The sequence below is a fragment of the Arvicola amphibius genome, chromosome 2, assembly GCF_903992535.2.
Source record: "Arvicola amphibius chromosome 2, mArvAmp1.2, whole genome shotgun sequence".
NCBI lineage: Eukaryota > Metazoa > Chordata > Mammalia > Rodentia > Cricetidae > Arvicola > Arvicola amphibius.
The window spans coordinates 65,104,035-65,247,594 of NC_052048.2; the positions used below are offsets into that span (position 1 = coordinate 65,104,035).

At 46.2% G+C, this 143,560-nt stretch overlaps 2 protein-coding genes, 1 non-coding gene and 1 pseudogene across 3 annotated transcripts; 2 read left to right on the plus strand and 2 right to left on the minus strand.

Annotated features, from left to right (window-relative positions):
- The first annotated feature begins 40,361 nt into the window (after positions 1-40,361).
- Hk2 (hexokinase 2) lies at positions 40,362-91,662 on the plus strand. The gene is made up of 18 exons (XM_038318775.2): positions 40,362-40,811; positions 57,226-57,388; positions 69,730-69,878; positions 73,922-74,041; positions 74,767-74,862; positions 75,379-75,478; positions 75,798-75,981; positions 79,664-79,819; positions 80,885-81,118; positions 82,010-82,314; positions 83,380-83,528; positions 83,798-83,917; positions 85,773-85,868; positions 86,285-86,384; positions 86,481-86,664; positions 87,634-87,789; positions 88,730-88,963; positions 90,397-91,662. The coding sequence occupies exons 1-18, from the start codon at positions 40,749-40,751 to the stop codon at positions 90,539-90,541; spliced, it is 2,754 nt and encodes a 917-aa protein (XP_038174703.1). The 5' UTR covers positions 40,362-40,748; the 3' UTR covers positions 90,542-91,662.
- LOC119808574 lies at positions 62,485-62,598 on the minus strand. The gene has a single exon (XR_005284497.1). It is a non-coding gene; the product is annotated as a small nucleolar RNA SNORA42/SNORA80 family (small nucleolar RNA).
- LOC119806785 lies at positions 63,964-64,609 on the minus strand (annotated as a pseudogene).
- A 5,453-nt stretch (positions 91,663-97,115) lies between the features above and the next one.
- On the plus strand, positions 97,116-97,516 carry LOC119808342 (60S ribosomal protein L38-like). Its single transcript, XM_038320801.1, has 2 exons — positions 97,116-97,212; positions 97,374-97,516. The coding sequence occupies exons 1-2, from the start codon at positions 97,116-97,118 to the stop codon at positions 97,514-97,516; spliced, it is 240 nt and encodes a 79-aa protein (XP_038176729.1).
- The last annotated feature ends 46,044 nt before the right edge of the window (positions 97,517-143,560 follow it).

Below are 143,560 nucleotides of genomic sequence, written 5' to 3' on the forward strand. Positions count from 1 at the left end.
GGAGTGGTAAGCAGCATGGTGGTGGTTACCCTTTTTCTTGAGAGAGGCTACGGTTGCTGTTTTTGAAGGGAGTAGGCAAAGGCACCTTGGCCTGAGCACTGCCATTTTGACTTCAGACCTGTAGAGTGAAATAAAGTTCAGGTTCCCAAGCCCTAGGAGAGCTGAGAACTTCCCAGTGGCTGACCAACCTCCCTCTAAATCATAGAAACAGTCGTTACACACCTTCGGTTCTGTAGAAACATTGCGGCTGTCCCTAACAGAAGAAGGAACAAGTGAATCTGGTTGGGTTGAAAGCTTGCATTGTGTGCTGGTTGACAAGAGTGGAAAACACAAGGAAAGTCCCCAATCTTCAACCTCTGACAGGTGAAAATTGGGGCTGTCAGGAGAAACAAGGCCCCCGAGTCCTCGTCCTGCAGCCCTGGTCCACCAGTGACCGCTCATGTGGTGAATTATTAGTCTTTGGAACCCGTGAGTGTTTTCTTTCTCCTTTCTCGTGGCATGTAATGGACTGGGTGCAACAGTTCTGCTTCAGGTAGATCTGGCGTCCACAGTGCAGCTCAGTCTGGCCTTGAACCCACTCACCAGGGTCCTCCTGCCTCCATCTCCCAAGTGCGGGGATTATAGATACAGGCTACCAAGTCTTGTTATGATTGTTGTTGCCGAGAAACCACTTCAGGAGGCCTTCATCCCACTGTGGTTCCAAGCTGGGAGAAGATTCTTGCTAGTGGGAAGAGCTCCATCAGGGCCCAGAAGACTTATTACGGTCAGCCAGTCCTGATGTGAGGTAGTAGACTTCGAATATGTCAAAACCTTTCCTCACGCATGCTTTGTAACATGCTATGCGGGTACAAGGGTTAGGTTAGTGGCGAAGCCAGCAAACCACCGTTAGAAGGGCCATCCTTGGGACAGGAGATCATGTTTCTACCATCCTTCAGGCAAGGACTTCTGACTGGTGTACTAAGGCACTGAGAGGAATTCCTTTGCTAGTGTGGTTTTATGGGGAGTGGTGACTTGCTGGTGGCTTCTTTCACTCCGTTTTCTTCCCAGCTACATTCAGAGGCCAGTCCCTAGGTGACAGATTATAGCTGAGGTGTCTTCTGGATTTTATATGTGTGTTTGTGTTTTAGTTATAGTTATTTATTTGGAGTGCTGGGGGTTGAAAGCAGAGCCACGCACATGCACGACTGAGCCACACTCCAACCTCGGTTCTGCACTTGACAAACAACAAACAGTCAGTGAGAAAAATTTCGCTGGGTTGGTTGGGGAGATGATCAGAGACTCACTGTGGCTGGGATGAGTGGATGTGGAGGGGCTAAGGGAGAGCTCAAGGACAACCATGAAAGTGAGTATTTTGGGGGTGGTACTTTAGGTGTTCGGGGAATCCAATTTTCAGGAGACCCCGAAGAGTGACTCTGTCAGGGTGGTGCTTGCTGTGTAAGTGTGAGAACCTGAGTGTGATCCCCAGATGCCACATAAAAAGCTGGCAGTAGTGGTACACACCTAAAGCTCTAGCTCTGGGAAGCCAGAGACAAGCGGGCCCTAGAGCTCACTGGCCAGCCATGTACACACCTCTAAGTCCAGACCTTGGAAGTGAGGCCAGCCTGGTCTACACAGTGAGCTCCAGGCCAGCCAAGGCTACAGAGAGAGACCTTGTCTAAAAATAAATAAACAAAATGCACTGGCTGGTTTTATTTTAACTTGACACAAGCTATAGTCATCTATAAGGAAGGAGCCTCAGTTGAGAACATGCAATTGAGAAATTTCCCAATTGAGAAAAGGCAAGCCTGTAGGGCATTTTCTTAATACGATTGACAGGGAGGGGCCACAAGCCATTGCGCCGTCCCTGGGCTGGTGGTCCTGGGTTCTGTAGAAAAGCAGGCTGAGCAAACAATGATGAACAAACCAATAAGCCGCACCTCCCCGTGGTCTTTGCATCAGTTTCTGCCTCCAGGTTCCTGCCCGGTTTGAGAGACTCTCCTAACTTCCTTCATGATGAACAGTGAGGGAAGTGTAAGCCAAATCAACCCTTTCCTCCCCAAGTTGCTTTGGTCATGGTATTCCATCACAGCAATAGGAACCCTAACTAAGGCATTAAAAAAAAAAGAAAGTAGTAGAGGAAGACATTGACATTGACCCTTGGCTGCCACACATGTGTATAGACACACAGACTATTTCTCATACATACATGCATGCGTGCACATGCATACATTTTTTTAAAAGAAAAAGAGGGCTGGAGAAATATCCCCTGTAAAAAAAAAAAAAAAAAAAAGGAAGGAGGAAGGAGTGAAGAAAGAAAGAAAGAAAGAAAAAAGGCAAGTTTTTGTTCCCACCCTAGTGAGAAAGATCAGAAAGACCCAGTTCTTAAGGTATTGAGGCTCACACAGATAGAAAGGCAGGGGAAACGGACTGGAGAGATGACTCAGTGGTGAAGACTCAGGTTCTTTTCCCAGCACCCACGTGTGGCTAATGCTCACCTGTAACTCCATTCCAGGGGCTCACATACCCTCTTCTGCCCCCATGGGCACTGTGCACACACACACACACACACACACACACACACATACATGCAGACAAAACATCTGTGAACTTAAAATTATAAATAATTGTTTTTGTTTTTTGAGACAGGATTTCTCTGTATAACAGCCCTCACTGTCCTGGAACTTCGCTGGCCTCGAACTCACAGAGATCTGAAGTTCTCCAGGTCTTGTCTTGCCTGGAGTGAAGGGTATAGGCACTGGTGCAGGCTGTAACTCAAACAGAACCTTGCAGGGGAGGCACGTCCTCGAAGGCAAAGTCTAGAAGCTTCATTATTCATAGAAAAATATCAAAGGGGACTCAGAGAAAAATACCGGACAAGGGCTTCCTAATGTGTTCATGCCACAGTGCTTGCTAGTGCTTAGCCCTGACCATGTCTGCATGGGATTGGCCTAGAACCGCAGCCAGCAGCCTGAGGAGGTTCCTTAATTGTTGATCTCCACTCAAGAAAAGCTGAATCCTTGATGTCACTACAGAAAAGAATTTCACGATGGGTCAGTATGAAGCAGGATTAGTGTTTATTAAAATTAGAAAGGTGTTCACAGAACGAATAAGGCACTTGCCACCAGACTGACCATCTGAGACTGAATCCCCAGGGCCCACATGATAAAAGGAGAGAGCTGACTCTCACATGTTGTGATATGTAATGTAGTTAAAACATGGATGTAAACTGGGCGGTGATGATACATGCTTTTAATCCCAGCACTTAGGAAGCAGAGGCAGCTGGATCTCTGAGGCCAGCCTGGTCTACAGAGCGAGTTCCAGGACACAGAGAAACCCTGTCTCCAAAAAAAAATGTAATTTTTAAAGTGAAAAAATAAGTTTTTTTAAAAGGACGATTGAAAGGCCATGGTGGTTGCTTTGTAAAGGAAAGCTGACACATAAATCCCTTCTGGGAATCCTGTTTATTCTATGTGAAAAGACTCCAAGGCGTGATGGGGCCTCGCGGTGGAGGGAAAACCTTAGATGGAAAGAATACAATATATGGAGATCTGAGCATGGCGGGACCTTAGAGGGAGGGAGGAGTTTCCCTTTAAAGCCTGGCGAGGACTTCTGAGCTTGGTAGTGCACAATTCTCCCCCAGTGGCTTGGGAGGCAAAAGCAAGGGAAGCTCTGTGAGTTTGAGGCTAGCCTGGCCCAATGAGGGACTCAAGGTCAGCTAAGGTTACAAAGTGAGACCCTGTCTCAATCTCCACCCCCAAATAAATAAAAAATGGAGGGGGCTTCATTAAGAGTGAGTGTGAGGGCCAGGAGAGATGGGCCAGAGCTTAAAAATCCTTGTCTTTCTTGCAAAGGACCAGGGTTCCGTTCCTAGCACCCATGTGGTGGCTCACAACCATCCATACTCCAGTTCTGGGGGAATCTGTCACCCTCTCCTGACCTCCACTGGCACCAGGTGAGCAAATGATGCACAAATAGTCATGTAGTCAAACACTCACCCGTACACATAAATCTAAAAAAAAAAGAAGAAGAAGAAAAATTGTCTTGATGTTGAGACTGGCGGTGGTGGCGCACGCCTTTAATCCCAGAACTCAGGAGGCAGAGGCAGGCAGAGCTCTGTGAGTTGGAGGCCAGCCTGGTCTACAAGAGCTAGTTCCAGAACAACTAGGATTTTTACACAGAGAAACCCTGTCTCAAAAAATAAAACAAAACAAAAAGAAAAAAAAAACCAAAACAAAACAAAGTGAGAAAGAGAGGGTAGGAGGGAGAGGGGGAAATAAGGGCTAACATGTTGGGGTGCAGAGACGCCTCTTCAGAGCGTAGCCTTCATTGCCAGACCAAATCTCTGGACAGTGTCCTACAGGAATCCTGAACCACTCCTGAGAACAAGGGGAAGGTCTGACTTTTATAACCTTGGGCTGTTAAGACTCAGCTTGGGGAGGTGTGGGATTAGGCTGAGAGGTGCAGGCCTGAGTTCTAGTAAAGGGTTTTTAATTAATTATTTTATTTTATTTTATTTGTTTGCTTGTTTTTGAGAGATGGGTCTTACATGGCTCAAAGCAGCCTCAAATTCCTTATGTGTAACCCTGCCGGCAGGGTCAGCTATTCAGGGTCCTCTGAAGGGGCGCTATCAGAAAGGACATGGGAGGAGAGAAGAACGAGACCAAGCTAGGTGCACTTGTCAAGGTCTCAGTTTATTGAAACAAGCTTCTGTCTTAAGTAGTTTTTCGGCTGCACTTGGGCAGAGAGGGAGGGGAAAAGGGAAGGAGGGACTCAGCTGCACTTGGGCAGAGAGGGAGGTGGAAACTTGGGCAGAGGGACTCAGTAGCTTCGGCAGCTTTGCAAGGTCGGTGGTTAGAATGTTAGCGATAAGCTACAGACAAGGGGGGCACTCTATGGTGCTTTTCGGACCTTGAATCTCTAAGATTAGCACTCAATGTTTTAATTAACTTTGAGTTATGTCTCACGGTTAAACTTCAAGGCCCTGTGAGAAAGGAGAAGCCTGATATGGCCCCTAACACTTATGTAGCTGAGAAGGACCCGAACTTCTGATTCTCCTGCAACCACCTCCTGTGTGCTAGGATTACAAGCAAGTACCACCATGTGGCACTGGGGTCTGACTTGAGTTTCTCTCATGCTAGGCAAGCACTCTACCAGCTGAGCCGGATCACCAGCCTTGACAGGATGTCTCTGTAGCTTTGGAGCCTGTCCTGGAACTCACTCTATAGACCAGGCTAGCCTTGAACTCACAGAGATCCACTACTTGTCTTTGCCTCCCAAGTCTGGATTAAAGGCATGTTCCACCAGCTTAGTTTCTTTTATTGAAAAAAGTTAATTTGGGCTGGAGAGATGGCTCAGTGGTTAATAGCACTGGCTACTCTTTCAGAGGACCCAGGTTCGGTTCCCAGTACCCACATGGCAGCTCACAAACTGTAAGTACAGTTTCAGAGGACATGACACCCTCTTCTGGCCTCTGAGAGCACTGCACACATATGTGCATAGACATACATGCAGGCAATACACCTACACACATAAAATAAAAATAAATCAATCTTTAAAAGTTGATTAGCATACTCGGTATTGTTTGTCTTAGTTTCTTTTTTTGTTGCTGTGAAGAAATTCTAGTACCAAGGCAATTTATGAAAGAAAGATTTTATTTTGAGTTCCAGAGGGTAGCATAGTTTATGACCATGAGGGCAGGAAACATGGCAGCAGGCAGGCATGGCTCCAGAGCAGCATCTGAGAGTTTACATCTGATCCACAGCCAGGCACAGGGAGGAAGGGAGAGAGTGAGATCTGGGAGTGATGTGGACTTTGAAGTTTTAAATGATATACTTCCTCCAATAAGGCCACACCTCCCAATTCTTCCTCAAAAGTTCCACCAAACAAGGAGGAAGCATTCAAATGCATGAGCCTGTGAGGGCCATTCTCTTTCTCATTCATTGTTACTTTTGCTTTGTTTCTGTGCTACTGTCTCACTTTGTAGCCTGGGCTTTCCTGGAATCCAGGTTGACCTTGAACCTGCCACTACCCTCCTACCCCCATCTCCTGATGCTGGATTATAGTGTATTTCACCACACAGGTTTATTCAGCGCTTGTGATGGGACCCCCAATCTCCTTGCTTTTTATGGAGGAGTCTCTATGTGTATCCAGGTAGCCTCTAAATCATGACAATCTATTGCTTCAGCATCCCCGGATTACATGTGAGTACTACCATGCTTGCCTCCACCAGAAGATTTTGGTGCATATTGAAACCTCAAACCATTAAAACCACTGGTTTAAAATATTCCAGGCTTGGGATAATGCTTCCTCCACCCAGTGAGCTAGCAAAACCATTAGCCACTCCTGAAGGGTCTAACAGCCCATGCTGGGAGGTCTTGGAGTGCTTTTCTGTTTTTCTCAGACAATGGCAGTGCAGAAGGATTTGGCTTTGGGAATATACGTGGGCAGAGAATTTCAGAGAGATTCTCCTTCTCTCTTTGGGTTAAAAAGATGTGGAGTTATAAATGAGGTGTTCAGAAGGTACAGGGTCATCCAGGGCAGGCGGTTACAGTGTGTTCTCAGCCTCCTCTTCCCACTGTGAGGCTCTCCCAGCCTGTTCCCATTATTCAAGGACAGAGCCTCCCACCCAGTCTCCTCCACAGAAAGAACAAAGAGGCCCTGGGCGCTTGAGTTGCTGGGCCCTTGGGCTTGCTTTCCCTCCTTTGATTTCTGAGTCCTCACCCCACGTCTGCTTCAGCTGAAGAGTCTCTGTTCCCAAACTCTTTCCAGGTTACAGCCAGGCCTGACAGCGGGAAGGGCTTGGCCTCTGGTTATAGACCTTATAGCCCCTGCTACTGCTATTACTACTTTGTGTTAAATGAGGGAGAAGAGGAGAAAGGCATCAGGGGAGAGGGGATATTAGGGCTATCTACACAATCTGAGGAAATGGAAACATGTTTCCTCAGAAATGATGGCTAATCATCATTGTCAACTTGAGTAGATTTAGAACACCCTGGAAACACACTCCTGGAAATGTCTTTGAAGGTATTCCTAAAAGGTGGAGTCGAGGAAGAAAGACCCACTCTGTGTGTGGGTGGCACTATCTCACAGCCGGGAATCCAGGCTGAATTAAAAGGAGGAAGCAAGTGGCTGAACCCAGCTTCCCCTACCCTCCTGACTGAGGACGCTGTGCCACCAGCGGCCGGACCAACTGCCCTCACTACTTCCTTGTCTCAACAGACTATGAACCTCAAACCGGGAACCAAAATATGCCCCTCCTTTCTTAAGCAGTTTTGGTGGGGTGTCTTGTCACAGCCATGAGATGGATAACTATGTCAGGGTGTCCTGGGAAACCATTCTCCCCTTCTACAGGCTCAGTTTCCTTTCCCATGTCTGACAAGTGACTCCTAAGAAATGTCTCCTGCTGAGTGGGGACTTAGCTGAGAACCTGACTGAGTTATCGTCACAGGGCACTTGCTGCCCAAGCCGGGGTGACTGTTACTTTATCCTGCAGGGACATGCCAACTCTGACTATCCCTGCTCAAGTATCTTGGCCCTGGCTGGGACTAGAAGTCATTTGGAGAGTAGTCTGTTTTCCCCCCCGGCAGACGGTGTCAGCTGTCATGGCCAGGAAAGAGGGTATTGAATTCCTGGTTCTGGAAGAAGGGCCTGAGAACTCATCTGAAGGAGGTGGTAGCAAAAGGGACTGCAATTGAACCACCTGACTATCTCACTTTGTGTCATGGGGACATTGGTGGCTTTCCAGAGAGGACCAACTTCATAGGTATGTGACCTGGGAGTCACACAGTCTGTACTCGAGAGGACCTTGAGCTTGGCTTGATACCCTGCTGCTGTCATCTTACGGGTCTCTCCCACCTCCCCTCTGTGTGTGTGTGTGTGTGTGTGTGTGTGTGTGTGTGTGTGTGTGTGTGTGAAGGCTAGAGGTCGACCTTGGTTGTCAAGGTGTCATTCCTTAGGAACTGTTTTCATAGGCTTGGCTGATTGACAGCCAGCCCCAGGTGTCTGCCTGCATCCTCTCCAGGGTTGGGACAAGTGTATGTTGGCACACCCAGCACTTTTACTTCATGTTGGGCACTTGAGCTCGGGTTCTCATGCTTGCAAAGCAAGCACTTTGCCAGCTGAGCATCTTGCAGCCCCATCTTCCTCCTCCTTTTCCTTCTAGAAGAGTGAATGTAGATTTACCAAGGAAAAGTAAGAAAGACCTGAGAGCGGGAGAGTTCAAGAAAGACACCGCCATCTTATAATTCTTAAAATTTATATTTCCTTATGATCTTTTTGAGATAAGTTCTCATGTAACGCAAGCTTGATTCAAACTCAAGTGACAGCTGGTTTTGTACGCCCTATCCTCCATCCCAAATTCTGAACCTACAGGCATATGTCACCATACCCAGGTAATAATTTCTATTTTTTAGCTTGGGTTTAGTTAGTCCAGTGTGATAATGGACATGGGGCCAACAAACGCATGTGTGTGGCATGTGTGCTTGCCATTCTGGATGTGCCCTTTGCTTAGAGCATTTGTGATGCCCCATGATCCCAGACTTTGGCAAACTTCTGACAGTCGGGAGTTCAGTGAGTTAAACAAGAACCTTTGAAGGCAGGCACAGTGGAGTAAGCCTGTAATCTTAGCACCCAGGAGCTGGAGGCTGAGGAATCAGGAGTCCAAGGCCATCTGGTACATGATGAGCCAAAGGCCAGCTATAATGAGACAAAAGAAGGGGTGGGGGGGGGAGAGAGAAAAAGAATGTGAAGTAAGCATGTTGATGTGGGGTTCCCCATGGGTGCTGTCGCAGAGAGTCTAGATTATGCATATTATGTGTTTTCTTTAATTTTTTTGACTATGAATGAGCTAAGTACAGAGAGATATTTGATTCTGGGGGGCTGCTAAGCTAAGCCAACGTATATATTTTAAAGGTGTCTTGACTTCAAAACTTGGGTCTAAGGATATGTTGCTTTGGAAAAGAGGTTCTACTTTTGTTTCCACAGAGGAAGAGAACCTGTGGATTCCTTCCAGACTAATGTGGTTTGATAGAACAAGAGCCCCCCCCAAAGGTCTCCATAAACCTCAAAATACTTTGCTCAACACAAAACAAAAAGCAGGTTAGAGAGAACTGTGCCACTCAAATTTCCAAATATTGTTTATAAATGTTTGTTTTCATTTAAAGGGAAATATAATATAGAGACAAATACATTACATTGGTATAGATCTTAGTTTATTGATACAAATTTAAGATCAATTTTGTTATATGTATATTTCTTTTTAAAAAAACTGCATTTTCTTTCTTTCTTTTAAAAAATATTTATTTATTTACTTATTATGTATATGTATACAATATTCTGTCTGAAGACCAGAAGAGGGCACCAGACCTCATTACAGATGGTTATGAGCCACCATGTGGTTGTCCGGAATTGAACTCAGGACCTTTGGAAGAGCAGGCAATGCTCTTAATTGCTGAGTCATCTCTCCAGCCACCTATATGTATATTTCTGCTTTTAATTATGGTGTTCTGTTTGTTCAGCTTATTTTAAAATGTAATGTATAGCTAAAATACAAATTAATAGTCATTTATAATAGTCAAAATTGTAGTCATGTTAGTTAGGTTTTCTAAATGTACAGAGATATCAAATGGATAGATATTCTTCAAACCTTTCAAAGACTAACAAAATATGGCATTTAAAATGTTTTAAGAACTTAGACTTTTCATGCCAGGCAGTGGTGGCACACACCTTTAATCCCAGCACTTGGGAGGCAGAGTCACGTGGATCTCTGTGAGTTTGGAGCCAGCCTGATCTACAAGAGCTAGTTCCAGGACAGTCTCCAAAGCTACAGAGAAACCTTGTCTTGAACTCCCCCCCCCAAAATAAAACCCTTAGATTTTTCATGACAATGAGGCACATCTGCTCTTGGCAGCACCATCTACTTCAAGAGGATAATGGGCATTGAAGAGGCTCCTTATAGAGTTTGCTAGCCATTTGGGCAAAAACTGCTCTTGCCTGGACTGCTTGATGGTATACAGTATAAACTGGACATAAAGGACCCACAAAAAAATGACTGCTGAACTTGCCAATAGAAGGTGAGATGGTCCTTTGGGGTCCCTGCTTCATTAGAAAACTGTCAGACATTTTAAAGGACACACAAAACAGCAACTAATAAACTTTGCTGATACAGGTATAAAAGATCTTCAAATTTTCTGCTTCATAAGAAAGTCTGCCAGATACTATAGGCCTGTAGGCTAAAGATGGAAGCCACATGTTACAGAAAACTTTGGAGGACTGTCCAGGTAGCAAGATGTCTCTGTCAATTGTAGAGTTTTAAAAGTTCCTTACAATACACTTCCTGTTTACTCAGGTAATATTATATCCTTCTAAAGTTTTTATGGAGTTAAAAAGAGATAATTATAGTTATAAGAGATAAATTAGATATAAAACTTTAAACTCACAAAGACAGGATAGAAAATAATAGAGCATTTTTCTTAATTTGCCAAATGTAAATGGACTAAATATTATATCTATAATTCTTGCTTAGTAACTGTTTTGTTATATGTAGTTTTACTATGTTAAAGTTAAAACCTTCTGTTTTATTTAGATAAAAAGGGGAGGTGATGTGGAATTCCTTTCTGTATGCTGTGAATATGTTTTATTAACATTATTAGTTAATAAAGAAGGTTCTTTGGCCTGTGGCAGGGTTGAATAGAGCTAGGTGGGAAAACTAAACTAAATGCTGGAGGAAAGAAGGCAGAGTCAGAGAGATGCCATGTAGCCAAAGGAGACAGATGCCCCAAAACCTTACCTGGTAAACCACGAGCCTTGTGGTAAAATATAAAATAATAGGAATGGTTAATTTAAGATGTAAGAGCTAGTTAATAAAAAGCCTGAGCTAATAGGTCAAGCAGTGTTGTAATTAATATAGTTTCTGTGCAATTATTTTGGGTCTGGGCAGCCAGGAAATTAACAAACAGCCTCTGCCTACAGCATGTTATATACACAACTCAGTCAGTGAGGAGTTTGGCAAGTCCAGAGGCCACTTTATATTCCAACTAGAAATTTCTTCAAATTTAGAAAATGTTTCTATGTGTGTGCATGCATTTGTGTGTGTGTGCACCCACACGTGTGTGTGTGTGTGTGCGCGCTATACATATGGAGCCCATATGTGTCTCAAGTGGTATCCATCTTTTTAATTTTTGTGTCATCACCTCCCAATGGCTTGAAACTTACCAACTGGGCTAGGCTGCTGACCAGTAAGATCCAGGGATTTGCCTATCCCCCTCCCCGGAACTGGGATCACAGGTGCAAGTTACCATGTGTGGCTTAAAAAAAGTCTGAGTTCTGAGCACTGAAGTCAGCCTCATGCCTGCAAGGCAAACACTTTATTGACTAAGCCTGTCCCCAGTCCCAATGAAAGTATTCTGAGAATCAAGAAACCAGCAAGCCCTCTCAGATTCTCTCTTTTGTGCCATCCTGTCCTTTGTGCTGAAGCCGGTGAACTGGAAGGAAAGAGAAAGTTTGTGCAACACACAGTTCCCTGACATTCAGTCTTGCCTTACTCAACTTAGAGACAAAAATCAGAGTGCTGGAACACTGTGCACATGTCCAGAAATGGAAGACAAACAGCAAAGTATTCTCCGTGGCCTGAAGTGATTATATGGCTTGTGTTTGGGATGGAAGGCAGGGAGGCAAGTGTGTGTGTGTGTGTGTGTGTGTGTGTATGTGTGTGTGTGTGTGTGTGTGTGTGTGAGAGAGAGAGAGAGAGAGAGAGAGAGAGAGAGGAATGTATATACAGACATGTATATGAAAAAGGATATACCATAACACTTGTAAGCAAAGGTTCAAAGAAGGCTTAGAGAATCCCACTTTTCCATTCACTGGAAAGAGAACAGCCTGGATAGGGGAAGAACTGCCCTGGGAAGGAGGCTAGGATAGGAATACTGAAATCAACATTGAAGCTTGGACTTGAGCTGTGGGTGGTGAGGCTTGATCAAAGCAGGAGCGTAGAAAAGTCTGACCTGTATAGGTTGGGGCTAAGGGTTCTGTGCTTAAGAGGAGAGTGGCCAGAACATGATGGACCCTGGATAATACATCAGAGGGTGAGATGGTATCTTCTAGGCTAGTCCTTTTCCTTCTTCTTCTGTTCTCTTCTTTCTTCATTTTAATTTTTAAATTTTAAGACAAGGCCTCCTGAACCTGACCTTGAACTCACTATGTTGGATGACCTTGAACTTATGATCCTTCTTGCTCTACCTGATGAATGCTGGGGTGATAGACATACAGTCCCCCCAGATTTTGTGCAATGCTTCCTTATATGTATTTATTTTGTTGGGGGAACGTGCTGCCGTGGCATCAGTATGGTGGTCAGAAGACAGCTTGCAGGAGCTGTGGATCCTGGGAAATAAATGTTGTAGGAGGAGCGGGCCCTTTGTTTGTCCCAGTCGCCCAGCTAGCTTACACATGAAATAACCACACAGAAATTGTATTTATTTAAACAATGCCTGGCCCATTATCTCCAGCCTCTTATTGGCTAATTCCCACATCTTGATTTAACCCATTTCTAATAATCTGTGTTTTCCACGAGATCATGGCTTACCGGAAAAGATTTAGCATGTCTGACCTGGCGTCTACATGGTCTCTCTCTCTCTCTCTTCTTTTTTCCTCCCAGAATTTAGTTCTGTCTCCCCACCTATCTAAGTTCTGCCCTATCAAGCCAAGCAGTTTATTTATTAACCAATAAAAGCATCACATAAACAGAAGGACCTCCTACACCAAATAAACTCAGATCATCAGGCTTGGTGCTAGGTGCCTTTACCCGCTAAGCCATCTCACAAGCTCAGTGACAACTTTGAGAGTCATTTCTTTCTTACCATCAAGGATTCTAGGATCAAATTCAGGTCATGAGGCTTGTACAGTGAGTGCTGTTACCTGCTGAGTCACCTTACCTGCCCTTAAGCTGTAAGTCGTCACAGCAGCAAGAAGGAACTAATCTACTGTCATAGCATTCGTTCCTCAAATCCCATTTGCCATGAAAGGATGTATAAGAGTCAAGTAACAATTGTACATGTATTGGGTCACATGACAAGACGTGACCCCCTAGTTTAAGGAAAAGTTCAGTGTAGAAGGAAGCGGTGGGGCTGCGTCCCGCCACCCGGCTGCCGGCTAGCTTTACACCCAAAATAATTACACGGAAACTGAATTCTTTTAAAACACTGCCTGGTCCATAGTTTTAGCCTCTTATTGGCTAATTCTCACATCTTCCTTTAACCCATATTTAGTAATCTGTGTAGCACCACAAGGAGTGGCTTACCAGGAGAGATCTTAACCTGCGTCCATCTCAGAGAGGAGAATCATGGCGACTCACTATGGCGACTGCCTGAAACGTCTCCCCAACTCTACTTCCTTGTTCCCACAATTCTGTTCTGTCTACTCCACCTACCTAATTTTCTATCCTATTAAAGGGCCAAGGCAGTTTTCTTTATTAGTAATGAAAGTAACACATAGACACTCCTCCATCAGTTCAGTAAGCCTACATCAGTGTGATGGTTTGAATGAGAATGGCACTATAGGTTCATATATTTGAATGGTTGGTCCACAGGTGGCAGAACCCTTTGGGAAGAATTTGTGGCCTTGTTGGAGGAGGCATATCACTGGGTGTGGGCCTTGAGATTTCAAAAGCCTATGCCATTACCGTTTCTCCCTCTCTCCCCCATCAAGTGCAAGCTTTCAGCTACTGCTCCATCACCATGCCTGCCTGTCTACCTGTTACTGTGCTTCCCACCATGATGGCGATGGACGCTGCCCTTCTTTAGAATTGTGAGGACTAATTGAAATGGAACACTTTCTTCTATGAGTTGCTTTGGCTATGGTGTCTCTCCACGGCAATATAAAAGTAACTAAGACACTCAGGTTTGCCCCCAAAGAGACACTGCCATTATAGCAGGCAGCAAACAAGCCTGCATGCTGTTCTAGAGGAAGACAGCATCTCTGTCTTCCACAACACCTTCCTACACAGAGGCCCTTGAGCAGAAGATACGGAGAGAGGAGAGGAAAGAGGCGCGTGTGCCGTGGCGTGGGGGAGGGCTGTCTGTGAAGAATCGCTTCCTAACACAAGACTGAAGGGATGGTAAAACTTCTTTCATGCCACCCATTACTCACTCGTGACGTTCCCAATTGTTCCGAAAGGTCAAGCCCTCCATCACACAGGCATCGTTGGCAGCGTCTCACAGACACGTCTGCTGGAACCTGATGTCCTGCTCTAAGGGGAAGTTCTATTTGTCTGTACAAATCTGGCTCAAGGAACCTCCGCTGTGTGGGTTCTTCATGCTGTTTTGATTCTTCCTGCTTCAGAGCCCTTGGGTGCCTTGCTAGGTTCAAGTGTTGTAAAACTGAATCAGATCCAAGTGTGGTGGTGCAAGTTTATAATCCCAGATTTCCAAGGACAAGAAGAGCACAGTTCAAAGATGGACAGGCTTGGTATCGAACTGTTTTAACCCCAGCGCTTGGAGGCAGAGGCAGGCAGACGGATAACTGTGAGTTTGAGGCCAGCCTAGACTACATGGCAAGTTCCGGGATAGTCAGGGCTATACAGTGAATGTCTGTCTACAACAACAGCAAACAACCCCCCCCCCAAAAAAAACCAAAAAGAGACAATAAATAAACGTAAAAATAATTTTAAGACAAATAAATGGACATTGAAAGGTGCATTAATTCTACGTACTTGGAACCAGATGAGAACTCAGAATAAATGAATGTATAAGGGATGTATGGAAACCGTCCTAAAGATGTTCTCATTTGAAATAAATAAATAAATAAAATATGTTTAAAACTTCCCAGGCATTAGTAAGATGGCTCAGCAGTTAAGAACACTGACCACTCTTCCAGATGACCCAGGTCCCATTCCCAGCATCTACACAGCAGCTCACAACTATCTGTAATTCCCATTCCAGAGGATCCCACAACCTCTTCTGACCTCCATGGGCACTAGGTATGTAAGCAGGGCATGGACACACATTCAGGCAAAACCCCCCTTACATATTAAAAGCAACAGCAACAGCAACAATAGCAACAACAACAACACCTCTTGCTGCTCTTTCAGAAAACCCAAGATCAGTTCCCAGCACCCACTTCAGGTAGCTTACATCTCAGCTCATGAGTGTTGGAACTCAGACTCAGAGGCTGCAAGGGCAGCCAGTACTCTCTCCTCACCCCCAAGTCACCCTTTTAAAAACAGGTTTGTTAGCTATAGTACTGAAAACAGCCTGGGATTGGCATAAGAACAGACAGGAAGACCAATAGAACTGAATTAAAGACCTGGATATCAATCCACACATCTTCGAACACCTGATCTTTGATAAAGAAGCAAAAAATATGAAATGGGAAAAAGAAAGCATATTTAACAAGTGGTGCTGGCATAACTGGATATCAACATGTAGAATAATTAAAATAGACCCATATCCATCACCATGCATAAAACTCAAGTCCAAATGTATCAAAGACCTCAACATAAAGCCAGCCACACTGAACCTTATAGAAGAGAAAGTGGGAAGTACACTTGAACACATTGGCACAGGGAACCACTTTCTAAATATAACCCCAGCAGCACAGACACTGAGAGAAACAATTAATAAATGGGACTTCCTGAAACTGAAAAGCTTCTGTAAAGCAAAGAACACGATCAACAAGACAAAATGACAGCCTACAGAATGGGAAAAGATCTTCACTAACACCGAATCAGAGGTCTGATCTCCAAAATATACAAAGGACTCAAGAAATTGGACACCAAAAGATCACATAATCCAATAAAAAAATGGAGTACAGACCTAAACAGGGAACTCTCAACAGAGGACTCTAAAATGACTGAAAGACACTTAAGGAAATGTTCAACATCCTTAGTCATCAGAGAAATGTAAATTAAAACAACTCTGAGATTTCATCTTACACCTATAAGAATGGCAAAGATCAAAAACACTGATGACAACTTATGCTGGAGAGGTGGGGAAAAAGAGAATACTTACTTCTGCATTGCTGGTGGGAATGCAAGTTGGTAAAACCCCTTTGGATGTCAGTGTAGTGATTTCTCAGAAAATTAGGAAACAACCTCCCTCAAGACCCAGTAATACCACTTTTGGGTATATATCCAAAGGATGCTCAATCGTGCCACAAGGACATGTGCTCAACTATGTTCATAGCAGCTTTGTTTGTCATAGTCAGAACCTGAAAGCAACCTAAATGCCCCTTGACCGAAGAATGGATGAGGAAAATGTGGTACATTTACACAATGGTGTACTACACAGCAGAAAAAAAAACAAAACAAAACACAACAGCTTGAATTTTGCAGGAAAATGGATGAATCTAGAAAACTTCATTTTGAGTGAGGTAACCCAGACACAGAAAGACAATTATCACATGTACTCACTCATAGGTGATTTTTAAACATAAAGCAAAGAAAGGCAGCCTACAAACCACAATCCCAGAGAACTTAGACAACAATGAGGACACTAAGGGAGACTTACATAGATCTAATCTACATGGGAAGTAGAAAGTAGAAAAAAAACAAGATCTCCTGAGTAAATTGGGAGCATGGGGATCTTGGAGGAAGACTGAAGGGAGGAGGGGAGAGGCAGGGAGGGGAGCAGAAAAAAATGTAGAGCTCAATAAATATCAATATAAAAAATAAAAATGAAGATTTGTTTACTTTTATTTCCTCTGAATGTTTACCTGCATGTATGTATTTGTACCACATGCGTGCCTGGTGTCCTCAGAGGTCAGAAGAAGACATCAGATCCCCTAGAATTGGAGTTACATACAGTTGGGAGCCACCATGTTGGTGCTAGGCCCAAATCTGGGTTCTCTCAAGAGCAGCAAGTGATTTTAACCACTAGACCATCTCTCCAGTGCCTAAACTTCTGCATCTTGAGGGTAATTCTAGGCCACGGGTCTCATTACTCTGTAATCTCAAGGCAGTGAAGACTGACACTCTAGAATCTTCAAATGACTGAGTTGTCACAGTAGCCCTGAAAACAGTCCTGGGAACCCATGCTCCGTCGCAAGACTCACCCTTGGTTCCATCCAAGGCTAGCAGTCTCAAGTAGAAGTCACATCTTAAAGCAGTGGTCCTGCATGTACGCTGAGCCAGGAATCATCACCACACCAAAGAAAACTGGGGACAAACTGAGCATCACGGAACTCAGTCCTCTGTGAAGAAGAATGAGCTCAGTACAGGGAACCTACGTTGGACAGGGCACATAAGCACTACCACATCTGAGAGGAGGGTAAGCATCAGATCCACAAAGATGTTCACATGTCCCAGGATGAATTCTGGACCTAGCCACTAAGTCCAGCTTCCCTGGCACTTTCCCGCCTTAACGAACACTGAACACCACTACCCATCTGCTGATCCGAACTCTGGAGTGTTCTTAGCCTTTCACCTCTAGCCATCCAGCAAGTGATGTCCCTCGTTTATAAACACTGACCTTGCCCTACCTAGTTTCTTGTCTACAAGCATCATCTTTTGCCAAGCTTTTGTCATCGTCAGTCTTGACTTCTTAACAGGTTGACTGTCTTCCCTTCTGCTTGCTTCCAATTTGGGGCCCAGACAGTTAAACCAGAGTACTTAAATACATATGCATTCATGCACACATGCACATTTGCACACACAAATGGAAGTATATACCTTTATTTCCAGTATTCTGAGGGCAGAGGTCTATGAATTTCAGCCTTCACAAAGAGTTCAATCCAACCAGAGCTACGTAATAAGTTCTTGTCTCAAAGTGAAATCCCTCAAAACCACACAGCATGCACACGCTACAGCCCATACTATCACCTGCTTAGTAATTGGGAGTCAACCCACTGACAAGAATAAAGACCCCTCTCCCCTGCCTCATCTTTTAGGTTACCCATGGATCTTAGCCTCATCTTATGCTCCCTTTCCCTTAGCAGCCCCACATCGTGTTGATCATATGTGTTCAAGTGTGTGTGGCTATGCATGTACACATGTATCTGTGCATGGGAGGGCAACAAGACAGCCCCAGAAGTCATTTCTCTAGTGATATCTACCTGTTTTGTTTTTAACAGGTCATCACTATGTAACTCTGGCTGGCCTGGAATTCATCATGTAGACCAGGTTGGCCTGCAACTCACAGAGATCTGCCTGCCGTTGCCTCCCGATTGCTGAGATCAAATGTGTGTGTGTGTGTGTGTGTGTGTGTGTGTTATCACCCCCAGCCCCCTTGTTGTTTTTTGAGACAGGGTCTCTCACTGGCCTGGAACTTACCAGGTTAGCCGGCCCGTGAGACCCAGAGATCAAGCTCTCCAGAGCTAATGTCACCTCTGGGTTCTAAGGATTAAACTCAGGTTGTCATGCTTGCAAGGTGAACCCTTTCCCAACTGCACTATTCTCCCAGCTTCCCTCGCCTGCCCTGCCAGCATCTGGGGTCTCACACATGTATCTTCCATGAGCAATGTCCCATGGAGGTGTGCATCAAGACAGCTCTTTCCTGACCATTTAACCTAAACCACACTGCCAACTTCCCACCCTGAGCATACCTGTCCTGTTTTCCCCCTTGGAGCATGCATCCCTCATTGGTAGGGTCTATGGATTTGAGTGGTTTTGCTTGTCTGTATTGGTTGTTGTTGCCTTGTGTGGGTGTGTCTGTCTCCCCCTTTGATCATGAACTCCAAGGATTGTACATGGCTGCTAAGCTCTGCATCTCAGAGCTGGATGTAGGTCTGTGCACTCTCTGTAATCTTGATGTATGAGTGGGTGGCTGAATGAGTGCCAGAGGACCAGGGGAAGGGGGCCTTGCAGGGTTAGGTAGAGATATCTAGGGTCAGTGAGTGTGTCTCGGAGAGGCCCAACTATCAGAGTCCTCAGAACTGTGCTGATCGCTCTCCAAGTGGGATAAACATTAACACGACGCAGTTGCCCTGAAAGTGAACTCTGCAGAAAACTTATCTGTTGATATAATCACTAGAAATGTAGAGATTAACATCCTTGGCCAGTCCCTTCCTGAACACTCCGACACTGTCCTCTGACTCCCTTTGTTCTCTCAGATTCCTGGGTCTGTCTTCAGGCTCCCCCACCTTTCTCTCTGTCTCTCTCTTGCTCTCTCTCTCTCTCTCTCTCTCTCTCTCTCTCTCTCTCTCTCTCTCTCTCTCTCTCTTCCTGTCTCTCTCTGTCTTTGTCTCTCTATTTCACTCTGTATCTCTTGGTTTCCCTGTGTCTGTCTGTCTCTGCCTCTGTCTCTCTCTCTCTCTCATTAGTAATCTCTTCTCCATGCACAGAAGGACACTTTTCTTTTCAGCCCCAGTATTCCTGAGGATCTTGGTTCTCTGGCCCTTGACTTGGGTCACCCAGGCTCCAGGCTCCTGTCTTTCTAGTCTTGTGGACTGGAAAGCCCCTGCTGCCCTCCTGACCACTGCCTAGCATAAGCTCCAATGGCACAGCCCGCCTCCTCTTGGCCAGATGCCTATTTCCTCAGGCTTCATGCAGCTCTCTCTCAAGGTAGATGGCTTTTTCATTTCTTATGTCTCTGTGGTCTGGAGAGGCAGACATCACTTTATCACCAAGAGCTTAGAAAAACATTCTTCACAAGAGAAAGGCTCTTTTCTCCATGAGCCCTGAGTACTTCCTCATTAAACTTTCTTTAAAAAAATTCCTTTTATTTTGGTTTGTATATGTGGTCAGCACCAATTAAAACTGTGACTTAATAGACAGCGGAGAGACTGCAGATGTGTGTGTGTGTGTGTGTGTGTGTGTGTGTCCACATTGGCTTTTAAAATTCTCTTAGCTCATGTCTGTGGCTATGGTAAGTTTCAACGAGTCTAAAAAGATGAACAGGGAGGGTTAGTCACTCTTTCCACACTTCCCTCCGCTTCTTGCACAACTTTTAAAGACTACCTGTCCATTTCTAAACACAGCTGTCTAGATGTCCTCCTTCTTCTCCACTGTACAGTGTCTCATTCTGCCCTCGGAACAACATGTTCTTTATCACTAAGCAGAACCTTTCTAATTTTAGAGCTAATATTGTATTATTTGGACAAATCATAATTTTACACCAAGCTATCATTTTGTTGAGACAGGGTCTCACTGTGCAGCATGGGCTGGCCTAGAACTCACTATGTAAACCAGGCTGGCCTGGAGCTCACAAATACCTGTCTGCCTCTCGCTGGAGTGACTTATTTCAATAGAATACCTTCATTTACTCATTGATAATTTTAAACATGTAATAATGTATCTTGATCATTTCTGTCTCCAGTTTCTGCCTCCCACTCTCCCTAGACACCCCTCAATGTCTTTCTGTCATTTTTTTTGAAACAGTACTCTCCAAGTAGCCCTGGCTATCCTAGAACTCACTATGTGGATCAGGCTGGCCTCAGACTCATGGGCCATATTCCTGTTTCCACCTCCTGGTTGCTGGGATGACAGGTTGTATTGTCTTGTCTGGAGAGAAAACAAATATATAGCTTTACACAAATTCAAGTAGTTTTTATAAATAAATTTGTAGTAATCAGAAGGCATGATTATTTTTAATTAAAACTAATTTATTTATTTGTGCTTGTGGTGGTAGCTGGAAGGACACAAGGATTTCAGTGCATGTCTGTGGAGGTCAGAAGAGAGTTTGTGGGAGTCGGTTCTTGTCCATGAGGTTCTCAGGGACTGAAGTCAGGTCTTCAGGTATATTCCTCTCACTGAGCCACCTTGCTGGCCCATTTTTAATTTAACAGATTGTTAAATTTATATTAGCAATCTATTATTAAATTAATCTAACAAATCTATATTTGTTAATATAACCTAAGATTATATTAACAAAATATTCTATGGGAATATACAAGACTATTATCTGTTTCAATATAGTTCACTTTTTTTCATTTGAATTGAGAGTGAATTGTAATTCAAATTTGCATTAGTCATATATATATATATATATATATATATATATATATGCAGGATCCCACTATGTAGCGTTGGCTGGAACTCCCTATGCAGACTGGGTTAACTTTGGACTCAAAGCGACTGGCTTGCCTCTGCCTCTCAAGCACTGGGACTGAAGGTGTGTCCAGTTTAAGCATGTATTTGTATGTTCAGGGAATTCACGTTTTCTTTCTATGAACTTTTCATATTTTTCCCATTTTTTCAAATGGAACAACAGTAGTTTTCTTATTGGTATGGAAAAGTTATTCATATTTTAAGGAAGTGTTTCTAGGAGGTTTATCCTGAGGAATTAAGAAGTTTTTGATGTAGCTAAGCTACCTTTCTTGGATGTGTCAGTGTTTTGTGGTGTGGAAACCTCTAATGGCGAAAGTTCTCTCACGATCTTTTTCTAAGCATTTGAATCTGCGCTCTATCTGTGATTTATTTTGCTGTAAACCATAAGATAAGAACCCAAAGCTAAAACAGGCATAGTAGCATGTGTCTTTAATACCAGCACTCAGGAGGCAGAGGCAGGTGGTTCTCTGAGTTTGAGGCCAGCCTGATCTACAGAGAAAGTTCTAATGCAGCCAGGGCTAAACAGGTATTTCAAAAAAACGGATGAACCAACCAAACAAACAAACAAAAATCAAAAAAACCTCTTGGCGGTGGTAACACATGCCTTTTAATATCAGCACTCAAGCAGTAGAGGCAGGAGGATCTTTGTGAGTTTGAGGTCAGCCTGGTCTACAGAGTGAGTTCTAGGACAGGCTCCAAAAGCAACAGAGAAACTCTGTCTCTAAAGACAAACAAACAAATAAACAACAAAAATAAAAAACAAACAAACAAAAGAGCAAGCAAAACAATCACAGCTTAGTCTGTTGTTGGATTGTTACAAGTTTGAGGCCAGTCTGAGCTACATAGTGAAACCCTGTCTCAAAAAAGTAGGGAGCTGGAGAGATGGGGGCTAAGAGCATTGGCTGTTCTTTCAGAGGGCTTGAATTTGGTCCCCAGCACTACACGGTGGCTCACAACTATCTGTAACTTCCATTACAGGGGACTTGATGCCCTCTTCTAGCTTCTGTGGGCACTAGGCACACATGAGGTACACAGACATACATGCAGGCAAATGCTCATACATGTGAAATAAAAATAAGTAAAATTCTTTGAAAAAGCATAAATCAGAAAGAAAATATGAGTTATTTTTTATGTGTGTGAACACGTGTGTGTGTGTGTGTGTGTGTGTGTGTGTGTGTGTGTAGTCCAAAGGATAACTAGGATAACTGTCAGCATCATTCCTCAGTCCCTGAACTCTCCAGGTAGTCTGGGCTGACTGGACAGCAAGACCCATGTCTGCTTCCCCAGCACGGAGATTCCAAGCACACCATGACATTTGGCTTTTTAAATATGTTCTCTTTTCACAAGGCAAGCGTTAAACGGGACACACTGCTCTCTGTTCCTAGATGGTCCCCTTGGCGTCCCAGCAGCGATTCTTGGTTAACTTTCTCCACTGTACTCCCAAACTGTGATCAACGTCAAACCTCCAGAAACCTCTGTGCCTGCGTCTGGGCTCTTTGCTCTGTCCGCTGGTCTCTCTGAGGACCATTCTGGCTAAAAGCTCTTTACGTGTACTGTTTTTACAAAGCGCATGCAATCATACTTCAGCCTGTAGTAGGGTAGTGCCCGCATCTGGCAAAGCTAGCTAGGCCCTACAGAGACGACTCTTTCACTCTGGCTTAAATAAATCTTTGTTCATCTCAGGGCCAGCTACTTCAGAACGGGTTCTGACACTCTTCAGGAGTATTGGGCTACGGGTGTCTGGAAACCACAGTCCGTCTTCACCTAAGCCTCACAAACTCCCTGTGAGGTCGCGACTTCTTTGGGCTCTGCTGGTTCCAAGAAGCGGAGATTCACTGGGGCTGGGTGAAATAATAAGGGGCATTGTGAATGTGTTTATGTTTGGAGATGTGAATCTGAGCCACTGCTTTGGGAGGAGGGCCCACAGCCAGACCTCACAGGGAGGTCTCTGAGGTATGTTTTTGTTTGTTGCCCGACGTTTCTGTAATTTAAAAACATAAGCTTACAAAACACCTTTTACAAGCCTGAATGCATTTCAAGGTATTTAAGGACCTCTAGAGAATATTAGGATGCTAGCCTGAGGCCAGTACTGGGGACGAAAGAGTACAGGTAAAAGGACCAAAGCGAAAAAAGGAAAATGAATTCCGTGATGGGCTTGATGGCTTGCCTGTAACCCCAGTAGTTGGGAGGTAAAGTCACTAGAGCCATCCTTAGCTACATGATGAGTCTGAGGCAAGCCTGGGCTATGTGAGACCCTGTTTCAAATAAAAAAAAAAAGCCCTGCCCAGGTGTGGCAATACCCACAGCCAACCTGGCCTTCTCACATGATTCATTAATCAAGAAAATGCCCCACAGACTTGCCTACAGGCCAGTTTGACAGAGGCGATTTCTCATCTGACATTCCCTTTCCCAGGTGATACTAGTCTGTGTTAAGCTGACAAAAATAAAATAAAATAAAATAAACCTAAATAGCACAGGGATGAAGCTCAGCTGGCAGACTGCCTGCCTAACATACATACTGTCTTAGGTTCCATGCCCAGCTTTACATAGGGCTGTGCATGGTAGTGAATGCCAGTAACCCAGCACTGGGGGTCTAGGGACAGAAATGAGGCAGGGGGAATCAGAATTCCAAGGTCATCCTTAGTTACATAGCAAGTCTGAGGCCACATGGGCTACAGGAGACCTTGTCTCAAAATAAATAAATAAATAATATAAAAAGAGCAGAACTTGTGGGTAGAGCTACATTGGTTCATAAACGGCTGGTGCCCACACCTGTACTGTAGGTCTTATTGAACCCCCGAGTTTTTTCCAAGGGCTCTGTCATCAGAATGCTTCAGTTCCAGGATGACATGTCAACCCTGACCTTGGCACTAAAAGTCTGTCCTAACTAGTGTTTTTTCTTTCTCCCCCCTCCCCCACTTTCTCTCTCTTTTCCAAAGAGATATGGCATAAAATGTCTGTCTCAGTAAAACAAATAACAGAGACACATTGTTCCTTTGGATTTTCCAGCCAATACTTTAATCTTGACTCAGTGTGAACTCCTCCATGTCCTGAGATACCAGCCAGTCTTGCAAATGGGGTGTAGCCACGTCCACATTCTCCCACCTGGCTCGGCCCCTACCAGTGTGTGGCATGTGTTCCCCTCTAAAGTAAGCCAAGGGAGAAATGAGATGTTCAGATGAGCCGACCGGTAAGTTTCTTGTAGTCCTTGTGAGTAACAGCTTGATTGAGGAACAGTACATTTTAAATAAAGACCATTAGCTTTACAGGCCTCTGGAACACGTTCAGAAAGCCCGTGTGGTTATGTCAGTGATTTGTTTTCTCACTTTGTAGCCCAAACTGACTTTAAGTTCATAGCAATTCTTCTGCCTCATGCTTCCCAAAGCATGACCCATCACATCAACAATTACTAAATTGGCTACTTGGGCTAACTGCAGGAGGCAGGTGCCTGCCCCCATTGTGGGTGAAGCAGTAACACAATGGGTATGGTGACTGCCTACTGCATTTTTCTCTCTCCAAAACCTGATAGTGTTTAACATCCATCCAACGACTGTGGAGAGGTCGCCACTATCAGCTCTAGAGGAGAGCTCTGGTTAGTGTTAAGCCAAAGAGTCTCAGACACAACACTATTGGGACACTGGGCTGTGATGGCTAATTTGTGCTGTGGAACAATCTTTGTACGCTGTAAATATGTATCACTCTCACTGGTTTGTAAAGAGACGACTGATCTACAGCTGGGCAGGAGAGCCAGACTAGGATGCTGCTGGGAAGAGAAGGGAGGAATCTCAGGAGTCGCCAACCAGATGCAGAGGAAGCAGGCCATGTATAAAATGAGGTAATAAGCCTTGAGCCATGTGTCAGCAAGTAAAGGAATGGAAATGGGTTAATTTAAGTTGTAAGAGCTAGTTAGTAACAAACCTAAACAACTGGCTTGTTATTTGAAGAGCTGGCTGGTGAGGACAGAGCTGATTGGTGAGACAGAAAAACTCCGCCTACAAATAGTGTTCCAGCATAGGGCACTTACATCCACATAAGACCTAAGAAAGCTTAAAAAACATCTAACCACACAAAAATGGAGCCAAACTCGGCTTTCTAGTCTTGTGTCTCTCATGCCTGCAGTACAGAGATGTATCTCCCGGCAGCTGCCTGCAGGATGAAGCCAGGCTCCAACTGCCATGTGCTTGCATCATTCACTAAGTTGAGCACTGCTGATGGCTGACATTGAGATTTGAGATTTGTCTCATGCAATTAAAAACAATACAGATGCTCCATAAAGACAGATCCAGATGAAAAAAAAAAGGCTTCTAAATGTGCTATAATTATACATAGGCTTGGGAGAGAAAAGAAAAAAGATATATATATATATATATATATATATATATATATATATATATATAGTCATAGATTTAAAATAATGAAGTAAAGACCTTAAAAATACAGGAATAAAAATATAATAAACCATATAAAGATGGGAAATAAACAGATAATTTGGATCCTGTGTGTTACTGTGTTGTCTCTGAGATTTTTGACTGCTGAGCAAGGAGTGATAACTGCTAAGATACACTTGATTATGAAAGTTGCTAGATTAAACCAACCTACATATTTTAAAAATATGTTGTCTTCAAAATGGAAGTCAAATGGTGTGTTGCTTTTGGGGAACAGGTTATGCCTTTATTTCCACGGGAAGTGAGAGGCTATTCATTCCAGGTTGATATGGATCAAGCTTGATCAGGGAAGACACCCTTAAAATTTTGGCTACAGACATAAAAAAAAACCTAGAAAAACTAAAATGCATGTAATGTATATTTTATGTGCTCTAGCATAAAACAAAAAATAATCGTTGACTAACTTGTTTACAATACGCAGTCTATACTTGTATCAATACAGATATGTATGTTATCAATACAGATATGTATGTCACCTTTAAAAGTTTATGTATTTTCAGAACAAGGGGACCAGACACCAGAATGAATGACCCAGATGTTCCAATATCTCTGTAGCAGTTTCCTCAGAGTTCCACATCCGGGCTGCTGGCTGAGATGGTTCTGCCTCACAGACTACTTTAATCATCAGGACTTAACAATTATCCTGATTTTCTCAAGGATTCCCCAAAGATTCCAGTGCCCCCAGGAAACAGGAAACAGTCTAGAAAAACTAACACCCACATTCCCAAAGGATAGGTTATGGATGTTTGTTATCATTTAAGGGTGGTTGGTTACAAATTGTTATTGATCATAGTCATGAAAAAAAAAGCTAGGGCTGGAGAGATGGCTCAGCGGTTAAGAGCATTGCCTGCTCTTCCAAAGGTCCTGAGTTCAATTCCAAGCAACCACATGGTGGCTCACAACCATCTGTAATGGGGTCTGGTGCCCTCTTCTGGCCTGCAGGCATACATGCATACAGAATATTGTATACATAATAAATAAATAAATATTTAAAAAAGCTAAACAAAAGAGTTAAATTCAAAGATCTCTTTCTAAAGGAAAAAAAAGGGGATATCATATAGGAATGATAAAAAATGATAGATTATTGAATCTACTTTAATACAAAAAACAACTATTAACCTCAAAATATTTAACATTGGAATGGATTTTGGTTTATTGATACAAATTTAAAGTTATTTTTACTATATGATATATATGTTTCTACTCTTGTTTGGGGTATTGTGCTTATTCAACTCATTTAGAAATGTGATGTATAATTAAAAATACAAGTTATCAGTCATTTCTAATAACCAAACTTGTATTCATATTATGTATGTTTTTAAAGTTAAACAGATATATTTGGATAGATGATCTTCAAACACTTCAAAGACATACAGAATATGACATTTAAGGTGTTTAGTAACCTAAGACTTTTCATGACAGTGAGGTACATCTGCTCCTGGCAAAAACCGATCTACTTCAGAGAAGATGATGGGCATCAAAGAAACTTCATATGGAGTTTTCTTTCTTTATGGCAAAGACTAGCCATGTGGGCAAAGAAACTGCTCTTGCTTCAATTACTGACAGTGTGTTGTCCAAACTGAACCAGCAGGACACGAAAGAAAGTGACTGTCAAACTTTGTCAAGACAAGGTAAAACAGAACTTCAAAATTCCCTGCTTCTCAAAAATGTCTATCAGATATACTAGGCCTGTAGGCCAAAGTTGAATGCCCAACATTACAGAAGAACTTTGGGTGATTATGCAGGAAGCCAGATGTTCCTGTTGTTAGGTAACATTACACCCTTCTGGGGGTACATTATACCCTTCTGGGATCTTTGGTAGAGTTAAAGATGAAATAATTATACTTGAAGTTTTCCTTAGTTATGATAAAAGGTAAATTATGTATAAAACTTTAGACTCACAAAAATAAACAATAGTTTTTTCTCGGTTTTGCCAAATACAAATAGATTGAAAAATGTTACTATAATTCTTATTGATAACTCTTTTGTTGTATATAATTTTACTATGTTAAAGTTTAAAACCTTCCTTTTTAATTAAACAAAAAGGGAAAAATGCTGTGGAACAGTCTTTGTACACTGTAAATATGTATTACTCTCATTGGTTAATAAAAAGCTGATTGGCCTATAGCTAGACAGTGTAGAAGGAGCAGCAGGCTGCGTTCCCACACAGCTCCCGCATGGCTAGCTTTACACCTGAAATAACAACACACAAATTGTATTCATTTAAGTACTGCCTGGCCCATTATCTGTAGCCTCTTTCTGGCTAACTCTCACATCTTGATTAACCCATTTCTATTAATGTGTGTAGCACCATGAGGTGGTGGCTTACCAGGAAGATTTTAACCTGCGTCCATCTCGGAGAGGATAGGCATGGCGACTGCCTCACTGCCTTCTACCCAGCATCCTGTTCTGTTTACTCCGCTTACCTAATTTTCTGTCCTATCAAAGGGCCAAGGCAGTTTATTTATTAATCAATAAAAGTAACACATAGACAGATGACCCTCCTCCCGCCCGCTGCTCCTATCATCTACAAGACAGGAAGAGATTGAGTCAGAGAGCCAGACAAGAAGGACTCTGGGAAGAAAAAGGGCAGAGTCTCAGGAGTTGCTAGCCAGATGCAGAAGAAGCATGATGTATACAAAATGAGGTAACCTTGAGCCATACGGAAGCAAGAAAAAGACTAGAAATGGGTTAATTTAAAATAGAAGAACTAATTAGTAACAATGTTAAGCTATCAGCTGAGCATTTATAAATAATACTAAGTCTCTGTGTGTTATTTGGGGAGCTAGCTGGCAGGACAGAGCTGACTGGTGGGACAGGAAAATTCTACCTACAAATCTGGGTTGGCAACTTGACATAGCTGGGAGGAGGGTCTCTGTTGAAGAACTGCTTCCAGCAGATTAGACTGTGGGTATGTCTGTGGGGCATTTCCTGATTGATAATTAATGTAGAAGGATCAAACCCACTATAGGCAGTATGATCTCTAGCCAGGTGGGCCTGGGTTGTGTCAGCAATGGAGCGCCAATATAAGCCTAGAAACAAACAGGTAAGCAGCTTTCTCCCAGTTTCTGTCTCCAGGTTCCTCTTTCCTTGAGTTCCTACTTTGGCTTCCCTTGATGCTGGACTGTAACCTGTAAGAGGAAATATTACCTCACCAAGTTGCTTTTAGTCAGTATATTTTGTCACAGGAACAGAAAATCAAAAGAGAACATGGGCTGAATAGTTCCTTGTTGTGGGGTCTAGTGTTCGTGTTTCAGGCTGTTTAGCAGAGTCCCAAGCTCTAGTATCAAAACCCCCAGATATCTCAAGATACTGGCAAATGTCTCTTCCGAGGCAACTCTACCCCAGTTTATGTGAAGGACCTGTGGCAATCCCCTTCCTCAATCTAGAGAACTTGTTTAAGGGTGGATATGCAATCTCATGCCCAGTGAGATCAAGAAGAAAGATACGGAGTAGCTTCAGGAAATATCATTTCCTTTTGATGTCAGAAGAACAAGACAAAGGGTCCTGTAGACTTATCCTAGCATGTGGGCGATAGGAGAAGAAATAGCCACAAGTTTGATAGGATTCTGGGCTTTATACGGGCACCCTGTTTCGAAAGCAAACAAAACCAAGCAAGACAGGGTGGGGCTAGAGAAATGGTTCAGCGAGTAAGAGAACTTACTGCTCTTGTAGAAGATGTGAAGTTGGTTTCTAGTGTCCACATGGTGGCTCACAGCCATCCTTAACTCCACTCCCAGGGATCTAAGAGGGAGAGACACTGTCACAAAAAAACAAAAGAAAACAAGGAAAAAGGACATCTGCTAAGCATGTGACTTTAGCTTTCAGGTGGCAGAGGCAGGTGGATCTCTGTGAGTTCGAGGCCAATCTGGTGTTCTAGGACAGCCAGTCTTACAGATTGAGACCCTGTCTAAAAAAAGAAAGTGGGGGGAGGGTGGAAACACACCCAAGGAGGCTAAACTCTGGCCTTCATAGACGCATAGACATATCAAGTATATATTTTCACTCCTATACCTAAAATGAGAGATATTTCTTTTCTTTTTCCCTGAATCTCATTTGTGAACAGAACCCAGATGTACTGTAGTCAGCTTACCACAACTTTTAGGATGAAGCCAACTCAGGGGTCAAAGTAGAGCCAAGAGATTCTCAGGGAAGTCGGGCACAGTCCTGACGCATGGGCCTGGCTCCCCGCCCACCACTGGGGAGCTTTTGAATTCAAACAACAAATCTCCTTATTGTTGGAGGGCAGGGTATTTTGTTACTTGTATCTGAAACCATCCTGAGTGAAGACACTGGGAGAGTGTGGTCCACAGAGAGACACCACTGGGCTGCAGGACCTGCCAAGAACAGGGCCCAGCTCATGCCTGCCGGGACAAGATCCTTCTTAATTATAGACAGCATATTTCCCATCATTGAAGTGACAGGAGTGAACAAGGCTACTTGGGGGTTTTTGCAACTTCATAAGAAGAATCCAGAGCTCCTGCTGGTGGAGGGGAGAAACGGGGCAGCTGTGGAAGCAAGGACCAGTTGTGCTGCTAGGTCAGCAAGAGAAACAAAGGTCAGCTGACAGAGGGGTCAGACTGGCACTGAGGGGTCACAGGAGTCAGATTTATTTATTTTTGTGTCTAGTTATTATTTAATGTTATGTTTTTGAGACAGGGTCTCATTGTATTTCAGGCTGGCCTTGAACTTTTTTGTATCCAAAGATAACCTGATGACCTTGAACTTTACCTCCTTGCTTGGATTACAGTTGTGCTCAAACCCAGTTTATGCAGTGCTGGGGCTTTGTTTACTCTTGCTCAGCAAGCACTCTACCCACTGAGCAAGAGTCCAGAGTTGCATGTGGATGGTAAGACCAGCAAATTTGCCTGAACTGCCAGGCACAGGGGCCCAAACACCCAGAGTCTCACTGGATCCATGATTTTCCCCTTTGACAGGCAGTTGGGAATCCCTTGGAGTTCAGTCCCACAGATTCTGATGAAACTGGACTGGGGACTTTCGGGGTTAGCTTTTTTTTTGTTGTTGTATGGAAAACATTTTAAACTTAATGTTGTTATGCCCAACTCAGATTCTTTCGACTTGCTTGTGGGCCTTCCTACCAGTAAACTCTTTTCCCAGTTGAATTTCTGTTTTGGGTGAGTAGACATACTTCCATTCGGTACAAGAGTGTCCAAGCCAGGTGTGGTGGCACACTCCTGTAATGTCAGCACTCGGGAGATGCATCAGGGAGGATCCCCCCACACCACCCCCACCGCGGCTTTCTAAGTAACCCTAGCTGTCCTATGTAGCTTCTCTTGGGTTCATGGCCAGCCTGAGTGCTCAGACTGCAGACATGTGCCACTGTTCCCATTTTATCAACAATACCTGTCCATGCACATTGTTCCTGTCTTGTTTTCTGACTTAACTGAATGTCACACTCATTCCATACAAATACTTAGAGAATACCTTGTACTTTTCATGTGGTAATCAAGGAATTCCATTGGGTAAATGTGTTCTCCCCAAGTGTTGGTCCCTGCTTTCCTCTGGCAAACTGCTCTGCTGATGGAGGAGAGTTATCTGTCTATGTTACTTTCATTGGTTAATTAATAAAGAAAACTGCCTTGGCCCTTTAAGAGACAGAAAATTAGGTAGGTGGAGTAGACAGAACAGAATTCTGGGAAAGAGAGGGGAGACGCTTCAGGCAGTCACCATGATTCTCCTCTCTGAGATGGACACAGGTTAAGATATCTCCTGATAAGCCACACCTCGTGGTGCTACACGGATTACTAAATATGGGTTAAAGGAAGATGTGAGAATTAGCCAATAAGAGGCTGAAACTATGGGCCAGGCAGTGTTTTAAAAGAATACAGTTTCCGTGTAATTATTTTGGGCAAAGCTAGCCGGGTGGTGGGACACAGCCCGCCGCTCCTTCTACACTCTGCAGTGTAGACCCTCCCACAGCGTGCCCGTGTGTGTGTGTGTGTGTGTGTGTGTGTGTGTGTGTGTGTGTGTGTGCCCCCTTGTATGAATAACAGGATTTCAGAGCCAGGGGGCAGGTGTACCTCCATTGCTGTCTCATGGGGGCTGTTGTCTTCCATCAAAAATGCATCCTTTGGCAATACTGAGCAAAAAGACAGAATGCCTAGGAATGGATATGGTCTGTGGAGCTCAGAGACTAGAGCCGGAAGAGCGGCTTTATAGGGCTTTGAGTTTCATTTCTACACTGAGAAGTATGTTCACTTTGAAGAGGGCCTCTCACCTCATGTTAAATATAGCTCTGTTATTTGACATTTGCCCAGTGAGTAGAGGGGGCAAAACCAGAGAACATAGCAATATAGTTTAATTTCCCTCCCTCCCTCCCTCCTTCCCTCCCTCCCTCCCTCCCTCCCTCCCTCCCTGCCCACCACAGATAGAGTGGGTATTCCCACTACAACTGACCCAGTCCAGAGAGCCTTGTCCTAGTTTGCTTTCTCTTGTTGTGATAAACACCAAGACCAAAAAAAGGAGCTGGAGGAGGAAGGGTTTATTCTACTTATAGCTTATAGGTCCATCATAAGGTGAAGTCAGCACGGACACAGAGCCGGAGGAACCTGGAGGCAGGCACTGAAGCAGAGACCATGAAGGAATGCTGCTTACCGGCTTGCTCTCCATGGCTTCCTCTCTTTGCCTTTTTATACAATTCATAACCATGTGACCAGGGTGGCACTGACCACAGTGATCTGGGTCCTCCTATATCAATCGTTAATCAAGAAAATGGCCCCATAAACTTGCTTGTAGGCAAATCTGATAGAGGAATTTTTCCTCAGTTGAGGTTCCCTCTTCCCAGATGAATCAAGCTTGTATCAAGTTGACAAAACCCTTACGAGTACACTCACTTAACAGACATGCCCGAAGGTTTGTCTCCTAGGTGATTCTGAGTCCTGCTGAGCTTCTGCATTCATCACCAAATACTGTGTCCATTCTCTTCCATTCAGCCAAGCCCTGTAACCTGCCTGTCTTTCCCTCTCTTTCTCTCTGGAATCATCTAGACCATTGCAGTTCCATCAGTCTTTCCCACATTCCTGAGACTGCTACCTTGACTGTATTTTTTTTTTAAAAGTCCTTGAGGTCTTATTGCATGGAGGACTTGATCTTGTGAACGATGTGCTTGGGAGAGTTATGCTTAGCCTCTCTTGGGTACCATCCATAAGCTCTGCACATTACAGCTTAGGATCTTCACTTTGCAGAGGAGGAAGCTGGGGACCAGAAAGACCCAGGACCACACCCTGTACCATGTCAGCCTTCCCTGGCAAATTCTCTTCTTAGACCCTGTGCCCATTAGGATGAGAAGACAGACAGCCCTTAGACTCACCCATTTCTCACATCTGCCATGACACCATGTGTCTGTAGGCAGATGTTGTGTGACACCTTGTGTGGAAAGGGCAAGTCACGCAGTTTAAAGTCAACTTATTTATAGTCAAGTTCCCTGATGACAAGTTGCCTGCTGACTATGGTCTCCCTAATTTAACTCTCATTGAGCACAGATGTTCTATTTGTCAGTTCATTTGATGTATTTTGGATTTTAGAAAGCCAATTTGTCTAAGGGCATTTCAGACTCCACAGTGTGGCACAGTCAGGGACTCAGGTGTGGGGGACTTACAGCCTTTTGAATATCTGCCTTATGTTTTGGGGTATCTCTACATTGTGACTCCTGATTATCTGGTCTGCTTTTCCAGCTTCTCTTGCAGCTAAGGTTTGGGCATGTGACTCAGACTCTGGTAACCGGCTGAAAGGGGTCAGTTTAGAAGTACCAAAAGGGGGTCCTATCCTGAAATCTTATCAGAAAAGCCAAGAGGCAATCATCTGGCTGTCAAGGGTGGCCGTGTCATGTCCTAGCTGTTGAATCCCATGTACATCATCAAGAATATGGGCAGAGATGCTAAGAACAGGGCCATGGCAGTAGCATTTCCACTGGCAGAGCCAAATGACATAAGCCAGGCTGGCAACTGGCCAGTCTCCAAGCAGGATTCCCTTGAAGATAAAGCAAGCAACTTTGTATTCTTTGATAAACTCCTTCTCTGACTAAATTATCTAAGTGGTTTTTGTTTGCAACTCTATCTTAAGATGGGGTATGACTTCCATTTTTATATTTTAACTATTGTGTTCTCTCTCTCTCTCTTTCTTTTCTTTCTTCCTTCATTCCTCCCTTTCTTTCTTTTTATGTTTTTATTTTGTTTGTTTTTTTTTTTGAGACAGGGTATTTCTGTGTAGCTTTGGAGCCTGTCCTGGAACTCGTTCTGTAGATCAGGCTGGCCTAGAACTCACAGAGATCCACCTGCTTGTACATCCCTAAGTGCTGGGGTGTGTGCCACCACAGCTTCTCTCTCTCTCTCTCTCTCTCTCTCTCTCTCTCTCTCTCTCTCTCTCTGTCTGTCTCTGTCTCACATCACAGCCAGGCCTTATCCTCTGTAAGTAGTGGAGGATGACTTTGAACTCAGTTTCCTGTCTCCACCACTCCAAGTGCTGGAGTTATAGGTGTATATAACACTACCTATGCCTCTTTCCAGGTCCTCAGCTTCATACATTATAATTAAACTATGCAATATAAGAGAGTTTCCAGATCATTAAGGCTTAATATTAAAGACAACAGGCTATCGCTGGACATAGTAGACAAGCTTTAATCCTAAAAGCACTAAGGAGGCTAATTCAGGTGGATTTCTGTGAGTTCAAGGCCAGTCTGGGCTACACAGTGAATTCTAGGCGAGTCTGGGTTGCTGAATGAGTACTAGTTTTGAAACAGCCTCCCTCTCTTGTTTCTCTCCAAAGATCACAAGCTATAAGGAACTGTGGATAGTTGCTTACATATTATTTACATAATCCCATCACTTATGCCTCAAACTTTGCAATAGTTAGCTCCTTCTCTCCCTTCCTTTTATTGAGACAGGGCTGACTCTACAGCTCTGGCTGTGCTGGAACTCACTAATATACCAGGCTGACCTCAAACTCACAGAGATCCTCTTGCCTCTGCTTCCCAAGTGCTAGGATTAAAGGTCCATGTCCCTATGCCAGGTTTGTTCTTTTCTTTTTTTTCTTTTTTTTGGGGGGAGGGGTTGTTTAGAGACAGGGGTTCTCTGTGTAGCCCTGGCTGCCCTGGAACTCACTGTGTAGATCAGCCTAGCCTTGAACTCAGAGATCTACCAGCCTCTGCCTCCTGAGTGCTGGGATTAAAGGTGTGTGTCATGAACTGAGTTCTTTTTTCTTTTATTTTAAACTTTATTTTTATTTTATTCTTTGTAACTTTCACATCATTCTTTCCAATTCCATCTCCCCCCCCCCCAATAAAACAAAATAAAATTTAGGAGGAAAAAGAAAAAATATTTTCTTTACTCTTCTCTCCTTTTTCTTTTATTTTCTTTTTTGTTTCTTTTGAGACACGTTGTCTTAGTTAGTTATTATTGCTGTGATGAAACACCATGATCAAAAGTAACTTGGGGAGGAAAGGGTTTATTTGGCTTGTATATCCGGACTCACAGTCTGTTAGTGAAGCCCAGGCAACTCAGACTGGGCAGGAACCTGGAGTCAGGAGCTGGTGCAGAGGCCGTGGAGGATGCTGCTTCTTGACTGCTTCTCAAGGCCTGCTCAACCTGTTTTTAGACAGAACCCAGGGCCAGGTAGGTGATGGTGGCGCACACCTTTAAAACCAGCACTTGGGAGGCAGAGGCAGGTGGGTCTCTAAATTCAAGGCCAGTTTGGTCTACAGAGCAACCAGGACGACTGGGGCTACTCAGAGAAACCCTTTCCCCCCAAAAAACAAAAAATAAAATAAAAAAAATAGAACCTAGTCCAAGGTGATACCACTCACAATGGGCCTTACCCTCCCGCATCAATCACTAATTAAGAAAATACCCCACATACCACCTATAATCTGATATGATATTATAGAGGTATTTTCCAATCAAGGTTCCCTCCTCTCAGATGACTCTAGCTTGTTTCAAGTTAACATAAAACTAACCAGCACACAGGGTCTCACTATATAGCTCTGGCTAACCTGGAATTTGCCATGAAGACCAAAACTGGCCTAGAACTCACAGCAATCCTCCTGCCTCCTGAGTGTGGAGATTAAAGAAATGGTTCTCTCTCTCTCTCTCTCTCTCTCTCTCTCTCTCTCTCTCTCTCTCTCTCTCTCTCTCTGTGTGTGTGTGTTTTTTTTCTCTCTCTCTCTCTCTCTCTCTCTCTCTCTCTCTCTCTCTCTCTATCTCTCTCTATCTCTATCTCTTTCTTTCTTTCTTTCCTTGAGACAGAGTTTCTCTGTGTTGCCCTGGCTGTCCTGGCACTCTCTCTGTAGACCAGGCTGCCCTCAAACTCAAACTCACAGAGATCCACTTCTAAGAGCTGGGATTGAAGGCCTGTGCTACTACCACCCTAAATCTTTGTTTTTCTTTTTTGAGACAGGGTTTCTCTGTACCTTTTGGAGCCTGTCCTGGAACTAGCTCTTGTAGACCAGACTGGCCTCAAACTCACAGAGACCCTCCTGCCTCTGCCTCCCAAGTGCTGGGATTAAAGGTGTGTGCCACCACCGCCCGGCTTAAATCTTAATTTTTACATTTTGCAGATTGAGGTCTTTTAGCAAAATAGAATTTTTCCCAGAGAGTTTTCTGAAGCATACATAGACTCAGGTCAATCCCATGCAGAGCCAAGGCCAGATCCCAGACCTGAACCAACCAGGTGTGAAATCAGAAAACTGGGATTCACACTCACTGGACTAGCAGGCTCTACCACATCTAAAGACACAGACATGATCCATTTCCCTAATCTATATTTGTTCCATGGGCTCATTTTATGTCTTTAACCAAACAGTAATGCTTTAGGGGTGACCCACCTGTTTCCTTCGGTGTTTCTCTGTGAGCCGCCTGCACGCTGGGAGGGCTTAGTAAACATGTACTGCCTGGTTTCTCTCTTGGAATGTGGAGTGTAAACTGTAAGGCTGTTCTACCAGTCTTCAGCATCTGTGCCCATGCGTGCATAGGGAGAAGGAGAACGCTGAGGTCAGAACACAGCTACAGACCCTGATCTCGTGTGGGTGTCTGTCCTCTGATGTGTCACATCCATGTGCTTTAGGGACTACCACAGCACTTATTCCAGCCAACCTTCCAGTTACTGGGAACTCTGCCAGAGAGCACATAGGCACCCTGTAACCATGACTTCGTCCTCACAGAAGAGAGAATGGAGAGAGCACTGAAGCGTGTGTCTATGTGAGCATGGGTGTGATGTACCAGTCAGTTGATGCAATTCTTGCCTAGCACACATGAATCCTTGGGTGTGACTCTGATCTCCAGAGCTGAATAAACTAGGTGTAGTGGTCAATGCTTGTAACCTCAGCACTGGGTAGGGGTGGGCGGGGGGAGTGGAGACAGGAGTATGGGAAGTTCAGGATTCTCCTTGGCTGCAGATTTTGGGCTATATGAGTCTCTGTCTCTAAAATAAATAAATAAATAAATAAATAAATTAATTAATTAATAGAATTAGTCCATAAAGAGGGGATCATAGCTGACCTGACCCTACTAACTTTGATCTTAGTTTTTGGAGGAAATGGATTTTACATACTGATGGAGGAGAGTCATCTGTCTATGTGTTACTTTCATTGGTTAATAAAGAAACTGCCTTGGCCCTTTAATAGGACAGAAAATTAGGTAGGCAGAGTAGACAGAACAGAATTGTGGGAGAAAGAAAGCAGAATCAGGCAGATGCCTCGGGCAGATGCCATAGCTCTCCTCTCCAAGATGGATGCAGGTTAAGATCTTTCCCTGTAAGACACCACCTCGTGGTGCTACACAGATTACTAAATATGAGTTAAAGCAAGATGTGCGAATTAGCCAATAAGAGGCTGAAACTAATGGGCCAGGCAGTGTTTAAAAGAATACAGTTTCCATGTAATTATTTTGCGTAAAGCTAGCCGGGTGGCAGGACGCAGCCCCGCTGCCCCATCTACAACATACTGAGCTAACTATTTGTTTTTAGGTGTCTCTAGAATTTTTTATTACATTTATTGATTTTGTGTGTTTATGTGTGTTGGTGCATACATGCCATAGCATGTGTGTGATGGTCAGAGGGCAATTTTCCCTTTTATTACATGGGTCCTAGGGATTAAACTCAGGCTGTCAAGGTTTGACAACAAGCACATTTATCCATGGAGCCATCTTGCCAGCCTCTGTGTGTTTCTAGGAAGCAGTATTTTTTCTTTCTCTTTGCTGTCTATCTTTAACCTATGCTGTTAATTCTGCTTCAGACTTCTGAACACCTAAAGCCAGCTGTAATCAGACTCCCTGCCTTGCCCGTGTCTTGGCCCGACTTTTATCTTATCTGAGAGTTCCTGTCTCTTCTTGCTTCAGCCTCTCTCTGATTCCTTCCTCCCATTCACGTGGAAGGCAGCTATTGTCCTACAGAAACAAATCTGACGGACCACTGCTTCTGCTTTACGTTTCTCTCTCTCTCCTCTCTCTCTCTCTCTCTCTCTCTCTCTCTCTCTCTCTGGAATCCAAGTCTGTGTCAGACACCTCCAGTTTATCTGTGTCTAAAGAGGGAAGCTGAGTTATGAGGCTGTTGCAGTCGGGTGAAAGATACTGATGAATTGTGATGGGTAGGTCGGTGGGAAGGATTGCAGAACTAAGGCTCTCTTTTGTGTCTTATAGTCATATATGACATAATAGTCATCACTATAAATCATTTGCTAGTTTACACAACAAATGCCTGTGGCATACTTACCTTGTGTTAGAGAGCCTCCAGTCCAGGCCCTGAAAATATAAGGGAACAATACAGACCCGGACTCTTGGTGTTTGGACTAGGGAAGACAGGATGGATATCCACTTCGAGAACATGCTGGGTGTGGTGCTACATATCTTATAGCTCACTGCTTGGGTGTGAGAGCTGAGACAGGAAAAACTGTATTTTGTTTGTTTGTTTTCGAGACAGGGTTTCTTTGTGTATCCTTGACTGTCCTGGAACTCGGCTCTGGGATTAAAGATGTGAACTACCATGCCTGGCTGTAAAAATTATTTCTAGTAGTTATTAGGATTTTGAATTTTATTTGAAGACTGGAAACCAATGGTTTTAAGACAGAAGAAAAAAGATCAACTGATACACACACACACACACACACACACACACACACATATAATCTTATCTATCATCTATCTGTCTGTCCATCTGTCTGCCCGTCTGTCTACCAGGGTCTCAAGTAATCCAAATTGGCCTTGAATTCCTGACTCTTCTGCCTCTACCTCCCTGCTCCCCGGGGCTGGGACTCCAGGAGTGTGCCACCAAACCCAGCACTGGTTTGTATTTGAAACAAGCCTCTTTAGCTCTGGAGTGAAGGAGCGAGCACAGTGGTCAAGCTAGAGGCAGTTAAACATGGAAGTTAAGCGATATAAAATGGGCCCTGGTGGAGCTTGGTAGCTTGGTCAAGAGGGTCTGGCCTCGTTGCTACGTTAGACCATTTGCTCACTGACGGTGTGAATAAATGTGAGAGTGAATAGCAGGAAGTAATCATGGATGGTTGTCATTTTTGGAGAAAAATGGCAAAGGGGAAATATTGGGAAGAAGAGTTAAGTGCAGCCTTGTACACGTTAAGTGAGAGATACTAGTCACCAGAGCAGGGGTGACAAATGACAGTTGGCCAAGAGAGCCAGAAGCCCTGGGGAAAGTCCTTGCTTGTAGATTTAGGTTTGTGAATTACCTGTGTGTAGATGGTGTAACTGCTACTGGCAGTGCTGGGACCAAACATTCATAGAGGAAATAAATGAACCACATCAGAGGCTGTGGAGGAAGGCAGCTCAGCAGAGAAAAACGGGCTGGGGTGTACCTTAGTCGGCAGAGTGTTCTTCTAGCATGCACAAAGTTGTAGGTTTAATCCCCAACAGCGGCACAGCCACTCGAGGTGGAGTGAGAGCTTGGGAACTGAGGCTAGCTGGAACTCGAGTTTCCCGTCCCTCCATGCGCTCTATAAACTCCAGGCTTGCCATTCTCCACCAGCACCAGCCTCAGGTCACCTGAGGTGCTATTTCAATATTGCTGGCTTCTACTCATATGCAAACTTGGAGTCTGGCTTTAGGCATGAGCTGAGGCGGAGGCTTGGGTTCTTCTTGGCTACGTACTCACCATCGACTCACTTTCCCCTCCCACTTATCTGTCCCAGCTACTGACAAGGTTTCTCCCCAGCCGTTTACTTTCCTGGTTTCCAGAAAGGCTGGATAATACAATGGGGAAGAGAATTCCGTTTCAGAGTGATACGGGTTCCTGTCTTCATCTACCACTTGTTAGCGATGTGACCTTGGGCAAATCTCATTAACAGCACAGCGCCCGGTTCCCTAATCTGTAAAACGGGGTTAGTAAAACCCTTACGCTATTAGTATGACGGTTAAGAGGGGCTGACTTTTGTAAAGGCTGGCTTACTTCGCTTCAGGCATGCAGGGATCCGCTGAGTGAGCCAAAATCAAGATGAAAATTAAGATGCTCCATACTTGTGACAGAGCAGTGGCAGCCCCTCACATGATCCGCAGATACCAGACTGTGTCCCTGTCCGCCCAGGGCGTGTGTTGGTGTTAATCACTTGTCTTTCCAGTCGACCAACATCTCTTGGGTCCGCGATCACGCGCCCCCCACCCGAAGCCGTGCCTGACGCGGCGGTGGCTCATGCGCCCTGGAGTCCCAGGCCCTTGCCACGGAACACACGTCCCATCCCCGGCGCAGGGCTCCGCCCCTAGCCTCCGGCGCGCCTCTCTGGACGCCTGCTCCGGTGTCTGAGCGGCCGCACCCGCGGGCTCAGGGCACTGATTGGCTATGAATCGCGGGCGGGCAGCCGGAGAGCTCACACACCCTCTTCTCACAGCCAATGAGCGCGCGCACGTCACTGTCCGGGGCGGCCCAAAGAGCCGGCAGCCCCTCAATAAGCCACATTGTTGCAGCAAACTCCAGTGCTGGAGTCCCAGGACACCACAGGCTACTTCTGGCTACCCAACTAAGGAGATCCAAGGGCGGGAGCATCACGCCAGTGACCCTGAGAAGCTCGATCGTCGGAGTGGAGCAGCACTGTCATTCCTCCCAAGTTAAGCCTTAGTGACCCTGTGACTGAAGTTAGGGACTGGACTCTGGGCAGCTAGATCCGTCGCCAAGAGCGAGACTTTAGGCACTTTCCGTAGTTGTGACTAAACGAAAAAAGAAACTTGTTTCTGGAGACTCGAGGCTCCCAGCTGGTGAGCCACCGTGGTGAACCTTCTTTGTGTGACTCCTGGAGTCCTCAATCCCAATCGAACACCCGTGCCTGCGTACAAAGCGTTGCGCTCCCCCGCTAGCGCTTGAGTCTCGGTTTCTCTACTCGGGCTCCGTCTGGTCGCAGCAAGATGATCGCCTCGCATATGATAGCCTGCTTATTCACCGAGCTCAATCAAAACCAAGTGCAGAAGGTAAGTCAGCACGAGCGGGGGAGGCTGGCTCGATTTGGACCAAGTTGCGTGCTCTCCGGGAATCTGGAGCGCGTAGGGGATCTGCTTCCTCCTCCTTCGGGGCTGGGGACGTGGAACCAGTCTGGGTAGCTGGGAAAGTCCTAGGCACGAGAAGCCACGTCTGCTAGGCACCATCTGGGCCAGGGCGCGCACCACCGAGATACCCACCTTCCCGCGACCCGCGCGCGCTCTCCCCACACTTAGATCCCTGGTTTCTTGAGGGGCGGGTCGCCCTGCACGTAGTCAGAGTCTGCTGCGCCCACGTGGGAGGAGCCCCCTTCTGCAGCCCGAGTTCCGGCAAGAGCACGTGGGGGAAGAATCCAGTGTAGGGGAGGAGGCGCGGTGGCAGAGTGTAGCAGCCGGGGCCGGGCCCTCTAGGTCTTAAGGACGCGTTGGAGAGGCTATCGGTTCCTCGTGGCGCCCCTTGGAGGTGGATCGGGAAAAATAAAAAAAGAAGCCACCCAGGAAGGAGCGGGAAAGGACGCAGAAAGAGTGGCCCGCTGCGCCCCCTCCCCGGAACTGAACTGCCCGGAACTGAGGCTCGAAAGGGGCGCCCCCTCACAGCATATCTTCCTGGGGACCGCCCCGCCTTTAGTCCCCGCGTCCGGCCTCTGAGTTGGCGGATTTTGGATAGTACTTTCTGGTTTGCTACTAAAAGTTACACAAAGTGAACTCATCTTCCTACCCCAGGATTTCCTGAGTTCTTTTGTATTTTTTTTTTTTATTAGCCTCTGAAAGCGAACCTTTCAGCGCCCAGACCCTCCAGTGCCCTCCTCACTCTCTGCAGCCCACGCGAATCCGGGCTCTCGGTAGTGCGGCGGGTCATTTACATAAGAAAGAGCCTCGGGCCCTGCCTGGAGCCTCACTCTTCGCCTCGGGGTTGGGAGGTGGGATGGACCAGAGCCAAGCTCGGGGTGCTCTAACTCCCCGGAGACTTGAGTTTCTAAAATGCCCAGGATTACGGGATTGGTTCCTGTCCTGGGCCCTAGTCCAAGATTTGAGGCAGGGAATGGTTTAGTATGGGGGAGGGGGTGCTCTCCAGAGGGTTGTGTTAGATCTGTGAGCCGTTGCTCAGTTACACACTTGAAATTTCAGTGTCTCGTGGGAACAGATTTTAGGGAAGTGCCTTCAGCACGTCCTAGGAAGCACCCTCCCTCCCCGTCCTGGTCCTGAGTGCGTAGGACGTGGGACGGGATGACAGATTGCTCTTGATGTGTCCAGTGCCCTGGCAGATGAACCTCACACCTGATTTAGTTGAGATTTTTCTCTGTTGGTTGGTTCTCTCTAATCTCTTGGGATGAGTGAGGTCTTTGAGCTGGCACGATTCTGCTGATTCCTCTGGTCTTTTCTGTTCAAGATACGACAATCTCTTGGCAGTTCCTAAAACGTACAGTGGAGGGAGGCCCCTTAATCGTAGGGAGAGTGAATTTCCCTCCTGGACACCTGAATTCTTTTTTTTTTTTGTTTGTTTGTTTTTCGAGACAGAGTTTCTCTGTGGCTTTGGAGCCTGCCCTGGAACTAGCTCTTGTAGACCAGGCTGGCCTTGAACTCTCAGAGATCCGTCTGCCTCTGCCTCCCGAGTGCTGGGATTAAAGGCATGCGCCACCACCGCTCGGCTCACCTGAATTCTTTTTACGAACTTTCTCTCGGGTTGTGGGACTGTGGGCGTATAACAGACACCCTAAGGGGCATGCCACGGAGTCATCTGTTCTTGGGAGTGGAAAGAGGATTGACTCGGGTGTCAGGACCCTGAGCCCCTTGGGAGGCTTATTGCTTCCTACAAGCTGCAGGTGACTGTGCCCGGCTGGCTTTATGGTGACTTGCCAGGGCCCTGGCTTTTTATGTTCCTAACCCCAGGACACTTGGATGTATTTCCTCTAAGTTACCAATAGGGGCAGAATCAAATCAGGCCTGTAACTTTAGCCAGGTGTGCCTGGGATTTAGCCTCCCAGTTTAGACTCTGATCTGGCTTAGGTGTGCAAAGCTGTTTGATCCCCTCCAGTTTGAGAAAAGGCACAGAATATCTTGAGTGTCTCTTCACTGAGAAGGAATTAGGAAAGATGAAACTCCGGTTTAATTTTGGAGTCTTTGAGAAGTGCTTGATTTAAATTTCTAGGTTTTTTGGGGGTTGACACAGGCTCTCTCTACAGAGTCCTGGCTGTCCTGTGTAGACCAGACTGGCTTTGAACTCGCAGAGATCTGCCTGCCTTAGCCTTCCAAAAGCTGTGATTAATGGCACGCACCACCACTCCGGACCTTGACCTTGAACCCCTTCCTTCCTTGCTTTTTTTTTTTTTTTTTTTTTTTTTTTTTGAGACAGAGTTTTACTATCCCTGGAGAACAGGCTAGCATCTTACAGAGATCTGCCTACCTCTGCCTCTGGATTAAAGGTCTTGGCCACCATGCCTGGCTTTTGATTTGTACTTCTCTGGGACCCCTCAGAGATGATCTCACTTAGTCTCAGGGTTTGAGAGGTGACTCACTGGCTACAGCTAGACCCACTAATGTTCTAGTGAACAAGTGCAGAGTCTCTGCTCACCGCTGCTAACTGAAAGTGGAATTCCACACGGAACATCTGCTGTGAACAGAGCTCTGTTCTAAGCTTTTGACACCGACTGTTAGCTCACGGAGAGTCAAATAACTTCTGGAGATAAGCGTGATTAGTTTGAGTGTTCCTTATTTTATTGGCAAGGAGTTGAGGTCAAGATAAAGTTGTTCAAGATCACTTTAGAGAACACCAGGGTGGTTTCTGCTCTTTTTGCTAGGAACATCTTGTTCTTGAGCACACGCTTGCCTGCTATGGGGACAGCAGACTGTAGCGCCCACAGGTGGTGCTGGGAATGCTTTGGGGGGGGGCAGAGTATAGCCGACTCCCAGGTTGGTTTGAGCAACGACATTGGTGCCTACTGGGTCTTGCTAGGCCCTGGATTCCATTTTACCTAATGACAGCTACAACCCTGTCATTTGGTCTGCGGGTTCCTTCCAGACACTGTAAGTTTTCCAGATTCCAGTCTTGGAGCTAGACTGGCGTATTTCAGAGGAGCCTTCTCCAGCCCTACCGACCGCCCCTCATCTCAGTTTCATTTCCCAAAGTTGTAAGCCACCGGCTCTCACTAGGTCTTTCTGCCCTTGCACTCTCGGGGCCCTGATCACGAATGAAGTCCGGCTTTTCTCTCTGTACCTCTCCCATCTGCATGCATGCCTCCTCTTTCCTGCTTTATGTCTTCCACCCGCTCCGTACCTACATCACTGCGCTTGGTGGCGTTGGTTCAGCTACACCCTGCGGTAAGGCTGATGGGTTTCAGTTGGAATCCTTCCTCCGGCAGGGAGAATCCGGGCTGCTCCAGTTGATCATCACGGTTTCTGATCATGGGTGGAGTGCTTAGTTAGTGTGGGAATGGGGGAAGGGCACTGGTGGAGGAGTTAGAGTGAGGGGCGCCGGGTGTGTGAACCTTTAGAGGAAGTGCGGCTCTCGGCTATTCCTTCACCTGAGGCTGCTGGGTGGGAGAGGAGACAGGGAGTGATTGTGTTTCCTGTGTCAAGGCCTTGTGTCCTGTCTGTGGAGAAACAGAAGGTTTGTTTTTTAGGGGGTGAGAAGCAGAGTTAATTTAGCCATGGTCAAACTGTCTCACTACCCAGAAAGGTGACATTTAACTCCACTCCTATAATAAATAGGCTTATACGCCCTCCTTGTATGAGGAAGGGTGGACTTCAGCTCTGGACCGGAGGCAGTAGGAAGATTACCTCCATTCCCCCATGGAAGCAAGAATCTTATGCAGCCCAGGCTAACCCTGTAAGGGAGGATCGCCTCAGACTCCTGGGCTCCCTGTTTCTACCTCCCAAGGGCAGGAATGAACAGATAACATGATTTTCAGAGCTGAACTTTTCTTTTTGAGGAGTCGACAACTCATTCAGCTATTTTCTGGGGAGAAACAGAACAACACAGACCAGGGTTTTAAAAAGTCATAGCTAGAGTAAGCTCTGCTACCTGAAACAAGACACCAAAGCAAAGACCCCACCCTACCCAAGGGCTTCTGAAGACCTGCTCTTGATAAGAGAGGATCCATCCCTTTATCCTGGAGTTCTGAAGTCAACCAGTTTGGCTTGGTTTTGGACACTGTGTAGTCAGCCACTGCCATTTCAAAGCACCCGGGATGGGGCATGGCAAGTCACCCCGGATTTTATTGGCTGTGCTGGTCCCAGCAGGGCTTGCTTGGGTTAGCGGGCGGTATTGTCTTAGCGGCTTTCCAGCTGGGGTCCTCAGACATTTGGAGGTAGAAAATTTTTTGTATGAGGAGATATCCCCTTCTATCACTGAATTTTATTTCCCTTTTGCTTTTTGAGACAAATCGCTCAGGCTGACTTCCAACTCTCTACGCAGTAGAGGATGACCTTGAAATTTGATTCTGCCGCTACACTCCTGCCACTATCTTTGTTTTATGTGTGTTAGAATCAACCTCAGGGCTTCATGAAGGATAAGAAAGCACTCTACAGACTGAATTACATGCCCAATTCCTCTCTCTCTCTCTCTCTCTCTCTCTCTCTCTCTCTGACAGGGTCTCACTGTATGTATGCCTGGCTTGCCTAAAACTGCTATGTAGGCCAGGCTGGTCTGGAACTCACAAGAAGATCCACTTATCTCTGCCTCCTGGGTGCTAGGGTTAAAGGTGTGCACCCCCAGATCCAGCTTCCTTCCTTCCTTGACAATCTCACTGCAACCCGAGCTGATCTAGATCTTAGTGATGTTCCTATCGGGATTGCTGGTATTGAGCCTTCAGGCCCTGCTAGCCCCTACCTTTCAATAGTGCGTCACGTGGGAATCTGAGGAAGTTGTGAGACCTCGGCCTTAAACAGAAGCCCCCACCCATCACTGAAGGGCAGGCTCACAGGGCTGGGCCAACTAGAAAGCTGTGGTCTGTGCCCTGGTTCCAGGAAGCGGCCGGGGAAGAATCCTGGTCCCTCCTGCGGGAGAATCTTCTTCTGGCCCTGTGGAAGTTCCTTGTTAGCTTTCCACAAGTGTGAGCTGGGGTGGAAGGCTGGTGGTTCCTGAAAGCAGCAGGTTCTTGGTTATAGAATGGAGTCGGCTTGTGGGATTGAATCCCGGTTATCCACCCAACAAGCATTGGCAGTTTGGGCCAGTTAGGAAACTTTCTAACTTGCATTCTTTCTGGTTCCCTGGGGGAAGTGGCACCTCCACTCAGGCTTTAGGTGTCTGCTGGTGCACCCCACGTTGAAATGTGCGCTCTTTGGGGAACCCTGCACCCGCCCGCCTTGCAGTAACTCTTTCAGGAGCGAAAGGGTAGAGGGTGCTTAGGGCGGTTAGTAAGCCTGCACCTCTGGGGACTGGCACAGACTTCCTGTCATCTGTTCTAGATGCTGGCTCCCCTGGGGAAAGTCCTGGAGCTGACCTGTGCTGAAGTCATAGCACCCGACCAGGGGAAGTGTGGCTGCCCTGGGTTCATGGAGCTTCTTCCCTAGGGCCTGAAGGTGACAGTTATGCCCTCATTCTTTTGGTTCATTAGATGGAACCTTCTTGAGCCACAATGTAATAGTCTCTGTAGGGAACCCACGGTCTTCACCCCTGACATTCCTTTATTACTTTCTGAGGTGCCAAGCGTTAAACTCAGGGCCTAAATAGGTTCTCTGTCCCTGAACTATATCCTGTCCCCTGCCTTCTTTGTGTGTGTGGCAGGGGGAGAACATCAGGATCTCATATTGTAGTCCAGGCTGGGCTGAAACTCACTATGTAGTCCAGGTTAGTCCCAAACGCATGATAATGAGTTTTCAGACCTTCGAGTGATGGGTGTGACCCACCCCACTCTGCCCCTTGGTATATCTTGAATAGGTTTTGTATTCTTTAGTTAGGACCTGGGAGTCTTGGCTGGGGGAGTAGAGAATCATTTCATGGTGGTCGTGAGTGCTTAGTGCTTCTGTCTGTAGATCTTGAGACTCCTTCTCTAGGGCGGCTTTGCCTCAGAACCTGTCCCAGAGGTCCTAGAAGGAATGGGATCAGCCCACATCCAGCAACCTTCTCTCATAGTCCCTGCCTGGGTGTTAGTGTCCCTGTCCCTGGAGGTGTGGGCGCAGTCCACATTGTGAAAAGCCCTTGCACCCGAATTTCCCTTTGGCCTCTCTAATGCCTGATAAAGGAAGGGATGAGGACAGATCCAACATCTGGGGTTCTGCAAGGACATTTGCCCCTAATTTCCTTTCCCAGTTGAGGGGCTCTTCCTTCTTACTTACTATGTTTTTCCTGTTAGTGCTTTTCATGAAGCCTTCTAGACTCATCTGTTCCTCTGAGTTGTAAAGGTCTTTATTGGAGAGAGGGTTGAGACAGGGTCTCACACCGTAGTCCGGCTGACCTGGAACTCGGTATGTTATTCAGGCTCCACTAAACTTGCAGCACCCTCCTGCCCCAGCCTCCCTCCGGATACCTGGGCTATTGTTTGTGTGAGCCACCTGCGCTGGATCTCCTATAAAGATCTTAAAGATAAACATCCCTTGTGCTTAGGAGCTGGTATCTCAGACCACCCTCTAGCTGTATTGCAGAGAAGGCTCTGTTGTGCCATTCAGCTAAGGATACCAGGTCAGCCTTTTGCCCAAGGGCGAGACAGAATTCAGACCTGGGCAGGCGGCCTCACTCTGGAGCCCATGCACTTCACCACCCCCAACACAAAGCAGCCTGGGACAACTGGAGAAGGTTGGCTGTTTTATTGGGTTATGAGTCAGGTGTCAGTTGGAAAGGGACCTTAGGGATGATGTCATCCAAGCCCTTTTAGGGTAAAGAAACCAGCTGCCGTGTACAAGGGGCCTGGTCCAATCTCTCCCACAAGTCCCAAATATCCTGATCCTGTTTCCTTCAGTGTCATCTTTGGGTGTGGGTTCCTCTAGAGCAAAGTCTGATTGACTTTGTGGGCTGTCTGTCACGGTGGGACTGTATAACATACTGCCTAACTGGGCCACCTTACTGTGGCTAGCCTTGCCCTTTCCATAGGTGGCAGCCAAGGTGGCCGCCAAGGTGGCCCTGGGTGTGTGAGCGTATAGGTGTGGTCTTGGGTTGGGGGAGGAGTTCTAGGCTGTACACAGAGCAGAGAGACAGACCCACAGAGATTTTATTCAGCAGGTAGACAGTGGCTATAGAAAGAATGAGAGAAGATGCCCCTGTGGGTCAGGAAGCTGCAAGGCAGGTTGTGTGGTCCCTGGCCTGGGGCTGTCTAGAGAAGGCAAAGGGCCCTAGGGAGCAAAGCATAACAGGCAGAACAGGCAGATGACCATGGAGGAAATGGTGTCAGCATCCCACAGTGAGAGTAGTGGCCTGAAGAGCAGGGTCAGGCATGAGCACCTGTCAGTCTGGAGTAACTAGCTCTTCGTATTTCTGTTGTTGTCATAGTGCCATGTTGGTAACCGTAACCCAGTACTAACTCATCTTGAATACTGAGAATTGCTGGCATCACAAATATGCCTAAGACTTGGTTGGTTCTTGTAGTCTTCTGGGACCAGTGAGAATGGGAGGGACATGTCTAGTCAGCCTGGAACCAAGGTGTCTGCACATCCATGGTCATTGCAGCAGCCACTTATGATAGTCGATTTATTGACTATCAGTAGATGTCCATCAATAGATGAATGGCTAAAGAAAATGTGGTAGATACACATGAAATCTTGTTCTGCAATGAAGAGTAGTGGAATTATGTTTGTACAGGGAAATGGATGGAACTGGAGATCATTTGATTTGAATACACCAGACTCAGAAATATAAATGTCATTTTCTCATATGCAGAATCTCGATTAAAAGAAAAATGAAACTGGACTGTGGTGGTGCACGCCTTTAATCTCAGTGCTCGGGAGGTAGAAGCAGCTGAATCTCTGAGTTCGAGGCCAGCCTGGTCTACAGAGAGTTACAGGACAGCCAGGGCTACACAGAGAAACCCTATCTTGAAAAACAAAACCAAAATAAAACAACAAAAAAGAAAGTTTAAGGAGAACTATTTAGGAACAGGAAGGGGACCAGCAGGAGATGGGATGGGAGTTAAATATAAACAAAGGACATGGTGTTTCTGTATGGAGAAGTCTCCATTTCTTTTCATAATTCTTTTTTAGATTATAATGGTATGTCATTTCCTCCTTCGATTTTTCTCCCTCCAATCCCTTTTGTATCTTTCCTAGCTTTCTTTCAAATTCATGACTTTTTCCTTGTTGCATATAATTGTATATGCATGTGTATGTATAGTGTTATGAATGTGGATGTGTGTATATAAACATGTACACACATGTATGGATAACCATTCAGTGTGCTCTTCTCCAGGGAAGACGGTATTTCCCACTTGAAGCATCCTTAGTTTCTGTAGTTCATCTAGGGTTGAGGCCTCTTGGGATTTCTCCCTAACCCGCCATTTTACAAAATGTTTGGATATAGACTGATTTAAAAAAAAATTTTTTTTTTTGAGACACGGTTTCTCTGTGTAACAATCCTGACTGTCCTGGAAGTCATTTTGTAGACCAGACTGGCCTTAAACTCAGAGATCGGTCTGCCTCCCAAGTGCCAGGATTAAAAGTGTTAGCCACCACCGCCTAGAAAAAAAAATTCCAGCACCTGGGATTGCCTGGGCTAAATTCTCAAAAACACAAGCAAAGCGAAACAGAAAGTGGCTCTAAGCCTGCATTTTATAATAGCAATCCTACAGGTGTCTGTCCCCACCTTTGGGTTGTAAGTATTTCCTGGCATCTTTGACTCTTGCTGGCAGAGTCTGTTGTCTCCTTTACCCTGGTGTCTTTGGTGCCCAGCCCTGGCACACTCGATCAGTTCATGGGTAAATGGATCAAGCCAGGGTCCCATACACCTGGTACCTGTTATTTGCTGCACCACTGCCTCCCTCTGGGATGCAATAACTAAACTGGGAACTGGAGGGCCCAGGCTGGGTATCCCCACTGCCCACCTCCTGGCTGCTGGCAAGTGCTGCCCCCTGGTCTGTCTCATTCCATGTGGCTGAGAGTGAGAACTGGCCGAACAGGAAGGCCTGTGATTCACCAAGGTGCAGGAGGATCTTGGGGGAGTGGCCTGCACGCTTCCTCCTCTTCCACATTCACCACACTGCCTCGGGCTTGTGAACACGCTGTGCGTCAGAGCTGGAGGCTCCCCAAGATGGCAGGGCCCCCCAGCAAAGAGCCTCCTCTCCCATCTGAAGAAAGCATTCAGCAGATCTGTTATTTTCCATCAGTTGGGTTTAGCTAGCACGGGTGGTAGCTCATCCTTGTGTCTTCCTTGGGTCGCCCCTTCCTCCTTTAGGACATACCTGGTCTTCCCTTGACAATTTCAGAGCATAAATTTGCTGTCCTCGGCTCAGCCTTGGCCTTGCCGGGAGGAGTCCGAGAGCATTATAATTAATGAGGACACGGAGAGCATTTGCTAGCTTTCCCAGGATGGACACACCTGTGCCCCAGGTAGGGGTGCCCAGTGAACCGACCACCTGACGTTATGGGACCTTGCCAGGGATTAGGCTTGTGGTCTGGGAAAGCTTCTCCAAGCCTTGGTTTCCTTGTCAAAGGCTGGTGGTAAAACATTGGCAAAGGAATAATGCAATATACACACACACACACACACACACACACACACACATTTTTTTTGAAATTATGCTGCAAGCCTGTGTCAGCACATGGATGGTCCTTGGAAGGCAGCGTGAGTGTCCTCTCTCACCTGCCCTCTTGATCTCTCTGATCTGGGTGCTTTGACTGCACACACATAGTATGTAGGCTAGGGACACGTTCTTGATATCTGCCTTTTGTTGCTCCTACTTTCTTATACAGGGTCTTTCTATGTAGCCCAGGCTGGCCCAATACTTGAACTCTCCCTGTCTTAAGCCCCCCAAGTGCTGGGATTACAGATGTGTGCCATATAAAGTAGTATCGGTGGTGTATACCATTAGTGTATATATCAGGTACCTATTTTAAATTTTAGTTATGTCTGTTTTGTGTGTGTGCATGTTTGTCTGTTTTGTGTGTGTGTATGTATTTGTGTGTGTACTTGCACACACATTTGCGGAAGTCAGGACAACACATATTTTAAATTTTAGTTATGTTTGTCTGTTTAGTGTGTGTGCATGCATTTGTGTGTGTACTTGCACACACATTTGCGGAGGTCAGAGGACAACTTGCTCCTGATGGGTTCCTGGGATCATACCCTGGTCATTGGGCTTGGCAGCTCCTTTGCCCGCTAAGCCGTCTCACCAGCCTGGTGTATTTTAAATTATTTTTGTACTACCGAGGATCAAACGCAGGGCCTCGTGAATTACCGCGATTACAGGCCTGTGCCATCAGGTCCAGGCTTCTTCCTAGCCTTCTGAATTGAAGTGTGATACACATAAGAAACTAAATACGTGTGGGCTAACAGTGCCACCCATCCTGTATCACCCGTCACCCCCACTTTCTGGTACCAGTTCTCCCTCTCTCCCCCAAAGGGCTTCTCACTGTATCCCAGGCTCGCCTAAGCCTTTGAACTCTCTGGATCCTCCTGCCTTCACCTCTTAGTTCGGGGATTGCAGGCATGCATCCCTGAACCTGGAACCTGGATTTGTGTGAATGGACTCCCTGGGTGGGTTGTTCCTACTGTGCCTGCTTCTCTCACTGATCGTCTGGAGAGGCACATTTGTGTCTTCGTAGATGGTGGCAGGGGCATGTCCTCATGCTGTGTGATAGTTGCCCTGCATTCCTAATTGTTCTGTAGGAGGCCAGGCTGAGCCGAGGCCTGAGACGGTTGACGTAGTTAAGTGTTAAGAAAGCTGAAGCTCAGCCTGTTGGTTTTGGAACAGGCTTTTGCTAGGTTGCCCAGACTGACCCTGAACTCACTTTCTCATCAGTCAGGCAGGCCTTGAACTCGAACCTAATAGTAAGATTGGCTGATGTTCCTCCAGGACCACTGGAGAAAACCTTCTGAATATTAATAAGGATACCCAAAGACTGGAGACAGGGGGTCAGCTGTGTGCCCAGCTCCCTTCATGGCTTTGCTCTTCTGTGGTGAAGCCGGTGCGGTCACTTTTTTACCCTGTTTCTGCCAGGAGGGTGTGTCTTACAGAGATGACTGATCATTTGGTCGTTCATGTATTATTTATGTTTCATCTGCTTCCTGAAACAACTTGGTGATTTAGGTCAGCTTCGGTCACAGGATTTCTTGACCAAGGCATTAACAGGAGCTGAACGCAGATCTTTGTCCTTTCTTACAGTCAAGGCGAAAGGACAGGGCTCTTCTGGAATCAGGATTTTCATTTCATTGGCCGATAGCAGGAAGTATGGTGACTCTGGCACCCAAATGTCCTGCCATAAAATCCTGCAGGGCATTGACTGGCCAAGGGAGAACCAGCCAACAATGTGGCTACTTTAAAATGCTCAAGTGGTCTTTGTTTCTTCTTGAGATTTCTGGTTTTTTTTGACGAGACAAGGTCTTGCTATGTAGCAAAGGCTGGCCTCAAACTTGTGATTCTCCTGGCTTACCTTCCTTAGTGCTGGGATTATAGATCTGAGACACCGTGCCTGTTCTATGTTTCCTCCCTCACTGGGCAGGGCTGGAGGGATGAGGTTTTGAAGGACTGGATGATACTGGCTTCCCTTCTGGATATGGTTTGCTTTTCTTTCTTTCTTTCTTTCTTTCTTTCTTTCTTTCTTTCTTTCTTTCTTTCTTTCTTTCTTTCTTTCCTTCTGTCTGTCTGTCTGTCTGTCTGTCCGTCCGTCCGTCCGTCCGTCCTTCCGTCCGTCCGCCCGCCCGCCCGCCCGCCCGCCCGCCCGCCCGCCCGCCTTCCTTCCTTCTTTCCTTCCTTCCTTCCTTTTTCTTTTATTTGAGGCAGCTCTGGTCATCCTGGAACTTGCTCTGTAGATCAGGCTGGCCTCGAACTCAAGCCTTGCCTAACTTTGATAATCCATTGCTGGGATTAAAGGCATGGACTACCACCACCTGGCTGCATTTGCTTTTCTTTATAGCTTGTCCTGTCTCCACCTCCAACTCTGGAAGAAGAGTCACCATCAAGACTGCTGTGGGAGAATGAAACTGACCCCAATTGCCCAATGAGGAAGTTCTAATCTCTTCAGCATCTCTGGGCTATCAGCTAGCAGAGCTCTCTAACACGCCCTTATCTTGGGTAGCCTGGAAGCCTTCTCTTCTCTGATCCCAGTCAGCTTTGCTCAGGCCTGCCTATGACTCCCCAGTCTGTTTTCTGCTTCCCATTCAGATAGAGACCTACAGGGAAGGCCTCCCTCTCCCCGAAACACACACCCATAGGCCAGGGACCACCAACCCAGAAAGAGTGAGGACTGTCTGGGGAAATGGGTCCTGCCTTGTTAAACCTTGAGTGTACTTAAGTAAGGTTGAGAATTGTCCTTGGTCCTCTGTGGGTGCCAGCTGGTAGAATTCTAGTGGACTTTTCACCCCATTTTATAGTGAAGATGCTGTTCCACCTCTCCAGTCTTGCGAACCTGTGTGTGCCGTGCAGCTAGGATTTACTGACTTCAGTGAAAAATGGCCAGAGTGGTTCCGCTTTGCTAGGCCCAGCGACTTAACTCTACTCCCAGAACGTGCGCACTTTGTCTTTCTAAGTCCACAAGCCTGGATCAATCAACACTGAGTTATCTCCCCTTGGCCTAATGTCCCATCTTGTGGTTCTTCTTTCCTTTTCTTCTGTGTGCCCATGCATGCGTGAATGTCTGTGCCTGTGTGGGGGAGGCCATAGGACATTCTTCGGTGTTATTTTTTTCATTGCAACCCACTTTTAAATTTTATTTATTATTTATTTGAGGTACTCGTCCACTGGTTTGGGACTTGCCAATTAGGCTACAGCGACACTCTTAACCACTGAGCCATCTCTCCAGCCCCCTGGCTTTTTAAAATATGAGTTCTTGGGGTGGAATTCAGGTTCTCATGTTTTCAAGGCTACTTTGCTAGCTGACTTTTCCCTAGCCCCATTGCCTGCTCTTTTTAAAAGCAAATTCTCATTCTATAGCCCAGGGTGGCGTAGAACTTACTCTGTAGCTGGGGCTAGCTTTCAGTTTGCTGCAATCTTCCTGTTAGAGTACTAGGCTCACAGGCTTGCTTCACTCGCCTGAAAGACTTGGCAGAATAGAAGAAAATGACCTAAGGCAACAAGACTCCAAGAACCGGGCCAGTTATGAATTGTTAACGCTGTGGAACCCTGCTCCAGAGAGGGGTGAGGCGCTCAGACTCCTCAACCCCAGCAGTGCCCATTTGGTCAGCCTGGAAGGAATGTTTAGAGTCTAGGCCATCCTCAAATTTTCAGTGTAGCCAAGGATGACCTTGAACTCTTGTTTGCCCTGCCTATACCTCCCAAGAGCAGGGATCACAGGCCTGACCACCTGCACTTAGGGCTTATTATTATTTCTATTAATTTTTCATATCAAAATATCATTGATGTTTTTTTATTTTGATTATGTCTTTTCCCATTCCTCAGATCCTCTCCAGCTCCCTACCTACCCAGCTTGTTCTCTCTTTTATAACCTTTCCCAGAAAATCAAAATCAAAACAAACACAAAATCAATAAGAAAAAATAAACACAGAAACTGAAACACAACCCCCTCAACACAGACGAGGCTCTGCCAGTGCCTCCTGTGATGCCCCACTGCAGCCCAGATTGGAAACCCTTATCCCAAGGGGCCATTTGGAGACCCTGCAGGAGTTATCCCAGGCTCATTTAGCTGTGACTAAAGACTGGGGTGGCCTCTGGGGAACTGAGGGAAGTAGCCTTACGTTTGAAAGCGCTCAGCCTGAAGTCGGGTAAATGCAGTGATCAAACATAGACATTCACTCCATGTTAGCTGCCCTAGAGCTCCCTTTCCTAAGAGTACTTGTGTTTTGGTTGGTGTCCCCCTACTGTGTGTGAAAGTAAAAACTAGTCCTGCCTCCTAAAGGGATGTCTGTGACTCCAGGCTTGTGTCCTCCCGGGGACAAATGAAAGGGTTCTGGAAACTGCTTTCACTTCTGGAGGTGGCCCTTGGCTGCCATTCATCCGGTGCAGTGTACCCACGGTGGGGTGAATGGGCACCGGTGGCATATTTAGGAAGCTATGGTGCTAGGATCTGTGACACAGGTCTGGAGAAATTCTTTCAAAGACAACAGTGATCAGGTCAGGTGGGGCCTTAGGTTAGAAAGCAGCCTGGAAATGTTTACCCTCTGCTAGTGGCCACAGTGCCATTATCATTTTTGTCTGCTACTGGAAGGTGATAAGATCTCCTGAGCAAAGGGTAAGAGGCCTCTAAGAAAGGGCAGCCTTTTAACACATTCTTGGAGTTAAGAATGAGAACAATTAGCAATTGAAGGTAGGGCTGGGGATGGCTCAGTAGGTAAAGTACTTAGCTGAGGAGCAGGAGGACCTGAGCTCTGCCCCAAATTGCATGGTGTCCTTATCTCTCTCTCTCTCTCTCTCTCTCTCTCTCTCTCTCTCTCTCTCTCTCTCACACACACACACACACACACACACACACACAAAATAAAAAAAAAAACTTAGGAAGTTTGAAGATAAGCCAAGAGAGATTGCTGCGAATTTGCTCTTTTATAGACACAACTTCACACAGAGAGTCCCATCACAAGGACTCAGCTCTGCCATGTGGGATTTCGTCTACATCCCTGGCAAACGGTGGAGAGGGGGTGTTCTCTCCTCTCTTGGAAACAATAAAGTAGGGCCTCTAATTCTGCCACGTTTCACATTTGAGGCAGTGCCTTCTCTGGAGAAGGATCCACTGCCCTGTGTCGGGATTCTTGGGTTATCTATTCTCGCCCTTCTTGGAAGATAGCCCCTAGGCTGCCCCTCATCACAAGAGTAAATCGCTAGTGTCCTTCAGCCTGGTGCCTTCTAGCTATGGTGTTCAGGAAGTTAGGGTTAAATGCCCGTTGAGTGGGTTAATCAGGGTGTAACTAAATTGGAAGACCAGGAGCATTATTTCCAAATTATGGGTTAGGTATGGGGCAAGAAAAAGCTCAAGTCCTTGGAATAGCTGGGAGGCCTGAGTGTTGTCTTCAGGAGGGCGAGGAGATGATGGGATATGCATGTAGTTTCAGGATCCTCAATGCAGCGGAGGACAGCTTGGACTTATTGCACAGATGGAATGTGGACGAAGAGCAGAGACATGCCCTATGACTAGGAGGTGGACAGAGGCTAGCTTATGTGGGGCTTAGGATGTTTGATGGCTTTCTTAGTCGTGGTTCTATTGTTCATAAGAGATACCATGACCAAGAAATTCTTACAAAAGGAAGCATTTAGCTGGGAGCTTGCTTACAGATTCAGAGGTTTAGTCCATTATCACTGTGGTCAAATCAGACAGGCTTTGCTCTGGAGCAGTAACTGAGAGCTCCACCCTGATAAGGGGTAGAGGGGGAGACGGAGAGACACTGGTCCTGATATGGACTTTTGAAACCTCAGCTCATCCCCAGTGACAGACTTCCTCCAACAAGACCTCATCTACTCCAACAATGCTACACTTCCATAATCCTTCTGATCTTTGAAGCAGCTCCACTCCCTGTGACTAAGCATTCCTACATATGACCCTATGGGGGCCGTTCTTATCTAAACCACCACAGTGGGAAACTCCTAGCAGAAATTAAACACAGGAACAGAAGCGTCTATGTGGGGGTTGGAAAACTGATGGAAAGGTTAAAAATAGAACTGGGGATTGTGTAAAAACCAAGGAGGAGGTGATGACTGCTAGCCCTGGGGTGATCGGATTGGCAGGACTGGTCATGTGAGGTGAGGCCAGTTTGAGAAGAGGGAGGCCGGGCACAAGTCTCTGCCGCAGGATGTTATTGTTTTAATTTGATTTGTTTGAAATGACTTCTCTTTCCCAACTGTCTCCCCCTAGTTCTCTATTCTTTAGAAATTCAGTTGTTTCTTATTTTTTGGTCTTTTGGGTTTTTTTTTTTTTTTTGGTTCATTTTGATGAGTCAAGTGTAGCCTAAGTGGCCTTGTGTGTCACAGGATGACTTTGAACTGATCCTACTACCTCTGCCTCCAAAGTGTTAGAATTTGGGAACCCACCAGGCCTGATGGTTTTGTTGCATTTCCTTGTTTCTTGCAGTGTTGATATTCAGCTGGCGTCTTGTACATGCCAGGAAGTGCTTCACCACATTTATTTTAGCTGGAGTTCAACCGCCAGCTCCAGAGAACACACACACACACACACACACACCACAAGACTTTAGTGTGTTGTTCAGGCTGCCTTGGAACTGCAATTCTCCTGCCTCCGCCTCAGCTCCTGAATGCTTGAGTTACAAGCCTAAGTTTGTTTGTTTTTGAAAGGCTGAGTGATATCTCATGACATGCAATACTATACTATTCATGACTATACTATAGTTCATTTAACCCATTGGTATCTATTGTCCCTGCTGCAGGTTGACCAGTATCTGTACCACATGCGTCTCTCAGATGAGACCCTTCTGGAGATTTCTAGGCGATTCCGGAAGGAGATGGAGAAAGGACTAGGAGCCACCACGCACCCTACTGCAGCTGTGAAAATGCTGCCCACCTTTGTGAGGTCAACTCCGGATGGGACAGGTACTGCGTGTATGTGGGGGGGTGATCACTCCAAGAACCCTTGGAGGAGTCCACTTGGTTGGCTTTTGTTCAGGGACACAGAAAACGAGTCTCAGTCAAGAGCTTGGTTTCACCCTTAGAGGTCAACGCAGGCTGACGCAAACACTGAGGTCCGAGTGGAAGGCCCCTGTGGGAATGGGATGGCCATCCAACAGCTTGGACAGCTGAGGTCAGAACTCTATTTTGCCAGCCTGCTGACAGCCATTGGTTTTCTGCTCATGTGTTGAGCAAGTTTTATTTTGGCTCAGTTTGGGTTTCCCGGTTCCACATAGATAGCGCACCGTGCTGGTGGTTAGCCATGACAACCATGGGGTGATGGGCACAGCTGTAGGCTATGGAAGCCACTCTCTGTCCAGCCTGTACCTAGTTCCATTCACAGTGTTTAGATTGTTTTATGAGCTCCACGAGAAAGTGCTATAAGTTCAAGCAAACGGGAAAAAAAAATGTGAAGAGCCATCGTATATATCCCAGTTTTGTGTGTGTGTGTGTGTGTGTGTGTGTGTGTGTGTGTGTGTGTGTGTGTTTGGCTTTTCTGTGAATACATTCTGGCTATCCTGAATTCACTCTGTAGACCAATCTGCCCTCAAATTCACAGAGATCCACCTACCTCTACCACCCAAGTGCTGGGATTAAAAGTGTGTACCACCTTCATTTGGCCCCAGTATTCTTAAAAATATTTGCTATATTTTTATGTGTATGAGTGTTATGCCTGCATGTATATCTATACACCACATGTGTGTCTGCCCACAGAGGCCAGAAGAAGGCATCAGATCCCCTGGAACTGGATTTACAGATGGTTGGGAGCTGCCGTGTGGTGCTGGGAATCGAATCCAGGTCCTGAAGACCGGCCAGTGCTCTTAACTGCTGAGGCATCTGTCTCTCTAGCCCCAAAGGCGGAAATAAGAAGCTGTTGTTTGATCCTCTGTTTGGATAATCTCTTTTATGATGCCACTAAGCGAGGTTTTTATTACACTGATGGAGACTGATATTGGAAAGATAGTGTTATTTGACTTTCTGGAGAAAAGTAGGCAAACATCCATCTACTCAGGCCCCGACACAGACCAAAGAAACCACCTCACCGAAGTCCAGCCTGGTGAGCAAATGAGTTTATTGGGGTCACTTCCTGGGGCATGGGTGACTCAAAGACAGCTTCATGCCAGCAAAGCCCATCCCAGCATAGGTGACCTCTTAGAAAAGCTGTAATCCTACAGCTCCCTGCCCAACTTGCTAGCCGCTCCGCCATCTCCTTACCACAGTGTGTGCTACTGTTGGTACAGCCTTAGGGGAGGGGCCTTTTGCATTTGTGGCTTCCTGGTCTTCCTAAGTTTAGTTAACTTCCTGAACCCTTTGTATCCACCAGCTTCCTGAGTCTTACCAACCTCCATCCAGGACAGGAAATAGCCGCGTGACAGTTGGGTAAGGCTAGATCCCAGAGGGCCTTGAATGTGGCCCCTGAAATGTAGAGTTTTCCTTCTGTTGATATGGTGGAAATGATGGAAGTTTTGGAGGGGTGGGGTGTGACCAGAATCTTCAGGCCCATGTTAGTTCATCAGCACAGGTTGGGGTGTCTGGGAGACATAGTCAATGACCTCAGGGGTCCGCATGATGGTCAGGGAAGAGAAGATTCAAAGCCAGTGCCAGGAGGTTGAACCTGCACCTTGGTTTTGGTGGCAGCGTCCCTGGAGGTAGAGGTGGGATTGAGCATTGGCAGAGAGACCTTGCTTATATGTCCCCAGAATCATCTGTGTTCTAGACCAGCACTTCTGAGGTTCGCGAAAGGTAGGGTGCTAGTGTGAGTTCTTTATCTGGGGGTGTGGGGAGAGCACCCAAGCCGTTGGAAGAATCAAGAAGTGGACTCAGAACCTGAGGGAGGAGACAACTCTAAGAAGTGAGCTGTGGCCAGTCCACTTGCAGTTCCCCAGGCCATGCAGGGTCCGTGGCCAGTCCACTTGTAGTTCCTCAGTCTATGCAGGGTCCGTGGCCAGTCCATTCGTAGTTCCCCAGGCTATGCAGGGTCCGGGCAGTGGAAGGCTGCTCTGTGTTCGTACCTGATCTTGTTGTGTCCTTGAGGAAAACCTTTTGAGAATCTCTGAGATCTGGTTTAACAAGATTTTTGTACAATTCCTCAAATAAGTATATTTGCTGAAGCCTTTTGTCCCAGCCTGACCCCAGCAGTGAGCATGAGTTCAGGGTCATTGTCTCAATGAATGTGGGTCTTTTCCAGGCCTGCAAGGAGCCCCTTGAAGTGAGGGGGCTGGGAGTTCTGCTGTGCTGTGCTGTGCCCTCTAGATTGGTATGTTTACCAGTCCTCATTCTGATGGGAAAATGTGCCCCTGTCTATGGTTCAATGTGACCTTCTGGTGAATGGATTGACTTCTGAAGGGCGGAAGTATTTTGCTAAGAAACTGAAGTACATTTTATGAGTTAGGGACTAATCCCGAGCATCTACACGTGTTAAGATTTATTTATTTTTATGCTGGGCAGTGATAGCACACACCTTTAATCCCAGCACTCAGGAGAAAGAGGCAGGTGGACCTCTGTGAGTTCAAGGCCAGCCTGGTCTACAAGAGCTAGTTCCAGGACAGGTTCCAAAGCTACAGAGAAACCCTGTCTCAAAAAACCAAAAAAAAAGAAGATGTATTTATTTTTGTGTGTATGAGTGTTGTGTTTGCACACCTGTCTGCCATGTGCTCTGTCGGGAGGTCAGAAGAGGGCACTGGTCCACTGGAACTGGGGTTATAGACTGCGCCATCGTGTGGGCGCTGAACATTGAATCTATAAGAGCAGTAAGTGCTCAGAATTGCTGAGCCGCCTCTCTAACTCCAATTCGTTTACTTAAACAAAAAGTCTATGTGGTATGTTTTTTATTTAATTATTTTCATGTATGTTTATTTAGTGTGGGGGGGGGCACTTGAGTGAGTATCGAGGACAACTTGCTGAAGAAGGTTCTTTCCTACCATATAGGTTCTGGGGATGGAACTTAGGCTGTCACGCTTGGCAACAAGTACCTTTACCGTCAGAGCCATCTCACCAGTGCCTAAAAGAGACTTTTATCCTCGTTTTTGGATTATGAGGTTTGGATGATCAAATAATTTGCCCAAGTTCACACCAGGAATCAAACATGAATAGGCCAGAGTTACCAGATGTGTGTGTGTGTGTGTGTGTGTGTGTGTGGTCTGTGTGGTTAGCAAGTGCTCAACTCTAAAGCTTTTGAAATAAGATTGTGCTGGTGGTTTAGGTGGTATGACAGGCAGGTGACAAGTGGTGTATAGGACAGCTCGACTCTATTCCTTGAGCTCCCGTGTTCCTAGCCGTGTTGTTTATAATGCCACCATATTGAAAATGTATCTTTGCCTGAAGGAACAGTGCATAACATTTACTTTATGTAAATGAGCCTGCCTACATACAGAGCTCACAACATAATGTGTTGCCAGAAGACACATAACCCCCTAGTCATTGGATACAAATAAAACTCAAATGCTTCAAAGCATTCTTGCATGAGGTACGGTCACATCCATCCTGAAGTCACTGAGACAGAAACTGTACTGTGCGTACCAGATAGCAGATAGTCCCGTGATAAGGCTCTCTCAGAGCCTCAGTGATAGGTACTCCAGAAAAGGAAAGTTGATTTGCAGGGGAAAAATAATGCCATAGCAAGCAGGTGGTAGCCTTGGGATTTCCGCTCGGCCAGCTCAGCGGCCAACTCAGCGCCAATGCCCAGCCCTGAAGCACACCCCCAATGACACGCTTTATTCTCCGTGTACCTCCCACACGCCTAGCACAACAGTGCCTTCATTCTTCTTTTGGGAATCCCGGTTCAGCTGGATCCACAAAGTCCTCTCCAGGGTCCCTTCATCTGTGAGGCAATGGTGTGCCACGCTCCCATGTCCTGCCTTTGAAGAGTGAATATTGTCCTCGGGGAGATAAAGCTTACGCAGATGAGACAATTAGAGAGTGATACCGGGCCATATAATGCAAGCACAGGCGCGATAAGGGGAGACCGGCTTGGTGATAGGCTGCGTGGAAGCTGCTGGAGCCCCTTATCTTGGTTGCTGTGTATTATACCAACATCCATGCCGTGGAGGCCTGAGTCAACAGCAAGCGCACAAGCCAGTTAATAAGTGGGTCTCTGTGGTGCCGCCAATCTAAGCAAAGATTGTGCTGATAGCGTCTGTATAGTGGGTGGCATTTACATATGTTGGGTACTGGGTCAAACACCTGCTCATTTGTTGTATATTGATTTTTTTGTTGTCTTTTTTTAGATAGGGCCATATATAGCCCGTGTATAGCAGTCCCCAGAGGCCGCTGGTGTTGTACGGTAGGACAGGCTGGGACAGGTCCCTTTCTGGGAGAATTTGTTATAAGGCTGGTTCAGAAACTGATGTAGATGTCTACTTGGGGACCGAGTGAGGGACCTTGGAAGTTCATGGCTAGATGCTTCTGGCACGGTGGCCAGGAATGGTCCTGTGTTTAGTGAAGCCAATGCAATCCAGTCGTCTGGGTTTCCCAGCTTCACACTTAATCACATTACCTGTCTACACTGGGTAGTCCAATGCCCTAGAACGCCGCCCCCGCTGCTGCTTGGCTGGGCTGCATGCACTCTGTAGGCCCATCCTCTGCAGTGCTACTCAAAATTGTGAATGCACAATTGACCTGTTTGGGAACTCTTTGACAATGCCATTTGCGAGATCCTGGCAGCCCAGGATGAGCTCTGCTGTAACTGCTTTCGCCATGACAATATTTTGGCATTATATAGTTATACCAGACCCATGTCCTGACATGCTGACGCCTAGCCATGCCATGAACTTCACAGGTGCTCACCCATTTTCTCCATCTGGAAGCTTCATACTAAGTCTTGTTGCCTGTGCCTGAAAGGTGTCCTTGTATGGGCAGAATTGCTCGTCTATACATTACCCTTTCTCCTGTTTGGCTTGCAGTCAGAGGCTGGGTTCCAGTCAGAACAACTGTGGAGCTCTGAAGAGCTGTCTTCAGTGCTCACTGTTATTAGGGAATTGCTTGATCCACAGACTCATGATAGATTCAGGGTTTTTTTCCTCCACTGTGTAACCCGCTTCAGTGCCAGCAGCCTATAGGCACAGGGGCGGGGCAATGGTTAGAAGGCACAGTTTGCTCTAACATGAGACACACGTTTTCTCTCTCTCTCTCTATCTCTCTCTCTCTCTCTCTCTCTCTCTCTCTCTCTCTCTCTCTCTCTCTCTCTCTCTCTCATTTTGTGTTTATTTTTAAGACCAAGTAACCCTGGCCGGCCTGGAATATGCTATGCAGACCAGGCTGGTCTTGAACTCACAGAGATCTGCCTCTGCCTCTTGAGTACTGGGATTAAAGGCATGTGCCACGACTCCTGTCCCTTCTATTTATTTTAAATTATATATATCTTTAGAGTGTGACGTGAGTCGGTGCCCTGGGAGGCCACAAGAGGATGTCCAATTGCCCAGAACTGAAGTTAAATTGTGTGTGGATGCTGGGAACCAAACTCAAGGCCTTTGGAAGAACAGTGCATGCCCTTAACCTCTGAGTCATCTCTCTAACCTCCAGGTTTTTGTGTTTTAACTTTCAAAATAAGTTTTAATCATACACGTGATATACACGTTACTGACCAGCCATTTTAGTAAAGTGAAAAGTCAAAAACATAAGATTGATGCCTTTTAATGACTGTCCACTGCCCCACACCGGTGACAGAGAGAAGGGGAGGTGTCTAGGAACAGACTATTGAAGGTGGGCAGGGTCCAGTGCAGAACGGGGGCCTGAGTGACCACCCGCCACCACTAAAGTAGTGACTTTCAGCTGGGTACGGTGGTTCATACTGTAATCACAGCACTCTGGGACTTAGGGGAGGTGCCGAAGCAGGTGCGTGGTTTTGAGGCCAGCCTAGGCTACAGAGTGAGGCCTCATATAACCAAACTCAAAACAAAGGCCAGCGAGTGGCTCGGTGGGTAAAGGTAACTCAACAACCCGAGCTTGGTTCCAGGGCCCAGCGTGGTGAAGGAGGTGACAGAGACTTGTTTTCTTTTTTCTTTTTTTTTTTTTTTGTTAATAAAAAAAATGTATTTACTTAGAAGCATTCAGAATGTCAACAAAACAGCTGCAATTTTTTTTGCAATTACAGAGTGGTATACAGAACAACAATTATCTTCGTATAAGCTGCATCAGAGACAACTGAAGATGAAAAAAAAAACGAAAACAAAAACAAAAAAAAAACCCAAAAAACTACCGTCCCCATATATAACTAATTTGTGCTGTGCACCAACAAGAACCTGCTTTAAATTTCCATGCCAATTTACAACCCCAGACTGTACCAGGCAAGGTTAGTGGCTATTGAAAATACCACCAGGACAGGGCTATCTAAAGACACATTCGGAAGTGTGTTAACTATACAAAAAAAAGACACTGTACAGTTTAAAAACAAATCTTACACAGCCTTACATTTCAATTTTTTTCTTTAAAAGGAGTGAGTTGTGTACGGGGGGGAGGTTAAATGCTTTATAGACAAGAAAAAAAACTGCGCTAGAACCAACTTATTCATCATCATCATCTTCCTCATCTTCATCTTCCTCTTCCTCCTCCTCCTCTTCATCCTCTTCGTCCTCCTCCTCATCTTCCTCTTCCTTCTTTTTCTTGCTCTTTTCTGCCTTGACTGCCCCCTTCTTCGCTGCATTGGGTTTTCCTTTAGCTCTGTAGGCAGCGATATCCTGTTCGTACTTCTCCTTCAGCTTGGCAGCCGTCTTTTCGTAGGGCTGCTTGTCATGTGCAGCGGTGTAGTTCCACATCTCTCCCGGGTTCTTTGCAGCATCACCAATGGATAAGCCAGGGTGCTCTCCTTTGATTTGGGGGCGATACTCAGAACAGAACAAGAAGAAGGCCGAAGGAGGCCTCTTGGGTGCATTGGGGTCCTTGAACTTCTTTTTGGTCTCCCCTTTGGGGAGGGATGTAGGTTTTCATTTCTCTTTCATAACGAGCCTTGTCAGCCTTGGCCATGTCTTCAAATTTCCCCTTTTCTTTAGCAGACATGGTCTTCTACCTTTCTGAGCACTTCTTAGAGAACTCTGAGAAGTTGACAGAAGCATCCGGGTGCTTCTTCTTGTGTTCCTCCCGGCAAGTTTGCACAAAGAATGCATACGTGGACATTTTGCCTCTCGGCTTCTTAGGATCTCCTTTGCCCATGTTTAGTTGATTTTCGTCCACGAGGCACAGAGTCGCCCAGTGCCCATCCGGCTCTCGCTTGCCCCGGCGCTGTCTCTATGGAGCTCAATGTACTGCCGAGAGTTGTTTTCTAAAGGCTACATCTACATACATACATACGTACATACATCCACATACATACATAAATATATGTAAAACAAAACCAAAGCAAATATTTCATTAAATGACCCCGCCTCTATTTTTGAAGAATGTATCACAGTTCTAAATTTAATTGAATGAAATCTTATGGTGCAAAAACCCACAGAAGAAACAGAAACAGTGAGAAGAAATAAAGCTGGAGATGGGGAGGAGGTGATCTACTATCTGGTCTCTCCCTCACCCTTGCTACAGGCAGGCCTTGCCACTTTGAAGCATGCCTAGAACCATGAGAACTGGGTGGGATACCCCTTGTTTAGAAGGGGCTCCCAGAATCCACCATTTTTAATTGCCTGCTGTTGGGGCTTAGGAGCCACGCTCCAGTCCCAGTCCTGACCCAGGACACTACGGCTTCGAAACATGAAGCCAACCGCCTTTTTATTGCAAGGCACTCTTAAAGAGCTCTGACTGGCCCTTCTGTGGCGTGTGCCTGATGGGAGAAGCAGGTGGCGATCTATTTTAATTAGTGGCAAGTACCTAATGGTTGAAAATAGACCCTGCTGGAACATTCAACTGGCCCCTGTCCCTCAACCTTAAAAACAAAATAAAACAAAGCACAAACAAATCAAGAACCCAGACGTCATTGGGTACGAGGTCACCTGGTAGAAATTTTTAAACAACCCTGGAATGATGAATGGCCCAAATCAATTATGGATGTCATGGTACCTAAGGTGACATCGACTACCTGTTTCAGATGGCTAGTCAACTGCCATTTCAGTGCCTGGACTTCCCGGTGACAGGTGAGTTCCCCGGAGAAGCTGGAACCCTTTATCTCATTGACCTTATGGATCTGATAAGACTCAAACTGAAAGTGGGCTGCTGGTTGTGTGGGCTGGGAAGTGAGTCAGTGAATGAGAGGCTGGAGGGAGCAGCTTCGCCCTTCTCCCACCGGGCAATTGGATGGAGGTGGCACCACCCTTCCCTCTGTCGCCAGTACCTGCTCTGTGGGTGGAGCTATTTTCTGATTTATATTTTATGTATTATGTGTGTGGGTGTTTTTAAATGAAGAACATTGGGCTGGAGATTAAGCACACTGGTTGTTCTTCCAGAGGTCCTGAGTTCAATTCCTAGCATCCACATGGTGCCTCACAACCATCTGTAATGAGATCTGATGCCCTCTTCTGGCCTGCAGGCAAACATGCAAGCAGAACACTGTGTACATAATTAAAACAAAACAAACAAAAACAAAAACGAAGAGCATCTTCCTCAGAGAGGCCTAGAGCGTCCTGTGAGGTGGGTACAGGGTCTTGGTATGGTACAAGAGAGTACCGGTTTACTTTGTGCATCAGCCAGCTTCCGCAGGTCCTGCTGTAGGGAAGGGCCTACCGCTCTTCACCGCCTCGCTTGCCTTCATCCCTCCACTCAGTATGGAAGATCTAGCCTCCAGCGGATCAGCTGGGCTCCTGGTAGAGATGGCGGAATCCTTGTTTCTCTTTCTGGCTACTCGATGGCTTCCAGGAATGAGAGTCACGGAAGAGGAGGGTGTGGGCCTGAAGAACAGGCACGGGTTTTAGAGCTGGAAGCCTTGGCACCAAACCCTACCTTCTCTTTCACCCTTTTGTGACCTTAACCAAATGACTCAATTTTAGAGGCATCGCTTCCTGACACACAGCCCAGCTCGGGGGTGCTGTTGCCTCCAGGTTTTATACTCTTGGCATTGTAAGTGAAGAATTCCCTATTTGAGGGTTTATAGCTTTCCAGTAAGTAGCCTTGTTACTCATTGTCGAAAAACCCTTTGGCTAGGCAGCTCTGGACCTGAATATTGGCTGTGATCAAAGGCATCTGCCACTAACTACTCCCAGCATATTCAATGTTTTATTACACTTATTTGTTTGTTTGGTTTGTGTGTGCACCTGTGTGTGCTGGAATGCACGTGTGTGTGCAAGTGCCACAGAGTGAATATGGAGGTCAGAGGAGAGCTTGCAGGAATGCGTCATCTCTTTCCGTCATGTGGCTTCCAGGAATCAAACTCGGGCTATCTGGCTTGGTGGCAGTCACCTTTACCCAGTAAGCCAACTCATCAGATCTCTTTTTTTTTTTTCTTAAAAAAAGTGAAAGTTAAGATCCAGTGATAACAGCTTGCTTAACAGCATGAGAAGTCACCGGATCAGATCTCATAAAGCTCTTGTAGTTGCCAGTCAAACGTCTTTCTAAAGAAGTGTGAGCCATTAGTGAACGAATTCAGCGTGAGGTAGTGTTGTGCCCACTAAGTCGCCTCAGAAACCAACTGCAGTTACTTGGTATTCTCTGGAGATCCTGTTGGGGTTTTTTGCTAATAGTTTTTTTAAAAGTGTATTTTATTATGCATTATTTAAATTTTTATTTTATTTTTTTTATTTTGAGATAGAGTCTTTGTAATCCTGTCCCAGAGTGCACTATTTAGACCAAGCAGTCCTCAAACTCACAAGAGATCTGCCTGCCTCCAGATTAAAGTTCTGCATCACTATGCCTGTCTTAAAATTTATTTTTATTCGTATGTATGTATGTATGTTGTATGCCTGTGCACCGTATAAACGCAGTGCCTGTGGATACTAGAAGAGGGTGTCTGATTCTTTAGAACAGAAGCTTTCGATGGTGGGGAGCAACCCAATGTGGGTGCTGGGAGCCAACCGCAGGTTTTCTGGAAGATCAGTGCTCTGTCTTAACCCACAAGCCATCTCTTCAACCCTGGTTATGATTTCTTAAGGAATCTCTTCCCCCATTGGACTGAAGCTCAGTTTGTACCTGAAGTGGCATTTCAAATGTATTTTAATAAATAAAGACTGCCTGAAGTTCTGAGAGTAAAACAGCCCCACTGGTCAGCCTTACAGACCAGATTATGATAACACCACACACCTTTAATCCCTGTAGCCACAACGATACACAATCTCATTCTGAGACTCCTGGAGGCAGGATCGCTATTTTGGACTGAGGTCGAGGTAAGAGCCAGTAACAGGCTGCTTTGCTTTTTGGATCTTCATGCTGAACCCCAATTTCTGACTGAGTTTTTATTAATTGTGTTTCACGTAGCTAAGACTAACTCTGGTTCCCACCTCTTATGTATTGGGTTTACGGGAGTATATCACCATACTGGGCTAGGAAACCTGCTTTTGGTGTGTTTCCTTGCATCAGAACCTTTCTCCTTCCCTACCATAGTCCCACTGATGTGTTTGCCCTTCACATTCACAGCCTGTCACGTGCTCCCATGAACGCTATTCTGGGATGCTGGAATGTCTTGGAAGGATCCCAGTGGAGGTAGAGCTTGAGCTATAACTAGTATTCAGAGTGACCAAGAAGAGTTAGGAGAAAACTTTCAGACCAAGGAATGATAATGAAGGATGACAAGGACCCTGGCACTTTCCCGATGGCTATCTGTGTGTCCATACATTCATATATAACCTAGTCCGTATTTCATCAAAACCTCACCAGCGCTGTGGGAAGTCAGCACTATAAGCTGTGAGTTCTATAGGTGAGGAGCATGCCCAGAGGGCCCCATGCAGTACCCAGGCCACTGCTGAACCAGAATTCGTGAATCCTGGTCACCATGTATAAAGTTTGTCACTTAATCTCTGCACTGTGGGGAATGGTCATGAGCCATACAGAGATTGGGTCCTTCTGTTGCCCTTTGGGGTCATCATGTGGTTTCTGGAGTCACTGCTTCACGTTCTGAACTGAAAGAGGATCCAGTCCTTGGTCACGAGTGTGTGAGGAGCATGTACTGAGGAGAGAAGAGGGGAGGGGAGAGGAGAGGGGTGTATTCTGAAAGAATGGTGAGTGTCCCTCTTTAGTCCATCAGAAAATACAGCTGAATCACATTCCTGATGGAGCCATGCTGGGCTGAATCCAGCTGGGCCGGTCTTCATAACCAACCGTCCCCCACGGTCACTGATTCAGCGGATCGTGTGTATCCCAGACCTCAAAGTGCTGATGAGGCAGCTCACCCTTGATTTTCTCTTTCATCCCCCTGACAACCACCACATAGTGTTTCCTAGACTCTGGCTGAGGCCCCATGGCTGGTGGTGGTTCAGTACTCGAGTGTCTAGAAAAGTCATCCGAGGCCATGAGGAGGGGGTGGACAGAGCGCCCCCCACCGAGAACAAACCCTATCCCTGCAGAGAAGGTGAGGCAGGTGGCCAGGAGAGGCTACAGTGGGGTGAGCACTCTCTGTCTGGTTCTCCTGCGGCCTCCAGACCTCTTCTGCACTTCCATGCTGTGCTCACTGCCCTGTGCCTCCCAGCAGCTGCCTGTGTCATTGACCTGCTCTGGGGTGCTTCCTCTCCCTACTGCTAGTGCCTGGTGGGATAAAGCCTACAGGCCAATCTGTTTTCTCAATGGAGGTTGTTCTTCTCAAACAACTCCAGTTTTAAGTCATTGACAAGCCAACCAGGCAAGCAGGAATATGAAATTGTTTCATGGTTCATGTGTATTGCAAAGTAATAAAAAAATCTTATCATAAAGAAAGCCAAACATAACCGGGTGGTGGTGGTGCACGCCTTTAATACTAGCTCTCAGGAGGCAGAGGCAGGCAGATGTCTGTGAGTTCGAGGCCAGCCTGGTCTACAGAGTGAGTTCCAGGACAGGCTCCAAAGCTATACAGAAAAACCCTGTCTTGGGAAAGGAAGGCAGGCAGGCAGGCAGGCAGGCAGACAGAGACAGAGAGAGGGAGGGAGGGAGAGAGAGAGAGAGAGAGAGAGAGAGAGAGAGAGAGAGAGAGAGAGAGAGAGAGAGAGAGCGCATGAAACTGGGTATGATGGGACATGCCCATAATCCTAGGGCTCTGGAGGCAAGCCTGGATTACTCTATGAGACTGTCTCAAAGAAAGAAAGAGACAGATGTGTCTGGAAAAAGTGAACCAATTGACCGCCCTCAGCCATGTTAATGGAGGACTCGAGAGTTGAAGTCTTGACTGGTCTCCTGGAGGCCGTTTGCTTTCCCCATATTGACAGTGGCCGCTCCTTTGTCTACAGAACATGGAGAGTTCCTGGCTCTGGACCTTGGAGGAACCAACTTCCGTGTGCTTCGAGTAAGGGTGACAGACAATGGCCTCCAGAGGGTGGAGATGGAGAACCAGATCTATGCCATCCCTGAGGACATCATGAGGGGCAGCGGAACCCAGGTACAGTCTTCCTATTGGGACAGCAGCTGAGCTACCAATACCTGTGGGACACCCTGCACCTTCTCCCGCCACAGGACAGTACTGGATACTGTTCCAGCTGTAAGGTTTTCCGTGGTGAGAGCCCTGACTATCCCTGTCATGTTCTGTGCCCAGGGGGCACTTGGCTGGGAGAGGTGGGCCCCTCAACTGGCTAATTGGGCTTCTTCCCCCAACCAGACCATTCCTGGGGAAGGTGTGCTCATGGAGAGCTGAGGAAGCGAGGAGATATTTTCAGACCCTTTGTCTCTGGGCATGGATCTGAGGCTCAGCCTGCATCCTTTGGCAGCTGGATACTTGGGATTGTGGGCATTTTGGTTCTGCTGAGGGTGTCTTGTGGCTGTTTTGTGGTATCAGGAAGAACACTGCCTCCATAGTGGCAGGGTGTTTGCTTAACAGATCAGGTCCTGTATTGGGACAGCTTTGCTGTGTGTGTGATTCTGGGCAAATGATAACACCTTACGGTGCCCAAGTCTGTAGAGAGAAATGGTGGGGTAATAGTTAGGTCATGCGGCTGCTCTGAGGGCAGGGGTGTGGCTAGTGTCACAAGTGGCGGGCACACTGGTGTTTGCTGTTTCTCCATGGGAGTTTTTCTCTTTTTCACATTTCCTTCCTGGCCTTAGTCTCTGACCAGCAATGGTGTTGTTCCCCTTCATGAAGAATGTGATCATCTTTTCTTCATATTGCCTGTCTCTCATTCTGGGCCCTGCTCCCAGATGATAAATATTTGAGAACCAAATAAGACAAAGTCAAATACTGTACCAGAAGTTTGGCTGTGGTGTGAGAAAGACTTTCAATGTCCTAACAATGAGCTGGACGATTATCCCATCTCCACAGATGGCTACTTACTCTTTAACCACACGAGGTGTCCAGGTACCCTATGGTCCTGGCAGCTTTCCTCCCAGGAGCCTGACTAGGGCTTGGGACGCGAGGTGGCGGTTGCACTGTGTCTGTCAACCTAGAAAGAATCTGTTTCAGGATCCAAGAAGTTAAAACTGACTTTGAAATCTCTCAGACAGGCAGAGCCAGGTACTCAGCTGTAATCCTAGCTTCGAGAAGCTGAGCCTGGAGGATTGAGAATTCAAAGCCAGTCTGGGCTATATATAGTGTGACATTGTTTCCAAATGAAAATAATTAAAATATGATATCTAATAAAAAAACTCAAATTACTGAGTTAGAAGGCATAAAGAAGATCATTTCTATTCTTTTTTTTTCTTTTTAGCTGTATTTATTTATTGTGGGTGTGTTATGTAAAGATCACAGGACAGTTTGTGGGAATCAAATAACTGAATCTACCTGTCCAGGGTGTCACCTGTCTTCTGACTTCCCGTTCAGAGCAATCTTGATAACCCTTCCTCCTCAGCCTTCTGCCACACCCCATTGGGGTTTATGAGGTGTAGCTCTTGGGAAGAGGAGTGAGCTGGTCCTCTGTCAATAAGAAGAAGGAGAAGCTTGGAGCACAGGCTGGCGGTCTTGTGCCCTTTGAGCTTTTTTATGGCAGCAAAGTGTTGACTTTGCCAGCATCCTATCCTGACCCTCAGACAGCAGGAAGAGAGTTAGTCTTCCAGTTCAAGGGAGCAATCGTCTCCTTTTCCTTCTAGAAAGCCTGTAGGTGTTTGATCTTGACACCGACTCAGAACTTTTTGCAGCAGATTTGCTTGCCCTATTGCAAAGCCATGAGTCACCTGAAGCATGGCAAACTTATGTGACTGACAAGCCGGATTTAGTTTAACCTAATGACAGGCTCTCCAGAGGGAGCCTGGGCTGGCCCCAAAATTCTCCATTCTCCTGTCTCAGCCCCCTGAGTGCAGGGACCTTTTCTTGCTTTTTGTAGGAAAGGCAGAACAGTGGTCAGGGCTGGGGGCTGGGAACTGGGCAGACATCTTGCTCCCCATCCCAGATAAAGGCCCCTCCAATCCCCAAGATTGCTTGATTTTTCTATGACTTCTCTTTGGATAAAGATTCTCTAAAGGCTGGGGCTGGAGCTGTGGCTGAGCACACACACAGCATGCACGAGGTCTTAGTTCTGTCTTCAGCATTGGGAAAAAGTGCATCGGGAATAGGGTTCTATGAATGTGTTTAATATGCCCCATATTTGTTTCAGCATGGGCAGAGCTTGCTGCTCTCTCTCTCTCTCTCTCTCTCTCTTAGCCCTATCTGTATATTAAACTTTAAGCTAGCTCAAGGGAAGATGGCCTGTCTTTGCCGATGACCCTCTTGGTGACAGAGCTTTGTGTGCTTGCCTTAGATTGGAGGTTCAAAGTTCAGCATCAGCTGTGATTACCCTTGTGCAGGATGAGACAGATGGACAGGATCCACGTGGGAGTTCAGTGAGGGCCGACTCCTCCTAGATTAGGCTGGCTTCCTTCCTGACTCCACACCTGCTCATCACCCCAGACATCAGGGAGCCAATGGCCTTTTAACTCCCATCCCTTTCGGTGGAAATGTGGAAATCTGCTTCAGGATTCCACAGTGAACTTGTGGCTTGGTCTCCCAGAGGGGTGTGTGAAGGCTGAAGGATATCACAGGGTAGTTCCGCTTTCTCTCCATCATGTGGGTCCCAGGGATTGAACTCAGGCCACATGCTGAGTGCCAAGTGCCTTAGCTCTCTGAGCCATGTGACCAGCCCCTTTGCTTCCTGCTAGGATGGAACATGCGTGTCCTCATTCTCCCGACTTTGCTTCCTTGGCTTTTAGATTTTTTGCCACCTGGCCTCTTGGCCCTTGGAGTCTGTTCAGCCTCTTTGGCTTCTGCTTCCTTTTTACACCACATGGCTCCTGGCCTCGGTCTCTCAACATCTGGAGAGTTACTAGCTTCTCTTCTGAGTGGGTGAGAAGGGGCCTCCTTGGTGGTGAGCTCTAGGCTGCTAGAGGCCTGACTTGTCAGGAGCACAGCTCTGCGAGGCTCAGTGATGTGCAGGCCCCGCTCAGTGCTCTCACTGCCCTGGCTTTCATTTTGAAACCAGAAAACAAGCATAGGGGCTCTTGGTAATGACTTAGTGGTTAAGAGCCATTGCTGCTTTATCAGGGAACAAGAGTGTGGACCCCAGAATCCACAGCAGGCCCCCGACAACCCCTGTAACCCTAGTTCTAAGGGATCACTCTCTTCTGGCCTCCCAGGCAGACAAACATACATCTATACACAGATAAAAAATAAATTAGAATAAGATAAGTAACAAAACCAAAAATAACTTCTTTGAATTGCACCCAAGGAATTAGTTTTCTGTTACAGAGAAAAAATATGAAGGTTTCTTATTTTTGTTGAGTTGGTTCATCAAGAGCCAACAGAAAGTATTCTGTCCCTCCTCCATCAAGAGTCAGGGGTGCCAAGGCACTTCTTGGCAGTGAGATTGGCATTCTATTCTGGGAAGATAAGTTGGACTTCCATGATGGCCAGCAGGGGATGCTCTGTCCTCGGGGAATATGTGTGTGGAGTTTCTGATTGCTACTTCCCCTGACTTATGGGCTCTTCTGACTGAGAGTCACATAAAAGCCTTCAGTGGAAGACTCCATCTGATGAGCACTAACTAATTAGTATTATACCTTTGTGCACACGTTGACTGAGTACAGATGTCATATCCTTTAACCAGAGAGCAGATGATGGCTTAAGTTCTAGTAGTTTGTTACTATAACAAGTTACATTAGAAAGTCCGGGTTTATTTTGCCTCGGGGTTAGGATACAGTCTGTCTTGATCAGGAAGATGGAGGCAGGAGCCTGGTCACATTGTGTCCATAGTCAGGAAGCAGAGAGATGGATATAGGTGCTCAGCTCAATTATTCCTTTTTATTTAATCCAGGACCCCAGCCTGTTGTAAGGGTGCCACCATGTTCGGGGTAGATTTTCCCACCTGAACCTAATTCAGAAACACCCTCACAGGCATGCTTAGAGGTTTGTCTTCTAGGTCACACCAGATTCCGTCAAGTTGGCAATCAGTGTAAAACCGCCACACCAAGTCTCTTTCCCTGTGTTATCCTGCTTCCCTGCTCACTTCCTGTTTGTGTCCTCAGCTGTTTGACCACATTGCCGAGTGCCTGGCCAACTTCATGGACAAGCTACAAATCAAAGCGAAGAAGCTTCCCCTGGGTTTCACCTTTTCGTTCCCCTGCCACCAGACGAAACTAGACGAGGTATGGCAGGCTGAGATGCTTGCAGTGGCATCGGGCTTGGGGTTGCGAGGGCGGGGGAGGACTCCTGAGCCCTCTGCAGCTGTGGTGGCAGTGGCGCTGAGGCATTTTGCATATGAGCTCTCAGTATTGAGACTTTGGTCCTTCTGGGAACCTGTGGGTATGCGTTTATGTGTCGGTGCAGAGGACGGTGATGCCATACGAAAGACGGGGTGTTCTGTTCCCCTCCTCTACACCCCAGGACATACTTTGTGGTATCCGTATCCTGTCCAGGTTAGCAGTAATGAAAAATTAAGATCTCTTTGGATCATCTAAGGGCCATGAGAAAGACCTATGGGTGAAATAAAGACACCTGGGAGGCTGGGGATGCGCTCACCTGGTAGAATGCTTGCTTTGCACACACAGTGCCCTGGGTGCCATCTCCAGAACGGCATAAACTGGCCACAGTAGTGCATGCTATAATCCCAGCCCTCAGGAGGATCAGAAATGTGAGGGCTATGTGTCCTGTTTGACACCTCTTTCCACTGCTCAGAGACAGGGAATCACGACAAACTCGTGTATGCACACTCCTCTCCTGGTGTTTTTTGGGAGCCAAGTCTCCTTCCCGGGCTAGTCAGGAGACGGTGTACAGATTTAGCCATGGCTTTAGCCCTGAAGTGCAGAGGGCTCTGCTGAGTGTTGTTATCACTGTTTCAGTTGTGGGAGATCATTCTCTGGTCTTCTTCTAGAGTTTCTTGGTCTCGTGGACCAAGGGGTTCAAGTCCAGCGGCGTGGAAGGCAGAGATGTGGTGAATCTGATCCGGCAGGCTATCCGGCGCAGAGGGGTGAGTAGCTTGTGGGAGCTCTCGGGCTGCCGGCTCTGTCAGCTGCGCTCCGAATCTTTCCGTCTGCCCTTGGACTCAGCACGAGATGGTTTTGTAGGACTCAAGGATAAGTGTTGAGCATTCCTGTCATGCTTCCCAGGGACGTTTGTATGCCTTTGGGGTTTTGAGATTTGTTTGATGAACAGTAACTCTTGGTGCAAGAAACACCCTTCAATCCTTAACCTGAGGACTCTGTCAAGAAGGAATGTTAGCATGACTGATAAGAGGGAGGAATGGAGCAGAGAGGTGACAGGCTAGATCTATTGGTTGTGCGTAGGAGGGACAAGACAAGATGGACTCGATCCTTGCTGCTGTCTGGGAAGCTGTCCTTACTGAAGACAGATGGGGAGATCTCTACCTCTAACCGTCTTTGGCTATGGTTTGAGTTAGTAACACACCTGCATGGAGCATCTTGCTTTCTCCGTCTTCCTGCCTCTCTCTCCCCTGTGATGATGAAGTTCCTTTGATCCTCTGCAGGACTTTGACATTGACATCGTGGCCGTAGTGAATGACACGGTTGGGACCATGATGACCTGTGGCTATGATGATCAGAACTGTGAGATTGGTCTCATTGTGGGTGAGTGAGCCCCTGGTGTGAAGGCTGGTGCCAATCAGCGGGTGGCGATGGGCACTGAGGGTGAGGAAGGAATTCTTAGCCCTGGCGTTTTCTCCTACTTTGTAAAGATAATGGTGCAGCTACTTTGGGCCCAGCCAGGACCTGTGCAGTTAAGCAGTGTAGCGTACCAGAGGCCTGGGCCGTCTGTGTGTTACGTTGTCCCAGGAGGCTGCAGTGAGGAATCTCAGCCCCTAGGCAGACAAACGGCGGTGAGGAGGGAGGTGGGTGGGAGCCCAGAGTGCGTGTAGGCAGTGGACGAACAGGTCCTTCCCTTGACCAGGTACTGGCAGTAATGCCTGCTACATGGAGGAGATGCGTCACATCGACATGGTAGAAGGGGACGAGGGACGGATGTGCATCAACATGGAGTGGGGGGCCTTCGGGGACGATGGCACGCTCAATGACATCCGCACCGAGTTTGACCGAGAAATCGACATGGGTTCACTGAACCCTGGGAAGCAGCTGTAAGTGGGGCCTTCCTGTGGATGGGTATGGGTAGGGTGTGGGGACCGCCACAGGGAAGGATTGTTGTTCCTGTGCTTTTGCATTGTCCCCAAAGGGTTGGGTGGCACACACCAGTTATGGGGATGTTCAAGATCATAAGTCACCCAATAAAAACACACTGCTGCCCTTCAGGATGGTCACCTTTTTGTCTTGGGTTCTTTCCGAGACCGAATCTTGATGAGCAAGAGCCCTACCTCAGCCCGCCTTGTGTCGGGATCAGAGGTGTGCTGAGCTGAGCAGAAAGGTCATTTTGGAAGGTCACGTTCCAAGTACTTGCCTTTGCCTATAGACAGTGAGCCCCATGAGAAAAGGCACAGCGACTATGAGATGAAGTCCTTTAAAGGCACCGTTTGTGGCCTGTGGCCCATCAATGCCTGGGGGACAAGACTGCAGCACCTGCTTTATTTGATGCGGGGAATTGAACCCAGGCAAATACTCCACCAACCCGGCTACATCCCTGACCTTGATTTGGTTTTGTTTGAGACATGGTCTCTCACTGTTTGGTCCTTGGCTGTCTATGTGGACCCAAACTGGCCACAAATTCACAAACCCACCCACTTGCCTGTGCTGCCTGGGTGTTGGTTTTGGTGTTTTTGTTTGTTTGTTTGTTTGTTTGTTTGGTTTTTTTGCTCAGAGTGCCAGGTCTTTCAGCCTTCATTCGTACTAGGCCTCTGGGTCAGCTGTGTCCTGGGGAAATCGGAGGTGCAATATTTAGATCCTGAGTCCTTTATGCTCCAGTTTGAACTTTGTTACTTTTGACTTTTTTTAAAAGTCTGTATAAGATGTGTTAATTTTGTTTTGTATGTGAGTGTTTTGCCTGCGTGTGTATATTGTACCACATTCATACTTGGTGACTGGAGGAGATCAGAAGAGGGCATTGGATCCCTGGAACTAGAGTTACCACCATGTGGGTGCTGGGAATCGAATCTGGGTCCTCTGCAAGAGCAAGCAGCTGGTGCTCTTAACTGCTGAGCCGTCTCTTCAGCCCTGCTTTTGACTCTTACACAACCTTATTTTGCTGTTGAATTTGCTAAAACTTCTGTTGAAGATCTTGAAACAGGGTTGGCTGTGGCAAGGGCTAAAAGGAGGTTGCAAAACCGTTTTGAGCAATGTACCATCTTTGTGGTCTTCTTGGTGCTGTGTTTTAGAAAAACTGTTAGTTCTGACCTCTATCTGGAAAGGAAGCCCAGAAAGCCCAACTCTATGAACCAGGGCAGAGGTGGCTAGCCTTTAAGTCACAGGTTTCTCTCCGTGTTGAAATGGCAGTCTGTACACTTGGACTCTTAGGAATTTCTGGATGTGTCTGTTGTAGGTGCTGAGAGGTTTATTTGCTGAAAAGCCACTAACTCGGTCCCTGCTTACATTCTTGGGGCACACCCTTGTCACTTGAGGAGCTCTGTGTCTTCAGAAGTGCCCACAGATAAAGTAACCTATAGTATGGCTTATCCATAGATGACTGGCAAAGACTGGGAGGGCCCTAAGTCATGCTGGACAACCTCATGTTGTGAGGAGCACTGCTGGAGGAGTGGTACCCTATCGGTTGACAAGTGTGATGTAGACATTTGAACTTTACAGTGTTGAATTGAGGCCAGGCTGCTACTCGGGCTGGGGCCCGTGTTGGAACTTTGGGTTTTTCATTTTTGAGACAGTCTGATGCAGCCCAAGCTGGCTTTGAACTCACTATCTGGCATGATTTTTTTTTTTTAAGATTGATTTTTATTTCATGTGCGTGAGTGATTTTTTTTGCATATATTAACCACACTGTGTGCCCACATGCCTGAGCTGAAGAAGCCAGAAGAGAGAGTGCGGGATCCCCTGAAACTAGAATTACATGCAGTCATGGGTGCTGGGAATCTATCTTAGATTTTCACCGAGAGCAGTATCCACTGTTAACCATAGAATTGTTTCTCTAGCCTAATTTTCTTCTTTTTGAGACAGGGTGTCACTGTGTAGCCTAGGCTAGCCTGAAACTTTTGATGCCTTTGCCTCAGTCTCCCAAATGTGTCGTTGGTGTCTAAAGCCAAGCTGCCAGCTTTCTTTTTAGCTTTATCCTGCTTTAGCAAGTCACATCTTGCTGCTTGAAAACCTGGCTTTCAACTTCTAAGTGTTGCTCTGTGTCAGCTGGGGTATGGCCCCTCCTGGTTAGTACACATTGTGCTTCCTTTCTGAGACATCAGTGGCCTTTCTTTACCAAAAAGATAATCCTCAAGGCTTGGTTTCTTCTGTCATGTGATCCTAGGATCCTAGGCTAAAAACAATCACTAAAGAAAACAGTGACACCTAGTGGTGGGAAGTCAAATTACTGGACTCGATTTCGGAGCTGATTTCTCCTGTTGTCACGCCTTCCTTTGTCTCTCGTACCCCAGAAGCTCTCAGGGTTCACCCCCAGATTCTTGAGCTCTCTGTTTGCCCTGGAGCTTTGCCCCAACCTCTGCCCAGGCTATTATCACCCATTTTCTTGAGAGTCCACAAACTTTGGAAGGCAGTGTCTGTAGATGGGAAGATCTGGACCTAGATCTGATCTGATCTAATTAGAGCTACTTCAGTTTTCTGTTGGGGCTCTATATAAGGCTAGTTTTAAAAAAAATAATGTTACTATTATTTTTTTTTCTTGAGACAGCATCTTACCAGGCTGGGTTGAAACTTGCTGCATACCCTACAGTGAACTCAAACCAGCCCCTCAGTGTGACCATTGTGAGCCACCATGACTGGCTTTAAGGTTTTGTTTTAAAAGAGCATTTTCCTGCTTGGTGTAGTGCAGTGCACCTGTAATCCTAGTACTTGGGAAGTTGCCTGGGTTCGAGGCCCACCTGGAGACCCTGTCTCAGAAAGGCAAAGCAGTAACAGCAGAAACTGTACCACCGACAAAAGTTTTTGTTGTTGTTGTTTGTTTTGTTGTGGGATAGAGTAAATACTTTTGTTGTTGTTATGTTTTGGATTTTTGAGATGGGGTCTCTTGTAGCCTAGTGTGGCCTTGAACTTCTGACCCTCCTACCTCCGTCTCCCATTACCCATTACCCATTATGGGTGTGGCCCACCATGCCTAGCTCTGAGTTGGATTTTAAATAATCACTCTCTGGGAAAAGTTATCCCAGATTTTGTTCTAGAATATTCCATAATCCCTATGTTTCTTTGGGGTGCTACTCATTTTTATGGATGATTGGCCGGTCCTGTATCTTATGTCTCCTTACAGAACCACTGTGTTCTGTAAGTCTAAGTGAATCCCCAATCGCCAACTTCTTTTTTTTTTTTTTTTTTTTTTTTGGTTTTTCGAGACAGGGTTTCCCTGTAGTTTCTAGAGCCTGACCTGGAACTAGCTCTTGTAGACCAGGCTGGCCTCGAACTCAGAGATCCGCCTGCCTCTGCCTCCCGAGTGCTGGGATTAAAGGCGTGCGCCACCACCGCCCGGCAATCGCCAACTTCTAAAGCACGCTGAGGTCCATGTGTGCCGGCCTCTGGAGGAGGCATGGCGTCCGTCACTGGTCTGCCTCTGGAGGAGGCGTGGTGTCTCTGTTACTGGGCCGTCACTGGTCTGCCTCTGGAGGAGGCATGGTGTCTCTGTTACTGGGCCGTCACTGGTCTGTCTCTGGAGGAGGCTTGGCGTCCGTCTGCTACTGGGCCGTCACTGGTCTGTCTCTGCAGGTTTGAGAAGATGATCAGCGGCATGTACATGGGGGAGTTGGTCAGACTCATCCTGGTGAAGATGGCTAAGGAAGAGCTGTTGTTCCAGGGGAAGCTCAGCCCGGAACTCCTTACCACTGGCTCCTTCGAGACCAAAGATGTATCAGATATTGAAGAGTAAGCTGCTGGGCCCTCTGCCTCTCTGCTCACCCAGCCTCTGTGATTTGGGTGGGAACTGGGGTGGAGGAGAAATAAGTGGGTGGCTTTGAGCTCTGTGTGTGTCTGTGCGTGCCATAGGTCGGACTTTGTATGTTCTACAGGCTGCCTATCTTTAAGACAGATTTTTCTCACTGGCCTAGAATTTACCAAGTAGGGTAGGCTGATTGGCCAGGGAGCCCCCAAGGTTTCCCCCGTCTCCCTCTCCTCCGTGCTGCAATCAGAGACACATCATAATTATCTGACTTTTACATGAGTTGTGGGGATTGAACTCAGGTCCTCATACTTACAAAGCAAGCACTTTACCCTCTGAGTATCCCCTCAGCCAGGCTTTTAAGGTCTGAAGTAGGATCACAGGGGGTCCATACAAGTGTTTTTGGGTGGCCCTACGACTTCATTTACTCTTCTCTGCTCCTGCTAATTTGAGAATGGCACTACCAAGGGACTTGGGATGCTGCTCTGGGCGATCCAAGAGGATCCCTGCATCTGCCTCCTATTCCTTTGCTTGAGTTTGAACATTTCATCTCTCAAGGGCCAATCTCAAAAGAACATTCTATGCTGACCCAGTTTTACAATAGGAAAAAATGTGGTCTTTGGATGCTACTGTTTTCTTTTTTGCTGCGATGACACATTCTGACCAAACTTGGAGAGGAAAGGGTTGGTTTGGCTTATACTTTCGGGTCACGGTCGTCACTGAAGGAAGTCAGTTGGAACCCAAGCAGGAACTTGAATAGAAACACTGCTGACTTGTCCTGTGGCTCAGCTAGCTTCCTTTTTCAGCCTAGCCTAAGAATGGTACCACCCACAGTGGGCTGAGCCCTCCAGCAATTGACAATCAAAATAGTCCCCTACAGACGTGTCCACAGGCCAACCTGATCCAGGCAGCTCCTCGACTGAGGCTGTCCTCAGATGACTGTTAAGGCTAACCAGGACAGATTCCCATAGATACACAGCCAGCCCACAGCCCCTCCCACTGGTCACCGCAAGTTAGACACCCTATCTCACACCCTATTATCTGTTTCCTAGTGATAAGGATGGAGTACAGAAGGCCTACCAGATCCTGGTGCGTCTGGGTCTGAGTCCGTTGCAGGAGGACTGCGTGGCCACACAACGAATCTGCCAGATTGTGTCCACACGCTCGGCCAGCCTGTGTGCAGCCACCCTGGCTGCAGTACTGTGGCGCATCAAAGAGAACAAGGGCGAGGAGCGACTTCGCTCCACCATCGGTGTTGATGGCTCTGTCTACAAGAAACATCCCCAGTGAGTGAGCAGCCTGGGCGTGGGAGCAATGGAGCCCGCTGGAGGCTCCATGAGCCAGCTCTGTGTTCCCCAGTGGGTATTGTCGGTCTGGGTAGGGTTGATTTCTGAAGGCAGCTGGTGATTTGCCCTCTGTCCAGAGGTCCTGGCTGCTGAGTCCTTGGCTTATCTTGTCTCCTCTTCTACTCTCTAGTGTTTGCTGTTTTGAGATAGGCTGTCATATAGCTCTAGATTGACCTCAGTATGTGGCCATGGACGAGCTTAAATTTCTGATCCTCTTTTCTTTACCTCCCAAGTTCTCAGATTACAGGCTTGTGCTACCTCTGTGTAGCATCGGGTTGAGTGCTCCGTGCATTGTAGGCAAGCACGTTGCCAGCGAGACATCATCCTCAGCTGCCTCCATCTTTTGGTTTTGTTTTTTCAAGCAAGGTTTCTCTGTAGCTTTGGAGCCTGTCCTGGAACTAGCTCTATAGACCAGGCTGGCCTTGAACTCACAGAGATCCTCCTGAATACTGGGATTAAAGACATGCAGTACCAACCGTTCCTGTTGGGTATTCCCTAGGCATTGGATGAACCTCCAGGAGCAGCATAGGAAACACTTGATTCTAGTAGACTGCCCTAGCAGAGGATGGCTCCATCTGCTAAGCAGAGGAGCTGTGACGTGTTCCATGAGAAAGCGGGTCTCGTGTGACTGCATACAGGGGGTAGTAGCCTTAGAAGAACCAGCTAGGACAGTCACAATTGCATCTCAGCTCTTACACAGTAAGATGGAAGAATGGAGAGGGGAGACATGGACACGGGGCACTGGCTCTGGGCAGAGGCGGAAGCTACTCTGCAACCGTTTGTACCACTGTAACCATGGACACCTGTCTCTTACTCTGTGTGCCCCTGCAGTTTTGCCAAGCGTCTTCACAAGGCAGTGAGGAGGCTGGTGCCCGACTGTGACGTTCGCTTCCTCCGGTCTGAGGATGGCAGCGGCAAAGGTGCAGCTATGGTGACAGCTGTGGCCTACCGGCTGGCTGACCAACACCGTGCCCGCCAGAAGACCCTGGAGGCTCTGAAGCTGAGCCGCGAGCAGCTGCTGGAGGTCAAAAGGAGGATGAAGGTGGAAATGGAGCAAGGTCTGAGCAAGGACACACATGCGGTAGCCCCTGTGAAGATGCTGCCCACTTATGTGTGCGCCACCCCGGATGGTACAGGTACACAGCACGGGTGCCCTCAGCTCGCCTGGTGGGGTTTGTTTTGCTGCCGACATTCATCATTTAAAAAAGATTCATGTAAAGTTTCATGCCTGTTAGTACCCATAAGCTGGTTGAGTCCATGAGAGGGTGTCCAGTCCTCTCGAGGTGGGGTTGCAGGCAGCTGTGATGTGGGTGCTAGGGAATGAACTCGTGACCTGCAAGAAAAATATCTGCTCTGAAATTATCTCTCGGGCCCCATTTGTTTTGCTTTTTGGCGTGGGTCCCGTGTGGCTTGATGTGACCTTGAATATGTATGCTAGGATTATTGGTGTAGCCAACACTCGGACCAATTTTGTTAAAAATCTCCTGTTTGGCAGAGATCTGCAGCTGAGAGAAGTTAAGAACCTTGCTCAGGTTTATACGATCAGTGTCAGCGACATTCAGACCTAGGGATCTGGGATCAAGAGTCAGCTCTCAAACACTGTGTTAGTTGGGGTCTATACGTATTTCCTACCTGGCCCCACAAGAACTTTCTGATCCATGGTGGTCTTTCATAGTTGGCATAGGCTCCAGAGGAAGAAACTAAGGTTTGGTTGCTGGTCACCTCCTAGCGATGTGGCCTTGTCCCATTCAGTCATATCTTCAAGATCATCTATATGGGGGAACAAAATGGTTTGGGTTGCCTCGGGTTTGTATGGCCCAATATTGACTTTAAACTCACAGTGTAGCTGAGGATGGCCTTGAATGTCTGATCCTCCTGCCTCCACGTCCCCAATGCTGAGATTGCAGGCTTGCCACACTGCCTGACTTCAGTTTCCTTTGAAAGAGTCCCTGGGCTGTTCCTTCTCTCTTCCAGAATCGTGCCTTCTGTAGCATTTGTCTTGGTTCAGATGGTACATCTGACAGTTTTAAGCATACTGTATTGGCATACCTGATGTTCTAAAGATCTGACTTCTGGTCCTGAGGCTCTTCCTTCCTTAACTGCTAGGTGGCGCTCACGCTCCATTTTCCTAACAAAGGGCAGGTGTGTAAACTCTGACTCTGTCAACCGCAACTCATTACCACCCTGGGTTGATTTTTCAGAGAAAGGAGACTTTCTGGCTTTGGATCTTGGAGGAACAAATTTCCGGGTCCTGCTGGTGCGCGTGCGGAACGGGAAGCGGAAGGGCGTGGAGATGCATAACAAGATCTACTCCATCCCACAGGATGTCATGCATGGCACTGGGGAAGAGGTGAGGCTTGGGACAGGAGAGAAAAGGAGATGACATGCCGGGGAGGAGGGGAGGTCATGAACTTCTGGGAGGATCCAGTGGCCTTCCCAACTTCAAAGACACCCCCCCACCCCTGCCTTTCTCTGCTGGCTTGGGCAGGGCTCAAGGGTTCAGGGCCCTGGCAGAGTTGCTCCTCAGGTGATGCCTGAGCTTGCATTTCTCCTGGGTCAAATGTTTGGGGCATCCCCCTCTGGCCCCGGTCCTTCCCTCAATGCCCGTTCTTCCTACAGCTCTTTGACCACATTGTCCAGTGCATCGCGGACTTCCTTGAGTACATGGGCATGAAAGGCGTGTCTCTGCCTCTGGGCTTCACCTTCTCCTTCCCCTGCCAGCAGAACAGCCTGGACCAGGTAGTGCTGCCTTCCGGGAGGGCTCTCCTGTGGGCTTCAATTTACAGTGGGGAGAGTTGCTTTTCGAAGGGGGAAAGAGGGTATGAGTGACCTTGGTTAGGGACCTTAGTGGGAACTCGTATTTTAAAATTTAATTTATTTGTGTGTGTTGGGGTGCCACGTGTATGTTCAAGTAGGGGTATCCACCTTGTTTTTGAGACAAGGTCTCTCATTAGCCTGGAGCTCACTAATTTTGCAAGGCTGTCTAGACACCAAACCTAGAGATTCCTCAGTCCCCACATTCCCAGGTTTTTACATGGGTACTGGATATCAAACTCAGGTCCTCGTGCACCTAGGTAGACACCACCTTTTCATGCCAACACATGTGCAATCTGTGCATTTATCAGGGGAACCTGACACTGTGGACTGTTCCTATCAGGAACTTACTGAATTTTCCTGTCTCTTTCTGAGGTCTGAGTATTAAGTCTAGAACTATAAAAATAAAGAGTACACAAAGCAGGAGCCAGCTGTGGCCATTGGCTCTGATGACATCACTTTTTGGATGAGGCTTCAGTAGACGTTAAGGAGACCTGGAGACCCGGAGATCTCTGGCCACATTTATTCACCACTGACTTTGGGCAAGTCTCCCTGGCTGTTGAAGCCCAGCGTTGTCTTATTGTAATGACCATCTGAAATGAGGTTATGAACACTTTTGCCAGAGGCACAAAACTCACCAGTAGATGAGAGATGGGTAGAGGAGACAAACACGCCTTTGTCTGTGTGGGGGTGAAGCCGGGCCTTCACTGGGCTGTTTTGTTCTGAATCTCTTAGGCTCTGATCACAGGATGACACATCCAGGTTTATTAAGTGAGCCGGGCGGTGGTGGCGCACGCCTTTAATCCCAGCACTCGGGAGGCAGAGGCAGGCGGATCTCTGTGAGTTCGAGGCCAGCCTGGTCTACAAGAGCTAGTTCCAGGACAGGCTCTAAAAAAAAAAAAGCTGCAGAGAAGCCCTGTCTCGAAAAACCAAAAAAAAAAAAAAAAAAAAAAGAATACGCAAGTGATGGGCACATCCATGAGCGAGGCTTGGGGACACCGTGCGTGTGGATGGCCATGGTTCCAGCCTTTTGGGAGAGGGATTAGAGGGTGCTGGTTTGTGCTGGCGGCTACAGTATCAAGAGCAATAGGGAACAAACCTTTCTCCCATGTACAAAGCCAATATGTTCAGATGGCCCCCACACAATGAAGGGCACATTAAAGGGGCTCTAAGGGGCTGGGAGATGGCTCAGATGGTACAGTGCTTGCCTTGTAAGAATGAGGATCTGAGTGCATATCTCCAGCACCCATATAAAAGCTGGGTGCTATAATGTGCCTGTCACCCCAGCCATGGGGAAGCAGAGCCAGGCAGAGCTGGGCACTCCTTGACCAGCCAATCTAACTGAATTAGTGGGTTCCAGGATTAATGACAGGTCCCTGAATACAATAAGGTGGACAGCAAATGAGGAAGACGTCAGATATCGGCCCCCGGCCTCCATACGCCTGCCACCAGCACAGCTTTGTGCACACAGACATGAACAGAAGCACTCATTCCCTCTCTCCCCATCCTGTTCTTTCTCTGTCTATGGGTCTGTACAGACTCTGGGGAGCCTGGTGGCTTCTCTCCCTATGCTGCTCCCCAGCTCACTGTTCACTAAGTCTGGAAATTAAGACGTACGCAGAAGCGGTGGTGAGAATTAAATGATACAACCAAGTCGGTACCTTAGGTACAAGCGCAAGATCATTTGTGGGTAATCCAGGAATGACCAGTATCCCCTTTCTGATGTCCCCCTTTGTGTACCTGTGCGTTATTTATTGTTTGTTTGTTTGCTTTCTTCCAGAGCATCCTTCTCAAGTGGACAAAAGGCTTCAAGGCATCTGGCTGTGAGGGCGAGGATGTGGTCACGTTGCTGAAAGAAGCAATTCACCGGCGAGAGGTGGGAGCCATAGTACAAGTCCTAATGCATTGGTACCCCTATAAGAGACATAGTGCAGATCCTGATGTGTTGGTCCCCCAGTGCCCAAGGTGGCTGCTGTATTCAGAGTCAGGGCAATATCACATGCTATTACTTTATTGGAGGGAAATTGGCTTCATCGCTCAGCAATGGTTGATTAACTACTGGGCGTGGGGACTCAGCGCTGACTACAATAGTCTTACTCTATAAACAGAAGCCTATGATCCAGTGGCAGGTGCTGCTGTAAGGCTTTGAGGAAAAGTGAAATTGAATGGGGAGAGCAGAGAGGAGCAAGCAGGTGTGTGTGTGTGTGTGTGTGTGTGTGTGTGTGTGTGTAAGTGCCTAAGCAGAGGATATTGGAATTTGTTGACTAGACAGACATCTGCTTCTGCCATCAGGAGTTTGACCTGGATGTGGTTGCTGTCGTGAATGACACAGTTGGGACCATGATGACCTGTGGCTATGAAGACCCCCACTGTGAAGTTGGCCTCATCGTTGGTAAGGACACCGATTCTCCTTCCCAAATGGGGATGCATGATCTCGGGTGGATGGAAGGCTGATGCTGAGGGAGGACCGGTGCCCTCTGATTGACAGGCACTGGAAGCAATGCCTGCTACATGGAAGAGATGCGCAATGTGGAGCTGGTGGATGGAGAAGAGGGACGGATGTGCGTCAACATGGAGTGGGGGGCCTTTGGGGACAATGGCTGCCTGGATGACTTCCGCACAGAATTTGATGTTGCTGTGGATGAGCTCTCTCTCAACCCTGGCAAGCAGAGGTAAGCACTCACCTGTGTTGGGAACATACATCCTGAATGAGACCTTGGTTGGCTGGGCTCTCTCCACCATGGCATCCTCCCCATCCCCAGACACTTATTGTCTTGAGGACCTTAGTGGGTTTCTCCTTCAAAGAGCTTCTTAAAGACACCAACAAGGTCTAGGAGAGTGCACTGGAAGCTAGGTCTGAGACTGAGGAAAGCCAGAGGGAACTGGCAGCTCTTATAGCTCCCAGGGTGAAGAAGTGGTGTTGGCGTGGCTTTGACAGGAAGGAAGCCTTTCTCCGGCTACTCAACATCTAGTGCCTCTATTGTCAGAATGGACGAGCATCCCCAGTATTACAGAGCCTCATGCAATGTGGAGGCTTAGAGCTGAGCTGAGACCTAAGATCTGCCGCTCTTCCCATTAGGAAGATGCCATCTACAGTGTCACCAGACTGAATTAGTCAAAGATCTTGGTCCTTTAGACAATGCTTTGCAAATGATTAGTCTAAGTTAGAGGGCTCAGACTAAAATACCTCTGCAAGCCAGGCAAGCACCATTAATGAAGGAAGCAGGCTACCAAATGAGATAGGGCAGCAATAGTGTCGTCATTGACCCTTGGGCTTTAGCTTTTTAAAAAGGCATTGTGCGTAGTCATATTCGTGGCTGGCTCCAAAAGTGTGTGTTGACACCGGTTATTTGAGGTCCAAGGGAAAGCAAGTAAGTTGTCCAATGGAATTAAGGATGAAGACTCAGCCACCCTCCCCCAATCCTGAAAGTGGTGTTGGGTTTGTGAGTGTGTTTCTTCCTAAGGAGCTGTTAACCATCATGTGGTGAGTTTGGTGAATGTTTGAAAAGATTCCTGGATGTTGCTCATACGACTCAGGAGCTGTTCTTTTGCCGCAAGAGGAGTTTGCCAACTCCCTACTTTCTTTTTTGCCTGGACACGTTTGCCCGCTTCTGACTTCTGTGGGCACTGTCACACTGCAGATTCGAGAAGATGATCAGCGGCATGTACCTGGGCGAGATTGTGCGCAACATCCTCATTGATTTCACTAAGAGAGGGTTGCTCTTCCGCGGCCGCATCTCAGAGCGCCTCAAGACGAGGGGAATCTTTGAAACCAAGTTCCTGTCTCAGATTGAGAGGTAAGAATGGGGGCTTGGGAAGAAGGTAGAGCCATGTGCTTGTTTTTCCCCTCATGAATGGTCAGGCTCACAGGTTTCCCCAGCTCTTGTGAGGTCACGATGTGGCTCACATTGGTCTGCTTACAGTGAGTGACCCCTTCCCGACTGACACTTCCCCAAAGAACCATGCTGGACATGGGAAAAGGCCATGGAAAGTGGTATTGCTGAGTTTAAGCTGAATATCAGGGCTAATCTGCTTGTAGGGTGTGAGTTTCTTTTGTCTTTAGTGTTGTTGAAATGAGCGGTGGGCTGTGTCCCGCCACCCGGCTAGCTTTACCCAAAATAATTACATGGAAACTGTATTCTTTTAAAACACTGCCGGGCCCATTAGTTTCAGCCTCTTACTCACATCTGGATTAACCCATATTTAGTAATCTGTGTAGCACCACAAGGAGTGGCTTACCAGGAGAGATCTTAACCTGCATCCATCTCGGAGAGGAGAAGCATGGCGACTGCATATGGCGACCGCCTGAAGCGTCTCCCCAACTCTGCTTCCTTTTTCCCACAATTCTGTTCTGTCTACTCCGCCTACCTAATTTTCTGTCTCTTAAAGGGCCAAGGCAGTATCTTTATTAATAATGAAAGTAAGACATAGACACTCCTCCATCATAGTGTAGTTTGGTTTTGGTCTTCTTGAGATAGATCTTCCTATGTAGCCATGGTTGCCCTTGCACTTGGTAGCAATCCTCCTGCTTCAGCCTCCTGAAAGCTGGGATTTCAGTTCAGCACGCCCGTGAGCATCAGTTTTGTGGTAGCCATGTTCTGTCTTGAGTGTCAGATAGAACGAGGGCTGTTTGTTCATAGCTCTGTCACCTGTGGGAAAGAGCCAGATGACACCCTCCCACCCCCAGAACCTCCCTGGGCACACCCGACCAACCATCCATTGTCTCCCTCCACGCAGTGACTGCCTGGCCCTGCTGCAGGTCCGCGCCATCCTGCGCCACCTAGGGCTGGAGAGCACCTGCGATGACAGCATCATCGTGAAGGAGGTGTGCACCGTGGTCGCCCGGCGCGCGGCTCAGCTCTGTGGCGCAGGCATGGCTGCTGTGGTGGACAAGATAAGAGAAAACCGAGGACTGGACAGCCTCAAAGTGACAGTGGGTGTAGACGGGACTCTCTACAAGCTCCATCCTCAGTGAGTACTGCCCCTGGAGGCCTTCCCTGTCTTCCCTTCCTGGTGCACTTCTGTCCTTGACTTCTCCGTCACTCCAAAGAGTGTTTAGTGCTTAGTTTGTAGATTAATGGTCATGGCCCCTTTGCTGTCTTGAGAGTCTTTGTGCGGTTCTGGTTTGATCGTTTTCAAGGCTGGACAGCAGCTTTTTTGATTTTTTTTGAGGCAGAGACTTGTGTAAACCACATTGGCCTTGACCGCATTATGTAGCTGAGGCTGGCCTCGAACTTCCAACCCTCTGACTTCCACCTCACAAGGTGGGATGGCAGGTGTGCGGCGGTCGTATTATCCAGTGATCACATCACTGCTGTTGTGTCGTTTAATCGTTTTGACATTTTAGCTGTTGTGAGCAGCGCTGCTGGGAATACTCTGGTTGCCTCACTCTGCAATTCCAGCGAGATTTTTCCCTGTGATCCAGGGATTATCACACAGTACCACTCAGGGCTTGTGTTAATAAAGGTTTTGGAGGCGCACAGCCATGCCCATGTCTATGTGCTGACAGTGGCTTTATTCATGCTCAGATGACACATAACCCACCACACTGAAGCATGTATGTGCATGTGTCCGTGTAGGGGTATGTACACAGGGTTAGGTGTCGGAGACTGATTGATTCCCTGGAACTGGAGTTACAGGCAGTTGTGAGCAGCCTGACATGCTGCCAATTACATTTGTCTCTTGAAAGAACAGTAGATGAATAGATGCTCTAACCACAGAGCCATCTCTCCAACCCGTAATTGACCCTGTAATTATTTGTATATGGGTAGAGGTGGGGAGTTTGAGGATATTGTGTACTTGGGTACAGTGCCTACAGAGGCCAGAAGATGGCATTGGAGCTGGAGTTACAGGCCTCTGTAAACCACCACGTGGGTGCTGGGAACTGAATCTTGGTCCTGCAAGGGTTGTGTGCACTTGTGCTGAGCCAGCTGTTACATCTGTTTTTAAAGCTGGTCTCTTATATTCCAGACCAGCCTCTAACTTTCTATGGAGCCAATGACAATATTGAGCTTTTGATTCTCTTGCCTCTGCTTCCTGTTTGCTGGAATTACAGACAAGTGCTATCATGCTCAATTGATGCTAGGGATAAAACCCAAGGGCCTCACTTGCTAGGCAAGCATCGTTAACTGAGCTACATCCCAGGAACAGCTGATTTATTTTAAAAAAAAAAAAAAAAAAAGTTCACCAGCCTCTCAAGACTTTTGTGCCAAACTTGAGCCTTCCACTCTCTTGACTGGCCACTCCGTAAGACTAGGGCATGGCCCTCGAGACTGTGTTTTCTGGCACCCAGTACACAGTCAATGGTTGCTGTTTTGTAGGTGTTGTGCTTCTCATCTTCATTCTTGTTTCCTGCTTCCTTGGAGGACACGAACTAGTCACATCCCTTCTTTCTCCCTTTCCAGCTTTGCCAAAGTCATGCATGAGACCGTGAGAGACCTGGCTCCGAAATGTGATGTGTCTTTCCTGCAGTCTGAGGACGGCAGTGGGAAGGGAGCAGCTCTTATCACTGCGGTGGCCTGCCGCATCCGGGAGGCCGGGCAGAGGTAGAGTCGGAGACCACGCGGGACTTCTCTGCTGCGTGGCCGCTTCCTGCTTTAATGAAGATGGATGGACCCCTTGTCATTTCCTGCACAGAGAGGACCCTGTGAGACTGAGATTTTGTCTCTGTATATTCACTGTAGAGTTTGACACCCGATCCTTGGCCTTCCTGAGAATCAGAAGTATGGAATTGTTCACAGCTGCTCCTGTTACCTCCTGAGATCATCCCTCCCCGTTCTACTTCCGGTACAATCCCATGGGATGGAGACAGTCTTAAAGACATGACTGCCTCATCTTGGACGTGAATGTGACATTTGTAGGTGGACAGCATCTCACCAAAGGATGTTTGCTGCTTTTGTCAGAGGCAGATGTTGGGAGGGAGGCGGAGTAGAGGAACATCTCTCCATGGTGGCCTTACGGCTGACCCTCTTCAACTCAACCATAAGCATTTCCCTGCTGGTTCTAACATTTGCTGTCCTGGAATAGAGAATCCAAACCAAAGCCAAGAGTTGACACCTCCTTCAAGTGTTTGTGGCTTTACCTCACATAGCTGAATGCATCATCCATGAACAACAGACCTTGGTAGGGGGTGACTTTTGGTAGCTTTTTAAGTTTTTTTCCCCCCTGCAGAAGTGGAAACACTGTTTTATTTTGTTTGTTTCTTAATTTATGTTTGAAATTTATTTAGTTTGTGAAACAGGTCCTCTCCTTTATTGTGTAATGGTTAATTGTAAGTAATGTATTTATATGTTCGTTTGTTCTGTACATAGCTGGCCAGGGTCTCATGACTCGGCCTCACTGGTAAATCCGTGTAGTTCAGGATATGAGGTGGGGACACTGACTGGCTCCTAGAAACACCTCATTCACCCACGGGCAGAGGAGAGCTGTGGTGGGCAGACGGCAGAGTACCAGCCTTTTCCTTCCTCTGCAGTCTGAGGAGCGTGTGCAGGGCAGGGATGGAGACTGAGGCTGGCCCCCGGACAGAGAAAACCGCAGCAGCTGGCCACTCTGTCCGCTTTCCTGAGTGATATCACCTGGGATGTTAGCTGAAGGAAACTGAAGAACTTGTTCAAATACTCACTGCTTAGCAATCTCCATCTGTAGGTCAGTCAGTGTTGAAAAACGGTTTAGCAAGCTAAAGAAAGCCACCAAAAAAAAAAGATGTCCTTAAAGTTTTATCTGATTGTCATAACAAACCAAATGAAGCAATGAAACAACCAAAAACCTCAGGGATGCTGTGGGGTATTTGTACCTTTGCCCTCTGCTGTCTGTCTGCCTCCCCAGACTGAGCTGCACTGAGCTGCTGACTCGCTTTTTTATACATGCTATTTATTTCAGACTGTTGGAGGAGGAGGTGGCGAAAGCCCTGTCCTCTGCTCTGACTCCACAAGTCCACTTCTACTCTAAAAATTCTAGACTGACCACCAACATTAAACCTGGCTATGACCTAATAAGGAGGAGACAGCCTTGTATGATCAAATGATCATAACAGAGAGACCGAGAGAAACTCAGCACTGGTACACCCAAGTTGTGCGCATTTTTCAGTTGTGCAGAGCAGAGCCCGGTCCTCCTGAGACTGTACCAGGCTGGCACTGCCAGTGTGGTGTGGCACCCTCGCTCCCCCGACCTGATCCAGACCATTGAAAGCCAAAGCCACCCATAGATGTGGGAACCACTAGAGGGTAGCCACAGAGGGCAGACGGATTTTTGACGACATTTTCGAATCTTAAATTTTACACTGTAAAATCAGGCACCATCTCTGAGAGAGGACACTTTGTAGGTGGAGATGGGCGTGTGGCTGGCTTTTGAGGAAGTGTTGGCTTTCAGTCCAGAGCATGAGGCAGTGTGCTGTATGTATTCTTGGCACTAGGCTGGCTGCTCCCAGCCCTGGGTTGACAGCCCTCCGCTCATGCTGCTTTGTGTGATGTTCAGTGAACTTTTGGCTCATTTAAAATCCCTGGGCACTCAGTCTAGTGAATGTGTTGTCACCATGTACAGTAGACAACTAGTGGAATTAACCATGTGATGTTAACTAGTATTAATAAATTTTAACTTTTTTTTTCAAAATATTTAGTGTGTGATTGGATCTTAAAAATGAGCACTTTGGGGGCTGGAGAGATGGCTCAGAGGTTAAGAGCATTGCCTGCTCTTCCAAAGGTCCTGAGTTCAATTCCCAGCAACCACATGGTGGCTCACAGCCATCTGTAATGGGGTCTGGTGCCCTCTTCTGGCCTGCAGGCATACACACAGACAGAATATTGTATACATAATAAATATTTTTTAAAAAGAGCACTTTTTTTTTTAAGAGTGTGGTCATCTTTGGGGCAAGTTAGCACTGCCCATCACTGATGGGATCAATAAATACATTAGGAGTACGATGTTATCTTTCAGTATCCATGGAGATGGGTTCTGGAATACTAAAGCCTGTAGGTGGTCGGACACTGTGTTACTCTTCTATTGCTGTGATAAACACTACGAGCTAGGAACAAGCAGCAGGGACCCAACGCTAAGAGCAGAAGCTGAAGCTCAAGTGGGAGCAGAAAGTGAGGACTAGAAATGATGTCAGTCCTTAAATTCTCGAAACCTGCTCCCGGTGACACTTCCTCCAACAAGGCCACAGCTCCTAAACCACTCCAAACAGCACCACTAAATGAGAACCGGTATTGAAATGCCTTGGATTATGGGGCACATCTCATTCAAAACATCACAAATCACTTATGTAAAACAAGTCATATTAGCCTGTAACTTAACATACATCCTCTGGCTCCGGGTGCCTCACACTGCCTAGTGCTGGGTCAGCAGTTCCTACACTGGGGTTCAGAGACTACACACAGTAAAAGTCTATACATATTTGGTGCAAATTTAGTTTCTTTCTATTTCAAGTATATACATAATTTTAAGTGCCCCAGCACTTGAACCCAGGGCCAACCAAGCAACCCTGTCACTAAGCTACATCTCGTGTTTTCCTCCCAACCCCTCTTTGAGGTAGGGTTTCCTGTAGCCCAGGCTGACCTTGAACTCCTGGTCTTGCTTTAGCTTCCCAAGTGCTGGGAGGACAGACATGTGCAACCATCCCTGGCCCCAGTCTTTTTATACTTGAGACTTGGTCCTCGCTAAGTTGCTCAGTGTAACCTTAACTCCCTCTAGCCCAAGCAGGCTTTGATCTTGCAGTCTCAGCCTCCTGAGTAGGAACATTTATAGATTTCCCTTGTTTTTTGAGAGGGTCTCGCTGTGTACCCTAGGATGACCTGTACCTTGCTGTGTCCGGGTGGTAATAAACCTGTGGCAATCGTCCTGCTTATCCATCCAGAACTTGGGGGACAGGTGTGAGTGGCTGTAGGCACCTTGATTAGAGAGATGTGACAGAGCTGAGGAGCTGAGCAGCGGGGAGAAGGGGAGACTGGATCCAGGTGGCATGCTCATGTAATCCCAGGGCTGGGGAGGCAGACGTGGGTGGATCCCTGGAGTTCACTGCTCAGCAAGCCCAGCTTACTCAGCAAGTTCCAGGCCACTGAGAGACCCTGTCTCAGAAAACAAGGCAGACAGCTGAGGAAAGACCTGTGTGTGTGTGTGTGTGTGTGTGTGGTTTTTCTAGCCTTTACATTTCTGAAAACATTGCCTTAAAAATGTAATATGGTTGACTGTAGTGCAAATTCTAATTGGTCTTAATAATAAAGACCGGAGTCAGATATTAAGGGGTGAAAGCTGAAAGATCAGAATGACAAAGGAGCAAACCACAGTCACTTCTTACCCTGCCAACTCCTCAGCCTGAAAAGATTGAGCTCCTGTCTCCTCCCACCTTAATCTTCTCTCCACCCAGCCATATCACTTCCTGTCTCCACTTCTCTAGGGCTGTGAGACCCCAAATGCTGAGATCAAAGGTGTGAGCTCTATTTCTCTTTAGAGTGGTTAAATCTCATGTAGCACAGTGTGGCCTTGAACTCCTGATATTCCTACTTCCACCCCCCCACTATCTGGCTTCTGTGATCAAGTAGCGGCTAGCTCCGCCCTCTGATCCTCAGGCAAGTTTTGTTACAACACAAAATATCACGCAGTTGACAAGATAGTTCAGTGGATGGGAGAGCTTGATATGGAGCTGGAGAGATGGCACAGTGGATAAGAGCACCTGCCGCTCTTCCAGAGGTCCTGAGTTAAAGTCCCAGCAACCACTCATAATGGGATCTGATGTCTCTTCTGGTGTGCAGACCTACATGCAGGCAGAGTACTCATTCATAAATAAATAAATCTTTTTTTTTTTTTTTTAAAAAAGGAGAGCTTGATATGCAAGCCTGGAGCCCACCATAGGAGAGAACTGATTCTCACAAGGTGTCCTCTGATCTACACACACACACACACACACACACACACACACACACACAAATGCGGGAGGAGGGGACATTTGTATCCTACACTAAATCTGAGGTGAGATGATAGAGTTAGGTTATGCACACTTGGGTCCTGTTTTCCCTTCCAGCCTTGTTTGTTGAAGTGCATCCCCCTGGGTCCTGTTTTCCCTTCCAGCCTTGTTTGTTGAAGTGCATCCCCCTGACTTAATAGTAGCGAGAAGCAAACTTTAGTTGAGGATGACCTTGAGCTGACCCCCTGCCTCCACTCCTCCAGTGTGGAGTTCTGCGCATGTGCCACCACTTCAGCCATGGGTCTATTTGGCTTTTCAGAGCAGATTCCCTCAGATTGCCCACTCTGGGCCTCTGTGTGTTGCAGCTGGCTTGGTCCTGTCAGTGCGGACACCTCTCTTCCCAGGTCATCTTGGCCTCTGGCAGTGTGAGGGAAAAGCTACACATGTTACTTCCCATGGGGCTTGGGGAAGGCTCCAGACTGGGCAGACAGCTCCCCACAGACCCTGACAGACACTGGATGATCAGGGAGGGGTTTTAGTGTAATTTCGGGTAGATTTCCATGTTCCAGGCTCTCAGTGTCCCAGATGGCACATGCTCACCCCTTCCTGCCGGCTCCTCCCTGCCTGGTCCCACATCCTTCATCCCACCCAAGGAAAAACCGACTTTCTTTCAAACAAGCAGGCTGCCTGCACTCTTGGAAGTAGCTCTCCCGGCCTCCACAACTCCCACCCACCCCCCTTCGTTCTCTTTGTTGTTTTGTTTTCCTTTAGCTGAGCCCCAGGTGCAGAGGGCTGGCATACAGGCACTTCGCCTGCTCCAGGTGTGTTTCTAGCCTTGCTTTTCTATTTTCTTACCCCCTTTAAGCCTCTCCTTTTCTGCTCTTCCCTCCCGACGACAGTCTTAGCACCCTGCTTGGACGAGCCTGGACGAAGCATCGTTGTTTTCTTTATTTCTCTTTCTAACGATAAGGGATGAAAGGCAGGCAGGGTCCTGCAAATGCTAGGCCTGCGTCCCACCACTGAACTGTAGGCCCTCGGCCCCTTGAGCTGCTTTAGAAATGTACAAAACACAGTCAGCTAAAAAGCCTCTTTTTGTTTTCTGCCCCACAAACATGATTCTTTTACAGTTATTTATTAACTTGTTTGAGTGTGTGTGTGTGTGTGTGTGTGTGTGTGTACACGTGGAGGTCACTGGACAACTTCGAGTCATTTCCTCCTTCCATCATGTGGGTCCACGATCAAACGCAAGTCATTAGATTCATAGGCGATGCATCCCTACCCACTGAGCCATCCTGCCAGTCTAGCACACTCAAAGGCCACAGACATTGTTGTGTTTATTTCACTGCTTCTAGGAGCTACAAAGGTCTCATTCTGTGTCCAGCCTGTCTCCCATCTGGCTCCTCATGGGTGGACAAGCACGCTGCCTCAATTCTGGCTGCACAAACACAATGGCTTTGAGCCCCTTGGAATGGCTGGTCTTGGTGGCTAACTCTGCCATAGCTGGAAACAACTAAAGCCCAAGATTCTGGGCGCTCTTGGGAGTCAGATTATTTGCAGCGGGAAGTCTTCCGGTGCAGCCCACGTGAATGGACTCCCCAGCAGGAGGCTCTCCTTTGGCCACTCTCAGGAGCATGTTCATCAGGACTGTTGCTACAGCCAGCGTGAAATCAACTTCCTCAGGATTCCGGTGCAAACTGCAGAGATCAGTAGCTTTCCAGGAACCCCCAAGACTCCAGGGTCCAATGGGGACTACTGAGACACACTTAGTTCCGAGGTCAGAACAACTGCCAGAGAACTGGCCTGTTGGCTGTGGGACAGTCACTGTTGGGCCACCCGGCCTGTAGTCTTTGGTAGTGTGATCGCTCAGCTTGTGCTTTGGCTGCCTGCTGCCCTGCTGTCCCTGTCACGATGGACTCAAGTTCCTGGAACCAGGATGGAGTCCTTGAGAAACCTTTTCTTCTAATGATGTGCTGGACGAAGAACTTCCATCACAAGAGGAAACTGTTAACAGAAGAAAAGGTTCACCAGGAACATGCTTACCTGCTAGCAAGATCCCATTTCTCCACAACACCCCCATCTATTCTTTTTGTTTTTCAAGACAGGGTTGAGGGTTTGGGGAGCTGGGTCTGAGAAGAGTGCGCGAGGGAGGAGGAGGGAGTGTGGGGAGGCAGGCTCGCAGAGGACTGCTCCCCACAGGTAGGGCCTCCAGTGCAAGCGCCTTTCGCCATGCCTCGGAAAATTGAGGAAATCAAGGACTTCCTGCTCACGGCCCGGCGGAAGGATGCCAAATCTGTTAAGATCAAGAAGAACAAGAAGCCGGGCGGTGGTGGCTCACGCCTTTAATCCCAGCACTCGGGAGGCAGAGGCAGGCGGATCTCTGTGAGTTCGAGGCCAGCCTGGTCTACAAGAGCTAGTTCCAGGACAGGCTCTAAAAAAGCTGCAGAGAAACCCTGTCTCGAAAAACCAAAATAAAAAAAAAAAAAGGAAAAAAGAAGAACAAGGATAATGTGAAGTTCAAGGTTTGCTGCAGCTGGTACCTTTACACCTTGGTCATCACAGAAAAGGAGAAAGCCGAAAAGTTGAAACAGTCCCTGCCCCCTGGCTTGGCAGTAAAGGAGCTGAAATGAAGCAGACCTCTGTGTTTGACTATTAAAAACTCAAAAAAAAAAAAAAAGGGCAGGGTTTATTCTGTGTAGCTCTGGCTGTTCAGAAATTCACTCTGTAGATAAGGCTAGCCTCAAACTCACAGAGATTCACCTACCTCTGCCTCCCGGGTGCCAGGATTAAAGGTGTGCTCCACCACCGCCCAGCCCAGCCCACTTTTATTTACCAAATTAGTCAAACATATTCTAGGGACAAAATCACTCTGCTATTGAGAAAAATATTAGACGTTTTTGTAAACTGATTCTGTTTCTCATAGGCTTGCTGTAATTGATTTTTAAAATAATGGGTCATTGGTTGTGCTGAGACAGGGTATCATTGTGTATCCCAGGAGCTCGTGATGTTACACCTTAGACTCAGACTCAGCAATCTCCCTGCCTCAGACCCCCGAGTGTTAATTTTGCAAGAATGCGTATTGTAAGAGGTACTTTGCTCTGTTGGGTTTTATATGTAGTTGGTCATAGTATTATAGGGGGTGACATTTTCACTTTTCTTTCCATTTAATCATTAAACCCATCCTTTCCCACTTAGCTTACCACACTCGCTGGGGGCTTTACTGCTAGGTCAGACAGAAGCAGCAGTAACACATTTGTGTATCATTCCTAATCTTGAGGGGAATGCACTTCCTTTTCCTTTACAAGAGAACTAGCAGCTAAACCAGGAGCGGTGGCTCCGGTGTTAAAGTCCAGCATTCAGGAGGCTAAAACAAGAGAAGTATTGTGAGTTTGAAGGCAGCCTGGGCTGTTTTGACTCCATCCCAAAACACAATTGCTACAGGTTTTTGGTACCAATGTAAGGAATTTCTCTTTCGTGACTTGTATTTTTACTACTTTTGATTATATATATATATATGTGTGTGTGTGTGTGTGTGTGTGTGTGTGTGTGTATGTGTGTGTCTGTCTGTCTGTCTGTCTGTGTGGTTATTTTTAAATTTTATGTGTGTATATTTTTAATTTTATGAATGTGTGTATGTGTACCCATGGAGGCCAGAAGAGGGCACTGAACCTCCCAGAGCTGGAGTTAGCCAACTCAGATCCTCTGCAAAAGCAGTATTCGCTCTTCACTGCTGGGCCATCTCTTAAACTCAGAAGCGTTCTTTTCTGTTCTTGTGTTTGAGGCCCTTCAGACTACACAGTGGGGCTTTATGTGGATACTCAAACTTTATTCCTTCCCATCCTGGTGAGCAAACCAAGGCGCTGTTTGGATTGGTTCTGGGGAAGGCTCCCTCCCAGGTTCCCAGGCAGCACCTTCTCTTTGTCCTTATGTGGGAAAGGAACTCTGATCTTTCAGTCCCACGGAGGAGGCGTCCAGCTCCTGAACTCCATCACACTGAGGGTTAGGGTTCAATGTCTGAATTTGGAGTGGGGCTGTGACGGGGGCACACATTCAGTCTACAGCATTTGGTACTGCTGAATTTTTAATCAAAGACTCTCCAGAGTTGCAGGATTTTGCTAAATGGCTTATCTGCATTTACTGCAATAATACATGCCCTTCCTCTTTATTCATTTTTTAAATTTATTTATTATGTATATAGTGTTCTGGGCACCAGATCTCATTATAGATGGATGTGAGCCTTCACGTGGTTGCTGGGAATTGAACTCAGGACCTCCGGAACAGCAGTCAGTTCTCTTAACCTCTGAACCATCTCTCCAGCCCTCCTCTTTATTCTCTATGATTATGCAGAACCTTGCTTTGTCCTCTTGTGTCCCTTCCTTGCATTGGTGGGGAAACCGTACCTGGTTTTTATACACTGGCCGAGCAGCCCCTGTTTTCAGCCTGCCTGTCATGCCGGAATCTCCTCTAGAGCACTGTCGTTCGTGGGCCAGAGCCCCCACTGGTGTTTAAGCTTCTGCTCACTTCACAGTGTCCCCTTAAAAAGGCTTGTCAGACCGAGTCGGAGTCCAGCTCGGCTGATGTGCCTTCTCAGCTCTCATGACCTCTGGTCCCCTCCAGCTGTTTTCTGCCTCTGAGGAAACTGGGTCATTTGCCTGGAGTTGCCCTGGGTGACATCTCTGGTGACGTTTTCTGCTCTCCTGTCTTTCTACAAGTGGGTCATCAAGTCTGGGCTCCGGATCAGATTTTGTTCAAGTATCAACAACCCCGAAGATGTTTTGGTTACATCGTTCTTTCGTCTGTGTTGTGTCTGTTGTTTCTCCCGTTTTATTGTACATTCCTCTCGCCCGGATTTCTTTCTCCCCCGCCCCTTTTTGGGTCAGACCTGTCAGAATGTTATTTTATTAATCTTTTAGAAGAACTAATTTTTGATTGATTGTCTTTTTTAAAAAATTTGTTTCCATTTTCTTTCTCTACTTCATTGGTTTTTAATCACTATATTATTATTATTGTTGTTGTTGTTGAGACAGAGTTCCTCTGTGTAGCCCTGGCTGTCCTGGAACTTGCTCTGTAGACCAGGCTGGCCTGGAGCTGAGTTCTGCCTGCCTCTCCCTCATGAATGTTGGTATTATTGCTATTAAATGAGCACCACCACTACCTAGCTTTGTTTATTATTTTTCCTTCTTGGTATTTTGCTCATTTGCCCCCTTGCTCTTGTCTTACTTTCTCAAACTCACGCTGAGCGCGATCTCTGAAGTTATAGACGTCCGGCTCCCCATTGGTCTTTAAGTTCTAGCAATTCGGAATCACATCTGTTTTGTGTGATATGCATCCATTTGGTGGCTGCTCTAAACACATAGTGATTTGCTGCATGTTGTCACCTCCTTCTTTGTCTTCTTTTCTGCTTTTCTTAAATGTGTTACTCTACCATTTTGTTTCCAACTATATATACTATTAACTAACTGTTTACTCTGCATTTCTCACTCTGGCATTTGTTCTAAGGAAACAACCCACATTGATCTCTGGGAACTAGTTGGGTGCTCTTTAGTAGCTTGGTATATGGCTTACAAATGCAGCATTTGTGTGTGTGTGTGTGTATGTGTATGTATGCATGCACATGCATGTGTGCTCGCACATATGTGTGTCATGTCTCTGTGAGTACCTGTAAAGTCCAAGAGAGACCATTTGGTCCTCTGGTTCTGTTGTTAGCAATTGTGAACCGCACGCGGCGGTGCTGGGAACCAGACCCAAGTGCTCTGAGAGCATCCAGGGCTCCTAAGTGCTGAGCTCGCTCCAGGCCCTGATCTGTGTGCCCTTTCTGTGTGCACTTGAAGACTATGTTAGGCACCGAGCTAGAGAAAGAGAGGGGGAAGGGACAAACCCTGAGGCAGAGTGACTGTGGCTATATTCTGGAATGTTAACAAGTTATTTCTGAGTTTCTTAATGATGGGATTCCAGGTAATTTATTATTTTTTTCTTTTATTGAAGATAGATTCTTTTATCACATAATATATCCTGATTGCCATTTCCCTTCCCTCTTTTCCTCCTCTGGATCTGCTTCCTTTCTGTTATTAGAAAAGAACAGACGTCTAAGAGATAATAATAAAATATAACAAAATAAAATATATTAAGATGAAACAAAACTTACTGTATTTTTTGAAAGCAGTAGTGTTTTTTGTTGTATGTCCTTGTGTGTGGTGTGTATGTGTTCACATGTGTGGGTACATGGTTTAGACATGTGCTGGAGTGTTTATACAGGCACTTGTGGAGGCCCCGGATTGATGTTGGGTAACCTGGAGTTTACTGGTTCCGCTAAACTGGATTACCAGCTCCAAGATCCTCCTGTCTCCACTCCCCAACACTGGGCTTACATACACTTGCTACAGTGCCTGACTTTTTTTTAATGGGCTTGGGGATTTGAACTCAGGTCCTCATGTTTAATGGCAAGCACTTTACCCACTGAGCCATCTCCCCAATCTTCATTTACCTATGTTTACAAACAATCTTGAGGATTATCTCAGAGATTTTGAAAGAGGAATGATTTGGACCAGGGCTAACACACACCGTGGCAGACCACCCTGGTGGCTGACTTAGTCCAGTTTTTGTGTTGTAATGAAACACCGGAGTCTGGATACCTTATACAGAAAAAGGCTTATTTCACACACAGTTCTGGTGGCTAGACTGAGTGCCCACACCTGCCAAGGGGCTCTGCTGGGTCACAGTGTGGCAATGACACCATGAGGAGCATGTACAAAGGATCAGGTGGGCAAGGCGGAAGTAAGGGGCCGGGAGGAGCTGAGCATGCTCTTTTCTGCCAGTCCTCCAGCCCAGGGGGCAGCAATCTCTGCTGGAGGTGCGTCTCCAACTGTCTAATCCACCTCGCCCTTGAAACGCCGCCATTTTCTGTGTTATTTCATCGGGGAGGGACCAAGCTTCTAACATACGACCTTTGCCCATTTCTAAAGCGTGGCACTTGCCATCCTGAGCGATAAAAATGACAGTGTTTGAGCGACCTAGCTTGAATCTCTACCTCTCTTCTGTTGCTTGTAAGCTTCAGTTGCTGCTGGAGTATTCACCTGAAAATCGGGGAATTCTGGGATGTGGTCCGGCTGCTGGGTGCCAGCCGACAGGACCGCTCACAAAGGCGGCTTCAGGCTCAGTGCATGGGGCTGTCCAAGCCTGAGCAGGTGGGGAATGAGACTTTCCCTGTTGTGTGCTCAGGAGCGGAGGAGGCCTCTCGCAGCCTTCGTTGAGCAATAACAACCACGACTCTCACTCCACGCTCAGTTTTCAGGGCTGAGGGACCATTTCCAGGGCAAGCAGGCAAGAAACACAGAGTGTCGAAATAAATAGAAAATTTGAATCCCCTGCAGTTCCTGGACCTGGGGTCTTCTAAGGGACAAATATCTATTGTGTTTTATTCAATGTTTTTCATCTTAATAAGCGCTAGGAAATGCCAGAACCATTTGCAGCTTCCTGCTAACCCTGGGGACTGGGAAGGCAGGCACGTGGGACCTCTGGATAGTTCTGTTTCCCCACTGCTCAGCGATGCTCGGAATGGTTTTGCCCTGAGGCTGCAGATTCGTCTGCTAGACCAACTCTACCATCTACCATACAGGGCCCGACTTCCAGCAGGACCAGCGACTCCTTCCTTGGAAGTGGTCTACACATTTCTAAGCCCCAGTGTTGCCTGGAGGGCATTTGTCCGTAGGCCACAGAATGAAAATATTGAAAAAGTGCCCCTTTTTATTCAATTCGTATATATTGCACACGAGGTGAATGAGGTTGCTGCAGAAACAACTGGATGCAAGGAATGTGACCGTGAAGAGATCAGGTTAAATCTGGTTTTGAGCCTTCCTCACCAAGACAGAAGATAGGTTCAACACGTTATTCATGACAGAGTAGGAACCCCCGAGAAATGACATAGGCCAGAGGCATTTGAGAAAGGGGCTCCAGTCCAGAGTCTTTTACGGCTCCACAGCTTTCCAAACACGGATGTCGGAGAGCTCGCCATGCCTGACAGCCTTGGCGTCCCATCCTGTTGGACTTATCAGGAGTTGGTACCCACCCCATCTGCAACACTTGGCCCAGAGATGTGGAGAGATGGCGCCCCTGAAGGCAGCCCTCAACACTGCCTAAGGCAAATGTTACCAGTGTCACCCTTGTGAGCCTCGGTAACTTTGTCTCAGAGGCTCCCTCCAGTGGCCTCTAGTGGACACTGCATCATTGTCCCTGGTCCCTTACAACCGGTGTTGCTGAGTTCCTGGAAGGCAGGAGACGGTCCTAGTCTTAGATATTACTAGATGAGATTTTTTCATTTAGATTCCTAAAACAAATAGACTAAGTTAAAGTCATGGGTATTTTCTAAGGTTAGACAATAGTTGAAGGGAAGAGGGATGAAGAGAGAAAATGGAGGAAAGAAGAACCGAAAATAGGGAGGGAACGGGGAGGAGGGCAAAGCGGAGGAGAGATACAGCTATAGACGGCCGATATCCTTTTAGAGCAGCGGTTCTCAACTTTCTGATGCTTCCGCCCTTTAATACAGTTCCTCATGCTGTGGTGACCCCAATCATAAAGTTATTTTTCTGGCTACTTCATAACTGTAATTTTGTTACTGTTATGAATCGTAACGCAAATATTTGTGTTTTCTCATGGCCTTAGGTGACCCCTGTGAAAAGGTGGCTGAACGCCAAAGGGGTCTCATCTCGGCCCATAGATCGAGAACCACTGTTTTAGAGGGAGCAGCAGGAAGCAGGGTGTTGGTGGGTGTGTTCGGTCCACCCACTCCGGTTAAGCTCCTCTGTCACCGTGTGTAGGTGGACTGCTGTTGCCGTGTGCCAGCTGCTCAGGTGTTGGGCTTGTTCCCAAGGTTAAACAAAGAATTGAACTCCCAGTGACAGCACCCCAAATACTCAGAAAGGTTAAAGCAGGCATTTAACGGGGCAGGAAGGGAAGAGCAGAAACACCCTGTTGGGAAGGGCAGGGTCTCCAGAGTTTGTTTATGGACTCCAGGCTAGTCTTTCACGGGGTCCCTGGACTCTCCCCTCCTTTGATCTCCCCTTTTCTTCTCTCTCTCTCTCTCTCTCTCTCTCTCTCTCTCTCTCTCTCTCTCTCTTTTGTTTTTTCGAGTCAGGGTTTCTCTGTAGCTTTGTCGCCTGTCCTAAAACTATCTCTTGTAGACCAGGCTGGCCTCGAACTCACAGAGATCCACCTGCCTCTGCCTCCTGAGTGCTGGGATTAAAGCATGCACCACCTCTGCCCAGCAATCCCCTTTTTCTTTCTCAAGTCTACCTTCCCTGCTCCCATTGCTCCATCTCCTTGATTCTTGGTTCGGAGAGATGGACGAACCCAGGGAGATTGCATCCCAGCTACAGAGTTCAGCTGCTAGGAAGGAATGCCATCTTTCACTCCAGCCTCTTTCCTAGGTCCCTGTTCCCCACATCGCTTCACACTTCCGCATAGATTACCCTCTAAAGCCCCAAATCTACTGGCTAGGAAGATGGCTCAGCTGGTAAAGTGCCTGTCACACAAGGATGAGGACCAGAGTTCAGGTTTCCATCACCCATACAAATGCCAGGTAATTTGAACCTGTATTCCCAGCCTTGGATATATGGAGATAGAAGGTCCCCTGGGGCTTGCTGGTTAGTCTAGCTCAGCCAGTGAGTTTCAGGTCAATGGAAGACAAAGGGGGAGATCAACTGAGAGGACACTCATCAGTCTCTGGCCTCCACACATACCTGCACGCACACATGTATTCACATGTGAGCACACACAAAGTTCCCGTCTACCTCTAGAAGGAACTTGTGGTCTGAAGAGATGGCCAGACTTCCCCGTCTGTGTAAGTTGTCCGTCTGGAGGGAAAGCTTCAGTCCTTTAGATTTTCTGTAAAGCAGTCGTTGACTGTCTGCCTGAGCCCTGTGTCAGAAGAGGTCAGGCTGGGAGGAAGATGCACTTGTGAGCCTCAGCTCTCTCCTGGACGCTCAGGGGCGTGGTCGACTGGGCCTGGCATCCTGCCAGTAGTGGGGGCTTCTGAGCTCTGTTGTTTTCTCATATGACTCGTTTCTGGGGTCCCTTCCCACTCTCAGGAACAGGTGTTCCTGCCTATGGTTCAGGGTTGTCTCCTGGCTGTAAACTGGCTGAGAAAGGCTTGCCAGAAGACAAGGAAGGACCACTCATTACAGTCTGGGGCAGTATCTCCTCTGGTAACATCTCATCAGGTAAGTGAGAGCAGAGATCAAAACTACCTCCAGGCCCCTGACTGTCCTGGTAGATGTCCATATTTGGGCAGATGCCAGTCCGAACAGTTGGAGCCAGGCCTCAGACCACTGGGACCAGTGCCTGGCTCTGCTTAGCATCAGCAGGAAGCCTAAAGACCTCTCCTTTCTTACAGCATAGGTATCCTCAGATTGAGCTATTGTTTTTTTCCACACAGTGTCTCATGTAGCCCAGGTTGGCCTTACACTTACAATATAGCTGAGGGTTAACCTTGAACTCCAGATCCTCCTACTGCTACTTCTTGAGTTCTGGGATTACAGGCATGTATAACCATGTCTGGTTTATATGGATTGAACCCAGGGTTTCCGGCATGCCCGGCAAACACTGAACCACATCACTGTATGCTGGGATTTCTTCTCTGATCTCATTCCACAGTCTTCTCCTTCCCTCAATCTTCCCCTGGAATGCCACAAACAAATTACTCCATAAGCCCAAACCCGCTATGGTGTGGCTCTAGGGCGACCCCACCCCGAGGCTTGTTAAGTAAAGACACAGCTCTCACCTCACAGGGAATAAGGGACAGTTTATTCTTGAGCCAAATAGGAGTGAGGAGGTCTAAGAACATGGATTTGGGTTTCCCCAAGTAATATGCTCCCACGTAGAAATGACTTCATGATGTTTTGATAGTCATAGAGCAATGAAAGTCATAAACTGAAGCAGTTTTCAAATACACTGGTGTAAATACCAGATAGGCAGGATATTACTTCCTTTTGTTGTTGTTGTTGCTGTGGCCAAATAACTAATGAGAAGCATCTCCAGGGAGGTGGGTCAAGTCAAACAGGAACTAAAGGCAGACGCTGTGGAGAAACACTGCTTGCCAGCTCGCTCATGGGGTCTGGCTTAGCTACCTTTTCAGTACAGCTTCACACCACCTTCTCGGGGAATGGTGCCGCCCACAGTAGGCCAGGCCCTCCTATACCAATTAGCAATGAGATGATCCCCACAGGCCAGTTTGACCTAGGCCAACTGGTCACTCAATTCAGATCCCTTCTCAAATGACTCTAGGCTGTGTCAAGCTGACAGTTAAAGCTAATTAGGACAGGATACCTCGTGGAGGGGAAGGTGTAGCAGTGAATGGCTCTCTGGTTGCAGGAACCTGCAGCTGAGATGCCTCACTTCATTTTGTGGCTGAAAGGAAATAGAAATCAGACAGGAAGAGGGCCAGGCTGTATGACCTCAACACGCATTCCTAAGGTTCTCCCTTCTGAAGTTTTCACTACCTTCCAAAGCTGCACCACCAGCTGGGGACCACGTGATAAACCACGCAGTTGGAGAGGGGGTGCACTTCACATTCAGATCACAACAGCGGGTCACAGACAAGGGGAATGATCTCGGCCACGGACTACAGATGCCCTCTGGGAGCATTCATAGCCTGTGGCTTGGTAGAAGGTAGTAGCTTAAATGATTCCAAAGGTTCCTATCTGGTCATGAGGATTGTTAGGTAGGATATAGGAGTGGCCAATGGATGCTTATCAAATGTGTCCCAAGATAATTCAGCTCCAGACCTGCGAGAGCACTCCAGCTCTTCCCAACTGCAGAGTTCTAATCCGTCGGCTTTATGGAATCTTCGCCTTGAAGGTGGCACTCATCTCGATCTGCTTCCTGACTGCAGACACCATGTGCCTAGCTGCTCCACACTCCTCCTGCCATGCCTCCCAACATGGTGGACAGTGCCCTGACACTTTAAGCCCATATAAACTCTTCCTTCCTTAAGTTGGTTTAGCCAGGTATTTTGTCACAGCCGTGAGAAAAGTAGCTGAGAGATACAGAGAGGGACCAGTTAAGGAAATGATGTCTTTGAGCGGGTCCAGGTCAGGGTGCAAGGTTCTTCAGGAGAGCCATGGCTCCTCTTCCCTGCAGGCAGAGTAATGAGAACAAATGTCCTCGGCCTTCTGCGATCCTGTGGTCATGGGTAGAAGGGGGATTATGGAAGGTGCAGATATTTCTCAGGCACCAGAACATAGTAATGCAAAAATAAACTTGCCAAGCTGAGCCTACTGTAACCCTGCTACTTGGTAGACCAAGGCAGTAGGATTGTCAAGTCCACAGGCCTACCTACACTACTGAGTGAGCTAAGGCCAGCCTGAATAACTTAGTAAATTCCTATCTGAAATCTTTTTTTTTTAAAAAAGGAATGGGGCTTATAGCTCAGTGGTAGCGTGCTTTCTCAACATGTCTGAGACCCTCTGTTTTTGATCCTCAGCACTGCAAGATAATAAAACACCCCCACCCACAATAACAAAACAGCCTTGTTTGTATATTCTTTGTTGTTGTTGTTTGTTTGTTTTTCCAAGAGAAGGTTTCTCTTGTGTAGCTCTGGCTGTCTTGGAATTTACTCTGTAGATCAAGCTGGCTTCGAACTCAGAGATCCACCTACCTCTGCCTTCCAAGTGCTGGGATTAAAGGCGTGTGCCACCATTGCCCAGCTTTGTATTCTGAATCAGGTCACAGGGACTTCTGACCAACAGGGACTTGCCTCTGGTCAGATTCGCCTAACTGCTGGGTGAGCTGCTCTGTCCTGCAGGGGGCACCATCATAGCCCCCCCCCCCCCCCCCCGATTGACCTATCTAGGATAGGGGGAACTTAATGACTGCCTTCTCTGTAGATGGCAAGTAAATGACTTAAGCTGTACTATCTCTTGGTAAAGCTGGGCTAATAATTTCTTATCTCCTTGGCTCACTTAGAGGACTAAAATAATAGTGGGCACTGCTGGGTGAGGAGGAGCATGCCTGCAATCCCAGCTTTTGGAAAGTGGAGGCAGGAGAATAGATACTGAGTTCAAGGAAAACCTTACGTCATAAGACATTGTTTCAAAAAAAAAAAAAAAACAAGGAAAAATAATCGGGAGTGGTGAGCCTTTAATCCAAACACTTGAGAGGCAGAGGTGGGGCGGGGTGGGGGGAGGTCGCAGGTGTCTCTGTGAGTTTGAGTTCAACCTGGACTTGAGTCCTAGACCAGCCAGGAATACATAGAGAGATTCTGTCTCAAAATAAATGAAGTGGGTGTCAGGTATTCAGCACTACACGGGTCTCAAGTCTCTACACTAGAATCTCTGGTATCGTTCCTATGCTTGTGAACAAGGTTAAACTATTACAGAACTCTACTGATTTATGTGTGTGCATGTGTGATGTATGTGCATGGTGGGTATTTGATAAACACATGTTGTCAGGCTCGCCTTTCAGGCTCTGAGCTCCTCAGCCAGTCCCACTAGGCCAGATTCGTTCCCCTGTTAGACAAAGCCCTTCTCTGCTGGTCCCAACTCCTTCCCTGCTCCGTGCCCCAGGGGCTCTCTGATCCTTGAACCTCAGACACTTTTCCCACGTCCCCACTGCTACCCTTTCTTTGTGCTTCTTAAATGGGGCTGCTCCTCCTGCCCAAACCCAGAACTGAAGGAATTCTGGTCATCCATATCCACCCCCTCCTCCTTCAACCTCTGCTGCATTATTGCCTTCTTCTTACTCTGCCTCTGCCTGTCTTCCCTTCCCTTCCCTTCCCTTCCCTTCCCTTCCCTTCCCTTCCCTTCCCTTCCCTTCTCTCTCCTCTCTCTCTCTCTCTCTCTCTCTCTCTCTCTCTCTCTCTCTCTCTCTCTCTCTCTCTCTCATCCTTGCTCTTTCTCTTTTTCTTTCTTTCTTTCTTGCTTGCACTTGTGTGTGTGAAAGAGTGTTCACATTTGTTTGGGTGCACATGCCTGTGTATATGCCCTGGGAACTTTCCTCAATTGCTCTCAGTCTTGTATATTGAAACAGGGTCTTTTGCTGAAGCTGGAGCATGCTGGTTAGGCTATCGTGGCTCTGGGGATCCAGTGGCTTTGCAGGTAGGCAGCCATGGCTGTCTGGCTTTTATGTAGGTGTGGGAATCTTAACTCAGGTCCTTATGCTTGTGCAGCACATTCCTCACTGAGTCTTCTCCCTAGCCATTGGGTTTTTTTTGTTGTTGTTGTTGTTTGTTTTTTGATTAAATTTTCTTTTCTTTCTTTCTTTCTTTCTTTCTTTCTTTCTTTCTTTCTTTCTTTCTTTTTTAAAAAAAAAGACAGGGTCTTACACAGCTTAAACTGGCCCCAAACCTGCAGGGTAGCCAAGGCTAGCCTTTCACTCGTGATCCTTCTGCCTACACACCTTCCCAGTGCTCAATCATCTGCCTTCTTACCTCCCCTGCTCTTTAAGAGCACGTGGCCGCCGTATATTTCTGAGTGACCGCCAGGTGGCGCCTGACACTCGGAGAGGCTGAGAGCCCGGTAAATGGGCTTTGCCGAGCTGGGGAGGGAGGTGTGCCACACCTGTTGCTGTGCAGCAGTGGGTGCTGGGAACTCTTGGAAGCCACAGGCTAGCAGTGACTGACAGACTGATGAGCGACTAACGCTGGGTTACACCTCCTTTTACTGTGTTCTGCAGCTGTGGTAGGATTGCTCCCTGGGAGCGGGGCGGGGAGGGGAAGGTGGGGTGGTGCTGCCACCTGCAGGCGCCCTTTAGGGGGTGGGGAAAGCCTCACGCCCTTCCTTACTAGCCCTCAACCTCTCGGTCAGCTGTCTCTGCCCTCTCTTGGCACGCCCAGGAAGCCCGCAGGAGCTCACAGTCGGCAGGGGGTGCCAGGAGGACAGCGGACAGTGTGAAACTAACACTCAGGTTCCTTGATTAAAACATTTAGAAATGTTGAGCTGGAGTGATGGCTCAGTGGTTAAGAGCACTTTCTAGCATCCATACTGGGTGATAACCACCTGTAACTCCAGCTCCAGAGGACCTGACACCTTCTGGATTCTGTCAGTAACCACACACACACACACACACACACACACACACACACTCTCTCTCTCTCTCTCTCTCTCTCTCTCTCTCGCTCTCTCTCTCTCTCACAGAGAGAGACTTTTTAAAAAGACTTTTTTTTAATTTTTTGTGTATGAGTGGTTTGCCTGTGTGTGTGTGTGTGTGTGTCTGTGTGTGTCTGTGTACCAACGGCATTCACGAAGCTCACACAGAGGTTGGAAGAGGGAGTCAGATCCCCTGACACTGGAGTTACAGGTGTTGTGATCTGCCATGTGGTCTCCAGGAACTCTCCGGAAAAACAGCAAGTGTTTGTAACTGTTGACTCATCTCTCCAGCCCTAAAACAAACCTTTTTAAAAAATGCTACAGAACTTCCATCCTGATGTGATGCGGCAAGTTTGTAATCCCAGGCCCAGGAGGTAGAGACAGGTGAATGCTGGGCTCTCACAGGCTAGCCTCTCTAGCCAATGGCATTCCCTAAGCCAGAGAGAGACTGTCTCAAAAGGGCAAGTGAGGCCTTTGTAGTGGTTCAGCAGGTAAAGGTGGTTGCCCAAGCCTGACAACCTGAGTTCTATTCCCAGTACCCACACGGTTGAAGGAGGGAACTGACTCCTGCACCATGTCCTCTGACCTCTGAGCACGTGTGCACACAATAAATCAATGTAAAGAAAGATTACATAAAATGCAAGGCAGCAAGTAAATGGGGAATACCTGCAGTTGATGTGTGGCATCCGCAGTCACACAGTCAGGTGCTTGCACATGTGCACATGAAGAGGTGATGTGGGATTCCCCTCTGTATGCTGTGAGTATGTTTTATTACCATTGGTTAATAAAGAAGCTGCTTTGGCCTCTCTGCCTACAAACATGCCTACCGCACACACACACACACACACACACACACACACACACGCACACTTTAAGAATTCCCTGGAAGTGAGAACCTGTGTGACGGTACAGGTTACACACCCAGGAAGTCTTTATATCTGATCGTAAATGATCCTCTCACAATCTGATCACCTGTGGACCCTTTTGTCCTCTCCATGAGCCTGTCACTTTTGCTGTCCTCAGCTCTCTTAGCTTTCTGCACAGTCTTGCCTGTAGTCTGTAGTCTTTCTGGAAGACTGGAGTACCTGCCCTGTTACGGTCATCTGGAACACGTGGAATGGTGGGCAGGGTCTGTTGTGGGAGAGCCCCTCTGTGGCTGCTGCCCACCCCCCTTCACAGGTTCATCTGCTTTCTCTCTTGCTCCCTGCTCTCACACCCAGATGCTGGATTCTGTTCCTGTTCCCCATTCATGCAGAGGGCCATGATCTGTGAGTTCCCTGTAAATAAAGAGCCCCTTTATTTTACTCAATTCTGAGCCGGTGTGGCGTTATTATTCACGTTCCTCTTCAGGTTCTGGGCATCTGACTTAGATTTTCATTCTTGCAAGGAGAGCACTTTAGCAGCTGAGCATCTCGCAGGCCTCTGCCTTCCCAGTGCCTGTTCAACCAACAGCCTAGATTATTGCAGTAACCCAGGCCATTCTTGTCTTCCTAGGTACTCCCGGTCAACTGGTAGACCTAAGACCGCTGCATACTCCTAAAGGCATCACCTGAGAGTCATGCTGGGGTGCAGCTTCCTCCGTGGGATGTTTCAAGGTACCCAGACTTGGAAACATTGCTGGAATTCCCTGTACATCAATTTAACAAGGTAAAAAAAATCCTCGCCTAGGACAGTTCCCCAATCTGAAACTGTATATGAGCATGGAAGGAATGTTTAATTTGAGAAAGCCAGTAGAGACCCTTTATCTTTTTATCCCAATCAAAGCTGTCAGAGCTAGTTAGCATCAGAACCAGTCAAGTGTCCCCAAAAAAGCTTGTGTACAGCAGCTAACCAGTCACCAAGGAAACCACGCACCAGTGAAAAGGACCCCCAGGAACCAGCTAGAAACGCAGCTGCCTGACAAGTCTGTCATTAGCAGCTGGGCCCAAGTGTGGAAGGAACAATTCTCCAAACTTCTCCTGCCCAATCCCCTGATATCTTCAGCTTCCCACACTAAAAATCTGCTCACTTCTGAGAGGCATGTTCTGGCAGGCGTGACCAACAGCAGGAAGAGTGCTTGCTTGCTTCCCAACAAATAAGACAGGCTGACTGCTGTGTTGGCACTGGGTCTAGCATCTTAGGGCACACCAACCCAGGTCCCAGTATCTTCTGGTCATCTGGCCTCCAACCGGTATCATGGAGTCCACCCAACATCTCTGGGAGTTGATAATCAGGAAGTTTGTTTTATAATCACTTATTATTATTGTTACTACTTACTACTTTCTTTTTCTCCAAATTGGTCTCTCTCTCTCTCTCTCTCTCTCTCTCTCTCTCTCTCTCTCTCTCCCTCCCTCCCTCCCTCCTTCCCTCCCTCTTCCCCCATACCTTCTGTCTCTCATGCCTCTCTCTGTTTTGAATCTTTAAAAAAAGTATTACCATTATTTTTATTTTACATGTGTGTATCTGTGTGTATGTTTCTGAGAAGGCCAGAAGAGGGTCCTCAGGGGATAGAGTTACGGGGGTTGTAAGTTGATGGAAGAGGGTCATCTGTCTATGTGTTACTTTCATTGGTTAATAAAGAAACTGCCTTGGCCCTTTAATAGGACAGAAAATTAGGTAGGCGGAGTAGACAGAACAGAATTGTGGGAGAAAGAAAGCAGAGTCAGGCAGATGCTTCAGTCAGACGCCATGCCTCTCCTCTCTGAGATGGACACAGGCTAAGATCCTTCCTGGTAAGACACCACCTCATGGTGCTACACAGATTACTAAATATGGGTTAAAGCAAGATATGACAATTAGCCAAGAAGAGGCTGAAACTAATGGGCCAGGCAGTGTTTAAAAGAATACAGTTTCCGTGTAATTATTTCGGGTGTAAAGCTAGCAGGGTGGCAGGATGCAGCCCGCTGCTCCTTCTACAGTAAGTCATCAGACATGGGTGCTGGAAACTGAAGCGGGGTGCTTTGTGAGAGCAGTCTGAGTTCTAAAGTACCAAGCCATCTCCCTAACCCCCCTCTGTTTTGTTTCTTTGAGATAGGGTCTCATGTAACCTGGCTGGCGTCAGACTTGCTCTGTAACCAAAGGTGCTCTGAATTCTGATCCTCCTGCCTTTACCTCCTAGGTGCTAGATTACAGGAGGCATGACCATAGTTGACTTGAACTGGCATCTGCTACCATTACCGCATTAAAAAAAATTAAGCAAACTCCCAGCCTATTAATGATTCTAATGTGACAAGAAGATTCATCCATTTGTGTAGTCTACAAATATCCATTGAGTGCTTCCTGTTTGCCAGGCAGTTGGCTGAGCACTGAGGATAAGAGTAATTCCCTAGTTGTAGCTGAAGCCAAGGAGTAATTAGATAGGATGGCAGGGGAAGGCAGTTCTGAACTGGGGACTCATTGGCTGTCTTCCAGTTATTTATTGCTGTGTAGCATACCAACCCAAAGCTTAATGACTTCATTTGACCATGGTTATTATGTCCTCCATGAATTTTCAACTTAGGCAGGGGGAAAGGAAAAAACATGTCTCTGGTCCACACGAGTCAATTGAAGGGGAAACCGGAAATAACCGAGGACTTTCCCCATTGTATGTTCAGTAGTTGATGGTGGCTGATTGAGAGGATTTCAGGGAGAAGTGTCAGCTGAGACACGGACAGGCAGCTTCTTGTCTATGCCACAGCATGGTGGCTGAGTTGTAGGCCTGCATCTTCCAAGAGAGAGTCAGATAGAAACCACAGCAGCTTTTAGTTTAGGAATCACACAGCATTGTATTTGTGAAGTCACTCAAGACAGCACAGCTTTAAAGGGAGAGGAACTTGAGTTTACTTTTTTGATAAGATAAATTCAAGGACCGTGAGGACATATTCTAAAGCTGCTTTTGCCTCTGACCTAAAGAAGTTGGTGGGGTACCATTTCAGGAAGAGATTGCTAAATAAAGTCTCTGAGGATAGACAGCGAGTGATGTGTTTGAGGAAGGACAGGGCAGCAAGGCAGGGGTACGGCAAGCGAAGAGGAACATCTGAGATGATGTTAGAGGTGGTTGGAGCTGTATCAGATGGTTACAGGAGCCTGGATTTTATTTTGTGTGCAGTGTGTGTATTGAGGGGTTATCGCAAGATTTAATGCTTTATTTTTATCTTTCTGTTTTTATTTTCATTATGCATGGTGTTTGGTTTTGCATGTATGTGTAAACACGTGTGTGTGTAAACACGTGTGTGTATGTGTGTGTGTAAACATGTGGCCATATTCAAATGTGGAGGCCCAAGGTTGATGTCTGAATCATCCTTGGTTGCTTTTCCACTTTATTCATTGAGGCAGGGTCTTTCAGTCAAACCCAGCTGACTGATACAACTTGTCGCATTAGCTAGCTTGCTCCAGGATCCCGTCTCTTCTTTCCAAGGCTGGCAATGTGGATGGGCTGCCACACCCACCTAGCATTCATGTAGATTCTGGGGCTCCAAACTTAGGTCTTCATTTTTGGGTGGCAAACACTTAGTCCCTGAGCCTTTTCCTGAGCCCTCTGTTCATGTCTTGGTAGGATTGTTCCAGCTGCTATGCTTAGACTGAGTTGAGATGAGAAAGGAACCCCGATAAGAACACTGTTGGAGTGCTCCAAAAGGAGAGATGGTGATGGCTTGGGCGAGAATGTTGGTCTTGGAGATAAAGTGAAGAGGATGTACTAATGTGGTGGTTTGAATGAAAATGGATCCATAGGCTCGTTAGGGAGTGGCATTATTAGTAGGTATGGCCTTGTTGGAGGAAGTGTGTCAATGGGGATGGGCTTTGAGGGTTCAGATGCTCAAGTCAAGCCTAGGGTCAATTGAATCCAGATGCAGAACTCTCAATTCCTTCCCCAGCACCACATCTGCCTGCATGTGGCCATGCTTCCTGCCATGATGACAATGGACTAAATCTCTGAACAGTACACCAGCCCTAATTAAACATTTCCCCGACTAAGACAGCTGGAGACATGGGGGAATAAATGGAAGGATTCACCAGCAGCCTGGATGTGACAGTGAAGGAGACTGGGAAGGTAACCAGGAAAGCCTTAGGTTCAAGCATCCGTGTACAGTGCAGCTGGTTCCTGTGATTGGAGCACTAGGGCAGAACTCGCTGGTGATACACACGGGATAAAACTTTGAATCTGTAGCAGGTCTATCTCAGGACTGCCAGCTCCTAACTAATGGCATGGAGACTTTTTATTAATTATGAAAGCTTGGCCTTAGCTTAGACTGTGTCCCAACTAGTTCTTAAATTAACCCAATTTGTATTAATCTACATTTTTCCACGTGACTCTTTACCTCTCCTCAGTACTGTTTGTCTGACTTCTTCCACATCTGGCTGACAAATTTCCCCTGCCTCTGATTTCTGCCCAGAGTTCCTGTCTCTTCCCAGAAGTCCCGCCTATCCTCTCCTGCCTAGCTATTGGCTGTTCAGCTCTTTATTAAACCAATCAGAAGGTATCTTAGGCAGGTGAGGTTAAACAGAGATACATCTTTATACAATGTACTGGTGTTGTACAATGGTCTGTATTCTGTCAATTATATTTTAAATAAATGCTGATTGACCAGTAGCCAGGCAGGAAGTATAGGTGGGACAACCAGATAGGAAGTAGAGGTGGGTCAATGAGAACAGGAGAATTCTGGGAAGAGAGGATACAGTCCTAACCCAGCCACAGGAGAAGGAAGATGTGACTGCCTCGCCAAAAAAGGTACCGAGCCATGTAGCTAACATAGATAGGAATAATGGGTTAATATAAGTTATAAGAGTTAATAAGAAACCTGAGCTAATGGGCCAATCAGTTTATAGTTAATGTAGACCTGTGTGATTTCTTTGGGACTTAATGATTGTAGGAACGGGGCAGGGCAGAAACCCCGACAATAATATACAAAAAGATTATCCCAACATGAGTCTATATTTTAGCCATGTCAAATTTGAGATGTTTGTGAGATACATTAATGGCTAAGAATAGACTGTTTGACAACTCAACTTGAAATTCAGTGACATTGGGGCCAGAAATATAAATCTGAGACTTATCAACATAGAGACTGTATGTGAAGTCATGGATTATATTACTTGGGAAGGAATGACTGAGAGCAAAGGGGTGTGAAGACAGAGTCCTGGGAAAGGAAGTTGTGAAAGAGACTGAGGAGGAATGGGCAAAAAGATGGCACACCAGGGCTGTGAGTATTATGGGATGGGAGACCATGGCTGTGAATATTATGGGATGGGAGACCAGGGCTGTGAATATTATAGGATGGGAGACCATGGCTGTGAGTATTACGGGATGGGAGACCAGGGCTGTGAGTATTATGGGATGGGAGACCAGGGCAGTATGTATTACGGGATGGGAGACCAGGGATGTGAGTATTATAGGATGGGAGACCAGGGATGTGAGCATTATGGGATGGGAGACCAGGGCTGTGAGTATTATAGAATGGGAGACCAGGGATGTGAGCATTATGGGATGGGAGACCAGGGCTGTGCATATTATGGGATGGAAAACCAGGGATGTGAGTATTATCGGATAAAGATTTGGAAGAGTTAAGAAAGAATCAATACAAATGACCCTTTAGGTTCCTCCAGATCTGAATTTCCACAGTTCTGGGAATTTCTCAAGTTCTTTCAAGCTGAGCTATCCTATGACTAATCAGCCTTTGGGAAAATGAAGACCCATGGTCTCTCTCCAAAGACTCATGTTTGATCCTTGGACCCTTGGGAAAAAGTGGCTCTTCTGTAGATACTGGGACACTTTCTTTATGAAGGGACACCATGGAAAAGGGAAAGCTTAACCCATAACAACATTCCAGGAGTCCTGGCATATCAGGCTAGGCATTCGGGAATCTTAGTACACAAGCAAAATTGCCAGATTGGACACTGGTGGTGAAGTCAGGCTTAGAACACAGGTACAGTCAGTTACCAGGGTTCTGTAAGAACACAACACAAACCTGGTGGCTTAAACCACGGGAATGAGTTGACCAAGAGCTCCAGAGTTTAAACATCTGAAGTGGAGCTGTTGGTAGGGTTGGCTGGGTCTGAAGGTTGTGAGGGGATGAATTCCTTTTGGTTTGTATGTGGCCATCATCTTGTTCATGTGGCCTTTGTGCTTGCATGTCTGCCTCCACAGTTCTCCCTTTTATTGAGACACTAATTATTTTATGATCACCTTAATGACTTTGTTTTAACCTAAGCTCCCCTCTAAATACCCCATTTCCAAATAAGGTCACATGTTGAGGGATCTGAAGTTAAGAGTCTGTATTATTTACTTTTCTGTGTTGCTGTGATTGGGCACCATGACTTATGGGAAAAAGTTTGTTGGGCTTATGGTTCCAGAGAGTTAGAATCCGTGATCCATGATGCATGATGGAGGGGCGGTGGCAGCAGGCAACAGGCCTGAAGGCTGGAGCGGCAGCTATTGGCTTGTGAGAACGGCAAGCACAAAGCACAGAGAGCAAACTAGACCTGACTGAGTCTTTAAACTCTAAAAACCCGCCTGAAGTGGATGCACTTCCACCGATAAGGTCATGCCTACTAAAATTCATCAGACAGCAACACCAGCTGGGGACCAAGTATTCAAATGCCTGAGTTTCTGGGGGTTGCATCTCATTTGAGCCACCACATCCCACTCACCACTTGGCCCTGAAGTGAATGCATCTACTTCAACTCTGCAAGTCCCCACAGTCTTTGCCAGTCACAGTCTGTTTAAAAGCCCAAAGTCTCCTCTGAGAAGCCAGGCGATGTCTTAACTGTAGCACGCTGTAAGACAAAAAGGCAAACTATATGCATCCAACATAAACCAGGCGGAATATTTGTGGGGAGGGAGACACAATTCAGTTCACAATTGCTGTGGAGCAATGATCTTTTGTCCTGTCACTTGTATTATTTTTAATAAAATGCTGATTGGCCAGTAGCCAGGCAGGAAGTATAGGTGGGGCAACTAGGCAGGAAGTAGAAGGAGGGCAACGAGAATGCTGGGAAGAGGGAAGAGCAAAGAGCAGTCGGCAGTTGTGACCCAGCCACAGAAGAAGCAAGATGTGGCTGCCTCGCCGAATAATGTACCAAGTCACGTGGCTAACATAGACAAGAATAATGGGCTAATATAAGTTATAAGGGTAAATAAGAAGTCTGAGCTACTAGGCCAATCAGTTTATAACTAATGTAGACCTCTGTGTGATTTCTTTGGGAGTTAACAACTGCAGGGACCAGGCAGGACAGAAACCTCAGACAACACACAATTCCTTGGATTATTATTTCAGAGAAACCAGGAGAGACGAGAGACTGCTCCCAACCCCTGGAATGGAACTGTCTTCTGAATAGATAATCAAGTCCCATTGTGTGGAACAAAGCCGCACATCTTCCTGTCCAGGAGTGGATTTATTCTGAGGTTCCCCAAATAAGAAAGACATAAATTAAAACAAACAAAAAACCCACACCCAGCCGTCACCAAAGGAGCAATACCTTGCCGACTTCCGGCGGCAGCAAGAGTGGCAGGTGCGCAGGCTCCCGTGGCCACGGTTGCCCTGGTTACTCTTTTCAGGGGCCAGCTGGGACACAGCAGAGGCCCGTGGGTTCTCAAATTAGAAGTTCACGAGCTTCTCCACCGGATGCTCACACTGCAGGAGCCGCTGGGATCAAATTTTTTATCCCAACGGGGAGCTATTCTTTCAGGTTTGGCTGGGAATTAAGTTCGTGGGAATGAGTAAGAAGTTGAGAAGAACAAATTAAACAAGTTGGTGGGAGACTGTTCTGCGCATCGCCCGAGCTTTGGAAATGGACCCCCCCCCCCCAAGAACTGCAGTGGCCAGAGAACAGGGAGGCAGTCTCATAGAATCCTCTCCTTTGTAACTGGCGCACCTTGGTATGAACTAGAGAAACTCTTGCAGTCACTGCAGCGTGTGTGCCCTTTCCTTCCAATTGGTGTGTCGAACAGCCACCCCTCAATGTGACTACACTCTGTGATAAGATCTATATTTTAGTAATTAAGGTTAGATGAGGCATTGTATGGGTAGGATCTCAGTGCTATAATAGGATTAGTGGCCTTCCAGAAGGGCGAACCAAGAGCTTTCTCTATCTCTGTCTCTCTCATTTTCTCTGAGTAAACATAAGGAAAAGCTCATGTGAAGGTAAAGTCAGAAAACACGCAGGAAGAGATCTTCACTTTGAACGAAGTCAGCTTCCGTCTTGATTCTAGACTGGCTGGCCTCTAGAACTATTGCTGACATTTCCCAGGATGTGACATTTTGTCATAGTGGCAAAGCACACTTGTGCAGTTGATTTAAATTTTGTTTTCCCCATTAAAGGGCACAAACTCGTTATCTTTGTGTCCCCAGGTACCACTGTGATTACCCTGGTGGCTCTCCTGTGGCAGGTGTCCGATCATTATCTGTTAACAATAAGAGTGATTAGCAGTCCATGGCAGGGTAGGGACTACTACACTCTCTGTAAAGCTGGGAAGACGTCAGCTCTGAACACACACTTAGTCAGCGGGGGACACACGTGCCGTTTCCAGGATCAGAGTTAATTGAAAGTGGACCAGGACCAAATACTATCTCCAGCCACAGACTCCACAGTCGTCAATCTAGCCAGTGGGAAGCTGCTGCCCCTGATTTATGGCTTTTCACTCTCTCTAATCAGGACCAGAGATTTGCTGTTCTCAGCTATAACACTCTCAGAGTCAGCAGAAAGATAGAAAGCCTAGAAAGGCCAGGGATGAGCGTTTGGCTTCTCTGAGAGACCTCCCAGGGTCCCACTGCTCTGCCCAGGGTCTGGGCCTCTGAGTTTAGGAGCGGAGTCTGTCAGCATACTGAGTGTAGAGCCCCCTGTCGCTTCCTCTCTAATTAACTAAGCTATGGGAGCTGATGCATGAAGCCAGCATCCCAATTTCTTGATTCCTAAGAGCCCTGGGACTGCATGTGTCTGAAGTCCTTGTCTGGGCTCCCACATTCTTCCACTGAGAACAGACCTCTAAGGAAGGCCGATAGAAGAGCCGCTTAGGGAATGTAGAGTCCAGACAAAGAGAACCAGGATGTGAAAATGCTTGAGGGCCTGACAAAACCATTTTTTTTATTGGTACCATGCCCCTCATAGTAACAGTAACCACCAGGCACAGTGCTTTTCCTCCCACAGTCAGAAGCACTGGAAGGTTCTACTCAAGGCTTCAGGGAAGGAAAAACCCTCAACTCTGTTAGTATTTTATGGCAAAGGAGTCTGCGGTACAGAGAGATGAAATGGAAACTATAGGCTAGCTCATGGCCACCATTTTTTTCCTTCTTGTTTCAAAGAACTGGGCATTATGTAGCTTAGGCTACTCCATTATTCACTGTATAGCCAAGGATGGCCTTGATTTTCTCATCTTCCTGTCTCAACTTTCTTAGTGCTAGGACTGCAGGCATGTGCCACCACACATGGCTCACGCAGTGCCTTGGGGTTTTACACATGCTAGGTGAGCATACTCGACCCTTCCACCCATGTCCCAAGCTCTCTGTCCCTGACATTTTTATGTGTGACCTTCAGGGCCTTTGGCACAGCTACCCTTGAGTTCCTAATCCTACTCAAGCTTGAACCGTACTGTTATTTCTTTTTTCTTCTCAGCCTCACAGCTGAATCTTTAATTTTAGCACTGTGTCTTCTGCGTATTTGAGTTCTGAGAACAGTTGTTCTGCATGGCTGCTTGAGAAACCTTGCCTGGAGTAACAGGCAAATCGGTAATTAAAACAACCAGATTTCATCAGTTCAAGGTTTGAAGAAACCAAACCATTCCACGTCCCAGAACCTAGAAAAGCCATGGCAAGAGGCGGTTTCCTGCCACCTGGGAGTGCGGACCCTGTCCTTGCAGGGCAGTCATCTGTCCCTGAGGTAGAGACCACTGTGATGGGGACCCTCTTTCTCACGTTCCCCAGGCCTCATCCTTCAGCCTCTGGCCACAGGGGTGGTTTGTACATCTACAGCGCCAATCTCATGTCTAAATTCCAGTACTGGATGGTAAGTTCAGTTCCCATCACTTTCTCTCTCTTGGGGTAATGGCTCAGCAGGTGGGTACTTGCCATATAAACATTAGGACCTTGATTTGCATGCCCAGAACCCACGTAAAAGCCACACATCGCTGTTAGTACCCACAGCCCTGGAGCTGACAGGTGCAGGCAGGAGGAACCCCACAGCTTGTTGGCCCAGCTCAGACAAAGAGCGTCAGGTCTGCTGAGACCCTGTCTCAGAAACTAAGGAGGAGGGTGTCTGAGGGAGACACTCTGTATTGGCCTTTACATGCACGCACACACACACACACACACACACACGCACACGCACACGCACACGCACACACGGGAGTGTGTCTGCAAACATGCGTACACACATACCACAAACACTATTCTTTTTTTAAGAAGGAAAAGTCATGGGGTTTATCCATATGTCCTCTCCTATCCAGATACTTAGGTATCCCGGAATGCTCTTTCATCCCTACCCAAGGCCAACTATAACCCTGGTGACCCTAATCATCTTGGTGTCTTTCCCCAATTCTCCTTCTGCCTAGGCTGATGTAGTGATGTGCTGCGGGCCTGCTTTTCGTCCTGCCCGGATCCCGCATGGTTGGTTTTACACCTGAAATAATTACATGGAAACTGTATTCATTTAAACACTGCCTGGCTCATTAGTTTCAGCCTCTTACTCACATCTTGACTAACCCATATCTAATAATCTGTGTAGCACCACAAAGTGGTGCCTTACCAGGTAGATTCTAGCGTACGTCCATCTTGGGCTGGAGCTTCATCGCGTCTGGCTTCTCTCTGAGGAGAGGCACGGCGGTCTGTCTAACTTAGGAGAGGTGTAGCATCTGACTGAACCATCTACCTCACTTCCTTCTTCCTGTTCTGTCTACTCCACCCACCTAAGGGGCGGTCTATCAAATGAGCAAGGCAGTTTCTTTATTATCCAATGAAATCAACTCAAACAGAAGACTCTCCCACATCATTTCCCCTTTTTTCTGTTTAAACAATAAAAAGAAAGGCTTTAACTTTAACATAGTAAAATTACATATAACAAGTTATCAAGTAAGAATTACAGTTACAGTATTTATATCTACTTTATCTTTTATCATAACTAAGGAAAACTATAACTATCTATCTATTCTTCAACTCCATCAAAGAATCCAAAAGAACACAATATTACCTAGGTGAACAAGAAGTAAGCTATTTTCAAAACTCTAGAAATGACAGAGACATCTTGCTACCTGGACATGACTGTCCAGTTCTTTTGTACTGTTGGGACATCCATCTTCGGCCTACAGGCCCATAGTTTCCAGCAGACATTTCCATGATGCAGGAAATTTCAAAGGCAGTTCAGTCAGTATCTGCTGTGTCCTGCAGAATGTCTTGCAGACTCTTTCATAAATCAGGAACCCCAAAAGATCATCTCACATTTAGGCAAGTTCAGCAGTCCTCTCTCTAAGGGTTCTCTGTGTCCAGTTTATGCAGTAGTCCAGGCAAGAGCAGTTTCTTGCCCAAATGGCTATCAAACTCCATAAGGATCCTCTTCGATGCCCATCATCTTCTTGAAGTAGATTGGTGCTGCCAGGAGCAGACATGTCTCATTGTCATGAAAAGCCCTAAGTTATTAAAGCATCTAAAATGTGATATTCTGTAGTCTTTGAAAGATATGAAGAATGCCTATGTAACTTAAATATATCTCTATATATCTAGAAAATCTAACTAACATAACTACAAGTTTTACTATTATTGATAACTATTCATTAACAACCTATATACATTACATTTTTAAATGAACTACACAATCACAATACCTTAATCAAGAGCAGAAATACATATACATATAACAAAATTGACCTTAAAATCTATACCAATGCAAATTATTCATATCTATATCATCTCCCCCTTTAAATGTAAAAGAACATTTATAAACAATATTTGGGAAAATGGGCGCAGTTATTTCTCTCCAAGCTGCTTCCTGCTGAATGGGGACGCTGTTAATCAGATCTTTCATGGTGTAACCTGTGTGCCAGGTTCATCTCAGTCATCAGTTGAGTGAAGTAATTTTCTGAAGTTGTTCACAGCAACCTTTCAGGAGGCCGTGGTCTATCATACCATATTGGGATAGAAGCAATCCACAGGGTTTCATTTTCTGTAAAAACAAAAGAAGAATCTCTTTTCCAAAGTATCATATCCTTAGATCCAAATTCTGAAGTCAAGGTATTTTCAAAATATCTATGTTGGATTAGTTCAGCAGCATTTATAAACAAATATCTTTTAGCAGCTGTTGCTCCTTCCTCAGCATTCAAACAATTCAAAGTGAGCATAATAGTATACAGTATCAAGATTCTCCGTGTATCTTCCATCTTTGTGCGGCTTTATTTTAACCTCTATTTCGTTTATTTTTACTTTTATTTTTTGAGACAGGTTCTCTATATATCTTTGTCCTGGAATAACTCTTTAGACCAGGCTGTCCTTGAACTCACAGAGATCTACTTGCCCCTGTTTCCCAAGTGCTGGGATTAAAGGTGTATGTTACCACACCTTGAACTCACAGAGATCTGTCTGTCTCTGCCTCCCAGGCATTCGGATTAAAGGTGTGTGCTACCACACCAGAGGTCAATCTACCTCTTCCTCCCAAGTGTTGGGATTAAAGGTGTGTACCATCACACCCAAATTACTTTCTTTCTTTTTCTTTTTTACTTTTAAGAACTTTAACCTTTAGCCTGCGTATATTCCCAACACATAGTAAACCATTTAGACATTTTCTTCGACTTTGAATCTTTCTTTTACTGTATATCTCTCTTTTTGTGACCACGAGTCTCTAATTTACTGAGCAATATGAGTAGAATTCAAGCCACGGCTTTGCCGGCTAGATCCAGCCCATTCTTTAGCTTTCCAACCTCATGGCGGAGGAAACCACTGTAGCCATTTTTATTGCCACAACTCTATGGCGTTTCAAGGTCCCTGCCAGCAAACAAGCTGCGAAAGTATGTCCACAGACAATACTCAAGTCCTCTCTCTGGAGCCGGCCCTCCTGCCTCAAAGAGTCAGAGTTTGCAGCGGCAGGACAGCCCAGAAAGCCAGCATTTTAAAACAGCACAACTTTTTTTCCTGCTACAGCTGAAAACCGAAAAACACACGTTCAGCTTTTCATCAATACCATTTAAGTTTTTTGTGGCAGGACCTCTTAAAAGAGCTGCAGGCTGAGATAGTCATCACCTCTCACCTAGAAGACTTTACTGGTCTCCTTACTCAACTCCCCGATTTCTTTTTTTCTCCCATCTTATTTACCAGAGAGATTGTCCTAGGACACAGCTCTAGCTACGTCTTTGCCATGCTTACGGTCACCTGACAGCTCTCCATAGCTTTCACCGTGAAGTACTGGCTCTTACCAAGATGCTCAAGACTGGCCTTGAGTTTCAGAGGATTAAACTTCTTATTCCAGAAGTGGGACTGGAAGCTTGTTAATTTCCTACCCAATTCCTAAGACATAGGTGAACATAGGTATGTACAAGATCATGCGTCTTCAGATGATAGACAGATCCTGGCCATAATAGAACACGGGACTCCAGCTCCTTCACTGAAAAGTGGGATGGGGGAATTAGCATGCACACCAGCAGAAGAGGTGTAGTCAGGGAGTCACTGCTGTGTTCAGTGAGGCCATGGAACCACCTCATCATCAGGTACTGGTGGGGACTGACCCACAGATGAAGTGGGCTCTAGATCTGAAGTTGTTCAGAGCATCTGCCCTTCTCTCTTTCTACAGATTTATTTTACTCTCTCTCTCTCTCTCTCTCTCTCTCTCTCTCTCTCTCTCTCTCTCTGTGTGTGTGTGTGTGTGTGTGTGTGTGCGCGTGTGTGTATGTATAGGGATGCCCAGAGAGGCTAGAAGGGGCTATCAGATCCCTAGAAGTTGAATTAACAAGAGTTTGGTAACCACCCACTGTGTGTCCTCTGATGAGGTGGTAAGCACTCTTTACCATTGAGCCAGAACTTCTTCAAGGAGCTAGCTTAGTGAAGTCCTAACTCTTTAAAATATTTATAAATTTAATTTCATGTTATGTGTGTTTGCCTGTATGTATGTTTGTATACCACATGTGTGCCTGATGTCCATGGAGGTCAGAAGAGGGTATCAGATCTCCTGGAACTGGAGTTACAGACAGCTGTGAACCACCATGCGGGTACCGGAAATTGCCCAGGTCTCCTGGAAGAATAGCCAGTGCTCTTAACCACTGAACCATCCCTCTAGACCCTTGTCTTAACCCTCTTAAGAGAGGCTGGGCAGCCAGTAGATGGTCATCTGATAGTTTGCATTTGGAATGCCTGAAATGCCCATCTATTTAAGAACTACACTGCCCAGCCTGTGCCACTCATAGGAGGTGATGGAATCTTGAGGAGGTGGGGCCCACTGGAAAGAAATTAGATCACTGGTGATGTGCCCCTGAAGGAGGATATGGGGACTCTTGCTCCTCTCATTTCTCTCTTTGCTTCATGTCTGCCTAGACATGACCAGGCTTCCTTTGCCATGTACCAAAGCCATGATGGTCGGGCTACCAACGAAGGGACTACACCATTGGCCAACAAGCAACAGGGCCAAGAGTCCTTTGACTGAAACCTTTGGAACTGTGAGCCGAAATCAAGCATTCCTTCTTTTTAAGTTGCTCATCAGGGACGTTTTATCACAGTTATGGCATGCTGCGCTCACTTTTGTGCCTCCCATGTAGCAATAAAGCCTGAGTCCAAACTCTTACCACACAACTCCAACTAGACTTATGTCCTTTCTGTTCTCACTAGTTTGAAGGTGAGCATCCAGATTCCCTAAGGGTTCTTGTATGGATCAAATGAGACTGTTGTTACATTTTTTTTTTTTAAAAAAGAAAAGAAAAAAAGACAGAATTGCTCAGAGTAAGAATGTCTAAAGGGGAAAGTTTGTGTAGCTGTGTGATTTCATTTGTTCAGTTCTTTAATGAAAACACAGAGAGGTTGTTGAAGCCAGGGGCTGTTCTGGGCACTTGAGAGATACAACATCAAGTGGAGTGTGGATCCTTATCGAGAAGGAGATGGGAAGCCAGGTAGGAAGAATACCAGAACCACAAATGACAAAAACGCTGTGTGTTCCCAAAGGACACACACCTGCCATCCCATATATATCTCATCTGGGATGTTAGAGTCAGGGTGGAGGTTACATAGTAGGAGAGGCTGCAAAGCTACAGGAGGCTTCTCGAAGTGAGTCAGTGTTGGTTATGTGGACTGTGGTCATTTCCTGATGCAGTCAATAAATAAACAAGCCCATAGAATGTATATACTTTGCTATGGGCATCCTGTGCTTGAATCAAGTTTTAAAAACAATAAGAATAGTTGTGAAGAATATTTTTAATATTTTAAAATATGTTTTTAAATTTATTTATTTATCTCTATCTCTCCCTGTGCAAAAGCACATGTGTGTGCAGGTTGCTTGAAAGACCCCTGGAATGGGGAGACTCTCACTCAAGTCTCGGGATAACACTACCTCCCAGGAACTCACGAGAGACCATCCTTGCTGTAATCACATGAGGTTTATTGACAGGATAGGAACCAGTGCACTGGGGCCAAAACTCATTTCCCACGCAGGGGTAGAGTTCGACCCCGAGTAGCTGGGAGAGGGGGTATTTAGGGGAAGAAACCACAACCCAAAAGAGGTAGAGAGAGCGTCATTGGAAAATTTCGAAAATACCAGTGATCATTACAAGGGGTAACTCCCCATTTCTCAAGATTATTCTCAAGATTATAATCTAACTTCATGGTCAGCTAGTTCCTAGAACACAGTCACCAAACGGGCTAGCCTAGATTTTTGGTTCTTCTCTTCCTGCTATGTTTTTTTTCTCTATTCTTTCTGCTAGAGGGGTCTGGATTTATTCGGGTCTTTCAAGCTCACTAAGGCCAGAAGAGGACATTGGATCTTCTGGATCTGGAGTTACAGATAGAAGAGGGGATGGATCCCCCGGAGCTGAAGCTGTAAGTGACTGTTAGAAACTTTCCACCAAATTCCAGTTCTCTGAAAGACAAGCAAAAGCTCCAGGCTGGAGCCATCTCCCCAGCCCTCAGGATAGTTCTTATGCAAATGCAAATTAATGCTGGATGTGGGGCATTCTTCAAGATAATTCAGGCGTGACCCAAAACAATCTATCCCTCTGTGTTTTCTCAATGATATTTAAATGCTGTGTTCAAGTTCTTGGTGGGTATGCTTAGTGAGTACAAAATAATTGAATTCCAAGTCAATCAACCCTTCAACGAAGCAAGCAACCAGTAAGCATCTATTAAGTGACTTTGGCACCTTCTGTTAGGTTCTGTTGGGAGCACACACCAAAGCCAGGATGTCATTTCCAGCCTCAAGGAACTTTGTGTTTTGGGGAAGACCCAAGTGAGACACACAAAGTAACCTCCAAATTACATAGGATCCCAGGGTCTGCTATGACTTCTAAAAATAAAAAGGATCTGAAGTCACGCAACTGGGAGAAAGCTGTGGGGTCTAGACAGGGAACAAGACAATTTCTTCCATTCCTGCCCGCCAGTGTGTTTCATTGCCTTGTTTACCTTATTAAAATCTAGATATCTTAAAATAAAAAAGAGCAGAAGAGGGGCTTGAGGGATGGCTTAGTCAGTGGTACAAGCACAAGGTCCTGCCCCAGCACTCACATAAAAAAGCCAGATGTGATGACACATTCTTGTTAACTCAGCACTGGGAGACAGGGGCAGGTAGATTCCTAGGGCCCAATGGCCAGCTTGCTTAGCCTCCTCAGCAAGTTCTAGGTCCCAGTGAAGAATCATGACTTATAAAACAGGCAAACGGCCCCTGAAGAACAATACACGAGGGTGAAACAGAAGCTAAGGTAACAGAGGAAACTCTCTACCGGCTTTCTCTCTCTCAGCTTGCTCAGCCAGCTTTTTTACAGCACCCAGGACCACCTGCCTAGGGGTGGCCACACTCACGATGGGCTGGACCCTCCCATCATGCATATCCATTTGCACACACATGCACAATGTGCAGGGCAGTAGAATGGGTCATCAGGGTGTGTTAATTGAGAGGTAAATTAGGTAAAGCGAGAACTTTGGCAGTTGCCACAGGGGAAGTGATGATTGAGTCAATGAAGGCCTAGTGCAATGGGGTGACCAGCAGCAAAGAGACCCAGGCAGGAGCTGTAGAACTTTAGGACAATTCTGAAGCCATTTCTGACAACTCTCAGTACTTCCCCCACCTTTCTTGGGAACCAAGGACATAACATCTATGCATGCACGTACTGAGATGTTGGGAACTTTCCATCTCCCTGAATAGGGGCATGATAACCCTTAGGTGTTGACTCAGTTACTGATGTTTTGACTTAGTTCCTGGGAAGGGGCAAAGTGACCCTCAGAAGTTTCCCTTTACCTCATCTGATCTGGCAACCACTCTCCAGCCAATTATTGGTAATAGCCTTTTTGAATAAGCCAATCATAATAGTTAAAGAACAACCCCAAGACACCCCTTCCTTCTGTGGTTTTTCCCTTTAAAAATAAGCTTGTACCAGACATTCAGGGTCTTCTAGCCTCCTGACTGCTGGAAGACCCTGTCATGACAGAATTAATAAAATCCTCATGCTTTTTACATCAGCTGTGATATTGAGAGATGGTCTCTTGGGGCGACTCCTCCTCCTTGGTGATTGGACGCTAGGGTCCAACAGAGCCATGACTGAAATACTTGAAATAGCTGTCAAGGAAGTGTGTTAGGGGCTTGTGAGATGGTTCAGTAGGTAAAGGTATAATGATCTGTCCTGTCCCTTTAAGAGACAAGCCACACACACCCACTCCCCGCTCCACTGAGGCAAACTGATCTTCAGCTTCTAGCCTGAATCTTTTCCTTTTCCATCTCTCTCTTGAAGAGGCAGCTTATGTCTCTCCCTACTTCTCCCCATCTCTGCTTTCTCCCCATCTCCCCTTTCCCCTCCATAGCCCACTAAATAAATATCCAACCTCACTCTGCATGGTGTGCCCATCTGTCTGTCTCTCCTCATGGGACTGGCTTCCCCACTAAAATCTCTCATGTACCACGTGGCTCCCTGCCTGGGACCTGTGGCCCTCTGCAGCCACTCAGGGAACTGTATCTGGGACTGGTTGCTCTCAGGACCCATTGCCTGCTGCCACATGGCCCGCTGCCTGCCACTGCCTGGGGACTTGCAGCTTTTCTGCTGCTGCAGCTACTTAGGGATCTGCAGCATTTTACTTAATCCATTACAAAAGGTACTTGCTGCAGATCCTGAAGACCGGAGTCCGATCCCTAGGAACTACATGGTTGAAGGAGAGAACCGATTCACTCAAGTTATCCTCTTACCTCCCTGGGGTCCTCATCTCTCTGGTTCTTATAGTCGCAGCCTTTACAGCTTTGCCGGCCTTTTTTCCATATAATACTAGTAACTTCAGTCTTCCTGCTCTGGAGAAACTTGGGTCTTAGTCTGGATTTGACTTCATATTCTAAGAGCAGACAAATTATCATTGATAGGGGGTGCCTTGGTTAGGTTTCTACTACTGTGACAAAACACCATGACCAAAATAAACTTGGGGAGGAAAGGGTTTATTTGGCTTACAGTTCCATATCATAGTCCATAATGAAGAAATTCAAAATGGGAACTGGAGGCAGGAACCTGGAGGAGGCACTGAAGCGAAGATAACAGAGGAACATTACTTACTGGTTTTCTCTCTCTTGACTTGCTCAGCCTGCTTTCTTATGGCATCCAGAACTACCTACCTAGGGGTGACCCCACCACAATGGCCTGGACCTTCTCACACCAGCCAGTAATTATGAAAATACACACAGAACTGAAGAGATGGTTTTAGCAGTTAAGAGCACTAGCTCCTTTTCCCGAGGTCCTGAGTTCAATTCCCAGCAACCACATAGAGGCTCACAACCATCTATAATGAGATCTTATGGCTTCTTCTAGCATGCAGGCATACATGCAGGCAGAGTACTCACACATAAAATAAGTAAATAAAATTTATCAAAAAAAGAAAAGAAAAGAAAAGACACTACAGCCTTTTCTCCAGGCAAGTTTTACGGAGGTACTTTCCTCATTGACATAGCACCTCTTCCCAGATGGCTCTAGCATGTATCGAGTTGACAAAAAAAACCCTAGTGAGGACAGGTGACAACTATTGTAGTGAGAGCTGCGGGCAGGCCTGCTTTTTGTCCCGCCCAGCTCCCGCATAGTTAGCTTTACACCCGAAATAACAACACACAAACTGTATTCATTTAAACACTGCCTGGCCCATTAGTTCCAGCCTCTTACTCACATCTTGATTAACCCATATCTAATAATCTGTGTAGCACCATGAAGTGGTGCCTTACCAGGAAGATTCTAGCCTACGTCCATCTTGGGCCAGAGCTTCATCGCGTCTGTTTCCCTGAGGAGAGGCATGGTGGTCTGTCCCAGAGAGGAGAGGCAGGGCAATTGTCTGAGCCATCTACCTCACTTCCTTCTTCCTGTTCTGTCTACTCCACCCACCTATGTTCTAACCTATTAGGCCAAGCAGTTTCTTTATTAATTAACCACTGAAATCATCAGATAGATAGAAGACAAACCTACATCAAACTATGCTATGTAATAACTGAGGCTATATTTTGTGGTTGTATGTGTGAGCATGTATGCATATACATGTATTTGTGTGTGCCTGTGTAGAGGCCAGAAGACAACCTGGGTATCACTGAAGTGCTTTTTTTTTTTTTTAACAGAGGCTCTCCCTGGCCTGGAGCTCACTGGTAGGCTGGCTGACCACGGAGTCCCAGGAATCCAACTGTTTATATCTTCCTGGGTCTGGGATACAAGTGTATATGCATCCGCACACACGCATGCAAAATGTAGGACATTGGGGCAGTTATCTGAGGTGTAGTCTGGGCAGGAATCAGGTAGAGCAAGAACTTAGGCAGTTGCCCACAGGGGAAGCAGTGGCTTAGTAGCTCACAGACAGCTTTTCTTCACGTGGGTTCTGTGGATGGAGCTTGGCTACCCATGCTTGCACAGCCCACTATCAGCTGAGCCGTTCCCACAGTCCTGGGGCCAATTTCCATTAGAACTTAGTTATTTTGAATAATTTGTTCTATACTCCCATGGAAACATCTTTAAAGGGATATTTTAGGTTTCTGTGTATGAATGTTTTGCTTGCACATAAGTATGTGTGCCATGTGCATGCCTGGTGCCCGTGGTTGATAACCACCAGTGGGTGCTGGGACCCAAATACAGGTCCTCTTGCAGGAGCAGCAATTGCTCCAAACCACTGAACTATCTCTCCAGTCCCTAAAGAAAAAAATTTTAAAGGCAAATATTATCTTCTCAAGCAGTATGAAAATTGCTAATGAGATCTTAAGGAGAGAAGTTGCAATGAGATTAATGCCCAAGGAATTCCCATATCAATATTCATATTAATCATAAGGTTTCTGCCACACATGATTACATATCTCTCCACTCAGTGGCTAATCCATTCAGTGCTATGGGCTCTGACTTGGAAAACCAAGAAGCATCTTCAAAGGGACTTGAGATAATTTGCCTTGAAGATTTTCTGTTCTCAAGACAAGTCAGTGGAGTTTGTACAGACTGCTGCCTGCAGAGGTAATTATCCTCTCAGTCACCCAGGGCAAGGTCAGCCAGTATGACTTCTCAGCATCCTCCAGCATGCTGGCGTTGGTGCTGGTGCTGTCTGGAAGGAAAGGGGATGTGTCTTGTCTCCGCGGTCTGTGATCTGTGTGGGCATGTTTACTCACTGGGTGCATCTTTGGGTACACAAATGCAGAGTGATGCCCTGTCAGTCTTCATCACATTTCTTTATTATTTGTATGTGGAGCAAGGCACGTGCCACTGTGCGTGTGTGGAGGTCTGATGACGTCGCTGGGAGTCGGTTCTCTCCTTCCGCCATGTGGGTTCCTTAGGCTTGGTGGCATGTACCTTTACTCCCAGGGCCTTGTTTATGTACCTGTTGCTCTTTATTTATCATCCTGTCTTTCTCTGAAATCTCACCTTGTTCATTCTGTTTCAAGCTAATTTTATCTTTTTTAAAGATTTATTTATTTATTATGTATATAGTGTTCTGCCTGCATGTACACCTGTAGGACAGAAGAGGGCACCAGATCTCATTACAGATGGTTATGAGCCACCACGTGGTTGCTGGGAATTGAATTCAGGGCCTCTGGAAGAATAGTCAGTGCCCTTAACCACTGACCCATCTCTACAACCCCCTTATTATTTTTAATGTCATAAAAATGGCATGCATTTAGTGTAACCAGAGAGACAGTGCTAAGATCTATAGAGGAAGATTTAGTAATCCCAGCCTCCCTCAACTCTCTCTCCTCCTATCCACTTGAAGTAATAACAAGTGGGCAATAGCTTCATGAATAATTTTGTATATCTATCATATTTCATGATCATCACATGCACAGACAAAAACCATATACGCAACAAGTATACACACAGACACACACACACACAGACACACCACCACCACCACCACCACCACCACCACCACCACCACCACCACCACCACCACACACTCAGGGGTGAGAAATGACTACAGAGAAGGGATCTTCTTTAATTCTGTTGTAATCTGCTCGCCTGGTCTGTCACCTGGGTACCCTGTCACTTTAAGAGACAAGCAGATCTCTTGCCTCCTCTCCATCCTCTCTCTCTCTCTCTATCTCTCTCTCTCTCTCTCTCTCTCTCTCACTCTCTCTTTGCATCCCTCTTCTAAAGAGGTAACTACTGCCTCCTCCCCCCTCCCAGGCCTCTTCTGCCTTTCTTCTGGAGAGGCAGCTTCTGCCTTTCTTCTCCCTGCCCCACTTCTCCCCACTAAATAAACTCTATATCCCAGCTCTCTCTGCATGATTTAACTATCTGTCTGTCTCTTGCCAGGCCTCAGGCCAACCACCAGGGAACCCACCAGGGGTCTGGGGTGACCCAGCCACTGTCCATCATGGGCCCAGCCTCAGGTCTCTCACCTCTTCATAAATAATAACAAATACTGTGAGAAAATGATAATATAAAACAAGTCACTCCGTTTTTTGTATCCAATGACTCTACAGTCTTCTGCTTACATTTTTAAATTTTTATTCCTTCTTCTCTCAGATAATACATCCTGACCACACACACCCTCCCTTTACTCCTCCCAGGCCCTCCCACTACCTCCCTTCTCCCCCAGATCCACTGATCTTTTGTTTCTCTTCAGGAAAGAGCAGGGATCCCAGGGATATCAACCAAACATGGCATAAAAAGATGCAATAAGACTAGGTACAAATTCTCATATCAAGGCTGGACAAGGCAACCAAAACATTCCAAAAGGGTCCCCAAAACATTCCAAAGAATAAGAGCACAGTTGGGATAGGATTTTTATAATAGAAGCAGGATTTTTTTAAAGGATTCCTGATTGGCTGACATTTGTCTAGGGGTGTCCTGGTGGAAAGTGATGGTTGTGTACTGGCAGGTGATCCTATCTACAATGGTTGGAACATTAGAAATTTCATTTGGATGGTCTGTTTCTGGGTGGAGCATGGGTGGTCTCAGTTTGTGGTCTTTCTTGGAACTAGGTATTGTTTTACGGTAAACTGACACCCAGGCCTACACCTTCCTATTGGTCTATAGGGCCTGTCTTGGCAGATGTGCACCAAATTGCCCTGGGTCCTACAGTGCTTCCAGGCACAGAATAGATAAGATATTTACTGCACTTTTGTTCAATCTGTATAAGTAAAAATTTCTCAAACAAATGAAATAAAGGCCCCGCTGGATCCTGACAAAAGAAAATCTCAGCCCATGAACCAATTTCTAGACTTGAGTTGGTTTGTAGACCAGAACCCCCTGAAAGATCTCCTTAATAAATTGGCAGTGTGTGTGTGTGTGTGTGTGTGTGTGTGTGTGTGTGTGTTGGGGGCAGTGATAGGGGAGTGTGGAGAGGAGAAGGGGAGCGGGAAGGAGAACATGAAGGATTGGGAAGATTGAATTGGGTAATGAACAGAAAGGCAGAGCAAGGAAAGAGATGTCTTGATAGAGGGAACCATTGTGGGGTTAGCAAGAAACCAGGCTCTAGGGAAATTCACAGGAATACACAAGGATGATCCCAACTAAGCATCTAAGCAATAGTGTAGAGGGTACTTAAACTTCACTTCCCCTGTAATCATATTAATGATTACCTTAATTGTCATCATAGAACCTTCATCCCATAACTAATGAAAGCAGATGCAGAGATCCACAGCTAAGCACTCGGCCAGTCATAGAGAAGGAGGAGTAAATTATGAGCAAAGGGACCAAGACCATGATGGAAAAAACCACAGAAACAAATGACTTGAGCCAGTAAGAACTCACTGACCCTGCACTGATAGCTGGGGAAACAGCAAAAGACAAGTGATATGACAGACTTTGTTGACTCATGGGAGGCCTCACCCTTTCTGAGGAGTGGATGGGGGTGGAGTGGGGAGAAGGTGGGAGGAGTGAGAGGATGGAAAGGAAAGGGAACTAGGATTGATATGTAAAATAAGATGAAGAAGAAGAAGAAGAAGAAGAAGAAGAAGAAGAAGAAGAAGAAGAAGAAGAAGAAGAAGAAGAAGAAGAAGAGAAAAGTTTTCCCAAGGAAGACCCTAAAGAGTTTTACAGTTAGCTTTCTCTAGTTTTTCTCCAGAGGGACCTAAGGCCTTTTATAAGGATAACTATGCTGGTGGAAAGGAAACAATCAGACTTCCTGTGATCTTTTGGGTACTGGTTCTGAATTAATGCTGATTCCAGGAGACTCCAGGAAACATGTGGCCCTCCAGTTAAAGGAGGGACTTATAGAGGTCAGGTCAATGGAGATTTGACCAAAGTCAGACTTACAGTTGGTCTGGTAGGTCTGCTAGGTCCTTGAACTCATGTGTAGTTGGGATAGATATACCTAGAAACTGGCAGAATTCTCACATTGGTTCCCTAACCTGTAGAGTGAGGGCTATTATTGGCTATTATGGTTGGAAAGGCTAAATGGAAGGCTTTAGAGTTGGCTCTGCCAGGAAAAATAGTGAATTAAAAACAATATTGCATCACTGGAGGAACTCCAGAAATTAGTGCCACCATCAAGGACTTGAAAGCTGCTGCAATAGGAACCACCACCCATCTTTCCCTTTAACTCTGTCTGGCCAGTGCAGAAGACAGATGGATCACGGAGAATGACAGTTGATTATTGGAAACTCAATCAAGTAGTGACTCCAATTACATCTGCTATACCAGATGGGGCAGATGGGGCGCCCTTACTTGAGCAGATTAACACAACTCATAGTACACATTATGCAACTATTGATCTAGTAAATCAATAATAAACCCTTTTCTCAGTATCTGTCCCTAAGAACCAGCAGAAACAGTTTGTTTTCAGTTGGCAAGGCCAGCAGTATACCTTTACAGTTTGCTTCAAAGATGGATATATTAACTCTTCAACCCTGGGTAATTATTTAATTTGAAGGAATCTTGATCATCATTCTTCCACAAAATATCATATTGGTTCACTTTTATGACATTATGCTGATTAGACCAAGTAAACAGGTCACAACCACGTTGGACTTGTTGGGAACACATATGTGCATAAGAGGATGGTGTCATAGGGTTTTTATTGCTGTGAAGAGACACTATTGTAGGCAGAGTTTTCCTGTCTTGACCACCTGCTCCCAAATAACCACACAGAGACTTCCGGTTACTTATAAATGCTTAGCCAATAGCTCAGGCTTGCTACTAACTAGCTCTTACAACTTAACCCATTTCTGTTAATCTATCTGCTGCCCTGAGGCTCATGACTTTTATCTCTATCCCATTTTGTGAGTCAGATTTGTTCTATATCTGACTGGTGACTCCTCTCACTCTGCCCTTCTTCATCTCATCAGTCTCAGTTTGACTTCCCACCTAACCTTATCCTGTTCAGCTATCAACCAGTCAGCTTGTTTATTAAACCAATCATAATGACATATATTCACACAGTGTACAGAAGGGCTATTTCACAGCATTTCCCCCCTATTGTCTAATTAAAAAGGGAGGTTTTAACTTTAACACAGTAAAATTATATACAACAAAACCAGTTATCAAGTAAAAATTATAATTGCAATATCCATTCTATTTGTATTTGGCACAATTAGAGAAAATATTATCTATCTTATCTTGGTGATTCTAAAGTTTTATATCTAATTTTCTTTCTATCATAACTAAAGAAAACTAGAAGTTTAGTCTTTAATTCCATCAAAGATCTCAGAAGGATGAAATGTTATCTAATGACAGGGACATCAGGCTGTTTGGACAGTCACACAAAGTTTCTCTGTAACGTTGGGGCATCCAACTCTGGCTTACAGGTCTAACATATCTGATAGACTTTCCTGTGAAGCAAGGAAATTTTGTCCTATTTTGTCTTGGCAAAGTTTGGCAGACACTATTTTGTGTCCTGCTGGTTCAGTTTAGACAGTATATTGTCAATAATTGTGGCAAGGACTGTTTCTTTGCTCATATGGGTAGCTTTTGCCATAAATAAAAAACAAACTCCATATGGAGCTTCTTCAGTACCCATCATCTTCTCTGAAGTAGATTGGTTTTGCCAAGAGCAGACATATCTCATTGTCATGAAAGCCCTTAGGTTAGAAACATATTAAATGTCATATTCTGCAGGTCTTTGAAGTGTTTGAAGACAATCTATCTATCCAAACTTATATGTTTAACCTTGAAAACACACCTATTAAGACTACAAGGAATTAGGGGGTAGGAAACGGAATAGTTCAACTCATTATCACCCTCTAGTGATGCACTAGAAAACATTTTGCTTCCCATGACCTTAAAAGAACTGACAAAGTGCACATAATGTCAAAGAAACAAGAAGTTTTATTTTAAGAGACAGTACAAAGGAGCAGCAGGCCACCTGAGCTAGAGTCCACAAGAGCAATATGTTATTGTGTATTTTATGGGATCCTTTTATAGGATCCATGAGGAGTCAGTTGATGGGGTAGAGTAGGTGTGATTTTCTGCTGTGATTGACAGGCTTAAGTTATATAAGCTTTTCTTCATTATGCATGCCATTTTTCATGATGCATCTGATTTTACTCATATGCATTCATAATCTTGCACAGACATACGATGGTAGGTAGAGATTTTTCTTGAAAAGGTCAGAGAATATAGTTTGTCTTACTATGCATACTCTCTAAGTGGTTCAGGCTGCCTATCTGCTTTCCTCTAGCTACTGAATATGTTTGAATAAAAACCAACTGCAACTGTTTGGATGAGAATGTACCCCATAGGCTCATATGTTTGAAGGTTTAGTCCATGCTTGGCGGTACTGTTTGGGAAATATTAGGAGGTATGGCCCTGTTGGTACATCACTGGGGTGGATGTTGAGGTTTCTTTTCTTTATTGAAAATAGATTTTTTCATACACTATATTTTGTAGTGAGGGGCTGTGGGCAGGTCTATTTTTCATCCTGCCCGGCTCCTAGCCACCGGCTAGCTTTACCCGAAATAATTATATGGAAACTGTATTCTTTTAAATACTGCCTGACTCATTAGTTTCAGCCTTTTACTCACATCTTGACTAACCCATATCTAATAATCTTTGTAACACCACGAATGGTGTCTTACCGGGAAAGATTCGGCATGTCTGAAGTGGCGGCTGGCTCCATTGTATCTTCTCCCTGAGGAGCAGATCAGCAGTCTAGCTCAGAGAGGAGAGGCGGGGCAACTGTCTGAGCCATCTACCTCACTTCCTTTTTCCTGTTCTGTCTACTCCACCTATCTAAATTTTGCCCTATCAAAAAGCCAAGGCAGTTTGTTTATTAGCCAATGAGAATCTTCCATCAATATTTTTGACTATGGTTCCCCCTATGATCACTTCTCCCAGATCCTCCCCACATACCCAAATTCACAATCTTTCCCTCCCTCAATGAAGAACAGGCATTGTGGTACTTTGAATAGGAATGGACCCAATAAGCTCAAATAGTTGAATGCTTGATCATTAGGGAGTAGTGCTACTTGAGAAAGATTAGGTGTGGCCTTGGTAGAGTAGGTGTGGCTTTGTTAAAGAAAGTGTGTCATTAGGGTAGGCTTTGGGTTTCAAATGCTCAAGACAGATCCAATGTCTCTCTCTTCCTGCTGCCTGCTGATCTGGATATAGACCTCTTAGCTACCTCTCCAGCACCATGTCTGTCTGCATGCTGCTTTCTGCTGTGACAATAATGGACTAAACCTCTGAATGTAAGCAAGCTCCAGTTTCTTTTATAAGAGTTGTCATGATCATGGCATCTCTTCACAGCAATAAAACACTGACAGGAATCTACAAAAATCAAGTAAGATAAAATACAAACAAACAAACAAACAAACAGAAAACAAGAGCCAAAGGAAAAGCACTAGAAACACATAACACTGCAGACACATTCACACATACACAGAAAATACATAAAGACAAAATCAGAAACCATAATAAATAAGCAAAATACCTGCAAGGTAAAACAAATGCCCAAATAAAACATAATGAGACAAAAAACTTCCAAAAATTCAATGAGTTCACTTTTGGTTGGTCATCTACTGCTGACATGGGGCCTGCTCTTAAGCGTGGTTTGTATACATAATGAGATTCTTTTGGATCTTTTGAGATCAATTTTCTCTTTTGAGTGGTTGTCAATTGGCAATAGCTTCTGGGTTGGGATGGGGGGCTTGTGTCTACTTCCTCTCTCACCACTGGGATCCCATCTGGCTTAGTTCTGTGCAGCCACTGTACATGCTGCCATAGTCTTTTGTGAATTTATATGTGTACCAATCCTGTTGTGTCTAAAAGCCCTTGCTTCCTTGGTTCTTACAATCTTTCCATCTCCTCTTCCTTAGAGTTCCCTGAATCCAGAGGAAAGGGATTTGGTGGAGACCTCACTTAGTGTTTCACGGTCTCCCACTCTCTGCATATTGTTCAGTTGTGGGTCTCTGTATTCGTTCCTATATACATCAGAGGAAGCTTCTCTGATGATGGCTGAGGAAGGCACTGATCTATGAGTATAGAAGAATATCATTAGGAATCATTTTTATTGCTATATTCCTTTAGCAGAACAGTAGGGTTTGGTTTCCCTCTAGGTATGTGGCCTATTTAGCCTCAGGTTCTTGGCTGTCTGAGCAGCGTTGTGCATGGACTCCATCTCAGGGAGTGGTTGGTTACTCCCACGACTTTTATGCCACTATTGCACTAGTATAGCTTGCTGGCAGTTCACCACTGAAGATTGAATAGTTTGTAGCCAGACTGGATTACCTGGATTTTCCTCTGGCAGTGTGAAGAGTACCTTCAAGTACCATGAACACTATTCAGTAGAAATGAAGATTCCAGATAGAAACCATGTGCTCGACTTTTCCATGTGCAGTGAGCTGTGTGGGTGTTTCTTCAGTAATAGGGCATTGCTGTCAGTTTGTGTAGAGCAACTAATAGCCTTGGTTGTTTGGGAGTTTCCAACCCTTTGTCCAACAACTTGATTAGATGTAACCCATTCCTTGAAGTTTCAAAAGTCCTCATCATTCTCAGTTGTATTTAATAAAACGCTGATTGGCCAGTAGCCAGGCAAGAGGTAGAGGCGGGGCAACAAGAACAGGAGAATTCTGGGAAGAGGAAAGACTCAGTCTGCAGCCTCACCCAAATGCAGAGGAAGCAAAATGAGAATGCCTTGCTGATAAAAGGTACCAACTCATGTGGCTGACACAGACAAGAATTATGGGTTAATGTAGGATGTAAGAGTTAATAAGAAGCCTGAGCTAATAGGCCAACCAGTTTATGATTAATGTAGACCTCTGTGTATTTCTTTGGGATTGAATGGCTGTGGGACAAGGCAGGAGAGAAACTTCTGCCAAGAAGTTTCCTTGGTCATCGTATCTCTTTACAGCAAAAGAAAAAAATAACTAAGACACCAACAATAAAATGGAAGTAATCACCAAACTGTTAGAAAGGTGTAACTTATTCTGTTTTGAAGTGGGGTGTACATGCAGGTTGGACTCCTAAGTTGCTAGGTGCATTGCTAGCAGAGGTGTAAGTGCATAGCCCAAGTCAAGTGGTGTCCTAGATTGTTAAGTCATTCCCTATGCTTTCCTGCATCAGAATGACTTATCAGCCTCTACCCAGAGAAAGACTAATTTGAACCATGTTTCTTGACCCTATTAAAAATTCAAAATGACTAACCAAACCAACTTCTGAGAGCAAAGCAATGAAGCCTTATTCGAACAGGTATAGATTTGCTGTTGCTTTTATTTCCTATCCTTCTCTCCTTTCTTCTAGAAGTCTCTACCCCCTTTCTTTCTGCAAAACACAGGTTCAATAATCCTACTCCCATTTGGTCCCCAGGAGGCTGGCTGTTCTGTCTCTTTCATCTCCTCCTTAGGTCTATTGTTGAGCTTTGGCCTGCATAATTGTTGGCTGCCTCCTGAGCTCTTCTTACCCTACAACTTTTGGCAGTTTGCTTCATCAATAATGGCAGCTAGTCCTATTTCAGCAGCAGTGATCTTCTTTGCTTCCCCCAAATCTGTGTGATGTTGACAGTAGGGTGGAAATTTCACTTCTTCAAGTAGTAAAACTTCTTATTGTTCTTTCCCAAGTGAACAGAATGATAGTTATGAAAACTGACTTCCTGATGATGCTTTCTACCAGCTTATTTGGGAATTTTCCATACTGGCCAAGTGGTCATAGCTCGTAGAATCTTAAATTTCATAGTCTGTCTCAGCATACGTAGCAAGCTCAAAATGGGTGAAACAACCTGAAGTCTCAGAGGGGTGTCATGCCGCACAACCATAGGTTATAGGATTATAACACCTATAGGTTATAGGATTATATGTCAAGGACTGGTCTCAACAAAATCACCCCTTTGATTGGAAGTGTCACCCCAGCCCCTGATTGTTGCAGAGGGCTGCTTGTTCGTCCTGGTTGCCTAGAACAGAAATAACCACACAGAAACTGTATTAATTAAATCATTGCTCGGCCCATTAGCTCTAACTTCTTATTGGCTAACTCTTACATCTTAATTTAACCCATTTCTAGTAATCTGTGTATCACCACATGGCTGTGGCTTACCAACAAGATTCCATCCGGCATCTGTCTCTGGTGGGGCTACATGGCTTCTCTCGGCCTCTGCCTCCTTTCTCCCAGCATTCAGTTTAGTTTTCCCCGCCTACCTAAGTTCTGCCCTGCTATTGATGTAGGTGTGTCTTCTATCTATCTGATGATTTCATTGGATAATTAATAAAGAAACTGCCTGGCCCATCTGATAGACCAGCCCTTAGGTGGGTGGAGTAGACAGAACAGGAAGAAGGAAGTGAGGTAGATGGCTCAGTCAGATGCCACACTTCTCTTAAGTTAGTCAGACCGCCGTGCCTCTCCTGAGAGAGAAGCCAGACGCAATGAAGTTCCAGCCCAAGATGGACGTACGCTAAAATCTACCTGGTAAGGCACCACTTTGTGGTGCTACACAGATTATTAGATATGGGTTAGTCAAGATGTGAGTAAGAGGCTGAAAATAATGGGCCAGGCAGTATTTAAAAGAATACAATTTGTGTGTTGTTATTTCGGGGTATAAGCTAGCCGGTGGCTGGGAGCTGGGCGGCGGGAAGCCGGCCCATACCTCTTCACTACAGAATGGCGCCCACGTGGATAACTGAATCCACAGAAAGCTTGAGAAAGCTTGAGAAAGAATAGAGTAAAGCATGTTTTCTTGATAGCAGCAATTTCTCGGATCTGAGCAAGTGCTCTCATCTAAGAGAGGCTTCCTGACTCAGCTTTAGCTGCAAAACCCTGCAGCTTTTAAGAGGTCCTGCTACGAAACACTTAAATGGCGTTGATAAAAGCTGACTGCATGCTTGTTTGTTTTCAGCCATAGCAGGAAAAAAGTTGTGCTGTTTTAAAATGCTGGCGTTCTGGTCTGTACTGCCAGGACAAACTCTGACTCTTTCAAGCAGGTGGTCCTGACTGTTGTTTGACACTGTTGCAGCTTGCTTGCTGGCAGGGACCTTGAAATGCCGTAGAGTTGTGGCGATAAACATGGCTCCTGCGGGTACCTCCGCCATGAGGCTAGAAAGCTAAGGCATGGGCTGGATCCAGCCTCCAGAGTTACGGCTTTAGTTCTACCGATTTTGTGGGTAAATTAAAGACTTATGTGGTCACAAAAAGAGAGATATACAGTAAAAGAAAGATTCAAAGTCGAAGAAAACATCAAAATGGTTTACAATGTGTTGAAAATATATGTAGGCTAAAGGTTAAAGTTCTTAAAAGTAAAAAAGAAAAAGAGAGAAAGAGTAATTTGGGTGTGATGGTACACACCTTTAATCCCAACACGTGGGAGGCAGAGGTAGATTGACCTCTGTGACTTCAAGGTGTGGCATAAGACACCTTTAATCCCAATGCCTGGGAGGCAGAGACAGACAGATCTCTGTGAGTTCAAGGTGTGGTAGCATACACCTTTAATTCCAGCACTGGGGAGGCAGAAGCAGAAGGTTCTCAGAGTTCAAGGACAGCCTGGTCTACTGAGTTATTCCAGGTCAAAGATATACAGAGAACCTGTCTCAAAAAGTAAAAGTAAAAATAAACGAAATAGAGGCTAAAACAAAGCTGCACAAAGATGGAAAATATATGGAGAACCTTGATACTGTATGCTATTATGCTCTCTTTGGATTGTTTGAATGCTGAGGAAGGAGCAACAGATGCTAAAAGATATTTGTTTATAAATGCTGCTGATCTAATCCAAGAAAGATATCTTGAAAATGCTTTGACTTTAAAATTTGGATCTAAGGACATAATGCTTTGGAAAGGAGTTTCTTTTGTTTTTACAGAAAATGAAACCCTGCGGATTGCTTCTATCCCAATGTGGTATGATAGACCACGCCCTCCTGAAAGGTTGCTGTGAGCAACTTCAGAAAATTACTTCACCCAACTGATGACTGAGATGAACCTGGCACACAGGTTACACCATGAAAGATCTGATTAACAGCGTCCCCATTCAGCAGGAAGCAGTTTGGAGAGAAATAACTACGTCCATATTCCCAGATATTGTTTATAAATGTTCTTTTACATTTAAAGGGGGAAATGATATAGATATGAATAATTTACATTGGTATAAATTTTACTCTATTGATATAAATTTAAGGTCAATTTTGTTATATGTATATGTATATTTCTGATACTGATTAAGGTACTGTGATTCTGTAGTTCATTTAAAAATGTAATGTATAGAGGTTGTTAATGGATAGTCATCAATAATAGTAAAACTTGTAGTTATGTTAGTTAGATTTTCTAGATATATAGAGATATATTTAAGTTACATAAGCATTCTTCATATCTTTCAAAGACTACAGGATACCACATTTTAGATGTTTTAATAACTTAGGGCTTTTCATGACAATGAGACATGTCTGCTCCTGGCAGCACAAGCTACTTCAAGAGGATGATGGGCATCGAAGAGGCTACTTATGGAGTTTGATAGCCATTTTGGCAAGAAACTGCTCTTGCCTGGACTATTGGCATAAACTGGACACAAAGAACCCTCAGAGAGAGGACTGCTGAAGTTGCCTAAAAGTGAGATGATCTTTCGGGGTTCCTGATTCATGAAAGAGTCTGTGAGACATTCTGCAGGACACAGCAGAAAGTGACTGAACTGCCTT

Excerpts from the sequence above, each read along its gene's own strand:
- Hk2 (XM_038318775.2), top strand. The coding sequence starts at position 40,749 with ATGATCGCCTCGCATATGATAGCCTGCTTATTCACCGAGCTCAATCAA. Across the intron at positions 85,869-86,284 it reads AAGCAATTCACCGGCGAGAG|GAGTTTGACCTGGATGTGGT; the intron begins GTGGGAGCCATA and ends TTCTGCCATCAG. Across the intron at positions 86,665-87,633 it reads CTCAACCCTGGCAAGCAGAG|ATTCGAGAAGATGATCAGCG; the intron begins GTAAGCACTCAC and ends GTCACACTGCAG.
- LOC119808342 (XM_038320801.1), top strand. The coding sequence starts at position 97,116 with ATGCCTCGGAAAATTGAGGAAATCAAGGACTTCCTGCTCACGGCCCGG. Across the intron at positions 97,213-97,373 it reads GAAGAACAAGAAGCCGGGCG|GAAAAAAGAAGAACAAGGAT; the intron begins GTGGTGGCTCAC and ends AAAAAAAAAAAG.